Here is a 121,896-nt window from a genome sequence, read left to right as displayed (position 1 = left end):
GCAATCTCGAGGCTGTTAAGCTCTAAAGTTGTTTTTAGTGGTTAACCTTTGTTTTTCCTGATAGAGAGGGGAGGAAGGCACTTTTATTTTTGTAAATCTCCAGTGCCTGCAGCTCAAAATAATCATTATGCCAAAGTGGTATTTTGGGGGTGGCATAGTCTGGTCTCCCACAGTGGATTTTGATGGCCCTGTTTCAGTGTTGATTTTACTTAAATGTTGAGTAATTCTAGACACTTGTTCATCTTTTAATTGTGCATTCTTGTCCTTGTCTGTTCTGTTCACTGAGCCTGCCTGTAGTAAGGTTGTGGAAGGAGTGGAATGTGTTGACTGGGTGCATACATGGGGGATGTCAGGAAGCAGAGGACCTTTCTTATCTTTTGTTGTGGCAATTGTCTTCCCTAGTGGGGGTCTTTGCTTGGGGCAAAATCCCCACTGCAGCTGGCTGATTAGTACAAGTGTCAGAAGGGGATGGATGCCTCAGATACTCTAGATACAGTTGCCCAACTAACCACCCCAAGGAATAGCCCAGAGCCCTCTTTTACTTGTATTTATTAACTCTGACTTTAGGGTAGAGTTCTTTCTTAACCTGCTTTTGCAACAATCTTCTTGTGCATGAATTCTTTTTTACTAGTGTCAATCATTTCTTTCTTATCTGTCTTTGGTGATAAACTTAGAATGGTCTTGTGTACTCCTTCTCCCTTCCAAAATTATAAATATTCAACTGTTTTCTTCTTTTACTATTTTTATGATGTTTTACATTCAAATCTTTAAGCCATCTGGAATTTATTCTAGTGTTAGCTATGAGTTGGGGCTCCGATTTAATTTTTTTTCCTAACGGTGAGTCGGTTGTACCCACCATGTTTTCCATGTGTGGGCTTTTAAAATGCAGCCCAACCCTAAGAGCTCCATAAAAGCCTAGGAGTTAAGAATAGAAAAGCTAGGAGTATACTAACTCAGTCATCTCCTAATTTCTGCTCCATTACTGCTCACTCCGGGACTCTGGCATATCTCAGTGCTCCTTAGGGAAAAGCTCTGACCAGTGATTTAAGGCTGTGGGTGCTGAGGCAGAGAGGAGGATTTGCAGAGAACCCTCTAGAGGAGGTTAATAGTTGCTGTGTCTCAGCCACTGTGCATGGCCTCGTGAGAAACAGCCACTCAGCCTTACAAGAAGCTGGAGGGGCTCTGAGCTCTACTCTTTAACTCTATTTTCTTTCTTCAACTCCCAAGTCCTTTTTCTACTCACTCAAAGTCTGGCTCCAAACCAGTGAGGCTTAGATGCTCTTCCTTCTCCTAGGTCCAAACTGCATTTTGGACATATCTCTAGAGCAATTTTTGTAATTGTTGAATGTCTGTCATAGATGAATAATTAGTTGATAAAGTGATCAGGCATGAAGGGTGCCATCTGCCAGGTGCAGGGGAAAAAAATACACCAAAGGACATGGAGTTGCTGCTGTCCCTGTAGACACTTTCATCTCTGTCATTTGTTGAGGCCCCAAGGGGGTCATGGCATAGTGGTTGGCACCATACAGCAGCTGCGACTTTGATTAGGTTGCCTGAAGGTAAGGAGTCTATTCTTTTTGACTAAGTATTAGGTCCTGGAGATACCAGGGAGAGTCGACTTTGTCTCTTTCCTCAGGGAGCTCATACTCTGGTGTGTAAGTGTATAGACAGAATCTTAGAAAAAACTCTAGGAAGGGGAGAATCAGGCACATCAAAATCTTCAGAGAGAGCAGGGAATGCAGTTGAGTTGGAGAATGCTCCCTGAACTATAAAAAACAAGTGCGATCATGGCGTCAATTTGCAGAAATGGCTACAAAAAGAACTGTTGGCTTTGCAAAATGACCCACCTCCTGGGATGACTTTAAATGAAAAGAGTGTTCAAAATTCAATTACACAGTGGATTGTAGACATGGAAGGTGCACCAGGTACCTTATATGAAGGGGAAAAATTTCAACTTCTATTTAAGTTAAGTAGTCAATATCCTTTTGACCCTCCTCAGGTCATGTTTACTGGTGAAAATATTCTTGCTCATCCTCATGTTTATAGCAATGGTCATATCTGTTTATCCATTCCAGCAGAAGACTGGTCCCCAGTGCTCTCAGTCCAGTCAGTTTGTCTTAGCATTATTAGCATGCTTTCCAGCTGCAAAGAAAAGAAACGACCACCAGATAATTCTTTTTATGTGCGAACATGTAACAAGAATCCAAAGAAAACAAAATGGTGGCATCATGATGATACTTGTTGATGCCACTGTTATCATCCTCCTAGCAGAAGATAGTCCTACTGAGAAAATGAGCACTTTGATCATTCAGTCTTTGAACTTTAACCTTTGACTGGAAGTGACCTATAGGCAATGAAGACTACTTCCCTTTACTGCATTTTTACTCGTGTGCATCCTGGGCGCATGTTGATTGCTGGTTCAGTCCAGGCAACTGACATGCTTTTATTAGTCATACAGTATTAATGCAGGTGTCAGGAAATGTCAAATATAATTCCATTTTTAATATTTATTTTTTTAAGCTTTAGGAAAAGTTCCAGGTCCTCACGTATTGTGCAATAACAATGACTTCCTTGGCAGTTTTGGGACGTTCATTGCCGGCAATGGACTTTGTAATAGGAAAAGTTTTCATTAACTCCTGCCACTCAACAATTCATGCATGATGGGGCCTATGAAATGAATTTATCGGTTATAGTGGGATTATAAATAAAGTGAGGGATCCAACATTACTTTGAAAGTCACCCCAGCTGTTTATATTTGGATTCTATGCACTGTGATCCTACGGTTAACAGCATGAATTAACATGCGTCTTTAAAGGACTGTAATGAAAAGTCATTGCATATTTATTTAATTCTTTATATCTGCTGTCAAATTGTTTTGACATGGAAGGTTTTCAAGGAACATTGGCAGAGAGGTACAATATGTTATTCCTATGGTAAAAATAAATTCATTTGTTGTATATAGTTCCTCAATCTCTGAAGTAAAGGTATGAATAATATAGGGTATGAATGGTTTAATCAAGGCTTTATTTTGGAAGTAAGAAAAATGGCAGTGATGATTAAATTGCTGCAGTCCCTAATTTGGGCTTGTTATTTGTACATTAAAGATTTTTTTCCAAGTAGATTACACTCTGTTACTTCCTGCTAGCCATCAGCATGAGCCCTACTGCTTAGACACTATTTCATTTATTTATGTTTGGAAAATCCATAAACATTTTTGTTTGCAATCTTGTTTCTTTTGTTATGTTTTAAGTCAAATTTGAATGTTATGCTACTTTTATTGAAAAACTTTGTCAAGTTTTTTCTTGTAAATTTTCTTTACTTGTATCATCTTGTCCTTTAATCCTGTACCCTAAAATAAGAAATACATTTTTGACAGATGCTTAATGTTTAAAAAAAAAAACAAAACAAGTACAACAGCACTGAACCAGCATTTCCTGTGTGCTGAGTATGCCTGAGGCTCTAAACTCTTTGTACGCTTTATCTCATTTAATCCTCACAGAAACCAGGTGGCATTATTGTTTCCATTTTGTAGATGAGAAAACTGAGTCTCAGAGAAGGGAATGATTTACCTAAGGTCATAAAGGGGCAGCCACAAGCAGAAGCCCAGGTAAAGAAAGGGGTTAACTTTGGAGAGGAGAATGACCTAATCTTTGGCCAGTGTGTACTCCCTCCCCTTCTCCTTCTACTTGGAACTAGTTGTTGGAGTTGAACAGGGTTTGCAGTTTTAGTCTTCTGGGCCTTTGCTCTTGCAGTTTCCTTTGCCTGCAATGCCCTTCACAGCTCTTCTCTTCTAGTGAAATCTTAGCTTTCCATTAAAGACTGGCTCCAATGTCCTGTACCCGGTAGGGCCTCTTCCCCATCCCCCATCCCCTCCCATGGTTCCTGTAGCCCCTCAGACAAGGGGTCTAGCCTAGCCCCTGAGATCCAAATTCATATCACTCCAGGGCCCTACCATCCCCAAGGCTGTTGCTCACAAACTTGACCCATTTTGGTATCTCCAAGGCCTAGTACAGGGTCTGGCACACAAGCTTCTTAAATAAGTATAAGAAAACCAACATCTTTTGAGTACAGTCAAAGTGTCAGTCTCAGAACTTGCATTGTTCAGAATCCATCCCTCTGAATCTTCACCCAGAGATTATGTGATACAGAGCTGAGAAGCATAAAAATGCCCATTCCTTTGACTTGTCTTTTGCGTCACATCCTTGGGAACCATCAATTTTTTCAAAAGATATTTTACACTTTGAGAATTAATCAAAAGAGAATTTTTTTTTTGAGACAGAGTCTCACTCTGTTAACTGGGCTAGAGTGCTGTCGTGTCGGCCTAGGTTACAGCAATCTCACACTCCTGGGCTCAAGTGATCCTCGTGCCTCAGCCTCCTGAGTAGCTGGGACTATAGGCACGTGCCACCATGCCCGGCTAATTTTTTTCTATATATTTTTAGTTGTCCAGCTAATTTCTTTCTATTTTTAGTAGAGGAGGGGGTCTCACTCTTGCTCAGGCTGGTCTTGAACTTCTGACCTTGAGCAATCCTCCCTCCTCGGCCTCCTAGAGTGCTAGGATTACAGGCATGAGCCACCACGCCGAGCCAAAGAGAATTTCTTAATTTCCAGGTGTAGTATTTAAAAAACTTGTGGTAAAATAACACAAAATTTACCAACTCAATAATTTTCACGTGTACAGTTCGGTAGTATTTACTATATTCACATTGTTGTATAACCAATATCAGAAAATTTTTTTACCTTGCAAAACTAAAACTCTGTACCCATTAAACAGTAACTTCCCATTTCTCCCTATCCCCAGCCCCTGGCAGCCACCATTCCACTTTCTGTCTTATGAATTTGACTTTAAGTACCTCGTATAAGTAGAATGACCCAGCATTTGTCTTTTTTGTAACTGGCTTATTTCACTTAGCATAGTGTTTTTAAGATTCATCCATGTTGTAGCATGTATCAGAATTTCCTTCCTTTTTTAAGGTTAAGTAATATTCCATCCAAATGGTTTTTTGCTTGTTTAATTTTCAACTTTTCTATTACCTTTCAGTTTCTATTTTTGCTATTACTTTCTAGTTTTAGTGCATTGTGAGCAGAGAATGTTATCTGTACTCTTTCTACTTTTTGAAATGTATTGAGGTTTTTGTTTGCTTTGTTTTGTTTTTTGTTTTTTGTGGCTTTACACATGGTCCTTTGTAAATGATTCGTGGGTACTTACAAAGAGAGTATATTCTAGCTTCTCAAGGTATGGAGTTTCATGTCTTTTAATCCAATCTACCTCACTAATTAACAAAGCAAGTCCTCTACAGCCATACTTATTGTATGGTTTATTGATCAGTCCTGGGCTAAGAGAGGTGAATTAAAGGTTCCATCAATTATTACATTTCTATTTCTCCACATATTTCCCATGACTTTTTTTTTTTGCTTTATGAATTCTGATGGCATATTATTTTATACATATTTACAACAGATCTTCACTGTAGCCCTCAGCCTTTATCATTATAAAGTGTTCTTATGTGTCTTGTTTTCTGACTTTTTTGTAAATTCAACCATGTCTGATATCAATATTGTAACCTCTGTTTTCTTGTTGCTTGTATCAATGGCATTTGTTTTTGTTTTCTATTTTTTCCTATCCTTTTACGTTTGGTCTTTCTGAGGAACACTGTTTTAAATGTATCTCTTGCACATGACACCAGTTGCATTTCATTTTGTGACTCCGTGAGCTGTTTCTAAAGAGTGAGATCACTGGCTCAGAGGTAACAAAAGCTTTTGTAGCTCTTGACCTGAACCTCGCATCCAAATACATTGTTTTTCAGAGGCTGGACCACTTTACCCTGTGACCAGCCACTTAGAAGCAAACCATTTCCCCACCCCTGCCAGCACAGCTATTATACTACTGCTTAAATTTTTAATAGGTGAAAATGGGACCTCATTGTTCTTCCATTTGCTATTCTTGGCTTCATCAAATTCTACTTTAAGTAAGTTAAGATGGAAGAAAGATGAAATCAAAATGAAATATCCCTTTTAGATATCTTCAGTGAGACTGATGGATGGTGGGGTGTCTTATTCCCGATTCCCGTGGTGACGGTGGATCAATCCCTTCCCACAGACTCCTCAGCCCAGCCCAGGAGAAATAATCTGTGTCCCTTCCTCACGGCCCTTCACCTTGCTTTCTCTCCTTCTATAGAGAACAGGTAATATACCACGACAGGAAGATATAGAGTCTGGAGCTAGAATGAATGGATTCAAACCCTAGCTCCATCTCTGCCTAGCCACTTATTGGCTGGGTGATGCATGGCAGTTACTTAACCCTCTCTGTGCCTTGGTTTCCTGAGGTGGTAATTCCCAAGGGTAATAAAGATTACAATAGTAATGCCTATTAAAGTTGTGCAAAATAATTAACATAGACAAAGGACTCAGACAGGGCTATTACTGTTGGCTCTGCCTCTGGAAGATGCTCCTTTCCCCACTCCAACTATGAGGTTTTGACAGAAGATATTTCCTTCTTACATGACCCACTTCCTTAGCCCCTGCACTTAGTCTTAGGCCGGGTCAGGCCCCTGACACAAGCAGAGCCAATCAGAGTCCTTTCCTGGGATTTCTGACATTGGTACATGAGAAACGAAGCCTTTGCTGCCCCTCTGGTGGGGAAGCTCTCAGATGTGAGACACAGGCTACTGGCAGCCAGGTTTCCAGCCTGCGGAGGAAGCCAGGCTGCAAGAAGAAAGCTGATGGGTGGAGACGCAGGCAGGTGTTAGAGGCTGGCATTGTTGGAATCCCTCGGTCTTGCCAGCTCCAAATGCATCCTACGAGCCAATAAATACTCCATTTTCCCTAAGCTTGCTCATGTTGAGTTTCCGTCACTTGCAACCAAGAAACAGCTTTAATACACCTCCTAAGGCACCTTAGGACAGTACAGATTGTGAGGTCTCCCATCTGTCTGTCCATGTCTCTCTGAAAAGCCTAAGGCTCTAGCAAGCCCCTAAGACACATACACACACACACACACACACGCCCACACACGCAGAGTGACGGCAGTTCCCACTCCAACCAGTGTGAGCTGTGTTCCCTTCCCTGCCCGCGCTGCCTGCACACGCCTCTACTTCTCTACACACACCAAAAGACAGCTGTGTCAATGCCCAGGCCTCAGGAACTGCACTTGCTAAACAGGATGTTATCCCGGAAATCTGTGCCCTTTTCTGTACGCCTCTTGTCCTTTTTCACTGCCCTATTCAGTAACTTCACAAATATATAATGAGCACCTGCCAAGAACCATGTCAGGCCTGGGGCCCCAGAGAGGCGGCAAACAGTCCCTGCTGTCAAGGAACCCGCAGGCTGGTGGGGCCATCAGGCTGTGAAAAGACAGCTCCAAGAGAGACAGTGGGATGAGTGTTGAACAGATGTTTTTGCCAAGTGCTGCAGGAGCTCAGAGAAGGCCTTGTCATTTGTTGCCTGGGACAGTCGTCTGGCTGGCCGACCCACCTCCAGCTTCTCCCACCCCAGCCCACCCCGCACACTGCTGCCAGGGTGTCTTCCTGAACACAGCTGTGCGAATTCCTCTCCCCTGCAGGCCTGAGCCCACATTCCTTAGCCTGGCAAAATCCTAATCCTGATTACTGCCTCAACCCACTTTGTCAGCCACATCGTTCACTGTTCCCCATTCAAAAACTCACCCACAAGTCTAACCAGCCACTCACCTTCATCATCTTCCTATCACATGCCTCTCCTCGCCCTGTTCCTTCTGCCTCTCATCTCTGCATGTCTCGACTGTACACACCTTCCTAGGTGAAGGGTGCCAGGTGGATTTCATTCTCATGTGATGCTCTGATTATCCAGCTGGAGTTGTGTTGAGAAGAATTTCGTGGGCAAACCTGGGCTCAGTGAAACAGTAAAGGGATCTGTTCGCAAAATCTGCCACAGACACCAGTTTGGTGTGTGTAGGGGGAAGAGCACACTTGGGAGGTATTTGCAGACCTTGTTCCAGGTCCAGGAAATCGTCCTTGCTCCTCCAAGTGAAATTAACCTCCTCCTTTTCTGCACTTTCATAACCCACTATCTATGCCTCTGTTAGAGCACAGATTGCTCCTGCCTTTTTAGGGGCGCATATGTTTTTATCTGTCTGAGAAGACAGATGGTGTCCTATGGACTATGGTACAAGGTAGGGATTTGTACTGTGTACGGGATCTTTGGAACCATGTGAAACACCATCTGCCATTCAAAAGGATGGGTGCACAGCCACTGAACCGCCTCAAGGTTCCTGTCATGATGAGCTGGCTTTAACTATTGGCCCTTGCCCAGTGCAGACTCTGAGGATAGTGTTACTGTGGCCATGTTTTCAGTCCTGAACTCACCTCTGTCTCACCTGTCATTTGCTATCTTCTTGTGACCCAATGCCTCCTGGGTGGCCAGTTCCATGCTCGCTCTTAGGGATACAAGGATGGTGTCCTGCTTTCAAGCTGATCCCTGAGTTAGGAAGAGTGGGGAAGAGGTGAAGGAAAGACAGAGTCATGAGTAACAGGATGCAAGGAGAAGTGATGTGGCCCCAAGAGAAGAGCAGGTAGAGGGCAGTGTAGCGAGGTTATTGACACATCCACACCCTCACCCACTGAATTCCCTCTGCCTCTACCATCCTCAGCACCTTATAACTGGGCTCTTTGATTGCTGCAGCTGCAAGCTCTGACCCCCACCCCCGAGTTTCAGGACCTGTGCAGATGGAGTCAGGACACATTTAAATAGCCTCAGTACATCTCACCACCCCCCGCCTGTTCTCCATCCCACACAAACACACAAACCAAGAGCTCAGCACTGATTACCTTCCCAGACCTGGAATCCAGATGCTACCAACTGGACTCCCTTGAATCTTCACTGCTGCAATTCATACCTGGGATTCTAGGGCCAGGTAACCACCTGGGCTCCTAAGCTGCATGATGTCCCTGGTTCTCTTGTCCCTAGGTCTGGGTGACCACCATGGGCATCTGTGATGTCCCTAAATTATTACAGTGGCTCTAGAACTATAGCCCAATTTGCTAAGATTTCTCTGCTTTCTGTCCGTCTAGGTTCCTGGTCCCACCCTAGGTACCTCTTCCACCCTCCTCCACACCTCCCACTCCCCCTGGCCAACATGTTTAGGCTGCCAGACCCAGCGGCAGAGCTGTACAGCCCTGCTGGCAGGATGCAGGCGAGCTCCAAGAGAGTTGGCTGGAGGGGAATGCAGCAGATCACATTTCTTCAGCTCGGGCCAGATATTATTCAGACATAACTTTTTCAGACAGACACAAATTGCTCATCCAATGAACACAGAAGGGCTAATCCCAAGACATTTATCAAAGTGGGGAAAGATTAGAGAAAGGACAAGTCACAATAGGCCTTTGAAAGTGGCTGGGTATGGCTGGCCCGAGGGGAGGTGGTGAGACTTCCATGCACTCTTGGGGTTTTCTCCTTAAAGAGCTTGAAACCCAGCACCAGGGCTTTGGGATTTGCTGTCATCATGACATACAAAGCCTTCGTTGGTGTATACACTTCACTGTGGCGAACAGCGATGAAGAAATCGACGTGGGCCAGGCAGCCTTTGTGAGCAGATGGACCTCACTCCCTTGTGACAATGGTCAGGTGGGAGAGCTGGCTGCAAGGCAAGACCCCTACCATGCACGCAGAGAATGTGCTCATGCCTCTTCTGTATTTTCAGGGCTCTCAGGGGACAGTCCCTCCTTGCCTGGAACCTCTCACTTTTGTCTTACAGGTGTGAGAGTATGGTGACCAGAGGCACAGTGTCCTCTGTCCGTATCAGCGGCTGGCCAAGCCATTAAAGTTGTTTGCCAGCCCGTCTTGCTAGGCCCTTCTAACTGGCCCCATGAGCTTTCTCGTCCAGGGACTCAGCCCAGAGATGAGAGAAACCAGACCCTGGTCTGAGGCCCAACCTCTGGAGCCCAGAGAGAGGGAGGACTAGATGAGGCCTCTGGAGATGGCCTGGGTTCTCCCGCTGCCTGTGCCAGGGTCTGTGCCGTGCCACTGGCTCTCTGAAGTGTACCCAGTGGAGAGGGTCCCCTTTGGGAGAAGGAAGCAATGACTAGATCAGGATAAGGGTATGAAAATAATCACCAACTTTTATATAGTCAGAATATCTTGAAAATTAAAGCGGAGCAAATAAAACTCTCTGTAGGGCTAGACTATAACCTGAGGTGGCAGTAAAGTGGGGACATTATGGCCCCCAGACCTTCATGGGAACAAGGTCCTTTTGGGCACAGGGGGTCCTGATAATCAGGAAGGCTGAGGGAGTGTTCTCACAGCCCTACAAGGTAGGTGTGCTATTTGTGGTATTACTTTTTAGATAAGGCATTGAGAAGTTAGCTAACTGCCCAAGTCACACGATTAATGACCAGGAGGGTTCAGAATCTGTGTTTTTAATCTGACCCTGCTATACTGCCCACAGGCCTCTGGAGAGATATGGCAGTTTCAGAAATATCCAGTTGTGTGGAAATCCTTAGGAGGGTAAGGTTTGGAGGTCTGGTGTCCCTAGCCTTGGGATGATATCTTCAGGGCACAATGCTTAGGCAGGTTTCCAGTGAGAACCTAGGGTCTCTATAACTAGGGTGACCAACCCTCCCAGGGTTTCCAGAACTCAGAGTTCTTGGTATGTGGGGCTTTCAGTTTTAAAACTGGGATCGTCCTGGGCAAACCAGCACAAGTTGGTCACCTATCTGTAACAAAAGGACTAGGCACGGATCATTGCCATGGACATCAGGACCCACCTGCAGCTCAGCCAAGCCTCATACCCACAGGCTGGTGGCCACAGAATGTCATGCTGATTAGCAAGATGGGCAGAGCAAAAACCAGCTGGGAATAGCTCTTCCCAGACACTCAGGAGACCCAGACTATAGCCTCAGGTGACAGTAAAGCAGGGACACTGTGGCCCCCAGACCTTGATAAGAACAAGGTGCCTTCTGGCATGGCTGGTCCTCACACAGTCAGGAAGGCGGAGGGGAATTCCTAGGTGAGGGCTTTCAGGCAGGCAGTCAGCACGAACCTGGTGTCCTCAAAGGAAGCCAGAAGTACAGAGGGCCCTGCCTGCTCTGCCTTGCAGAAAGGAAGTTTTTTTCTGGTTCCTGAGACTTCATTCCCATCAGGAATGGCTTCTTTTCTACCTACCCATCTGGCTTTTACCCTTCTCCCTCTCTTAGTCCCCATTTATTGTATAACCATCTGTTCATCAGTCTCTTTGGTTTTGAAGACCTGAAACTCACTGGTGCAACACCTGGAAGATTTTAATATAAGGAGATGGGGTTTTGAGGCACAGAATCCATGGCCAGAAATGTTAATAGGCCTCAGGAAGGACCAGAATGTAGCCTCAGGAATGTTAGCAGTGCCCTTTCTTCATTTCTATGTCCATTTCTCTTCCCTCTGTGGTCTGTTTCATTCTCTCAGCTTTCTTTGCTTCTCGGTGAATTGGCAGAAGGCAGAATGTTTACATCATCTCAAGTCCAACCACACCCAGGGACCCACTGGCAGTCCTGAATCTCAAATCTAAATTCTCAGGAGACATCATCTGATTGGTCCAATTTGGGTCAGATGGTCACCCCTGGCCCAATCAGCTGTGGCTGGTGGGTGGGGGTCAAGCAATACAAACATGGCTACCAAGCACCCTTCCCAAGGAGGGACAAGTTTTTAGAGAAAGGAGTCAACCTGAGCTGGCTAGACACGTTCATTCTCTATTGTATATGTTTTCTGGAACTGCACCTTCTCTCTCAAGAGCTTATAAAATTTCCTTGGTGCTTGGTTCAATGTTAGTCTCTCTCTGGAATATTTTAAAAATTAATTTGGATAATTGTGACACGCTATTCAACAAGCCAGTTCTTAAGCCCTGTGGCCCATCCCCTCTACCACATACAGCACCCTGTCATTTTCCCCTTGCTACTCAAAGTGTGATCCACAGATCAGCAGCATTGGTATTGCTTGAGAGCTTGTCAGAATGCAAAATCCATCCCTTACCTACTCAAGCAGTAGCTGCATTTTAACAGCTCCCAGGTGATTTACAATAAAGTTTGGTAAGCACTTGGAGGGGGATCCTTGTCTTATCTGAGGTCAGGGAATCTATTTAGCACATTTCAATTGTACACTTTCTATGTGCAAAGTAATTTGCTTTCAGGAAACACAACTCATCAAATACAGTTACACGGGAATCTGAAGCTCAGAAGAGTGGTTTAAGAGGGTAAATTAATTACAGTAGTTCCCCCTTATCCTGGGGGATCTGTTCCCAGACCCCCAATGGATGCCCAAAATCATGGATAGTACCAAACCCTATATTATGTATATATGTATATATATATATATATATATATACACGCACACACACACACACACACACATATATACATAATCATATATGTGTATACATACACACATATATATACCTACATATATGTGTGTATATATACACACTGTATTTTTTTGATCTCATTATCAAGACAGCTACCAAATGTCTAACAAGTGGATGGTGTAGATTGTGTGGATAAGCTGGACAAAGGGATGATTCGTGTCCCAGGTAGGATGGTGCAGGGAGACAAAAGATTTTATCACACTAGTCAGAATGGTGTGCAATTTAAAACTTATGAATTGCTTATTTCTGGAATTTTTCATTGAATATTTTTGGACCATGGTTGATCTTGGGTAACTGAGACCCCAGAAAGTGAAACCATGGATAAGGGGTGATTATTGTATATGGTATCTGAGCTTTGCTTTAAAATAATCCTGCAGGAGGTGGAGCGAAGTTGGAGGTATGGATGAAACAAACATGGCCATATGTTGATATTTTTTAAAGTGGGGTGATGGCAACTTGGGAAATTATACCATTCTCTGTACTTTTGTGTACTTTAGAAATTTTATTTTTGAAAAATTATATGAAAGGGATAATAGTTGAAGACATTGTAAGACATCACCTAGTTGCTTAAAAGGTTTGTTTCCTAGCCAAATGAAGTAAGTCCAAGGCATTAAGAGAATTTCCAAATGAAATTGCTCAACCTCTGTCAGAGACTTTTGGAGAATGAGTGCAGTAGGGAGAAGTTTGGAACACTGGTCATGTGCAAATGATTTTTTAATTTTGCAAAAGGAAGGGTGGTAGTCAGTTTCTTTCTGTTACTTCCAACCAGCTTAAGGGGGAAAAAAGGAGGGGGAATTTGCCAGTTCTCGTAACTGGTCAGTTCAGGGGGAGTCAGATATAGCATATCAGGACACATCCCTCTTGCTTACTTGTTGGCTGAATTCTCAGGCTCTGTCTACATAGTGCATGCAGTGGATTGAATAGTATACTTCCAAAATTCAGATGTATCCAAAAACCTCAGAATTGACCTTATTTGGAAATAAAGTCTTTGTAGATGCCATTAGTTAAGTCAAGATTAGGTCATACTGGATTGGGGTGGGCCCTAAATCTAGTGATTGGTGTCCTTATGGGAAGAGGAAAGGACACATCAACAGAAGGGAATCACACACAGAGAGAAGGCTGTGTGAAGATGGAGGCAGAGATTAGATGATGCAGCTATAAGCTGAGGAATGCCAAGAGCTTCCAAAGCCAGGAAGAGGCAAGGAAGGATTCTTCCCTAAAGCCATAATAGAGAGCATGGACCTGCTCCTATCTTGATCTCGGACTTTCAGCCTCCAGAACTGTGAGAGAATAAATTGCTGTTGTTTTATGCCACCAGGTCTGTGGCAACTTGTTACATGAGTCCTAAAAATCTAATACGATACTCTCACTAACTCCAGGCTGGCAATTCCAGAGGAAAGGAAGGGCCTTTTTCTCAACACTTGCAGCAGAGGCCCTGGAGGACTAAGGGACACTGGTCATTAGCTCTCCTTGGGCCATGTGTTGATCCCTGAACCAATCATTGTAGCCAGAGGGATATAGTGCTCTGATTGGCCAGATATGTCACCTGGCCCCTAGAGAGGCCCATGGTTAGACTCTCCCAATCACATGGGGAACAGTGGGGAGTCTCCTACCAGAAGGAGTAATGAATATAAGGCAGACAAAATCAATACCCATCCAGTACAGGGAAGAAAAGTTGATTCTACAAACTACATTCTTATCCAAGAATAGATTTTTAAAGATATAAAGGAAATAAGGATTTCTTAGAACAAGCCATGGCAAGGACGATCAAATTTCCTTTTTTGATAGTCCCTAAACTGACAGATTTAGAGAGCTGCTCTTGATAGTCTGTTTGTTGGGTCTTTAGCAAGGCCTTTAATAATCATTGGCATGATATTATTGTGGATAAAAACATAGTTTGGATGATAGTAAAATTAAGATGAAAAGCAACCTTCTAAAGGATTCAAGTGAACCTTTGCTATTACATTTGTCCACTTATCATGCACCCCCATCTTATTTTGGAAGAATTTTCCAGTGCATATAGTATTAGAGGGCTACAGTGCCATGGTTCCCAACATGGAAGCAGAAAGGGGAAGATTCTTTTCTCCTCTACCTGGCAGCTAGTGCTCAGGCATGTGAATTGGGCTTAGCCACTCCCACTGAAGACTGAATTCTTCAGGGGTGATGCTAAGAGGCAGGGGTTGTTAGAAATTATTCATGGCAGCAGCAGCAGCAGCATGGACGGTCATGAAGTGGTGGTGTTAAGTAATCACTGGAAGTGATGGTCATGGCAGAGAAGTGTTGTAATTGACTGTTTTTGTAGTCAAAAACCCAGATTGGTACAATGACTTTATTTAAAGGATTCAGGTCAATTTATAGAGGTGTTTCCACTGTTCTAAGACTTTGTGTTCAGCCCTGTCTTTAGTTTAACATGAACATAAAAACGTGAATGTTGTTTTAGAAGGCATTGACGAAAGTATGATATTTTGAACTATAGAGGTGATAGTCCTGCTCTATTCTGTTGCTCAGACCCCAACTGAATGCTGCATTCAGTCCTGGGCCCTACTGAATGCCCAGGTAGTCCAAACCTGATCAAAGAAGAATGATTAGGACAGGGAAGGCACTGAACCATGAAGCATGGAGAACAGTAGAAATGATAGGTATTTGTCAGCCTAGAGAGGAGTCATCTTCAGGTTGGGAGAAGGCACATGGGTGATCTCTTTAAATAACTGAAAGACCCTCAGGTGGTAGAGGAGGATTCAGTTTATTCTGTCTCCAAGGAGAAGACGTGGTATCAGTGATGGAAACTATAGACATGGATTTTAGCTTAACACAGATGCTTCTTTACTTATGACGGGGTTTTGTGCTGATAAACCCAATTGTAAGTTGAAAATGCATTTAATACATCTAGCTTACCAAAGATCATAACTTAGCCTATCTTACCTTATACAGGCTCAGAACATTTACATTAGCCTACAGTTAGGCAAAATCTTCTAACTCAAAGCCTATTTTATAATAAAGTGTTGACCTTTGCATATCACTAGTATGGGAAAAGATCAGAGCTCAAAATTTGAAGTATGGTTTCTACTGAATGAATATCACTTTCACACAATTGTAAAGTTGAAAAATCATAAGTCAATCATGGCAATTTGAGGATTGTCTAAGAAAGCTTAATAATTGGGTCAGTGATATTCACAATGGAGCAGGCTGCCTCATGATATAGTGAGCTCCTTGTCACTGGAGGTGTGCACACAAAGCTGGATGAACTCTCAGAGAGTACATTGTGTGTGAAAATCCCTCATTAGATAAAGGTAGGATTGGTGACTGTCCACATTCCCTATGATCCTGAAATTTGACCAAATCCATAGGGCAGGTTGGGAAGAGCAGGAAAGGAGGTGAAGAGACCAGAGGTATTGCAAATTGTAAGCTGTTTTGGAGCACAATTCCCAGCTGGCATCTTAGCTCCAGGAAAAAAAAAGTTAGGAAGGATTGCATTATTTCCAATTCTTCACCACTCCCTATATTCAGTTCCTTTGCCATGTGACTTTGAAGTTCCTCCCACCAGAGGCAGAATGCAGTTTCCAGGCCCACTAATGTTGGGTTGGCCAATCAACTTGTTTTGGCTGACACAATGTGGGTGAAAGTAACCATTCCAGTCATAGGCCTTATGAGTAATTGGGGGTTTTTGATCACCCATCTTGTGCTTCTGCCATTACCATGTGAAAAACATGCCCTTGGCAGGCATCACAGAATAGAGACACATGGAGTAGACTCACCTAGCTACCTATAAATCTACAGCCTTAAGCAGAGCTGTCCAAGCCAACCCATGGATATACATGAGAGAAAAATAAGTGATTTATTATTGTATGGCACTTAGATTTGGTGGTTATTTGCTACAAATAGCATTATTATGGCAATAACTAAGACAGATGGGATATCCCAACAGACTTTCAGATACAGCATAGAAGGCAGTTCCCAGGCTTCTTTTTTCTAGGATTAGAGGAAATAGTACTTGAGGCAGAGAACTCATTCCAACAGATTGTGGGCATATCCTGTCCTGAGTATAGATGTTGCTGGGAACAGACAGCCAAGGTCATTGAGTGGGGCCTGGACCCAGTGCTAGAGGCATCTTTATCCAATGAAGGATTTTCACATACAATATGTGATTGTGGCAATTGGGGTAAAGGAGTGAGAAGAGGAAGCTGACCCCACGTCAGGTCATGGGAAGATGTACAACTGGGCACTCAGAACAAAGTATGGATGGCAGTTTATTTGTGTTGTGATGGATTAAAGATGGTCACAAATTTTTTGCGACATCTCTTATCAATATGTGGAGTCTATTTCTTCTCCCCTTGAATCTGGGTTGGTCCTATGGCCTATGCTGACCAGAATAGACCAGAACAGAATGTAGTAGATGTATCATTGTATAACTTCCAAGATTTGGCTTTAAGAAATCTTCTGTTCTCTCCTATGCATTTAGAATGCTTCTTCTTAGAAGACAGCTGCCATGCTATGAGGAAGCCCAAGCAGCCATGTGGAGGCCCACATGGAGGAGAACTGACACACCTGACTAACAGTTCCAGCTGAGCTCCCGGCTGGCAACCAGCACAACTTTCAGCCACGTGAGGCCATTTATGTCTCCACACAGTCCATCACCCCAGCCAACACTGTATGGAAGCAGAAAACCACCTGGTTAATGCACAGAATTGTAATAAATTGTTGTTGTTTTAAGAAACTCATTTTTGGGTAGGTTTCTTTTTTTTTTGCAAAATAATAAATCAGGAGTTGGCAAACTTTTTCTGTAAAAGATCAGATAGTAAATATTTTAGGCTTTGCAGGCCAGATGGTCTCTGTCGAAACTACTTAACTCTGCTATTGTAGCATGAAAGCAAGCATAGAAAATACATAAACAGAAGAACATAGCTGAGATTTAAAAATTTTTTCATTTACAAAAACAGGTGGTGAGCCAGATTTGGCTGATGGGCCCTGCTTTGCCAATCCCTGCAATAGGTAACTGAAACAGAAATTGGCACCTGGAAGTAGGGTGCTTCTATAACAAAAACCTAAAACATATATTAATAGCATTGACTTTGGGATCAGGAAGGTTGCAAAATTCTGAAGGGTAGTGAGGAGAATGAAAGGACACTAAGGAAATTGCTACTGGGACCTAAGTTACATACTGGTAACATACGGTAACATGGATAAGAGAAAATGTATCAACTGAACCTGTAAACTTGGTATGGAGATTTCCAGACCAAATATTCAAAGTTCCAACTAACACCCTTTAGCTGCCCATGAGAAAGTATGGGAAGAAGAAACTATTTTGTTTCCAGAAAAATTTAGAGGAACTGCAGAGGGCACAGAATATTCTCTACAGCCAGCAAAAGATGTTCAAAGTAAATTAAAACTAGAGGGAAAAATTAATTCCAAGACCCTCCCAATAAAACATGGTTTCAAGGTTAAGATGTGGCTATAAGCCTCTGTTGGGATCTCTGAAAGACTTAAAGCAGTGCTTCCTTGACCACTGAATCTTGTGGTAGGAAACAACAAAAAAAAGCAGTGCTTCTTAAACCTCTCAGCTAGATGAAAGTGCTCCTAGGAACCTTAAGTGTGTGTCCTATAGTGCCCTGATTCACAGCCTAAAGGAGGGAAGGGCTTATTTTGAGATTTCGGGGTATAGTTTTTATTTAATGGAGTAAAACTCAATAAAATTCACTGAAAATCCACAGTTTTTTTCTCCCTAAGACAATTGTACCAGCATAAGCACCAGTGGCTTGAACTAAAATAGACAAAGGCAGTTCAAAATGAAAAGAGGACACTGGGCACCCAGTGAAGTATCTTGAACAAGTTACTGAGCTACAAACAAAGGCTATTTCTTTTGGAAAAGAGGAATGACTCAAAGGATGGAGCCAAGAGCCCAAAGAGTAGAGATAAGAGCCACAGAGAATCATATTCCCTGCCCCCAGAGCAGGGGGAATTGGCAACAAGTACATGATTAGTTCCAGGTTTGCTAATGACTGTTATGTGCCTCTTTTTTTTTTTTAAATTAAAAAAAAATTTTTTATTTTAAATTTTTTCCCTTTTTTTTCTATATCCTAAATCATCAAGCAATGTTATGTACCTCTTATTAATCCCCTTCCTAAATGGGAGTGTCTATGTGGTTTTGCTGTCATTGTCTTTCCATTACATGTTGGATGTATAGGGGAAAGATAAAGTTGCAAGTTTAGTACAAATAATCTTTTGGACTACAGTCATATGTTGCTTAACCACAGGGATGCTTTCTGAGAAATGCGTCATTTGTTGATTTTGTCATTGTGCAAACATCACAGAGTATACTCACACAAGCCAAGATGGTGTAGCCTACTACACACCTAGGCTATATCATATAGCCTGTTGCTCCTAGGCTATCAATGTGTATAGTATGTTATTGTACTGAATACTACAGACAGCTATAACACAATGGTAAGTATTTGTGTATCTGACTATATCTAAATGTAGAAAAGGTACAGTAATAATATGGTATAAAAGATAAAAAATGGCATATCTGTGTAGGGCAGCTCCATTATAATCTTATGGAACCACCATCCCCTATGCGGTCTGTCATAGACTGGAATGTTGTCATGTAGCAAATAATATTATTTGAGAGTGCTTCTGATATGATGCCATATTACCCCCAAATCTTTTTTGTTTTTTTTGAGTCACAGTCTTGCTCTGTTGCCTGGGCTAGAGTGCTGTGGCATCAGCCTAGCTCACAGCAACCTCAAACTCCTGGTTCAAGGGATCCTTGTGCCTCAGCCTCCCGAGTAGCTGGGACTACAGGCATGTGACACCAAACCAGCTAATTTTTTTCTATTTTTAGTAGAGACGGGGGACTCACTCTTGCTCAGGCTGGTCTCAAACTCTTGACCTCGAGCAATCCTCCCGCCTCGGCCTCCCAGAGTGCTAGGATTATAGGCTTGAGCCACCGGGCCGGGCCTGTAACTCCCTTTTCTGTCAGTAACTCGGGTAACTCTCATTATCTATATAGAGAGAATTACTTCTTAATCAGCCTCCCTGTATTTAACATGTTATCTCCCCATTCCATTTTGGGTTCATGCCCTGTACTGGGCTGCCCTATTTCACAGGAGCCCTCCTACCATGCTCAGGTCCTGATATTCCATGTCCATGGGTACCCTTTTTGTTCTGCTAGGGCCTTGACGCTCCGTGCTGGGCTGCTTCCCTCCCTGGCTCATCCCCACCCCTCCTCCTCATCCTGGTTGGGCTTTGACACACTATGCTGTTTGAACTCCTACCTTGCTCAACCCGATGTAGTGGCTTTTGGACTAAATTGCCCAGGAGAAGGGAGAAAAAGAGGAAGAAGAAGTTAACTTATTTTTGTAATTCATAGGTCCCCGAACCTGAGGAATCCTACCTGGACCTGATTTAGATGATGAGATTCTGGACCTGAAGTCTTCATTAGATGAGCCTTTGAGGGGACCTTGGGAAGAGATTATAGTATTTTACCTATGAGAAGAATTTAAATAATCTCTAGCCACTGGGAAAAGTACGGTGGATTAAAGATGCCTGCCAATTCTTTGTCCCTCCTCCCATCAAGAGAGGGAGTTTATTTTTACTCTTCTTGAATCTGGATTGCCCTTTAACTTGCTTTAACCAAAAGAATGCCCACAGAAGTGATGCTTAAGGCTGGGCTTTAAAGGATTTGTATTTTCTTTCTTTTTTTTTTTTTTTTTGAGACAGAGTCTCACTTTGTTGCCCAGGCTAGAGTGAGTGCCGTGGCATCAGCTTAGCTCACAGCAACCTCAGACTCCTCGGCTTAAGCGATCCTCCTGTCTCAGCCTCCCTAGTAGCTGGGACTACAGGCATGCGCCACTATGCCCGGCTAATTTTTCTATATATATTTTTAGTTGTCCGTATAATTTCTTTCTATTTTTAGTAGAGACGGGGTCTCGCTCTTGCTCAGGCTGGTTTCGAACTCCTGACCTTGAGCGATCCACCCGCCTCGGCCTCCCAGAGTGCTAGGATTACAGGCGTGAGCCACCGCGCCCGGCCAGGATTTGTATTTTCTTACTGTGTTTTTGAAATGCTCCTTTTTGGAAAGCTTCCTCCGGTTTGTGAGGAAACCCAAACAGCCACATGGAGAGGCCTTTGTGGCGAGGTCCACATAACCCACAACCCATTCTGAGCTTCCACCCACCAGCCCTGTGAGTGAGGCCGTTTTGGAGCTTCCAGCTGTGCCAGTGTCCCAGCTGACACGAGGTGAGGCAGAACGCCCAGGCAACTACCAGGCTGTGAGAAATGGTTAAGTGTCAAAACTTGTTAAGACACTAAGTTTTGGGGTGGTGTGTAATGCTCCATAGGTAACTGAAATAACTGTCTACCACATGCCAGGCACTATTCTATGCCCTTCTTTCTGATCTACAAGGGTGAAAATAGAAATGTAAACTGACAGTTTTTGTCAGTTTACATTTCAGAAGAGGGCGCTGTGAGAGAGCAGAGGAAAGGCCACTGACGGTGGAAGGCAAGCTGCAGGGAGAAGCAGAGAGCTGTTGACTCTGGGCAGGTGAGCACTGGATGGGCCAACTGCCAAACCTATGTGCCAGCTTTGGGCCAGTCAACACTGCGACTTCCCCCTCCAGGCGTCTCACCTGGTAAGATTAATTTTTCACCTGACAAGGTTGAGCATGGAAAGAGCTGAAGGCCGCGGGGAAGAAGGTTGCCTGGGTCTGTCTGTCCTTTCTCTAACAACAGTTCATGTTTGGACAGTTGGACAGTGTTGTCCTGAAGGTTTCTGGACCCTCTGGACCTTTCAGAAGCAAGAAATTTACCGATTCTAGGTGCCTCCGGATCAGGGGCTGGTGAGGCTGGTGCTCAGGCCCCAGTGGACTTTGCATGACCCTGAGGGATAAATTTCTTTTCATTGATTTCTAGCCACAGAGGGTCCTGGGACAGGTCTGTGACTCCTAAACTCCCCTTAATCCTGTCTCCTGGACATCACCTATTTCTATGGAAGATACATCTCCATTTTCCCCTCCCCTCATTTTTCAGATGGGGGACTAATCTGAAATCCCCTCACTCACTGGCCAGGCAGAATTTTCCCCTAGACATAAGCTGTTTGGGTCAGCTTCACCCTTACCAACTCCTTGCAGAACAACTCTTGATTTTGTGTTCTTACAAAGTATTTTAACAAATACTTGTTCTGTGCCAACTATGTGCCAGGCTCAGTTCTAGGGGCTGAAGATACAGTAGTGAACAAGAGAAAAATTTCCTGCCCTCATGGAGCTGATCTTCTAATGAGGGAGAAAAGACAACAGAAAATAAATGCATAATGTCGGGTAGTTGATACCTACTCTGAAAAAATCAAGCAAAATGAAGCAGAGTTGGGCGGGAGAGACTATTCCACATAGGGTAGTCTGAGGTCTCTCTCATAAGGTGACTTTTGGGGGACCTGAATGAAATATTGGGGAAGAGTGTTTCAGGCTAAGTGAAGAGCAAGTAAAAAGGCACTGAGGCAGGACTATGGCAAGTTCAAGGAAGAGCAATTAGGCTAGTGCGGCTAAGGCAGGTCTGGCATGGTGGATAGAGGGTGTCAAATGAGGGTGTGGAGGGAGATAGGAACCAGATTAGATAGGGCTTCTAGGGAGTTGGATTTTGTTCTGAATAAAATGGCACGATCTGATTTATGCTTACAAAGATCTCCCTGGGTGCTCTGGAGAATAGATTGGGGAGGAAGCATGGAGGAGGTAGAAGCAGGGTGACCAATTAGTAGGTTACCATATAACGCAGGCCAAGCTGATGGTGGCTTTGCCCAGGATGGTTACATCAGAGTTAGCTGGTGGTGAATTTTGATGTTTTGAACGTAGCACTGACAAGACTTGCTAAGGGATTGGAGATGGCATTTGGGAGTAAGAGAGGCACATCAAGGACAACTTTTAGGTTTTGGGGAACTGGATGAACAATGGTACCATTCTCTGAGGGAGGTAAGAATGGGAGTGGAGGATAAGGAATAGGTTGTTGGGGCAGGATGCACTGAGTTTAAGATGCCAGTAAAATAGGCAGTTGAGTATGAGTCTGGAGGTCAGAGAAGAGATCTGAGTTAGAGACAAATTTTGGAGTGATCAGCATATAGCAAGTGAGCGGACACAGAAAAGAGCATCATGGACTATACCTGGGGCCTTCAGCAACTGGGGAAGAGAACGCCAAAATGGAGACAAAGAAATGGCCAGTGAAGCGGGGAAGATCAGGTGGACGTGGTGTCCAGGAAGTAAGGAAAGAAGATTCTGTATGGTCACAACCAAGTGTCAACTCCTGAGACTCAATTTTCTCATCTGTGAAAAGGAGGCTGTAACAATGCCTACACTTCATGGCATATAGTAAACTCTCAAAATATGGTAGCTATTGTCATCCACCTCAGAGTTGGCTGCCAGCTGAGCCCTCAGCTTCTCCACCCACTTAAATGACAGCACCTCCGTGAGTCTTTCTCTGAGGTAAGGTGTCTGCTCACTGGAGCACTCACTCAGGTGGGTCTGAGGCCCCTCAATCAAATCTATTAATAGGTCAAGTGGCTTCAGAACCTATGTCTCACCCACATAACCTTCAGCCCTTACTTGCAAATCAATATGGGGTAAATGTGTGGAAAATAAGGGTTTTGGAGCCAGACTTCTACCTCTCACCAGCTGTGGGATCTTAGGCAAGTTTCTCGACCCCCACTGGGCTCCATTTTATTTACACCCATCTATAAAATAGCGACAATTCCTACTTCACAGGATTGTATCCAGCCCAGTATAGATTGTAAAACCGGCTGTTCTGCACGCTGGTGTGGGGGTTACTGAGGCTTCTTGCCACCCTTCCCCTCAAAGCATGTATCCTCACAGGGTGGGCTGCAGTTGAAGAGGCACCTCCCCCTCCCCAGAACCAAGCTGGCTGGTCTCTGAGGTCCCCCAGCCCAGGCTACACGACGGTGAGATGAGAGAAATGGCAGCTCATGCACTTTCTTCGCGCAGGATGCCCAGTGAGCCACGGCTTCTGGCAGGGCCCCCACATTGGCAGCGGGGCTCACCTGGGCTAAGGGAGGCGATTTCGAACGTCCCAGAGAATCCCTCTGCCACCATCACACCCCTCGCCGGGCGTGGAAGCCGGTTTCCTGGCAACCGTTTTGTGCCCCTCTTCCTCACCCCTAGGTCTACCGAGGCCCACTGGCGAGGACGCCGTCGCGCCTCCCAAGCCGTCCAGACAACCACCCGCTTGCTCTCCGCCGCCGCGCTGCAGGCCCAGGCCCGCACCCCAGTCCGTGTGCACCCCAGGAAGTGGCGCGGCCTCTCGACGGCAGCGAGGAGGAGGAGGAGGAGGAGGAGGAGGAGGAGGTGCGGCTCGGGAGCGATCGAGGCTCCACGGCGAAGGCTCCGGAGGAAGAGGGCGGTGCGAGGCTGGGCGTCCCAGCCGCAGTCAGACCCCGGGGCTGCACCGCGGGCCAAGCCTGGAGCCTCGCGCCGCGCCCCCTCGAAGCGACTCCGCCCCCGCAGCCCACCCTCCCGCCTCCCGCGCGGCTCCGTCCCGCCACAGACGGTCCCGCCCCTCGGCTCGGCGCCCCAGCGGCCCCGCCCTCCCCCTCTTGCCCAGAAAGCCCCGTCCCGGTCCCGCCCCCGCCGGCGGCCCCGCCCCGGCCCCGCCCGCGCCTCCGGCGCCCTTCTGGTCGCTGTCGGGTCTGGCCGGCCGGAGTCTCGGCGCTCGGCCGCCCGCCCACTGGCGCCACGCTCCCCTACCTCCCCCCGGGCCCTCCCCTCCTCGCAGTGGTCAGGCAGCTCCTGGCCGGCGGCCCGCGGGCGGGTCGCCCTCCCCTCCCGCAGCCCTCACCCCTCTTAAAGCGGCGGCGGGAAGATGAGGCTTCGGGAGCCGCTCCTGGGCGGCAGCGCCGCGATGCCAGGCGCGTCCCTGCAGCGGGCCTGCCGCCTGCTCGTGGCCGTCTGCGCGCTGCACCTTGGCGTCACTCTCGTCTACTACCTGGCCGGCCGCGACCTGAGCCGCCTGCCCCAGCTGGTGGGAGTACCCACACCGCTGCAGGGCGGCTCAAACGGCGCCGCTGCCATCGGGCAGTCCTCCAGGGAGCTCCGGTCCGGAGGGGCCCGGCCGCCGCCTCCTTTAGGCGCCTCCTTAGAGCCGCACCCGGGTCGTGACTCCAGCCGCGGTGCGGACTCCGGCCCTGGCCCCGCGAGCAACTTGACTTCGCTCCCACTGCCCCGCACCACAGTGTCGTCTCTGCCCGCTTGCCCTGAGGAGTCCCCGCTGCTCGGTAAGGGTTCGGGTCGTCGCCAGTCCGAGGACTGGGACTCCCCCGGATTTCCCCGACAGGGTCCCCCGGACCTTCTCCTATGCCCTCTTCCACGACAGGCAGCCTCTTTTTTCCGGATCAGAGACCTTAATCCCAGACAGGCTTTGGGCTGGATGGGAGAGAGGGTTGGGAGGTGAGTCCCTTGAGAGTCGTGTTGGAGGCTTGAGGCCGAGAGCCTATAGGGAAGCCCGCAGGCCCCTCTGGCCGCAAAACCAGAGAAGGCCTTGGAGACTTCCCTGCTCAGGCCCAAGGCTCAGGAAGTTTTGGAGTTTTGGTCTGTTTTAGGGCGTAGAGCAGTCTTGTCCTGCTAACTCTGGTAGGGACCTCAAGTAAACCCACTCCCGTATTGGGGACTGACAGTGAGGCTCCCAGTGGGGAAGGAGGTTGACCTCTCAGATCACAAGTCTTCCCATAGAGCCACTCTCCTGAGAGTGGATTAACTTTTCTCTTGAGCCTTTGGGCAAGTGACTTCTCTCTCAACTTCAGCTTTCTCTTATGGTAAATGGAGATAATAAATGGTACCTGTTTTAAGGGGTTGTTTTGGAAGATTAAATGAAGTGATGTAAACAAGGGTTTAATTAATGAGGATAAGCCCTCAGTAAATTGTCACTATTGTGTTCATTTCCTCCTCTGTGTGGATCCCTGGCTTGGGGCCCTTTCCCCCAGCTTCCTCCCTGGGTATGGGTAGGTTCCCCAACCTAGGTGAGCAGAGTCCTCCTAGGGGCAGAGGGCATATGTACTCTGGGGGCTGGAGGGCTAAAGTATAACCAATCAACATGGGGTGCCCAATGCTGGTACTTCCAGTAGCAGCCAAAGTGTCAGTTATCCTGTCCAGATGATCTGAACCCTGGCCTCTAGTCTCTGTTTCAGTGTAGGCTGGGAGCTTGGGTAGGTGGGTTTTGCATTCCTTACTGCAGGAGGCTGAGCCTAACCTGGATTGCTCCTTGCCCTGTAACCCAGTGGTCCCCAACCTTTTTGGCACCGAGGATGGTTTTCATGGAAGACAATTTTTTTCACGGACTGGGGAAGGGGAGATGGTTTCAGGATGATTCAAGTGCATTATATTTATTGTGCACTTTATTTCTATTATTATTACATTGTAATATATAATGAAATAATTATGCAGCTCACCATAGGTTAGGGACCCCTGCTGTAACCCACAGGCCCAAGGCAGCTGCAGGTTGCCTCCAGGGTTACCAGACAGGTGGCCACTCATCTCCAATGCTAGATTTTAGAGAATTGTTCTGAGTGAGGGTCCCTGGCAGGCGGGCAGGCATCCTGCCAATAATTCTGTCACTTTCCTGCAGAGCCCTGGCAGAACAGGCCTTCCTACCTGTTCTTGCTCGGTTTCTGCAATAATTGCTTCAATATTTTCGTACCAAGTTTGAGAGGGACATCTTGGAATTGGTCAGACATGAACTATGGTAATGAGGGGGAATTTTTTTTAAAAGCAGAAAATTGAATTCCTTTGCATTTATTTGATGGTTAGTCTGGGAAGCAGACGAGTCCTATAAAACAAAGTATAATAAACTCTTTGCCCTGCTGCTAAGTGTCTGACTTCAGGCACGTTATAAAGTTTCTTAGAGTCTCATGTGTAAAATGAAGTTGTTGATGTTTACCTTATAGGTTATTTTTAGGAATAAATGAGATTGTGTACAGTAAATACGTGGTACATAGTAGGAACTAGGTACATGATGGTTAACAATAATATAGTAATAATATTTGCTTGGAACCTTGAAGTTCCAGTTCCCATGGAGATGGCTCTGAACAGCAGAGAGAAGGGGCGAAGAGAGAGCACAAGTCCCAGGCCACAGAGAGGCCAGGGTTTTTGCTTTTGTTTTTAATTGTTGCCCGGACATTGTACAAAAAGAAAGAAAAATTAGGCAGGGTGAGGTGGCTCATGCCTGTAATCCTAGCACTCTGGGAGGCCTAGGCAGGAGGATTGCTTGAGCCCAGGAATTAGAGACCAGCCTGAGCAAGAGTGAGACCTACTAAAAATAGAAAAAATTGGTTGGGCATGGTGGCGCATGCCTGTAGTCCCAGATACTTGGGAGGCTAAGGCAGGAGGATTGCTTAAGCCCAAGAGTTTGAGGTTGCTGTGAGCTAGGCTGATGCCACAACACTCTAGCCTGGGCAATCAAGTGAGACTCTGTCTCAAAAAAAAAAAAAAAAAGGAAGAAAAAGAAAAATTAATTAGCAAGTTAAAGAAAAGTACCCCAAAGTTCATTAGATTGGTATTTGAGGCATAGGGTCTCTCTGAAGCATAAGAGTCATGGTGGTGACCATAGCTCTGCTTTGTTTTGTTTTGTAACAGTGTTGCTAGTATCAGCTTGTTACCAGTTCCTGGTGTTTCTAAATGGATTCTGAATTGGCTGCTTGAAAGGACTTCCTGAGATAAGGTTTCTGAGGGCTTTCTCTAGCTTGCCTGCCTTCATGTGACATGTATGAGACCATGATGCTTAGGCTGCTACTGAGGCAACTCCAGAAATGAGAGTGGAGGTCTTTTCCTCATTTTAGTTGAGCCCTTAGTTTGAATGGTTGGGTGCAGCTCTCCAAGTGGAGGTTCCTGCCTTGAGAAAGCTGAAAGTCTCCCCGGGAGTGTGGGTGAGGGGAGTTGAGCCCATCTGTTCATGGGCAGGTGTCAGCCAGAGCCCTTGTGGGGTGGTTTTGAGGTTGATAGGAGAAAGCATCCGTGGGGTTTAGAGTTGTGGCCTTTTCACTACTTGCAGTTTCTTTCCCTGACTTGGCTCTGCTTTCTGGTGTCCAGGGGTCTGGGCCAGATGCTGTGATCCCTCTCAGCTGATAGGTGGTAGGTATGGACAGGCCTTTTCCTGGAGGAGGTAAGGCACCAGACTGGACTTCTGATGGGCCACTATTTGATCTGTCAGAGCCTCAGAATAGACTTCAAATAGACGTGGGTTAGAATCCTACCTCTGTCTATGCTATCTGTGTGACCTGGGGCAGACTGTAGTATTTGGAACCACAGTAGTCCCCATCCAGGGCAAACTCCACGGGCTAGTGTGGGGCCTCCGGGAGTGAGTGCTGAAGGGGGTTGGTGGGCCTTTCCTGAGGGTTCCTACAGCATTCCCCAGGCAGTTCTCCCAGCTAGTTTAGGGCTGTAGGTGCTGTCCTCTTTCCCTGACTCTGTCTCAGATCCTCAGGGGGCCATGCAGCTTCCACTCCACTGACCCTACAGTTGAGGCTCTCTTTTCTTGCCACCTGGGTGTTTGCCTGAGATGGGAGGAACAGTGGCCTTGCATTTCTTCTTCTGGAATGTTTATCTCTGCTCAGATTTGGCAGCAGCTCAACAGGACTTGACTGGCTGTAGCACTGCCAGTCTGGAAAGGGGCGGGGTGGGGGAGGTGGGCAGTACATCAGACTGCACTAGTCAGGGGAGGCCAGGGCTGGCTGGCCTGGGGGCGGAATGAGTACTGGACTGCTTAAACCTTAGAGGCCCCTCTTGCCCAGCTATACTTTGAGGAGATCCTTTTCACTGGGCACCTGGGCCAGCAAACAGCAGCTACAGGTAGCCAGGGTACATGGGGAGCACTTGTCCCTGGGCCAATTTCCCTGGTTTTTATGAGGGCTGTCAGCTGAGCCTTTGCCAAGGTTTGTGCCCTAGCACTTGTAGGTCTCTGCTGGGTTCTTGGTGCTCAGGTGTTTCTTTTCTAGCATGCTGCCTCCCCTCCCCCATGTGCACACACGTGGACAGCAGCAGGCTGCCCAGGACAGAGTGTACATAGAGGCTTGGGAAAGGGCACCCTCTTGCCCCTTTGGGGATGAGTGCTGGAGCCTCATCACCTTCTGGCTTGGGGTGGAGCTTCATCCTGGGGGTTGGGGAAGGTTCAGGGAGGAAGCCTCATCTGTGTCCAGATCTTGAAGCCTTAGGCTTAGGTAACTAGTCCTTTAAACCAATTTGTCCTGTTGTTTTTTTCCAGGGAAAATAATTTATTGACATAACACGCAGATACTCCTTGTCTAACAGTCTGCGATTGAGAAATACCCTCCATAGCTATCTGGCTTGATTTCTTCCATGGCCTGATGGGGGTGGAAGTGATCCCTGCCTGTTGTAGTTCATACCAGACTCCAAGCAAGTGCAGGAGCCTCCTCCTTCTGCAGTAGGGCTTCTGATGAACCCAGTGGAAGCTCCCTGGGGCGTGAGGAGTAAGGGCCAAGTAGGATTGGACTCAAAACTGCAGCTTCTTAGAACCATAGCTTCAAAGGACAGAACCATCCCATGCTTTTCCCTGAGGTCATTACCCAGTAGACACTTAGTATAGAAGTTCAGGGGTGACCTGATGGGGCTTAGAGTTTTAGGAAAAGATCCCTGTGAGGTATGTCTGTGGGTCCTTCTGAAAAGTCTTGTATGGTTGTCTTGTATGGATGTCCTTGATGGCTAAAGGCATCTGGTAACCTCATTCATTTACTTCCAGCAATGTACCTGGACTATGCTGGGCACTAGAACTACAAAGAAGACAAAATGCCTTTTCTTTAGAGACTCACAAGTTAGGCAAGGGAGGCATAATTAAACAGTGCTGATGTGAACTGAGGAAATCAAAGAGTGTGTGTGTGTGTGTGTGTGTGTGTTTATTTATCCCTTTGCCTCTGCCTATCACTCCCCTCCCTCCTGTCCTTTCTTCTTTTAAAAACCCAAAGTTGATATTAAAGTTCTCCAGTCCTGGTTTTATCTGTGTGAAAATTTTCCTCTAATTTCTGAAGCTACGTAATTAGCTCTGCTGGGTAATCTTTAACTTGCTGCTTTATGAAGATTTTAATGAGACATCAACAGCCATATGCCTGGGTATTATGGTCTTTGGGTAGCAGCAGGGTAGGGATTTCTAGGATGGGACTAGGCTAATTTATGGGTTGGGAATGATGAGGCAGTTAATGCCAAGACCGTCTGAGTCCTTCCACAGATTCCACCCTGGGGACCATCTACACTTTGGGAATAGGGCCCTCAGGCTCAGCTGGGCTGCGCGCGCGCGCGCGAGAGAGAGAGAGAGAGAGAGAGAGAGAGAGAAAAAGGGCCTAGTTCTACTTTAGTCAAACCTGCTGATTTCTCCACTGCCTGCTTACCCATTGCCTACCGTACCTTGTTCCCTGCCTGCTCCTGCCAAGAAGCAGAGACTGGAATTCTGCTTGAATCCACCTCCACCTGGAAATTCCAGTTTTTCTTATCCAGTGGAGCAGGAGTCCAGTTGTCTTATGACAAATGTTCTGCCCTTGCAGCTTAAATCCTTTGAGGGCCTGGCACTGTGACAATTTTTTATTTGACTTTGGCACAGTCTGGTGTGGTCTCTGGACAATGAGTGAGGTCACTATAAAGGCCAGCCAGCCAGACCCCGACTCCTAGGGGTTAACAAGGCATGGGATTGGACTCAGTGATCTCCATGGAGTCCCTTGGGTCCCTAAACTTGGTGAGGATTCCTGGGAGCCAGACTACAGGCTGTGATTATAAAGACCTGCGGGGTGGGGGTGGGGTGTGTGTCTGTCTGTGTTTATCAGGGCCTAAGCGGGGTGAGGTGAGGCGAGGTAGTCACTAGCTTGAGGAAAGACCTCAGGATTCTGTTCTAAAAGTCAGAGGCCTCCACATTAAAGTGTGGGGCTTGGAGGTGGGGGACGGGGTTTTGCTGGGAGCTGGCTGTGTGAACGTGTCCTAAAGGGATTCGTCCTTAGAAGACAGAGGGGTGAGTCACACTCAGTGTTTCAGGTTCCACTTTCCAGCTTGGCCTCAGCCCGCCCCTTCCCTACACAAATGAAGGCCAAGGGCTATATAATTGGCTGCTGCTGAATTCTTTGGCAGTGATTTTAATGTCTGGTCTGGGTGTGTTATGTAGCTGCTTCTCTGTCCCCCCTGCTGCCTCTCCAAAGCCCCTCACAAAGCCCAGACAGAAAGAGAGAATGGTTTGCCTCACGGGGATGCTGGGGCTAGGGCTGCCGGTGTTTGCTTTTACCTTTTTTTTGAAATAGGATAATCTCTTCCTCCCTTTTGTAAAACATAATGCAGGGTCATTGAAAACAATTTGAAAAGTTGAAAGCGATAGAAAAGCACACCCATATTCCTATTACCTAAAAGAAACATGTTGGCATATTTCCTATTAGTCTCTGTCTTGTATAGGTTTAAGTATATTGCTGATGTCTTTATAGATGGGTGGATAGATTGATATAGATTCACATAGATAGCCAGGTGTTCAACATTTTCCACTTAAGATTCTGTCACATACTTGCTCCTATATCTTTAAAAATCACAAAGGCAGTATCATATCCTGTCAGCTGAATATGTCGTAACTTTCTTTATCATTCAACTGTTGCTGAACCCGGACACGTACATATTTAGTTTTCGTTTTTTTCTTAGTGGTATGGTGAGGCTTGTGCATATGGGGAGGGGTTTATGTACGTTTTGGATGGTTTCTGTAGGAGAGCTTTCTAAAAAGGAAGAAAAGGGGTGAATGCTTTTTGAGAAAGGCTAGGTTTTTAAGCCAGTCTTACAAAGGGATAGACCCACTGGAAATTACAGATTTGCTTAGTGCTGGCAGATGAGTATTGGTTATTGCTAAATGGTGTGTCTAAAATTCTGATTAAAAAGGAAACTAGATCCAGGAAGTGCCTGGGGCAGGGGCAGAGGGCCAGGCTACAGGACAGGCTCTTAGGATCTGGCTGAGCAGAAATCTGTTGTGAACGGAATCAGTGGGGGTGATGCTGTCTCAGTGACTTCTCCATTTGTTTCCGTAGCAGCCAAGTCTCTGGGCTAGGCTTACATGAACTGCTGTGGCTCCAGGCCATGGTGCCGGGTGAACACCAGCTAGCTAACCCAGTGCTGGTGACATCATTGAGATGTGACACATCGGAAAGGTGGAAACAAGCTAGGAAATCAGATTCTGAAACATACAGCACAGCTCCCTCGCCTCCATGTAGTCCTGAGATCTGGGCAGGGGCCGTTAAATAAGCACCTTTAGGTTTGCAGGGATTCTTTTAGGGAGAAGCCTCAGAGACCAGCAGAGCCTGGGTCTCAGTCACAGCTTGTTCACATATGTTAGTTAGATGATGAAAGCCTCAGGCCAGTGAACCAGGCCCTTCCCAAGGAGTGCATTTTGAAGTTACATCCTTCTGAATGTCCTCAGTGGAGATTAAGTCTCTTCTGAGGGGCAGTTTGGCCTGCCAGGGGTCATTTGGCACAGAGCTGGGGAGCTAGGGTGAGGCACTGAGGGAAGGGGCAGGATTATGTCAGCAGTGTGATAAATATGGTGTGAGGTCAGGGGCCTTCCTGCCCCACCACGTGGGCCTAGAGGTCATGGGGAGAGGCCTTGGCAGGAGGTTCAATAATTGCTTGGCCCCATGACGTGTGCATTCTAAACATGCCTTTAAATTTTTCTTTCAAAGTTTCTTCCTGTTTTGCATAATGTCCTTTTGCCTTTGACATCCTGAAACTACAGAGCTGTTGTTGGTGTTGCAGGACATCGCCACCTTGGGGAAAAAAAAAAAGGATAGGACTCCAAGTTAAGGGGGGTCTATGGAAGCTGGTATTTGCATTATAGGAACACGGGGACTTGGCATTGAGGTGTCAGGTAGTTCCTGGCATTCAGATGAGCACTTCAGACACCCTGGGCAGAGTCCCTGCCTGGCCAGGAATACGTAGTCAGGAAAGAGAATGAACAGGGACTCATTTGCTCATTCAGCAAACTTTTATGGGTAACCACACTGTACAAAGTACAGGAGTTAGACATGAACCAGGACTGACCCCTGCTCTCAAGGAACCCCAGAGAGTGGACAGACTGGCAATATTTTGTGGTCAGAGAGAGGAAGCCTGAGTCATCTGAGCATGTTTGAACAATCTCCCTTATTGGGAAGGGCAGGGGTCTACTGAAAGTAGCCTGTGATTTCCTCTAGTTGCTGTCACAGAGGGAGAACACTCTACCTGACGTTCCAGCTGTTGCACACTGTTACCAGCAGGGCAGGAGAGGAAGGAAATGGAGGCAGAGAGAGCATAAGATGATCAAAGAGAGGGAAGATGGTGCAGTTGGGACTATTCTAGACAGTGGGAGGCTGTGGATAGCTGGACTGAGGGACCACAGAGAGGCAGGTAGAGGGGAAGAGAGCTACAGAGAGAGGGATTTCATGGTTTACAAAGGGTCAGAGCAAGACTTGGAAACTAAGGGCATTGGTGTGAGGATTCCAAGTTCTGATCTTCATTCTTAATTGATTACTTCATTTTAGGCAAGTCCTGACTTTTTTGGTCCATGTTGTCTTTCTGAAATTTGAGTGGGCTGAGCCTGTTGGTCTTTAGCCCCCTTCCTTCTCTACCTCCTAGATTCTAGTTTGGTGGATGGGGAAAATCCTGGTTATATTTTTAACATGAAAGACCTCTGAAATTCCTTTTGAAGCTCACCACCCACTTACCCATGAGGCTTCTACTGAGGATTTTGCGATGTCTGTCTAAGCAGATATAAAGATTTTAGCAGGTGGATGACCCTTAGAATTGGCACAAGGAAGTTACTTTCTATCACACGGCTAGCTGTTTGGTTTAGGAAAGTTGTTACTCTCTGTGTGCCTCAGTGTTCTGACCTGTAAAATGGGGATAATAATAGTGTCTACCTGTAGGTGTGAAGTTTAGGTAGTAGCCATGAAAGGGCTTAAAACAGTGCCTAAACACAGAATAAACCCTAAATATATGTTACTTATTATTGATAGAAGCGATAGTTATTTGTGAAGATTTTGGCTTTTGCATTATAGGATTTCTTATTTTTTGTAGTTGAGGATACAAGGTTAACACATTAAATGTTAAAAAAAATTCTATCTACCATTGTAACAAAACTTGCTCCTACCCTTGATAACAAAACTTGCTATTACTTTCCAAATGCATACATGTTTTACTCTGTTGCAATCATAGAATGAAACTGTTTATATTGAGCTGTTTTTGTCCAACATTATCTTATAAACTGTTCTGTTGTTTATAATTATCTTAATTATCTTTTGTTGTAGCTGTCTTGTATCCTTATGGATATTCCCTTAGTAGACACCATTCCAGGTTTCACTATCAAAGATAATCTTCAGCTGAACATTTTTGTAGTGTGTGGCTCTTTCCTTCTGTAATTTCCTTGGGATGAATTCCTGGAGAGGAATTTCTAGGCCAGAGTATATGGTCATCTTAACAACACTGGTTCACATTGCCACATTGCTTTCCAAGAGGTTTGGAATCAGTCACAGGCTCCAGATTGGAAATTCCTAACTTTTAAAGAATGTGGATTCCAAGAGCCAGTCAGATCTATCTGAAGCCTCATATTTGCAGTCCCAGCCTCTGTGTGTGTGTGTGTGTGTGTGTGTGTGTATGAGAAAGAGAGAAAGAGAGAGAAAGTTCCCTGTACGGGACACTGTGTGGCCTCTTTGGACAGAAGGCTTTTCCTGTAAGTGATTGCCTCAGCCAGTTCCTGCTAAAGTCACTCAGTATCCAGGAAGGGAGTCTTACTGGGGCTCTTGCAACACTCCACCTATCTTTGCCAGAGTTGGTTTATTCAAAGTAAGAGCTTTCTTTCCTTCTTCCTTTATATGTGGAGCCAAACCTGTAGAATGGGGGCAGACCCTGGCTTTAAAATCCTGACTTAAAAATGGTGTTAATCTAAAACTGTGGATCAGTTGATGTGTGTAGCCATCCATAGAAACCATGTTAGGTTCTGACGGGCTAGTCTGGGTGCCTGCTCATTTAACCCAGGTGGATGAACTCCTATCTGACAGCTCTGGCTTATGGGATCCAGAAACAGGCCCTGAATGAAGAAAGGCTTTTAAATTATATTGGATTAAAATAAGTTGATCCTATAGCTCAGTGTGCAAATGTGAATTGCTAGTTCTGTCCATGTAGCCACCCTCCATGCCTCTTTTGTAGACTTGTAGATTCAGAAGTCTGCTGAATTGCATAAATGGCAAGATGACATTAGAACTAGTGATTTCAGTGACAGAAAGTTTACTGATCCAGTAGATGAGGGGCATTCAACTTGTGACTGCCATTGCTTTTATCTTATAGCCATATCATGTGTCTTCTCTTCTACTGCATTCCACAGCAGTGAGTTGTGACTTAACTGGGCAGTTTGAGTTCATTGAATCATGTGAGAGCTGCTTTGGTACATATTGTTCCTGGGGATCCATGGCAAAATTTTCTTACTGTGTAAAATGGGGAGATGATTTCTTATCTCAAGGGGTGGACAAGAGGATTGAATGAGATAAGGTCTATGATAATATAAGTATTCTGAATTTTTTTTTTTCTTTTTTTTTGAGACAGAGTCTCGTTCTTTTGCCTGGGCTAGAGTGCCGTGGCGTCAGCCTAGCTCACAGCAACCTCAAACTCCTGGGCTTAAGCAATCCTTCTGCCTCAGTCTCCCGAGTAGCTGGGACTACAGGCATGTGCCACCATGCCCGGCTAATTTTTTTCTATATGTATTTTTAGCTGTCCAAATCATTTCTTTCTATTTTTAGTAGACATGGGGTCTCGCTCTTGCTCAGGCTGGTCTCGAACTCCTGACCACGAGTGATCCTCCCGCCTCGGCCTCCCATAGTGCTAGGATTGCAGTCTGAATGTCTTTTGATCAGTGCCTAACTCCTCATCCCCTTGGACACAGAAGGCATATATAATCAGTGCCTGTAGACTACATGGTAAAATTTCTTCCACATGCAGTTTTTCCATCTGTCCTGGGGCAGAGTCAGGAGAAGGAGAAGGAAGAGGTATGAAGCTGTGACCACAGTTTAGGGACAGGGTGTACCCCAAAGCCAGTGTCTAGTGGAAATTGTGTCCTGGCCTATGTGAACAGACCTACCCCAAACCACAATAAGAAGGCCTCTATCCCCCAACACTGGGAACCTGGAGTATGTGTTGCTATGCATCAGGTATGCCAGGACTTTGTGGCTGCCCACAGTCTTCCCTTCTTCAGGTGGATATTTTTTGTCAGTATTCTGGGGAGAGGACATTATAGACCACAAACAGCTGAGTGGTTAGGAAGAAGAGCTGGAAGAAGGAGCATGGAATGCTTGGTGGGATCTCCGGAGGCGAGAATGTATGTGGTTTCGAAAATGGGGGGAGGGTTGGGTGTAGGTGGGGTCAGTCTGGTTGTATGCCTGGTGTGTTGGTAGAGAAACTAAGGCACAGGTTTATAGGTAGCCTGCTTTACTCTACCAGGGGGCTTGTGTTGGAATCTGGGATGCTAAACCCTAAAGTCCAGCCCTGTTGCCAACCTACTGAGTAATCTGAGAGAAATTGCATCTTCTCTCTGGGCCTCAGTTTACCCATCTATGAAATGAGGTAAAAGGTTAGCTTGCATGTTGTCTGGTCTCTTCCTGCCTGGGAGTTCTGATATGCTCAGTGTGGCTAAATGGCTTTGCTGTAGGACAGGGAAGTGCTGCCTCCACTAGGGCAAGCCATGTAGGGTTGGGGTGGCTGTCAGTGGGCCATGAGTGCCAGGATTGAGTCATACTGGAAAAATCTACATCCACCTAAACTTGAGACCCTTCCAGCAATTCCATTCTCCAAGCAGAAAATCAAAAGTCAGGGGATGAGTAAGTAGATAAGTCGGTCAGTGTAAAAACCCAATCAGTGGGAGCCACTGCAATTGCAGGGCTCTAGGCTCCAGCAGTAACCACATGCATCACCCCCACAACAGATAATGCTTATTCAGCACTTACTACATGCAGTTCATGGGAAAAATATTTCATGTGCATTATTTTCATTAAATTTCACAACAGCTCTTTTTTTTTTTTTTTTTTGCCTGATTGCTCTTGTTAGAACCTCCAGTGCAATGTTAAATAGATGTGGAAAGAAAAGACATCCTTGTCCTCTTCCTTAGAGGGAAAACATCACCTGTTAAGAATGATGTAGCCTCACGCCTGTAATCCTAGCACTCTGGGAGGCTGAGGCAGGAGGAAGAGCCCAGGAGTTTGAGGTTGCAGTGAGCTATGATGATGTCACTGCACTCTAGCCTGGGTGACAGAGTGAGACTCTGTCTCAAAAAATAAAAAGTTAGCAGAGAGTTTTTCATAGATGCCCTTTATCAGGTTGAGGAAGTTCCCTTGGATTTACCGTTTGTTGAGTGTTTTATTCATGAGAAGGTCATGGGTTTTGTCACATGCTTTTCTGTATCTGTTGAGATGATCATGTGTTTTTTGTCATTTATTCTATTGATATGGTATATTATACATTGATTTTTTTTCAGATACGAAATCATTCATGCATGCCTGAGGTATATCCCACTTAGTCATGGTATATCATCCTTTTTATTTGTTGCTGGGTTGAGTTAGTTAGTACTTTGTTGGTTTTTTATTCATAAGAGATATTGGCCTGCAGTTTTCATTCCTTGTGGTATTTTGCCTTGTTTTGGTATCAGGGTAACAACTGCCTCAACGAATAAGCAGGTTAAGTGTTCCTTTCTCTTCTATATTTTGGAAAAGTTTGTGCTGGATTTTTAGTAATTCTTCTTTAAATATCTGGTAGAATTCACCAGTGAAGCCATCTGGGCCTGAAAACATTTACTTTGTGGGGCTGGAGTGCAGTGGCGTCATCATAGCTCACTGCAACCTCAAACTCCTAAGCTCAAGGATCCTCCCAACTCAGCCTCCTAAAGTGCATGTGGGAAGCTTTTTGATTACTAATTCAATTCCTTTACTTGTTATAGGTCTATTCAGATTTTCTATTTATTCTTTTCTTTTCTTATTTAAAAAAAATTTTTTTTTCAGACCCAAGTCACTCTACCTGACAGATTTTTCTATTTATTCTTAAGTCAGTTTTGGTAGTTTGTGTCTCCCTAGGAGTTTGTCCACTTCATCTAAGTCATGTAATTTGTTGGCATATAGTTCATAGTATTTCCTTGTGATCCTTTTTATTTTTATTAAGGTCAGTAGGGATATTGCCTCTTTGGGTCCTGATTTTAGTAATTTGAGTTTCCTTTTTTTCTTTATCAGTCTAGCCAAAACTTTGTCATTTCTGTTGATCTTTTCAAAGAACCAGCTTACACTGTATTAATTTTTCTCTAGTTTTGTTCCAGATTTCATTAATTTCTGCTCTCATCTTTATTATTTCCTTCATTCTGCTTGTTTCAGGTTTAACTTGCTCTTTTTCTGATGTCTTAATGTAGGAGGTTAAGTTATTGATTTGAGATTTAAAGATTATGCACATTTAACATTTTGATAGATACTGTCAACTTGTCCTCTAATTTATACTCATTAACAGTATATGATTAACACTCTGGGAGGCCAAGGCGGGAGGATTGCTCAAGGTCAGGAGTTCGAGACCAAACTGAGCAAGAGTGAGACCCCCGTCTCTACTAAAAATAGAAAGAAATTATCTGGACAACTAAAAATATATACAGAAAAAATTAGCCGGGCATGTTGGCACATGCCTGTAGTCCCAGCTACTTGGGAGGCTGAGACAGGAGGATTGCTTGAGCCCAGGAGTTTGAGGTTGCTGTGAGCTAGGCTGATGCCACGGCACTCTAGCCCGGGCAATAGAGCGAGACTCTGTCTCAAAAATAAAAAAAAAAAAAAAAAACAGTGTATGAGAGTGCTTATTTCTCACACTCATACAACACTGGATGTTACTAATCTTTGTACATTTGCTACTGTGATGGTTAAACGTGGTATCTTGTTGCTCTGATTACTAACAAAGTTAAGCAAATTTTCATGTGTTTGTTGACCATTTGTCTTACTTGTCTTTCTTTCTTTTCTTTCTTTGTCTTGCGATGTTGCCCAAGCTAGAATGCAGTGGCTATTCACAGGTGCGATCTTAGTGCACTGCAGCCTTGAAATCCTGGGCTCAAGCAATCCTCCAAAATAGCTGAGACTATACAGCGGTGCACTGCTGCACCTGGCTTGGCCATTCTATTTCTTTTTTCTTTTTTTTTTTTTGTTTTTCATTTTTTTGTAGAGATGGGGCTCATTGTGTTGCCCAGGCTGGTCTTAAACTCCTGGTCTCACGTGATCCTACTGCTTCTGCCTCTCTAAGTGCCAGGATTATAGGCATGAGCCACCATGCCTGGCTGGCCATTTCTATTTCTTACGTGAATTACTTGTTCATATTTTTTACCCATTTTTCTATTTTTTTTACATGTTTGTAGGAACCTTTTATACTATGGATATGACTCGTTTATTAAATATCATTTGTAAATATGGCTTCTCCATTGGTCACCTGTCTTTTAACTTTATTTTTGGTCTCTTTGGCCATACAGAAGTTTTGAATTTTTATGTATTTAAATCTGTCTTTCCCTTTATGACTTCAGGGTGTTTTTACGCTTAGGCAGGTCTTTACCACCCCAAGATGATAAAATTTTTCTCCTGTATTTTCTGAGTTGATTCTTTTAACACACATACACACACACACATATATATTTTTTAGAGACAGGGTTTCGCTCTGTCACCGAGGCTAGAGTGCAGTGGCATGATTATAGCTCACTGTAACCTTGAACTCTTGGGTTCAACTGATCCTCCTGCCTTTGCCTCCCAAGTAGCTGGGACCACAGGCACATACCACCATGCTCAGCTAGTTTTTTGTTGTTGTTATTTTGGTAGAGGCAGGGTCTTGCTATGTTGCTAAGTCTCGTCTCAAACTCCTGGCCTCAAGTGATCCTCCTGTCTCAGCCTCCCAAAGTACTGGGATTACAGGTGTGAGCCACTATGCCCAGCCTGGTTCTTTAATATATTTAGTACTTGTTCCTGATAGTAAAAGATGAACAGAACTGCTGTTCAACCCACATGTGTTGCAGAAAGCCTTATATTATACCTCAGGGACCCTTGGAAGTCCCAGACTCTTCCTCCAAATCTATCACTGATGTTAGTAGAGAAGAGTAGAAATGTGAAAGTTTAACCACTTGTGCTGATAGGACTGTAATAAGGGAAGAAGGCAAAGTAACATTTATTAAACATCTATTAGTGCTAAGCACTGTGATAAGTAAGTATATGTATTATCTCACACCTGAAAGGAAGACATAATTATCCCTACTCCTTAGAGAAGGAAATTGGAGCTGGCTGCATTTGGAGTGGTCCTGATACCAGAGAGGTATTGCCAGGAGTGCACAGCTGGTTGACTGTCAGATGGCCAATAGGGGCCGTAGGCTCTCTGTAGCCTAAGGTCTGGTTCTAGATGGAGAGAGAAGGATGTACTTGTAATCAGCATTACAGCTCCAGAAAGTCTGTCAGAGCTCCAAAACTGATTATAGCGGGGCAGCTGACTCAGTAATAAACCTCCCAGGAGACTTAGGCACATGCTGGAATGCTAAATTGCTGCTTTACTGGGAAGATTAGAACTGTTGTCTAGCAGAATTCTCTGGCTGCAGGCAGCACTATAAGGGAAGCCATGGGGTAATCAGGCAGCTGTTGAGTCAGAATTCAGAGCAGGGAAGTGAGATTGATCTCAGATGGTGTCGGGCTGTCACGGCTGATGAATCTGTCCCCATAATATTGCAGACCTGATTTGGGGTCCTTGCTCTGGTCTGGGGGTCAGGGCTCCCTCGTTCTCTGTGCAGCCCAGGAAGGACACACTCAGCTGTATCCTCCATCTCTCCCTTATTTATGTTCTTCCCTTCTTCCTTCTCATCCAGCCTTCAAACTTCATTTCATGGCCCATTATCATCATGGGTCTACTCGTGGACTTTCATTTTCTTTTTTGCCTTATTTATTTATTTGCTTTATTTTATCCTCATTCTCACTTCCATTTCCCAACCACACCATAAGCAGCCATTCTAATGCATTCATAGCCTGTATCTGTTTTTGCTCTTGCTAACATGGATGCCACTGCTAAATATATATATATATTTTTTTAATTAAAAAAATTATTTTTTAGTTTAACATACAATAAAATTGGCTTTTTTTGGTGTATAGTTCTATGAATTTTAACACGTGTATATATTTGTGTAACCACCACCATAATCAGGATGCAGAACCGTCCATCACTCCCCAAGTCCCCCTTGTAGTCACACTCTCCTCCCACCTTTAACCCCAGGCAACCACTGGTCTGTTCTCCACTACTGTTGTCCTTTTGAGGATCACATAAATGAAATCACACAGTATATGTACTTTTTAAAAACATATAAATGGCATTTTATGGCTCATTTTGATTCTAATTTTTCATCCAGTTCTGTTGTTTTCTTTTCTTTTTCTTTTTTTTTTGAGACAGAGTCTTGCTCTGTTGCCCTGGCTAGAGTGCAGTGGTGTCCTCATAGTTCACAGCAACCTCAAACTCCTGGGCTCAAGCAATCTTCCTGCCTCCGCCTCCCAAGTAGCTGGGACTACAGGCATGTGCCACCACGCCTGGCAAATATTCTATTTTTAGTAGAGACAGGGTCTTGCTTTTGCTCAGGCTGGTCTTGGACTCACTACCTCAAGCGATCCTCCTGCCTCGGCCTCCCAGGGTGACAGGCGTGAGCCACCACACCTGGCCTGTTTTTTGGTTTTTTTTTTTTATTTTAAAAAGTTTGATATAACTTCAAACTTATAGAAAAGTTAAATTAATAAAAGAATTTCTAGGTATCCTCTGGATTCCCTAAATGTTAACATTTTGCTACATTTGCCTTTTCTTCTCTCTCACATGTGCACATGCTCACTCTCTCTTTTTCTTTCTCTGTCTATATATGCTGAATCATATCCTTTTACCCTAAATATTCAGTGTGTATTTCCTAAAAACAAGATTTTTTTTTTTTTTTTTTTTACATAACCATAGTATAATTACCAGTCAGGAATTCAACTTTGAAACATTTCTATTATCTCATTTACAGACTTTTGAAGATTTTATCAGTTGTCCCAATAATGTCCTTTATAGTAAAAGAAAATTGAAGACTGTATGTTATGTTCAGTTGTCATGTCTCTTAATCTGGAGTAATTTCCCGAGTTGTCCTTTGTATTTTATGACAGTGACATTGTTGAAGAGTTCAGGCCAGTTATTTTACAAAATGTCTCTCAATGTAGGTGTCTGATGTTTCCTCATGGGTAGATTCGGGTTATTCACTTTTTAAAAATATTTATTTATTTATTTATTTTTTAATACAGAGTCTCACTCTGTTGCCCAGGTTAGAGTACAGTGGCACGATCATATCTCACTGCAACGCTGAACTCCTGGGCTCAAGCAATCGTCCCTCCTTAGCCTCCCAAGTAGCTGGGACTACAGGCACGTGGCACTGTGCCCAACTAATTTTTTTAATTTTTATTTTATTTATTTTATTTATTTTTTTTTCAAAGACTACTAAAGTGTGTATTTGATTTTCACATGCAAACAACTTAAAAACTTATAAATCTCATGTCAACTCTGCATGATACCTTTAAGAAGGAAATGACATACAAAGTTTGCTAACTGTGCAATAATTTTTATTTTAGAGATGGGGTCTTGCTATGTTGCCCTGGGTGGTCTCGAATTCCTGGCCTCAAGTGATCCTCCCACCTGAGCCTCCCGAGTCACTGGGATTATAGGCCTGAGCTATAGTGCTCAGCTATCCTATTATTCTTTGAGTATTTTCTTTCTTTTAGGCACAGTAAAATGTTCCAGGGTCCTCTCGTTCTTCTTGTCCCCAACTTAGCCCTAGAATAGGCCTCTTCTCCAATGAGTCCTAGTTCCTTTAGTAGAAAATGGCATTTAGAAACCAAGAATTGGGCACCAGGTGCTCACCTTTGTTTTTGAGGTCCGTCCATGTTGCTACATATACATCTAGTGTGTTGAATCTGACTACCGAATAATACCCCGTAGTTGTCATCCTTCCCAGTTTTTCCCTCTCCTTCCATAATGAGGAACTCCCAGACAGCCCCCAACACTACCTTCACAAATAACGCTGGGAGGAACATCCTTATATATGCCCTTTATGGACTTATGTGACTGTGTTTACCAGCTTCCTATTTTTTGTGAAACTAATAGATGTACTGGAATAATTCTTTTTTTTAACTTGCTTTTCTCTGATTACTAACGAGCTTGAGTACCCCTTCATATGCTTCATGGCCTTTGGGATTCTGCTTTGGTAAATTGCTTATTAATAATAATTCTTTGCTTGTTTTTTCACTGGAGTTCTTGTATTTTTCTTGATGGTATGTAGGAATTCCATATACATCCTGGATATTAATCCTTTCCTGGTTTTAGACATTGCAGATATCATCTGAATCTGTTATTTATATGTTCACTTTGTCCACACGTATTTTGTTTGAACATAAGATTCTTTTTCCACTTTGTTCTGTGCAGTCTCTCACCAGTGCTCTTCTTTTTCTGTAACTATATTAATACCCTTTGTTCCTCTACACGTTAGGCATGCTGTTATTGTGGATTTCAGCTGTCTCTACTCGGTAAATAGTCTGTCTTTATGAACTTTAGACTCTATTGACTTCTCTCTGTTAAGAATGATTTGTCAGCCTCTTGGAGTGTGAGGCCTGAATGCAAGTATTATTAATATATTTATTCAGCAAATATATGGTGTGGGCCTACTATGGGTTAGGCACTGTGCTGTCACCAGTGAGGTTAGGAAACTTGCCTGTGGCTTTTCAGAGGTGGAACAGCTGTTTGAGCCCTGGTTTGTGGCTTCCTACCATGCTATTTCCCTTGGAAATAGCATTTGGTTCCTGTAGACTGTGTTAAATGTCCACATCTCTTCTAACAAGTGTCCTAAGGAGGTGCAGAGCAAAGCATCCTCCCCAGCATCCTGACTTGGCAGTGACGGCTGGGACCCTCAAGGGGGTTGAGGTGAATGTGACTCTGAAGTTCTCAAGTGGCAGGTCTTGGGCTACTTGCTGGTAACTGGCTCCAGGCTGAGAGAGAAGGACCCAGAAGAGGCCAGAAGAGGAGTTCCCCAACCTGGAGGTGAAAATGTTAATATAAAACACTAGATGCCTGTACTATTCTAATCCTTTCTGAGAAGCTCAAATTGTCCCTTCTGGAAGTACTCTAGTTCTAAGAGGAGAGAGATACAGCAGGATCTTCCTGGTGCTGACGTGGGGTTTCCAGGCAAGTTGGCTTCTGAGCCTTTTCCTGGTAGTGGTAACTGTGGGCAGGCACAATTTTGGCAGTTTCCACAAATTCCAGCTGAGGGAGTGAGAAAGAAGAATCTCTCTTTGGGCCAGGACCAAACAAAGCAGAAATTCCTCCTGGGACATTTTTCCCCAGAGGCCAAACACTTGGGAGCCTGTTTACTGGACTTTGAAAGCTTATGACCCCCAGATACTGTTGCTTGACCCCAGGGCCTTGCATCTCCAGCCCCTGGACAGAAATGAACTGTTATGTGGCCACTTCTGGGGTTCCCCCTGCTTTCTTCCTGATTCTACTGCCTGGCTGACTTGGGGAGCCATGACCATGTATGGTATAGAAATTAGAGGGGTTTAGATCAGTGATGTCAGATACGATTCATTTTTATGCCACCTCAGTCAGGTGGTGTTTCCCTCCAACTCCATATGGAGAGGGATTTGGAGACAGTCCCCATGGACAGAGCGTAGGAACAGCAGAGGCACGTGTGCCATGATTTGCTATCTACTGCGTGGATGCATCTGTGAGCATTAGAACCCTGAAAGATTACCAAAGGGAAGATGAAGACAGCTTTTTTGTCAATCCAAGAGTATTCTTGAGGAAGGCTGTCAACCTTTCTGGCCTTCAGTTTCCTTCATGTGTAACCTTGGGGCTGAAACATGGTTCTCAAGGCTCCTCTGGCTCTGATCTGCAGGGTTCTTTAGGGTCTGTTTTGTGGTAGATCCTGACCTTTCAAGGTGATGGGATCTAGCTATGGCTTTGGTACCTTTGGTGACAGCATTCTGCACTGAGTGATCACCCGAGGCTTTTCTGGTGATTTTGTGACCCATGTTAGACTTTGAGCTTAGGGGTTATTCTCTTATAGAGTGAGTGGACTTGGTGAAGAGCCCCTTTAGCATGGCAATGTAAGGCTTGGATGAGGAAATGCAGCATTTTTATTAGGAGGTTGGGCTGTCCATTGTCACAAAGTCTTAAATTATAGGCCCAGAGCCTGGAGGAAACTGACTTTAAAATTGAGGGTGTACCAATCTCAGGTACATGGGGAAAAAAAAAAAAAAAAAGTCAAGCGTGGGCGATGTGCCTGTAGCTTGTGAATCAGGTGCTATACCCAGAAACAAAGCTCGTTAGAGCCCAAAAATGAAGTGTTTTTGCCCCACCTTGGCCAGAGATGTGCAATTATGTCAAAAATCGTAGATTCTATCACTTCAAAGGTAAAATGGCTCCTGGCTCTGTGAGCTCAGCTTCTTAACAATTGAACAAGTGCTATGTGGGTCAACACCTGTTTGCTGATCCTGCTCTGCCAGGACCTGTCCTGAAAATAGAAAGGAATGGGACACAGCCCCTGTGCTCAAGATGTCTGATGGAGGAAGCCGGCAGATAGACTGGCGCCTGTCCCCTGCAGGGTTTTCACGCAGACTTCCAAAGGGTGTTGCAGGCATATGGAGTGGAGACTGGCCCCAAGAGGGGCCTGGGGAAGGCTCTGAAGGAGGATGACATTTGGTTTGAACTTTGAAAACTTTTACAGAAGTTTTTGAGATAGTTTGTAGGAACACATACCATAAAAAGGACCACTATAAATAAGGTAAAATCAGAAAAAGAGAAAACGGAACTTAGAAAGTTAAGACTGAGTAAGAGTTAGAATGGAGATATTGGCTGGGCGTGGAGGTTGATGCCTACAATCCCACCACCATGGGCAACATAGCATGACCGTGTCTCTACAAAAAATAAAAAATTAGCCATGCGTGGTGGTGTGCACCTGTAGGCCCAGCTGCTGAGGAGGCTGAGGTGGGAGGATTGCTTGAGCCCAGAAATTCGAAGTTATAGTGAGCTGTGATCGCACCACTGCACTTCAGCTTGGGTGACAGAGCAAGACTCTGTCTCCAATAAATAAATAAATGAATAAATGAATGAATGAATGAATACATGAGATATTTAGACCATGGGTCCTAACATAGTTATTATATCTGACCCTTTGCACAAACCAGAGGAGAATACATAGTTTCTGAGTGTAGGTTGTTTTTCTTGACCTCTTAAATATCTTCCTGGGAGTGGGAGGGAAGTGGTGGTTAATGAGTGAATCTGTAAACCAGTGTTTCTCAAAATTACAGTCCAGGGACTTGCATCAAAATTACAGTTACCTAGAGTGCTTGTTAAAATGCAGATTCCTCGGCCCGTGCCCCAGGCTTCCCAAGGCAGAGTCTGGTGAGTAGGACCCAGGAGTCTGCAAATTCACATACTTCCCCAGATAATTCTACGTGCACTCCGTAGCTGATAGCCACTGCAATTGATGGAAACCTCGACAGCATTTTGAAGTGAGTGCTTGGCCTTTGAAGGTTGGCTGGAACTTTAACAAGGGAGAGAGCAAGGCAGGAGAAATGGCAGTTCCACTGAGGATGGTATGGTGGTTTGCTGCTGGCAAGGTAACTTTTAGGTCGTATTTTGGAAGATCTACAAGGTGTAGCAGTTCAGGCGCATGGCAGGGCTGCTCCCAAGCACAGGGATGGGTGGAGCATCAACTATCCCCACTGTGCCAGGTTGGTCCATTTTCCCACTTGGCCACCTGGGCTCTGCTCTGTAGACCTCCTCTGGCAGGCTCCTTTATTTCTTGAGCAAGCACTTTGTTTTTCTTTACATCTCCAAATACAGGGTTCTGAGACCACAGATGTGTTCTGTTTCCTGTTGAAAAAGCATTTCTTTCCTTGGGGTCTCATAGTGGCTTGGACAGTGAGTTGGCAGAAAGAACCATGGATATGGGGGTATGTTCTGTGTGTGGTAGGCCCAAGACACATCATGTCAGCATTTGTAATTGATAATTCCTGTTTTCTGGTCACTGAGTTATATGTTTTGAAATCTTTATTTTGGAAGCTACTTCCTTGTTGGAAATGGGACTAGGGAGGGGGTCCCCTTTCCCCTCCTTGGGCTATATTTTAAAATGCTTATTGTTCAGTTTTAAAGATATATCCAAAGGTATAAAGAAAAATACCATGAACATTTGATTTAAAAAACAAATCCTTTCCAGTACCTTTGAAACCTTCACAAGTTAGAGTTTAAAACTCAGCGAGAAATGGTTAACATGGAAATTGAGAGTCCCTTCTGGTAGCTCTTCGTGACATGCACTTCCATAAGGTTTTCTTGCAGGCTTATCGAAACTCTCTTTGCTGCTTGCAGCAGTGGCAGAGAAGCGGGGAGGATAGCTGTGCGCCACCCACACGGCTAAGATCTGCCGGCATGCTCCCATCTGCGTGGCAGCCAAGGCAGCTGGCTGACAAGTAGATACAATTCTGTGTGATGAATCCTGCCCAAGAGGAGCTGAGGGGCCCAGTCAAAGCAGCTGCTTCATTGCAAAGCTTTCCTTGACTCTCTTCCCTGGCCCCGGAGTTGATTTCCCTTCCTTTGTGCCAGTTCAGCTTGTTCTCACCACTGTCGCACTCACCACTGTTGTTTGCTTTGCTGATCGTCCTGTCTCGCTGAGGGCAAAGACTTCTTAGCCCAGCCCTCCCTCTGCACGCCTGGTACCACCTGGCACATGGTGTGTACTAACTGGGTACATGTTTGAATGGGTGTGGTGCCGTGAGTGCTTAGCAGGTGTGAACGAAGAGTAAGAACCAACCTCGTCGAGTGGTCTGCAACGGCTGCCTAGGGGAGGTGATGCTTGAGCTGAGGCTGGGCAGCTGTTGGATTAGGTGACACTGAAGTCTTTGGAAACCTAGAGAGCTTGTCCTCCTAGAAGGACTGGAGAGGAGGTTTGAGATGAGGCATGCACAGTGCTTCTCATGTCTAGTCAAGGGGCCACAAGGGGCACCATGATTTCACAGGAACACTGCAAATAAATCTTTTCTCAAGCTGGGGAATTTAGTGATAGTGCCTGGCTCAGCTTCTGGTTGTCACAGTCAAAAATGTAGAGACAGATCTCAAACTTTAATGTTTTATTTGGGAAGAAATATTGCAATTCAGGGCATAAATGGTAGGCTGGGTAGTCTTCGGTATATCTGAAGAACAAAGAGAAGGTTAGAGGTTTTATTAAAAGGGAAAAATGTTATGTATTGCTCTTTGAGAAAGTTCACTGAAGTTCATTGGCACAAGTAAGGCTTTGCGGAGCTGGCAAGCTCTGATTGGTGAGAACGGAGGGGTGGGCAAAATTAGTCCTGGAGTTGCAGCAAGTTATCTCAGAAGCTATAGATAAAACTGGTTTCAGGTTACAAAAGTTTCAGCAGTCAGGCTTGCAGAGAATTACATTCTTGGAGCAATGTTTTGTACTCTGAAAGCTTTTTTCCCCCCGCGGCTTCTGGACTGTTTTAGCTGGGTATGACAAGAATGACCCGATTCGTACGATCAACTTTCACACAGTGCACACCTGGCCTTTGGAAGATTGGTGCAGACAGAAATGGCCCACCCGTGAGCCTATCGAGCAACACTGCAGCGGGGAAGATGGTTTGAAGAGGGACGAGGCAATGTACTGTCAGGTCTGAGACCCGGCCTAGGAAGAAATGCCAATATCCTAACTTTTAAAACCACAAAGTTCTAGGCACTGCTTAGTTCCACATGTTCCCAAATGTTTCCCAAACATTTGAACTTCTTACCCAGAAAATTTTCAAGAGAAACTTAGGGGCCTGACCCATGGCTGCCAAGGAAGGATTTTTAAAAAATCAAGTGTAAAAAATCATTCCAGCATCAAAATCTACCACGATCATTTCGTAAGAGAAAGGACATTTTACCGTTTAAATTGTAAGAAGCACTTCGTCTTGGAAGAAAAGGCTTCCTATCCATTTTGATACATTTAGTTTGATGAAAAACTACCTACGTGGTCTTACTTTTATCATTTCATCCTGGGCTGGTGAAACATTGTCACAGTCGAGCATCAGGCCAAGGATTGTGTCTTGAACCACTGGCCAATCTGTTGAAAAGCAGTGACTACGTGTTTTCAGCCTGTTTTGCTGAGGCTAGAGGCTTGAACTAGTGGTTCAGCCAGCATGAAATCGAGGCAGGAGTCCGTGCTGGGTTGGCTTAGATTAGCAGGGCCTTTGATGGAGGGGCATGTATGTGTTTGGGTTTGCCGTGCCAGGCAGGAGAGCGGTGGAATTTATCTGAGTTGAGCTCACACACTGAAGTTATTGAGCGACTTACACGCAAGGCCATGACCTGGACTCCCAGCAGAGAGGCCCACGTGGCGGGGCTTGAGCTGGGGGAGCCGAGGACAGCTTACATCTGCTCATCTGCTTACGTAACCCTGCTTCCTAGCTCCCAGAGCCAAGAAAACACACAAGCCAGCCCAGCGGGGCTGAGGGCCTGTGGTAGCACACGCCATGCGCCGCACAGCACGGGTGCCTTGGCTCGGCCTGAGGACTGACATGAAGCCCTCAGCCCTCTGCCTGCTCCCGTAGCCCCTCCCTGCGGCCCCAGGCAGTGGCTCTGAGACCTGGTAGCAGGTCTGCCTCGTCATTGTCCTCCTGGAATCTGAGTTCTCTGGATTCTCTCACTGGGACGCAGCCAGGTGTGTAGTGGAGCATGGCCCCTGCAGTGTGGCAGGAGGTGGGCAGGGAACTCAGGAGGCCTCCTGCCTGGCACCGGACCCAAGAAGGAATTCACCTCCAGGCTGGGGCTGCTATGCACCCTCCAGTCTCAGAGGTGTGAGCCACAGGATTCTCAGAGTTACAGAGGCTTCAGAGAGAGAAGGTGGGGAAAGAATTGCTAGACTAGGCAAGGAGGGCAGGACTTGGGGTCACAGTGCTCTGGATCTGTTGGAGGCATGGTGTGAGTTGTCTGAGGGGCGCAGAAGGGAGCAGGAGGGACATAAGAGGCTGTTCATTGATAAAGCTCTGCACGAGCCCTTGGAGGAGCAAGTTCCTTGGCCAGCCCTGAACCAGGGTAATTTTCACTTAGGTTCTGTCGCTTGCTCAGCAGGTAGGAACTGTCTTGTTCATCTTCCCTCCCTCCACCCACCCCTCCTTGGGTTGGCACACAAGTTGGCAGACAGTAGGTTCCCAGAAAGTATTGATCCAAACAAATTGAAAGTGGTCTTGATGTGTATCACAAGCGGAGTTTGCATTAAACAAACATTTTAGAATAAAGACTCTGGTTTGGTATTTGGTACTTGATAGGCTACTGTGGATTGTCAGAGTGCTGCTTACACCTCCTGTGTGTGTATGTGTGTGTGTGTGTATTGGTGTTGGGGAAAGAGGAGGGGGAATAGAAGATGGACCACTCAGGAATCAGCTCTTGTACTGGGTGGACAGCAGTGTCAGTGCTGAGGGAACCCTGGAGGAGAATGGAGTTTGGCCATAGGTGGTGATGGTGGTGGGATTGCATGAGAGTTCATTTGGGGCAGGTTGAGTTTAAGGTGCCCAGGGCATATGGCTACTGTGTCCTATTGGCTGTGGGGTCAGAAGAGAGATGTGGGATGGAGACAGAAGTTTTTGAAAACTGTCACATGCTTAAACCAAAGCCCGGAGTGATAGAAGGGAGAGTGCCTAGGGAGAGTGAGAAGAGTCAGGACAGAGGCTGAGAAAGCCTGGGTAGTGAGGTAGTGGGGACACAGGTGAGGGTGATGCTTGTTGATCAAGGCTTTTTGTCCAGGACCCTCTCCTGTCCAGGGCACTCATCTTTTCCTGCCTGTTTGGACATTCATGCTGTCTGTGGGGCAGGAAAGGTGAGAGCAGAGATTTGTCAGAAGATCTTGCTTTGGGTGCCTGCTCTCCTGGTTTATCAAGTGTCTCTGAGCATGTCAGGGTGTTTTGAGACCTTAGAGATGATCCAGTCCAATCCCTGTAATTCACAAATGGGGAAACCAGTATCCTGAGAGTAGATGGGACTTGCCCAAAGATCATCCAGCACGTCACTGGTGGAGCTGGACCAGGGCCCAGGCATCCCTTCCCCTGTCCCAGCACCTTACCTTGGGGCTACCTTTCTGGAACCCATGATGGGGCAACATCTGGACACTTGCCAGCCTGCAGGTGCCTAGTCTGCGGAGGGTAGGCAGGCCACATGTGAATTCCTGTCTCCTGGGTTGGTTTCAGAAGGCGTGAGCAAGTTGGTACGGTGACAGCCCAGATGCTTCTTGGGTTCCTGAAAATGGAGTTATGTTTAGCAGCATCTTCAGAACCAAAGGTGGGGTGGGGTGGGAGCTGCAGATGTCGCAGGGGCCCTCGGAAGTGAAAAGAGCCCAGTGACAGATCTTCTTTTCATGTTTTTCACAAGTTCACTGTGCAGCAGGGCCTCCCAGGTTGGGAGTTGAGCAGCCCAGGCTTGGCAGACCTTGTGGGGAGGGCGTAAGTGGTGAGAATCCCCAAGGACCCTCCTCACCTGAAAGCCCAGGGCTTGTGAAGATGGGCCATCCAGCTCTCTGGTGCCCAACTTGCCCAGTAGGAATCACCGGGCTCCCTGTGTGTTATCCGTCTAGGCCCCTCCCAAGGTCTGCGGAATCAGACTCTCTAGGGGAGGGGCCTGGGATTCTATATTTGCACTAATTGCCTTAGGTGATTCTGGGGATAGTTTGGGGAAAACTGGTCCAGGGTGGCCAATGACTTAGTCCTGGAGCTTAGTGCCTGCTCACCCAAGGGGACCCTGGGAGGGTGGAGCGGGTGGGTCATCAGGCAGTCTTGTGAGGGACTGATCTGCTAGGGCCCTGTCCCTCCAGGAGGGGCGAGCAGGGCTTTTGGAGCCCTGGGGATCTACTTCCCTTCCCCAGAGGGTCTGCAGCGACAGTTCTGTAGTAATGAGAGCAAAAGGACCAAGCTTGATTGAGGCCTGTCTCTTAATGCCAAAGTTTGCTGGTTAAAGAACAGAGGGAAGGGCATTTCTGGCCGAGAGAAAGCGTGGATATAGGTATGGTTTATAGGAATGGGGAAGGAGATGGAGCTGAGACTGATGGGCCTTGTTGCCAAGCTAGGGGTTTGGCCTTACGTTGTACAAGACACACAGCCTTACAGCCACTGGAGGGTTTTAATGGGAGAGTGATACAGCCAGAACCGTGTCTCAGAAGAAAATGAACTCATGGGAACAGGTCTTATGCTGATGGAGCTGGGCCAGCCACAGACGGAGGGAAGGTGTGAGGGGTGCACTGGAGCAGGGAGAAGAGGCAGCCCCTGGAACAAGGCTGCTTTTCTCAGACTGTTAATTCAGAAGGGTATGTGCTCCCTGGGGCCATAGGGTGCTTGGGGACCTCGTGGTCCCCAAGGAGGGCAGACAGGCCTGCTCCCTGGGCCTGTGGGTTCTCACCAGCATGGTTCAGGTGAACTTTGATGTGAGCTTGTGGTCGCTGTTCCCACCTCTGTTCTCTAAGTTTCTTCCTTTGTTCTTATGGCTGGTTTGCTTCACAGACAAAGCTGTTTACACTAGAGTAACAGTTCCCAAAGTGTGTTCCCTGACAGAACGGTTCTGTGGCCAAATAACTTTGGGAAATGGTGGGTTAAATAAAGTGATGGGGGTTTCTTGACTGCACAACTTTCAGAGCCTTTGGTGTGTGGCGTGACTTCCCAGAAGCAGGATTTAATATGCAGGGTTCCCACCCGTCATTGAACAGGGGACGTGTTTTTCCATCAAGCGTCTTGCTGGGTCTAATGCTTCCTGGAACCCACTGTGAGGGAGTCTGATCTGCGGAGAATACTAGGAGCCTGGGTTCAGCTCTTGGCTCTGTCGGACTCCCTGCGTTGCTGGGACCACACTGCATGTGCCCTGTGCCATGTGCCCTGTGTGCGGGTCTTCACTTTTTCCTCTTCCCTCTACTCCTGACCTGCCACTGTCTCGAAATCCACCATCTGTGTCTCGTCAATTTTTCTTCTGTGCCAGGAGCTCTCTTACGAACTCATTTCCCTCATCTGGACCTGTGTTCTTCTAGGCCGGAAACTTTGGATCATCCCTGACTCTTTCTCCCTTCTTCACCCTGTTGTTACTTTATCCCTCACTGTTACTAAGCATTCTTCTTTGATGTTCTTTCTGGCTGTTTCTTTTTTCCCCCTCAGTCTCCTCTGGGGCCTTATTGGCTCCATCCCTCTCCTAGTTTCGTTCACCTGCACATGAAGCCGCTTCCTGAGACACGCTTACTCCTCTACTCCTGCCACCTTCTCATGTGAAGCTGATTCCCTCCACGATGGCCTTCCCAACATGTGCGCACGCACGCCCACACACACACACACACACTCACACTCATGTCCCTTCCTCAGGCTCGATTCAGAGAGGTGACGTCAGTCATTTGTCCAAGGCCACACAGCTGGGAGGTGGCAGAGCTAGGTAGGTTTCAACCTCAGGGTTTCTGAGAACGTGCTTTCTCATCTATGCTCACTAAGTTTTACAACAGCCTGCTGGGGAGTCTGAGCAGGAATTATTTCCACTTTATACTGGAGTCTGCAGGCAAGGCTGGGGGTCCTGGGCAGACGAGTGCCTCACAGGGTGACCCGCATCTGGGTTAGCCCAGCACCGAGGGTTTCTGAGGGTGGTTGGTCACGCTCGTGCTGGACGTGGTACCGTGAGCACCCTTCCACGGCCACACTGACTCCCAGGAGGAGACGTCTCCCCTGCACCTGCAGCCTGACCGTTTCATGCAGCCTGTGGAGCAACGAGTCCTGTGGCCTCCTAACGTCTCCTTCCCTCCTCCTCTCTAGTCGGCCCCATGCTGATCGAGTTTAACATGCCTGTGGACCTGGAGCTTGTGGTGAAGCTGAATCCGAAGGTGAAGGTGGGCGGCCGCTATACCCCCAAGGAATGTGTCTCTCCTCACAAGGTGGCCATCATTATTCCGTTCCGCAGGCGGCAGGAGCACCTCAAGTATTGGCTATATTACTTGCACCCAATCCTACAGCGCCAGCAGTTGGACTATGGCATCTATGTTATCAATCAGGTGAGGTCTGGGAAGATGGAACAAGAAAGGGGTGTGTGTGTGCAGTTTGTGCATAATGAGGGGAGTGATTTCATAGACGCCTGGCATTTTTGCAGCGAGGAACCAGCCCCACCACCAATGCAGAAGAGCTAAGTGCCATTGTGCTTGCTTACTGCTATCAACTGTGTTAGCCAAGGGAAATTGCTGAGGGGTGTTTGTCTGTTTTGTTTTTGTTTTTTGGAAGTAGACTTCCAGCAAAATTGAGAAAAAAGACAACCCTAATTATCCCGAAGTAAACACTGATGATTTCCCATCTTTGTATAGCTGTATATTTTCCTTTTAAAAAGAAAACCACTATTTAGATGTCAGACTTTTAGGCAACTTCGAAGTTTATCCAGTCAGACTATGTCTTCCGAGGCACCTTGGTTGGGGCCGCATGCCAGCCCCTGGCTAAATGTGTCTGGGGAAGTCTGGCTCGTGGGCCATCTGAGAGTCACGTGGACTGGGCCAAGTCTGAGCAAAGAGTTTCTTACTGTGTATCTGATCTCTGTGTGTTGGGCTTTAGCCCTGCTTAGGAAACTAATGCTAAAGACGTGTCAGCCCTCATCACCATGACCTGGAAAATCAGATTCTCTAAGAGGCATTTTTATTGAAATAAATTTATTTCCAACCTGAGGAGCATTATTAATTTTTTCAAAGAGTATAACTTTGGTATTTCAAATTTATCCCAAATTCTTAAATACATATTTTTATACTATAATCTGGATGCAATAACACATCTCGCTTAATCTATGTACCAAATTTCACTGAAGTTCATTTGAAGAGAAAGGGTATGCCCATTCTACAAGGCCCAATGTCCATTTCAGGATAAACTCTGGGTCTGCTTGAGGTAGTAAAATTGTTGGCAGTTTACAGCTTCCGTCAAAGCTGAGGGACTGTGTGCATCTTCCCTTGGTCCACAAAGGAAGCTGGAAATAGCAGTCTGTCCACCGAGCACTTCTGAGGACTGCTGAGGCATGGTGCTGCATCACTTGCTGCAGGGAGATACTAAAGAAGTGTAAGGTCTCAGTCCTACCTGTCCTGAAGCTTTCAGCCCACTTCTGGCAAGTAGGATCCTCCCAGGGAACAATTTGTTAATAATCCCAAAGGCACATGATTGGATGCTGACTGCCAAATGCTTTGGAAGCTCAGAGGAAGGAGAGACAACCATGGCCCGGAAGAACCAGGATATAAACTAGGCTTGGGGGGAGAGATGGGCATCTCAGCTGGGGCCAGTGAGCAGGGACCTCAAGGCAGAAAGGAACCTTGCAGGTTGCTGGAGATCAAGATGACCATCGGGGTAGGAAAGCACCAAAGGCTCTGAGGCAAGGTGTCAGACCTGAGCCTGTCAGGTGGGGAAGAGCAAGGCAAGCCCTGTGACAAGGAAACTGAAGCTCAAGGTGGGAGAGCAGGTGGCAGGCAAACTCCTTGGGGATTTTTGAGTGTCTCGGCCAAGTGAGGTACAACTAGGGCCCTTATGAACACCTGCAAGCAAGACAGCCATGCAACTGTGGGTCATTTTGGAAGAATATTGGAGAATGTAGGAGAGAACAGGTAAATGTCCTGCAAAGTGCAGGTCACTTCAATCCAATAAGTATTAGTTTAAGTCAAACCCTGTGATCCAGAAAGATTTGTCTGATGCCAATGAGCACATATTGATCATGGCAAGACTCAGGAGCCTGTTACTGAAGCAACAGCAGTGAGCACCTGGAAGAAGCCACAGTCACCAGGAGCCAGCAGGGATGACTAAGAACAAGCCACCCAGCTGCATCTCATGTCTCCCTTAACAGTTATTATACCAGTCGATGATACACTGTAGACACCATGCTGTCAGAGCTTATTCAGCAAGGCATCTGGTGGTATCCCTGATTAGAAGACAAATCCGCCTGAGTAGAAGACAGACAACTGTGGTCTGGATGGCATATAAGTAGATTAAAATATATAGCTGGGTAAAGAGGGTAAAAGAGAGTTAGTGATGATGCCGATTCTTTGAATTTAGGTGGCTGTGGTCAAGGAATACTGGAGGGGAAGATGCTATGTCTAGATATATTGTATTTTGGGTGAATGGGAGACTTCCCTGTTCAATTATAAAGTCAAAGCAAATGTTGGACTGGTGAAATTTAGCCTCCAGCTTAAATTCCTGAGACACAATTTATATATTCCTGAGGCTTCAAACAACAGATTTCTGAATGTCCTCCACCAGCTACACGCTCCTGCCCGCCCCAGTCCAAGTTGGTGGAAAACTAAACAAGCCAGCTCAGACCAGTGCCACCACTGTGCTGGCTGGCACCGGCACTGCCTGAGACGGTGCTCCTCCCAGAGTGTGTTTTCCAAACTGGAGCCACACGCACTTGAGGAACCTTGTGAAGCAGGTCTCATTCCCGCAGAGCCTTCAGAGTGTTTCCCGAGCTTGCCTCGCTGGAGAACTGTTTTCCGAGAACCCTCTTAAGTGATGAGTGTTTTGTGAATCACACTTTGGGGGAAGCAGCCTAAATTAACACCTCCTCCCAACCAGCCCTCGCTTTCCCTAGGACGCTGGGAACTTCCCATCCTCCCTCCCTCTCCTCTCTTTTTCCACTTGCAGCTTAGCATCAGAAATATTTTATTTTTAGTTTTTCAAATATATATACGTTTTTCTCTCCAGTCTTGTCAGTATCATCTTTTTTTCCCCTCATACGTGGTTTTGTTTTGTATTGTTTTTTCTTTTTATCCTTTTTTTCTCTGCTGAGGGTTAACTTTCCGCCTCAGGAGAATCTTTTCCTCTTCTCCCTTTCCCCCAGCTAGTCGTATATCTTATGCCCCCATTCCACCCTGATTACCTTTTTGGGAAAATGTGATCAGAGTCCAGATAACCAAGTCAAGAAAAGGTTGAAGTCTTCTCTGCATTTCCAGTAAAGAATATTATCTAATGCATAATAAAGTGATGATAAGAAACCTGAACCCTGAAACGAAAGAGGCAGAGGGGAAAACATTTGGAATGCGCCCATCTATAAGTTAGGAACTTCCTGTGTTCTCTGTTTTATAGCTATAATGTAGAAGAAGAAGAAAGGAATTTTTATAGCACCTGGCTTTGACCTTTGTGCTCTGTTTGTTGAGCAAATGAACCTTATGCGCTATTAGGCCTCATTAGGGCCTCTCAGCCTCTTCCTGTCCCAGACACTTGCTGTCATTTTGACTTTTCATTCACACATCCACACCTACCACTTAAGATTAGATGTAAAGAATGCTTAAAGTAGGGGTGGCCTCTGAGATAGCTAGTTCAGGGAGTCCCAGACAAGCTTCTTAGTGTAATATGGAACTTCTTTCTGCCCCGTTGAAATGCTGTATACAGCCTGCCATGCTCAGCAGGTCACAGGAATGCTGTTCTACTTGAAGTGGATGCCATGTCCCATTTCCACCTCCTTAGCGTCCCCTTAGGTCTTTGCTAGGATTTTCCCAGACCTCTGAGGCCACTGTGAAAACTTCTGCTCCGTGTCACAATTTAGGAAACTGAGGCTCAGAGAGGGAAAGTGACCAGTAGAAAGTCACATAAATAACAGCAGGCTGCAGCTCAAACCCCAGCCCCTGACTCCAAGTTCAATGCCCTCTCAACGCACCACAGTGACTCTCCTCGAGGCCATGTAGCCCCTGCCCCCACCATGTTTCTCAAAGCCTGGTGTCCGGGGGCGGGGGCGGTGGCTCACGCCTGTAATCCTAGCACTCTGGGAGGCTGAGGCAGGAGGATTGTTTGAGCTCAGAAGTTCAAGACCAGCCTGAGCAAGAGCGAGACCATGTCTCTACTAAAAATGGAAAGAAATTAGCTGGACAGCTAAAAATATGTAGAAAAAAAAAAACTAGCGGGGCATGGTGGTACATGCCTTTAGTCCCAGCTACTCGGAAGGCTGAGGCAGGAGGATCGCTTAAGCCCAGGAGTTTGAGGTTGCTGTGAGCTAGGCTGATGCCACGGCACTCTAGCCCGGGCAACAGAGTGAGACCCTGTCTCAAATAAAAAAGAAAAAGCCTGGGGTCCGGGTCTGGGGCTGGGAGAGAGCTCCGTACCTGGCCTCAGTCCTGACTCTGCTGCTTCCACTTAGGCTCTTCAGGCCCCAGTTTCCTCCTCAGGGGAAGGGAAGGGTGTAGCATCTACCTCCTGGGGCTGGTGAGCCCTCAGTGAGCGTCATCTGTTTAGCATCAGCTGTTTGTGGCTTCTCCACCCTCTACTCTTCCTGCCTGTTTCCTCTGCCAGGCACGGTAAGTCTTCCCGTGCTCTCCTGCCTCCTCCCTCACCCCCACTCAGTACCGGCATCAAGGACCCTTCCTCCTATTGGTTTGGACTCCTTGGGGTTATAATAATGGATAATAGTGGGAGTCTGGTGACAGAATCTCAGAGGTCTCAAGGGCCATGTGATGCGTCTAAGCTGTTTCAGAGTAGGGTTGTGTCTCAAGCTCTGCTCACAAGAGTGAACTTGCACAGGCTTTTATGGCTCATACTCCTGCCCACAGTAAGCTATTAACCACCCGCATTTGGTTTAGGCCCCTCTAGTCACCACAACAACTTCTATCTCACAGTAAGTATATTGGAGGGGTGAGTAGGAGAGGCTTTCCCAGTCGAGAAAGAAGAACAAGCCGTGCTCTGTGTCCCCAGGGTCTCCTCCGCCCCTCCTGCCTTAGCTCGGTGCTGTGGGAGTGTCCCATTTGGCTCCTAGCACCCTGAGACACAGACGTCCAAGTCCAGCACCGGGGGCCTTGGTTGGGGGGTGGATGTTGAGATGTCATGGCAAACGGGGGATGCATGCTGCGCTTCCTCATACCTCAGTCTGGAGAGGAAACTGCACCACCCAAGGTGGAGGGAAGGCAGGTTGCCACCTGGCAGCTCCAGCCCTGAATAAGGAATGCAGGCTGTCTGTGGGATTGCCTATCACAAAAATTACAAAACGGGTGAGGAATGTAGGCGCAGCCGGCCAGGTGGGTTTGTCATGACCATGTCGGAGCTGGTACCCAGGACTGGTCTCTCCAATTTCATCTGTTTATCTTCTGGCACTTCTGTTCTTCTCCCTCAGCTGCCTGAGATCTTTCTAGTTCTCACCATGTCACTCCCTCTCTTTAAACCCTTCAGTATGTCCCCAGTGCCCACAGACAATGGTCTAAAAGGTCTGAAGCCCTGAGCTTAGCATCTAAGACCATTTGCAGTCTGGCCCTAACCTACCCCCAGCTACTTTCTCCTCATCCCCCTTTGACAAGCTCTGTGCCACAGCCACTTCACCCAGACACCTCTGTCCTCCTCCTTGTGTCTTTGCTTATGCAGAGTCCCCTATGCCCCTGGTGGCTTGCTTTCTAGCTATCTTTTAAGCACCCGCCTCCCCCAACCTCTTTGGCTCTGTGGGGCCCCTAACAGGAGCTGGCTCCTCCCTCAGTGCTGTTCCCAGGCCACTCTGCACTTTCTGGCAAAGGATGATGATCTGTGTTCCTGCCTCACCCCAGCCCTGGACTCCCAGTCCCTCGTGCCTGACTCCCTCTGCCTCCCTGACCACATAGCTCCAAAGGTAGGCACATGACGGCTGGGTGGCAGAGCTGGGATTCAGACAGAGGTCACCTTGCCAGGGTTATTCCCAGAATGCCACACACACACTGCCAACGCTGAGTGTCCCTAGGACCTGAGAGGAGGGCCAGCAGCTCTTGAGTGACAGCCTCAGAGCCCCCCACCTCTCCCCTGCCCCATTGTTATGCTAGCTTGGAACCCCTGGCCTGACAGGCTGTGGATAACTAGAGGGAGGACCCAGCAAGCTGCCCTGAGATGTCTTTGTCTGGCTTTGAAATTTGCTTCCTTCTCCTTTTCATCTGTCTACTGTGTTAGGGTGATACGGTGCCAGTTCCAGGCTGCTTGTGGACAGATCTGGAGACAGCCCTTTGTGCCCCCAGTGAGCAAGAGCATCTGTCACCTCGCTTCAGCAGCTTATCTCTGTCAGTAGTCTAGGCAGCTGGTTCCTACAAGAGGTCAAGATCACTTGGGGTATAGCAGACTCATGGGCCCACCCCATTAGTGAGGGCAGTTGCCTGGGCACGATCATCTCTATTCACCAACCCCCATCCTGCCTCCCCTTCCCCCCCTGAGCTGTTAGTGTCCAGATAAGTGTGTGTGGGCATGGGGCTCCGTGGGGTGGGTGGAGCTGGTCCTGGCTGCAGGTGGTGGGGGGAGGTGGGAGGAGGAAGTCTGGGGGGTGGCTCTGTACCACCACCGTTTGAGTGCTGCCTCCTTGCTGTACCTCCCCCCGCCCCCATGTCTGTCTTCGTTCTCCTGGAGAATGTGTGGAAGCACTCGTATTGCTGCTGAATTGCCTCTGTAGATGTTGTTCTGGGAAGGGACAAGGAACGATAGCTTGTAAGGATCTGCCTTTGCATTGGAGCAAGGGTGGGCAGAACCGGCCCCTTTTCCTTTGCAGCCTTGATCTTTGCCTCTCTTTTCCTTACCTTGCTTCCTTGCATCCATCCTTTCTTTTCTTCTTTTTTTTTTTCCTTCTAGTGGGGCCTTTTGCCTTTACTTATAAATCCTGTTTGTAGCAAAGCAAGCGAAAGGAGTTCTCTGTGATCTGCTTCTTGCTCTCCACCTACCTTCTCTTCTGTACTCTCCGCCTCCTATAAAGAAAGAGAGAGAGTAATGCCGACCTAACTACTGCTGCCACTGCTGCTGCCACCACTGCTGCCACCGCCACCCTGGTAATGTCCACACGCCCCCAGATCAACCTAGAGCCAGGGCCCTGCTGGTCAAGGGGAAGCCATTTGAATAAAATAAGCCCACGAGTGTCATCCTTGGGCCTTGGGGTCTCCCAGGCAAGGCCAGGGCCTCTGTGGGAGGCCTCTGGGAGATGCCAACATTGCTGGAAGCCAGCCTGTGGTACAGAGGTCCGAGGGACTTTCCCTCTTTAGCTTCAGCCACAGTCGAGCTCATACTTTATGTATATCAACCGTTGTGTCCTGCTTTTTTTCTTAAATCCTATATCATCTGCATCTTCCATGTTATTTCATGTCTTCATACTCATTATTTTCCATGCCTTCATAGTAGTTGATCATGGAGTTCTGTCATAATTAACATCCTTTTCTCTGTTAGAAGGCGTTTAGATAATTTCTACTTTTTCACAAGTGTACATAATACGATAATGAACATCTTTGAGTCTGAAGTTTATTCTGTGTTGGCTTCTTCCACACTTAGGATCATCTCCCAAGGCTAGATTTTCAGATGCAGGATAATGGGTTCAAAATATTTTTTTACACATTTTTAATAGTTCTTAATACAAATCGTCAAATTGCTTTCCGAAAGAGAAGTCTTCATTTTCACAAGTATTTTTCTCCAGCTTGTATCTTAAACATCCTGAAAGTGCTTAGTGCTACCCTCTTGATGTATTCTACAGAAAGCCAACGTCGCAGTGCCCCGGGCCCTGGAAGAGGCAGGCAGCCTGCTGGGGTGTAAAACAGTCTCTGTGCTCACCTCACCTAGAATCCCTGCTGGGCTGTTCTAGGAGCTCAGTTCTCTCTGAAGGCAACTTTAGAGCCTCCATCCAATCTGGGTTCCTGTGTGGCAGGGGTCAAGGATGTGCTCGCTCCTGAGAGTGACTACTGTGGCCAACAGAGAACCACCCCTCAGCCTGGTCCCTGGCCCTGAAGGGCCATTTTCTCTCACTCACTGGGTGAAGAGTTTAAGTCTCAGATCCAAGTTTTGTTGAGGGCTCCACTGTCTGAGCTATTATGGTTAAAAACTAGAGCCCAGCTGCTGTGAACTCATGGGTGAGTGAGTATTAGCCCTCCACAAACTCAGCATTTGTGTAATCCCAGGCTCTTCCCAGTAATTCTTTGGGGATCACCTCCCAGCCCGTCCACTGTCCCAGATCCACACTTAGGCTGCAGAAATGCCCCGTCAGAGCTTTTTTGCTGCTCATCTGTTACCACTTTCCCGCAACTCGCTCAGCCTACCTCCTTCTCTTGATGGCTGCGTGGGCACAGAAGAGCGTGCAGAGGGTGTTTCAGCAAACATTGCCACTGGCTGCAGACCTGCCCCTGGGTCTGTGGTGTTAAGAGCCTGGGGGTAACTGCGTGCCTGGTAGGGTGGGGGGTGGCTTTGTGATAGGCCAGAGTGCATGTATGGGAGCCCTAGTGTCTCTCTCATCACATAGAAATTCTGATCCATCAAGAGTCTTGGCTTCGGGTGGATGTTTCCAGCCTCGTTACTGCTGTGTCCTTTGGTGGAGGAGAGGCCAGGTATGGCTAGTCCCTAAGCCATCATGATCTGGGATGTGTCTGTTGGAGTACACACATGGGCCTGGTATCCAGGGAAGGCAGGGTAGGGGACGGAACAGACCTTCCAGAGTCTGTTAGGACGAGGGGGGATATGGCTTTCTGTCATTGGTCATCTGAGCCCTATTGTAATTAGGGGAAGGCCACTCTCGCCTTCCTTAACCACATTTAGGATTTTCCTAGGGATTGGTCCAGACTCTGGTACCTGCCCTGAACCCCCCTACAAAGGCTGCCTGCACGTGCAATGCACATGCCCAAGGAGCAGGTGAGGAATGAAATGGGAAGTGGAGCCTCTGCCTTTAGCCCTTGGGGGGAGGCATTCTCTACTTAACCACCATTATTGCCTAGGCCTGTCTCTCACTGGGATCAAACAATAGCTTCCTAACTGGTCTCCCTACCTTCACTTGGTTGGGGCACAAATCCCTCCTTGACATGCAAAACATAGTTTAAGACTCCCTTGGCCTAAATATTAATAAAAGATAAAGCCTAAGCACCTTAGCAAGCACCTAACCCTCTCTGCCCTGCCCCCCCCAAACACACACAATTTGGCCCACTTCTCCCTTCTGGCCTCACCCATTCTGAAGTTCCTCAAATGTTTTCTTTTCCCCACAGACTTTACAAATGTGCTCTCTGTGCATGCCTTTCTTTGCTCCTACAACTGTCCTCTCTCCCACCACCACCTCTGCAGTCTGGGTCTGGTCCCATTCTGCCTGCTTTCTCTGGTCCCCCTCCTGCAACGACCTTTGCCCAGTCATTTTGGGATCATATGTACTTTTTGGCCTCTCTTCTTCCTGTCTTCTTCCTTTAAGAGCAGTCAGTTGCCCTAGAAGGAAGTGATAACTATAACTCTTATTTACCAACCTAAGATGAAGCCCATACTTAAAAACTGGGTCTTTCAAAGGGACACCTGCGCCCAGCGTGCTGGCTCCTCTTCACCAAGCGTGAGTTCCCACACATTTCACAGGTCTCTGAAGGGCTCTTTGCTTTCTTTTGCTGCTAGATACTGTAAATGCATAAGCCACAGGCTAATGCACTTGAGCCTCAACCCTTTTCAGAAAGTCCCCCTCCATCAGAGAAGCAGGATTTGGGAGGAGTCTTGAAGCTGATTGGGAAGGACACGGGAAACACTACAGAGGGCAGAGTTTCTGGGTTGGATCCCTGAGAGACATTTTGAAAAGTCTGAGCGGTCAAGATAGATGGGAAAACCTATTCCTATAATATTAATAATTACAGTAGCTGACACTTATTGCCAGACAGTGTGCTAAGGTTTTTTCATGCATTGTCTCATTTAGTACATCTCATTTGTTATCTGCATGACTCAAAAGCAGAAACTGAGGCCTGGATGTGTGATTTTCCCAAACTCACATAGCTAATAAATAAAGAAGTTGGCATTCCTGGGATAAAAATGCATGTATCTGTCACGGTAGTGTATTCGGCCTGGCCTGACAATGCTTGATCAGTCTTTACTTGAGTGAATGAAGTGTCAGATGCACTGGAGGAATGTGCTCAGCAAGGAGGGGCAGGAAGGAGGGCTGGGTGTCCTGCCACCTCCTGTTAGTGGTGAGGATTGGTAGGCTTGCCAGGGCCTGTCTTTCTTATCCTGAAAGATGAGTGCCCAGGTGTTATGGCATTTCACCCAAAGAAGCCTAGAAAAGGCTTGACTTTTCTGTAATCTCAGGGGAGGAAGAGGAAGACATGATTTCCTCATCCACCGTTCTGTTGGTCTCGTGTTCCCAGGGGCCCTGAGAGGTCGTGTCACCTGTTGAAGTGTACCAGGCTGTTCCCTGGATCACACAGACGAGGCCAGGCTGGCAGCAGGGCTGGGAGGAATGATGTGTAGTTCAGGTTATTTTGGAAAACTGCCTGGCCAGTTCTAAGTGTGGGCCAGACACTGGGTGCCTTACCAGGTTGGAGGAGCTGTGGCACCACCTGCAGTCAAAGGTAGAACCAGGTCTGCTTTTTGGGCTTCTCCTCCAGGCTGCCATTGTTCATGGGCCTAGGCTCCAGAGGTGCCCGTTTATGGTTCTAAATTTCCAGTTTCTGGAGAGGAAAAATGCTTAGTTTAATCTCAGGCATCCGATTGATCAAATAGTCATGGCCAGCAGGTAAGATCCTGTGGTACAGACATGGCCACCAAGAGCCCCCGTGCCAGTTACTGGGGAGTGACCTAGAGAAGGGAGCATTGGCATGAGCGGGAAGCCTCCCTCCGGGTATCTGCTACACAGCTGTAAAAAGGCTTTGTTGGAACACCTTTCTTTACTTTTTGGAAAAGTGTTCAGTGGGGCAGAATTGTGTTTGAAATGTAAGCCTGGGTTGGGGTGAAAGTTGTTACAGGATTGTCAAGGTGATTAACTGAAATGCCATACATGTAAAAACACTTATCTCGTGCCTGATACATGATATCCCCCCGATGAATATTAACAGTATATTGTGATAATAATTCTAACAACTGCATAGTTTTTATATGCAGTTTCTAAACTTTGAACTTCTTTGAACCCATGACGCAGAATCCTAAATCAACTCTTAGCCAGTGGGACAGCCAAGGAACACAGGGTGCCTTTGGGCACAGCCTTCTTTTACCACACATGGTTAGAAGGTGTTGGTGGAGGGAGGGGTAAAGAAAGGAGCTCCTGTGTGTAAAATGTGTCCTTAATTCATTTACTATTCTCTTGGCTGCTTTTTCTGATCTCCTGGCACCTGTCTTTCTCTCAGTGGTTTGCTTCCCTGCATCCCCCGGCTGAGGCTGGGCGGCTGGGGCGCGTCCACGTGCTCTATACGCACACAGGCAGTCTTGTGTGGAGTGCTGGTTTCCAAGTCCTCTTTCGGGAGCGTGGAGAGAGGACTTTGCATGCCCCACTTTTGAGATTATGTACTGATTGCAGGCCCTTGTGGAACGCTTTTCCCTAAAGTAGAGGGTCCTGATCTTGTTCATGCCAGACGTGGGGAAGAGCACTAAGTGAAGAACCCAAAGGTATTGGGCCTTAGGTTGTTTCTTCATGGTGCTATTGCAAGGATCCTGGTCAGGATGAGAGCAGGTGTGCAGAAGGGCTTTGTGACTGCTGAGAGTGAGAGGCAGCAGTGTCGATGCCGGGGCTTCCTCACTAACCTGGGGCTGTGGAAATTGGTAAGAGCGGAGTCCTCTGTGCTGACCCCGGAGGGGGCTCTTTGGTTGGAGCTTCCCAGAAGGGGTTACCATCTGCCATTGTATGTCGAAACCCATCCTTCCATCTATTCATTTGTTCATTCATCAATCATTCATTTATTCAGCCAGCCGGCAATTATGTACTGAGCTCTCTTACTGTATGATCGGCAGTGTTCAAGGAACTGAGTGAATAAAAAACAAAAAATCTTAGCCTTCATTGAGCTTGCATTCCAGTGGGGGGGACTGAAAGTAAACAAGATAAATAAATAAAATATGCAGGGCCTTTGTACCAGCAGACGTGGTGCTTGGGGACCCAGGGGTTGTCACCCTGAAACAGGTGTCCCTCTTCTCTATTGCTCACACTGTTTCTATCATGGTGTGTACCACACTGCTTCCTACCCTACACTGTGAGCACCATGAGTGCAGAGATTGAGTTGGATTCACCATATTTCTCTGGTGCCTGGTTAGGGCCTGAAAGACACATGGAAGGCACACAATGTGGTAATCAAACCGTAGTCAACTATATAAAGAGGGTAAAAGTGAAAAGTCCCACAGGTACCCACTAATGTCACCAGTTTCCTGGGTATCTTTCCTGGAATTAGTCTATTTTATAGTATATATATATGTAAATGACACGTTTAAATGCTCTTTTCACTTTTCCTTTTAGAGCTTCTTTAATTTTTGTTAACAGCTCTGTTCCATTGTATGGATGTACCATAACTTATTGAATCAGTTCCTAGTGACACTTATGATGTTACTTGCAATCTTTTGCTATGATGAACACTCCACAGTGAACAATGTTGTTCATAGTCATTCATACACATGCAAGTCCTTCTGCAGGATAAATCCCTAAAAGTGGGATTACTGAATTAGAGGTTATCGCACTCTGATTTGTAAAGTGGGGACAAAGAAATGAGGCCCAAGTGTGGACTAATGACCATATGTGTAGTGGACAAGTTACCAGTCCCTGTGAACCTTCTGCCCAAGGCCTTCAGGTGTCTGATATATTTTTGTTTCTGTACCAGGCCGGAGAATCTATGTTCAATCGTGCTAAGCTCCTCAACATCGGCTTTCGAGAAGCCTTGAAGGACTATGACTACAACTGCTTTGTGTTTAGCGACGTGGACCTCATTCCAATGGATGACCATAACGCCTACAGGTGTTTTCCACAGCCAAGGCACATTTCTGTCGCAATGGATAAGTTTGGATTTAGGTAAGAGGTGTTCAGCCAGAGTCTGTAGTAAACATGTTTCTCTCGTATGTTGCCTGGGAAGTGCAGTTCCTTCAGCTCAGGAGTGTCTGTTTAGGCTCTGGAGGAGAATGCCTCATTTGAGAAATGGGTGCTCTTTAAGCGTTAAGTCAGTTATTATTTGAGAAGGAAAGATGGGTCCAGAAATACGGGTAGTCTCTGCACATACAGACAGGAGCAGGTTATAACGTTTTGGAAGGCTTCCATCTTTAGGCTCTAAACATGTACTGTATTTTCTTGCTTTGTTCTTTCCCCTGCCCCACACAGTTGGGGAAACAAATTGGAATAATTTTTCGCCCTCTGAATTCTTGAGCTTGGATACCTTAGCAGATGTTCCTTGGCACTTTAAGAAGGGACATGATTCTCTTTCCCAGTAGAACACAGACTTCTGCTTAAATGCAGAGCCCAAACATTTCCATCGAAATGCCTCTAGTGAAGAGGCCACCCCAGACGCCCTACTAGGGTATAATCCAAAGCCTATTGTCGTAGGTGGGAAAGGGCCTTGTAGTCCATTGTATCAGACTCTTTTTATCCTCATCATTTCTTCCTACTGTCTCTTGCTGGGGGCATGAGGGCAATGATGTGAATATAGATGTGTCTGAAGTCCTTCCCCCAGATCAAAGGTATTCAGGCCCTAAACTTTCTGTCTTAAAGGGAGAAAAATTTGAATGTAACATCACTTTTATTTATTTATTTAATTAATTTATTTTTTGAGACTGAGTCTCAACTCTGTTGCCCAGGCTAGAGTGCCATGACGTCAGCCTAGCTCACAGCAACCTCAAACTCCTGGGCTCAAGCAATCCTACTGCCTCAGCCTCCCGAGTAGCTGGGACTACAGGCATGTGCCACCATGCCTGGCTAATTTTTCTATATATATTTTTAGTTGTCCATATAATTTCTTTCTATTTTTAGTAGAGACAGGGGTCTCGCTCTTGCTCAGGCTGGTCTTGAACTCCTGAGCTCAAACAAATCACCCTCCTCGGCCTCCCAGAGTGCTGGGATTACAGGCGTGAGCCACCTCACTCAGCCTACTACAAGGCCCTTTCCCACCTACGACAATCACTTTTAGACTCTTCAGAAATCACTTTGCCCGTTTGTCTTCCCTCCCTCCCTATTTGTATAGCTTCTTCTTCTCGAAATACGCAGGTCCATACCCTGACCCCTCTCAATTCCTGCCTTGGAGCCTGGTGGTGAACCCGGATGGGGCCCAAGGGGTCATCTGATTCCTTGCCACAGCACCATGTTTGTTTCACAGACAGCCAGTCAGGTTTGGGGATGGGGCAGGTAGTTGAGAAAGGAGCTGGGACAGCAAAACCAAATCTTGTGAATTTTATATGTACTTCCCCTTGAAGTGGCTAAGAAGCCAGTTCTGTAAAGACACTGATTATCAAAACACCGCAATGGCCTGGCCACCTTTGGTTCAGACCCTCACGGTAAAAGTGTGGACAGTAGCATGGGGTGTGCCAAAAAGTGGATGACTCGGCACCAAAGTGAGGACACCTAATTACAACAGGTTCAGTAAAGCAGCCTCCGGGGGTCTTTGCTTGTGGATACTTGCAGTCAGAATTCCTGAATGCATTTGAAAATAATAATTGCATCTTTATTTTCATATGCTCTATATGGTTTGGCTGACTTCCCCCTCAAAGTCTGAGTCAGAATGTTCCTTAATTTATGTGATGGGTTTTGGTCTCTTTGGATTCCAGTAAGAGCATGAGTGTGGTTTGGAGTCACACTCAGGATCAACACAAAACTGCAGCCCTTAGAGAACCCACAGGAAGGCATTGGGGCACGTCCTGATTATTGACATTTCTCATTAGCACTTATTCTGTGTTCCTCAGGAGTTGACAAGTCATAACCATTGAGATACTGAAATACAAAAATTTTTGGAAGGATGAGAACCCAGGTGCCATGCTACTTGCTTGGAAAATATAAAAATAGGTTCGCCATTATGCATTTTGTTTAGTCAGGATAAAGCAGAAATTCCAAAGAAAATTTTATTTTAGCAAATTTCTAGAAATGCTGCCTCAACTATTAGGGTCAGTGTTCAAGCCAAAGAATGAAAAGCTAGAATGGTAGATGGGATAGAGGGTGGGCTGGGGGGGGTCCAAGACAGTGGGCATACGGAGACTAAAACAATCTCAGATGCCAGGACCTCCTGCATAAGGACTTCATTTGCAGGAGGAGGGCACAGGGGAAGCAGATTCCTCAGCCACTCTGGAAGAGCTGGGCTTATGCCTGCTCTTGTTACTGACTGATTTTCTAGATAACTGTAGAAACAGCTCTGTATTCTTGGAAAGAAGATTCTACTTTTGATATCTGTGTCTTCAAGATAACCTGAGCCCTGATATAAAAGCAAAACAAGCTAAACCTTCATAAATCTCCCATCAAAAAATTCCAGAGAATAAAGAATAACTTTAAAAGTGTGTATGTTTTCAGTAAGCTTTGTTTTGGAGATTTTAAGACTTAACTAACCACTGGTCCTGTGTGTATGTTTCTCCCCCAGCTTGCCTTATGTTCAGTATTTTGGAGGTGTGTCTGCTCTAAGTAAACAACAATTTCTCAGGATCAATGGATTTCCTAATAATTACTGGGGCTGGGGAGGAGAAGATGATGACATTTTTAACAGGTAATGATCACAACTGAGATCTCCATTGTCAACTTTCATGTCCAGTTTTTGAATGAGTGAGTGCTTGGTTATTCTGCAAGGATTGACAGTCCCCACTCAGCCCAAATTCTTAGCTGAGTCTTCCTGTAGGTCCTGAAAAGGGCCTTTAGGAAAATGAGCTTCTGATATTTTTGGATTAGCTTTGGAAAATGTAAAATGGGAACCAAGTGAAGGGATGAGTTTACTTTGACTTGCCGTGTGCCATTTCATACTGAAGGAGTAAATATATGTTCTTTGTAAAAATTCAGCATTTCATTGTGAGCCCCTTTCAGCATAAAACAAGTTTCCTTGGGAAGAATCTTAACTTTCTGCACAGAAACTTTGTTATATTTCTATTTTAGAGTATTAGTGGGGTTTTCTTTGTTGTTTGTTTGTTTGTTTTTGACACAAGGTCTCGCTATGTTGCCCAGGCTGGTTTTGAACTCCTGGCCTCAGGTGATCCTCCAACCTCAGTCTCCTGGGTAGCTGGGACTACAGGTGTTTGCCACCATGCACAGCTTATTTTGAAGTCATTTTAACATACACAAAACAGGGTAATGACCCATTTGGCCCTAACAACCATCATGCCATGGCCAATCCTGCCCCATCCGTATCCTAGGCCTCTTTTTAAGCTGGTAAACCATTATCATTTAAGTTGTCTTTACAGGTGGTAAAAACAATCTATCAGTAGCATTTGGGTTTTGGTTTTGGTTTTTTTGTGTGCGTGTGTGTGACAGTCTTGCTCTGTTGTCCTTGGTAGAGTTCAGTGGCATTATCATAGCTCACTGCAACCTCAGACTCCTCCTGGGCTCAAGCAATCCTCTTGCCTCAGCCTCTTGAATAGCTGGGACTACAGGCTCTTGCCATGTGCCCAGCTAATTTTTCTATTTATATTAGAGATGAGGTCTCACTCTTGCTCAGGCTGGTCTCAGAACTCCTGAGCTCAAGCAGTCTTCTGGCCTCAGCCTCCCAGAGTTTATCAGTGGCATTTGAAACCACATTGTTCTGCTCAGTCCTCTCTGGAAATGGAGGCTTCAACCCCACCAGCTGTTGAAAAGAAGCACCTTTTCCCTCTGCGAACCAGTCTGAACTTGTCACTGACTTTTATATCAGAACACACCCTTGTGCAGCCTTTTTTAATTGGAGTACATTTATTTGCTCAATTAACAGGAGTCTGTCAGAGCAACACCTAAGTCGTTCAGGGTTACCATTGTGTGAGAACTTGACATAGACCCAGGTCTTTAATATAGGCCTTGAAGGAAAGTTGAATTTTAGAACACGCAGGTTGTTTATCAAGCATGCATGCACTTATTGAGCATCTGCTGCATGTAGAGCACTATGCCAGGCAGGCCCAATGAGGAGGACACTGAAAACCTGAACATAGAGCCCAGAAAGAAGCAAACCTGCTTCCACAGATCCACCCCTGGGCAAACACTCTGGACCTATATGATAGTGTGCAGGGTTGATAGGATACCACAGCCCTGAATGATCAGCATGGCTGGGGAGCAAGGGGGCATCGAAGGTCTGGAAGGATAGGAGATGTGTGAGCAACTATCTTGAAAGAGAAAAGACCTAACATTTATCGTGACCTACTTACCATATGCCAGGCACCAGGATTAGCACTCAGGGAAGGCAAAGCCAGGAACCTTGAAGTCATCCAAGATCAACCAGTCCTGCCTCTTAACCAACTGTGTTATTTCTGCTATTGGGGCTTTAATTTTGATCCTCATTCCTTTTCTCTGAAACAACACAGAATCTTCCACCCTGTTCTGGCTGCCTCTAGTCTTGTTCTCTGCCCTCCAAGCTAATACTACTTAGACAGAGAGACTTCCCCATGGTCAAAAGCTTGTGGGGGAACGATGCACGTTATATCCCTTTCAGACGCTGGCACTGCTGGGTGCTATGAGAAGGCCTTGCTCTTCTTTTCGGCCTCATCACCTGCCACTTCCCACCCCAGACCCTTGTCACCAGTCCCCAGAAATTTACGTTGCTCCCTGAGGGCACCATGCTTGCTGTCACCTCCATGTCCCTGCGTGTGCTGTTTTGGCCACCCAGGGTGCTCTGGCAGACACCTGTTCATCCTCACAACTTGGCTCTGTCCAGTTGGCTCTGGCAGAGTTGGCTGCTCCTTCTTCCGTGCCCCCAGCCCCATCTTCCTCTCCTCACCTCCGTGCCGGCACCAAAGGCTTTATGTTGTGTGCACCCACCCTGTGAGTTTTGTGAGGGCAGACACCCCAGTGCCTGGCACATGGTAGGCAGCACCACAAACTGCAGAACCGGTTGTAAAAGGACATGGAGTAGTAGTGTGAGTTTTAACCAATGTTGTGCTGTGCTGGGTTCTGGCATGATGCTGGGTGTGGGTCGAGTGAGAACCCAAAGCAGGATGGTGTAGGGTAACAGTCTTGCAGCTGGGACTATCTCTGTGACAATGACTTTTCCCCTTACTCTTTGCAGATTGGTTTTTAGAGGCATGTCTATATCTCGCCCAAATGCTGTGGTTGGGAGGTGTCGCATGATTCGCCACACAAGAGACAAGAAAAACGAACCCAATCCTCAGAGGTACATTCTACGTTTATTCTTATTCCTTCATTCCCCTCTAGGATGGGGAAGACAGGCTGCAGAAAGGAGGCTCTGGAGAAGGCTCTGTGCCTCAAGGGAAACTGGGAGGCAGGGGAGTACGTTTAATGATTTCTTTTTAGGATTTTTGTTTTGACACCATCCCTTTGCCCTTTTTCCTTCTAGGTTTGACCGAATTGCACACACAAAGGAGACAATGCTCTCTGATGGTTTGAACTCACTCACCTATGAGGTATTGGATATACAGAGATACCCATTGTATACCCAAATCACAGTGGAAATCGGGACACCAAGCTAGCGTTTTGGTACGCGAATAAGAGACCTGAAAATAGCCAGGGACCTTTGCTGTGTGTCTCTGCCATTCTGCTGGGCTGGTCCCTCATTTTACCAATCTGAGTGACAGGTCCCCTTCGCTCATCATTCAGATGCCTTTCCAGATGACCGGGACAATTGAGATATTTTGCCCCAAACTTGGCTCGGCATGTGACTTCTTAGCTCTACGAGGCTTCTTTCATTGTAGAAACTGTCAGCCTTTGCGGGGACATTCTCGATGTGTTCACAGTGTCATCCCCAAAGAGTCAGAACTGTACACAGCCCAAAATTTGGTGACTGTGGGACTCATTTCCAGTGATAATACTGCTAAATTGTTGTGAAATAGGACAGAATTTCTCTAAATTATGGTGTTCTCAGTACTGAATGAAAAATTGGAGAGTGCTGCTGAAATTGGATTGGTGTGATATTTTTTTGGTTATCATATTTTAACAGAAAAACACAATTTCGGTTATTTCATGCTCCCCCCCCCCAACTTCTTTCAGTGGTATGCAACTATTACAATCACTGTGTGTGTGTGTGTGTGTGTGTGTGTGTCTGTCTGTCTGTCTGTCTGTCTTAGCAAAAGAATTTTAGAACTTGAGCCTTGGACCTTTTGTCCTGCTAATGTGTGAATTCCAAGGCAACTTTAGCCAACAGAGCAAAAGCCTTGGGTATTCCCACATTCAGTGGTCTCTCTCCAGACTGTCTGATTTCTGAATGTAAAGATTTTTTTTTAATAGCAGTTTGTAGTGTTTTAAAGAAAGAACAAATTGAGTTCTAATTATGATCTAGCTTGATTTTGTGTTGATCCAAATTTGCATAGCTGTTTAGCGTTAAGTCATGACAATTTATTTTTCTTGGGCATGCTATGTAAACTTGAATTTCCTATGTATTTTTATTGTGGTATTTTAAATGTAGGGAGGGGATTGAGCATTTTTTTAGGGAAAAATAATAATGTATGCTGTAGTGGCCACACATAGGCCTATGATTTAGCTGGCAGGCCAGGTTTTATGAAGAGCAAAATCACCTTCTGGTCCCTTGACAGGCAGGGCCTTCCAGTCAGCATTATCCTGCCAGACCTCTGGGACAGAGACCTGGGAGACACAAGCCCTTGCAGAACTCCCCCTCTCCCCAGGTGGGCAGGGTGGAGGGAACCTCAACCTCCTTGGACTGACCCCTCAGGGCCCTAGGCTGTGGGGTTGTAAATAACAGCAGTCAGGTTGTTTACCAGCCCTTCGTACCTCCCCAAGTGGAGGGAACCTCCTTTCTGGCAGCTGGGGCCCCGTCCCTGGGAAGCTCTGCCAGCCACACTCCCCGGCCCACACTGCATTACCAGTTCTCCTTCTTCCTCCTTCCTTGCTTGCCCTGCCTTTCTCCTTCCTCTCCCTTTTTGTTCCTTTGTCTCTTGCTTGTTCCCTAAAACTTGACTGTGGCACTCAGGGTCAAACAGACTATTCATTCTCCAGCATGAATGTGCCTTTTAATTAGCGATCTAGAAGGAAGTTCAGTGGAACCCACACCCCAACTCCCTCCCAAGAACTCTGGTGCCTAAAGCTTCCCATTCCACCTCAGGTTTTTAGCAGGTGCTCCCACCCCAGTGAGGCTCACCCACGGGGATGTCTTTCGTAAGCCCACCTCTGCTGGGAGACGTTTAGCCGCCTGGGGTAAGATGGCATGAGGCACTTCCTTTGCTGAGTGTCTTTGCCGGGTCCAGCCTGGGCTGAGGTCCTGAGATTCCGCTGCCTAGTCGCAGGGTTGAGCCCTCTGCTCATGGCAGACCCCAACCACTGCCCTCCTGGGCACCAGCCCTCCGTGTGGAGGCTGGGCTGGTGCCTGGCCCCAGTCTTATCTGTGCCTTTAATGCTTCCAGCATCTCACATGGTAACTTGGTTCTCTTTCCAAAAGCCTTTGTATTGGTTAACAATTATTTCCTACTGCAGAAGCAGCTGGGCTATGCAAAAAGTATTTCTCTGTCAGTTCCCCACTCCATAATAAGGATGTTATTAAAACCAGGAATGACTGCACTGAGAGAGGGTTTTGGGAAATGCAAAGAATAAAGGCCTCTCTGTCCCCAGATTCTGACTTTTCCAAAGTGCCTTACAAGAAAGGAGACAAATGCCCTGACTGGTAACTTCTTTGTTACTTACTTTACTCTTCAAATAAAGTTCTACTTTTTCTTTTTTCTTTCTTTTTTTCATTACGTTTTTGTTCATGTCAAGTATTTGGCTCATTCTCAGAACCAAGGGAAATGCCGCCTCACCCATTCCTCCCATTTGCTGACTTAATGCTCTCAGGGGGCCAAGGCACGTTCGGCCTGGTCACTTGCCTGGTCCACGAGGTGCTGCGGGCCCTCTTTCCTCACTGGGGGCTGCTAGGGCTGAGGGTTCGGGGAGCATTTCTTTTGCTTGGGAGTTATGACCATGATGTTGTCATGTGCTGTGCCTTTCTTTGTTTCTGTCCATGCCATTGCTCGTGACGCTGTGTGAAGTGGCCTTTGGGAAAGATCAGAGGACAGAGGTGGCACAGGAGGGTAAAGACAATGCTGCACTGGCCCTCAGCCTGGGCAGGTCTCTGCTGACCGCTGGGCTGGGCCTGGGGGGCCCCACACAGCCAAGACGACAGCTTTCGTGTCCTACAGACCTGTTGTGCTATGTATTTTGATTTCCTGTGTATGCAAATGTGTGTATTTACCATTGTGTGTTGGGGGGGGGGTCTGACCTTGATGTTCAAAACAAAAGTGTATTTTTGCCTTTAAAATCCAGTAATATAACGTGAATAAATGACCCTATCTTTGTAACCACAGATCATTTCTCTTTGCTTTGTTCAAGGGGTATCATGGTTGTGGGGAGGGGTCGGGTAGGGTTGTGGCTGTAGCTGGGACAACAGGCATGTACCACCATGCCTGGCTATAATTGTGACCTGTACTGACAGGGCTGTCTCCTGGGCTGTGCTCTACATAGTACACAAGCCTCCCTGGAATCAGATATTTCCCCATCTGAAACTCATTTTCCTTATCTGTGAAATGGGAATGGTAACACATGGAGAATTTTTTGAGGCTTCAAAGAGATGCTATATCTAAAACAATGACTGATGCCTCACAGGTACTCACTACATAGTAGCTAGTGCCATTTCAAAGTAGAATTTTTATCCCTAGCAGTTCTCTGGCTACATTTTGCTTTTTTTTTTTTTTTTTACTCTTGCAGAGGATGGTTTTTAACAATTGCCAAGATGGTTCAGATATTAGATCTCAGAGCCATTTGTACAAGGTGCTCACAGTGTAACTTAAATGGAATTATCCAAAACAAAGTTCCTTGTCAGTTTCAGGAAATTTAACCAGATGCTTTTTAGAGTCCTAATTGTTACCTAGGCCATTAGAAGCCCCAGGCATCTCCCTGGTAGCCCTGGGTCAGGCACCAGCAGCCTCTCACATGCTGGTTGGATTGAATTGGCACTCACAGAAATGGGCCAGAGGAAACCAGTGTGCAGGAGAGGTGCCGTCCCAGGTGAGGGGCCCTGCTAGCATGAAGCTGTGAAGGCAGGAATCACCTGGGAAATAGGGGCAGGCAGGGCAGCCCCTGTAGCCATTCCAGGGCCATCCAGCTGCCTTCATCCATCCATGTGACTGCTGGAGGGATCCCGGGTGGCCACAGGCCTGAGCAGAGGTGGCCCAGGGTTCAGATCTGACCTTCAAACAGGATGACTCTGGTCCTTGGGACAAAGTGCTGCCTTACAGCATCTGACAAAAAAGCAAAGTGTTTTTACTTTTCCTCTCACACACCGCCACTCTCAGCACTTCACTTTGACCCCAGATGTGAGGGGATTTCTCCCCACCAACAAGCAACTCTCCAGTGGACACCAGCTGGGAGGCCTACAATTTAACTCAATTCTGACACTATCTACCTAGAAATTGCATCAGATCCCACAGGTTGAGGGCTCAGTCTCACAAGATTGTCCCCACTTCACATGCCAGTCACAAGTAATAGGTTGTGACCTATACTTCTTTTTAAAATTTTCTTTATTTTTTAGAGACAGGGTCTTGCAATGTTGACCAAGCTGGCCTCAAACTCCTGGGCTCAAAGGATTCTCCCACCTCAGCCTCCCTAGTAGCTGGGACGACAGGCATGCACCACCACGCCTGGCTATAGTTGTAACCTGTACTTCTGACAGACTAGCTATGAATCGGGGTTCCCTTAGCCCTACCTCGGGTTTGATTAATATTACAAAGGACACAGATGAACAGCCAAATGGAGAGATGCATAAAGCAAGGCGTGTGGGAAGGGGAGAGGAGCTTCCACGACCTCTCCAGGTGCGCCACCCTCTAAGCACCTCCATGTGTTCAGCCGCATTTTTAATAAAGGCTTCGTCATATAGGCATGATTGATTACATCTCTGGCCATTGCTGGTCAACTCGACCTTCAGTGCTGCTCCCCTTCCTGGAGGATGAGAGGTGGGGCTGAAAGTTTCAAGCTTCTAATCATGGCTTGGTCTTTTTGGTGACCAGACCCCACCCAGAAGCCTACCCAGAGTCACTTCATTAGGACAAAAGACGCTCCTATCACCCAGGAAATTCCGAGGGATTAGGAACTCTCTCAGGAACCAGGGTCAAAGACCAAATATTAGCACAAAAGATTCTCCTAGCACCCCTATTGCTCAGGAAATTATAAGGGTGTTAGGAGCTCTGTGCCAGGAACCTGGAGCAGAAAACAAACATGTATCTTTTATTATATCACAATATCACACAGGACTTTGCAACAGTAAGGTCTGAGTTAAGTGGAACACACAAAGTGAAAAGAAAGTTCACCTTTCCCTCCCCAAAGACACACAGATGCATACATCCTAACACGTATAACACGCCTGACATGTGCCTATCCAACATGCCTGGGTTGAAATCCTGAAGATTAAGTGAGTTACTACTGTACTTACAAAACAGTAAGAACATGCCTGGCTCGTAATAAGCGTTGTAAGTGTGATAAATGATTGTTTCATTTTTAAAAATGCACGTGGGCACATGTGTTGACATATGCCTACAGACTGCCGTGTATACATTACACAGATAGACGTACGCACACTCCCAAGTGCGGGTCTCTCCTTTTTCCTCTTCTAGGGCACATGACTTGAACCTCGCTACATGGCAGTTGGGTGGGTGAACCTCAGGGTAAGGGGCTGCCTCTCCTCTGGAGACACCCAGGACCCCACTGGAGTGAAGGTGTTTGGAACGGCAGCCTTGGGGAGGGAGGAGGTTGACCACCCCTGCTCCATGGGCTCCAAGGAGGGAGGTAGGGTGGAAGGAAGGGGACCAAGGATAGGCTCCTGGAATTGGCCGTCCTCGAGAAGTGCTCTGTCTCTTGTCTCCCACTTCACACAGGACCCAGAAGAACCGAGCTTGGGCCAGGCAGAGCCCAGGAATCATGAGAGTGGGTTTGGTGGGCACCAGAGCCCCCATATACTACCTCTTTTCTGTGGGAGAGTGTGACCTGCGTGCTAAATCACTGACCTACCACTGTCCTTTGGGGGCAGGGCCGTGGTGCCTGGGAGGTGGCTGCCCCTGGAGGCCTACGAGTGGAGCCTCCCAGGCAAAGAGTGTTTGCTGCTCCTGACAGAGGCCAGGATGAGTGTGTGGCGGCGGGGAATGAGAAGATGACCACATTCTAGGGGATTAATATGTTTCTACCACACATCCAGGCTCCCCCTCCTCTTGTTCCTTCCAGGAGGTGGGAGTTCAGACATTCCTAGGGACTGATTTCTTCTTAGAACTGGAACTTCTTACCCTTTCAGAAAGGAAATGAGGTTTGTCTGGCTGAGCCGGTCACGCCAGACTAGCCTCATTTCCTTCTTTGGCAGAGTCCCGGGGCAGGGAAGGTGGCTGCAGCCTTTGTCTGGGCTTCAGGACCTGTACCCAGGCTGTGAGGTGGAGGAATCTGCAGGACACGGTTGTCATGGGTGATAGGGTCCAAAGACTGGAACCCAGAGGAACGTGGCACTTCAAGGACAAGATGTGTGCCAGGGCCACCAAGGGGAGACAGGGCACAATGATGTCACAGGGTATTTGGAGACAGTGTGGCCAGTTCATATGACCAGGAAGAAGCCATGTGAACAATGGTCCTTACCTCTGACTCTGTCGGCCTTCCCACTCGCTGTGTGGCTCTGGGCAAATCAGTTCCCCTCTCTGCATCTCTGTTTGCTTTTTTGTTTTATGACATGCTCTCAGAATCCACTCTTGGTCTCCCCATAGTTCTGCCATTCCCCCAGTAGGAAGTACCCTGGTCATAGGTTTTCTTCTCATCCCTGAGACTAACTTTTCCTGTGATCTTGAAGGCAGTCACTTTAGTTCTGGATCTTCATTTGTAAAAACAGCAGGGTCATCCCTGCCTGTTCTTCCTCCCTCCCAGGGCTTCCTTGAGCGTCACAGAGTAAATTGTCCAAGTTCTACTCTGTGAGGCCGGAGGGCTGGGATGTCATTGCTGATGCTGTGCCCCTGCAGGCTCTGGGCAGACGCTTCCTGCCCACACGTTGATGGCTGCCCCTCGGAAGCACTTCTTTGTCTCCATTCTTCCCCTCACCTGCTCCCTGCTTGAGTTTTCCAAACTCAGGCTTCCTGATCACCCCCTACCGAGTTCAACAGGCTGGAGAGTACCCAGGGACCTGAGGGAGAAGCACAGGGACAGGGCAGGTGGCTAAGCCTCTGCTCAGCTCCAGGGAAAAGCGAGTAGGATTAAGGGTGGTGTAGGAGCCACCTCCATACCCACGTTCCTTTCACTGGACCATCTGCCCTGTGATGAAGGGATCTGGGGTTTCCTGACCTTAAGAATGCTCCCAGTGGAAATGCTAATAAAAACCACAATGAGATACACCCATCAAGAAGGCTATTATTAAAAAAAAAATAAGAGTTGGCAAGTATGTACAGAAATTGGAATAATTGTGCATTGCTAGTGGGAATGTAAAATGGTACAGCCACTGTGGAAAATGGTGTGGCAATTCCTCAAAAAATTAAACATAGAATTACTACATGATCCAACAGTTCCACTGCTAGGTATACACCCAAAATAAATAAAAGCAGGGACTTGAATAGATATTTGTTCATAGCGCCGTTACTCACAATAGCCAAAAGGAAACAACTCACATGTCCATTGATGGATAAATGGACAAACAAAATGTGGTGTACACACAATGGAATATTGTTCAGCCTTAAAAAGGCAGGAAATTTTGACATTTACTACAACGTGGATGAAACTTGAAAACATGCTAATTGAAATGTCAGTCACAAAAGGACAAATGATCCCACTTATATGAGTTATCTAAAATAGTCAAATTCATAGAGACAGAAAGTAGAATCGTGGTTTCCAGGAGCCACAGGAGGAGGAATGGGAAGTTATTGTTCAATGAGTGCAGAGGTTTAGTTGGGGAAGATGAAAAACTTCTGGAAATGGATGGTGGTGATGGTAGCGCAACAATATGGATGTACTTAATGCCACAGAACCTTACACTTAAAAATGGTTAAATGAGTGTGGTGGCTCATGCATGTAATGCCAACACTTTGGGAGGCTAAGGTGGGAGGATAAATTGAGGCCAGGAGTTTGAGACCAGCCTGAGCAACATAGCGAGACCCCATCTCTACAAAAAATAAGAAAAATTAGCCAGGCATGGTGGTGCACACCTTGCAGTCCCAGCTACTTGGGATGCTGAGGCAGGAGGGTCAACTTGAGCCCAGGAGTTTGAGGTTGCAGTGAGCTATGATGACACCACTACACCCTAGCCCAAGCAACATAGCAAGACTCTGTTACCAAAAAAAAAAAAAAAAAAAAAAGTTAAAATAATCAATTTTATGTTATATATATTTTACTACAATTCAAAAAAATAAAATAAGAAGGCTCCTGGTAGTCAAGGCTTCTCCTTGTTGTTCTACTTTGGAGGTGGCAGAGTATGGTGGTTAGTTCCAGCCTCCACCTGGAGATTTGAGAGTGAGATGGGCTGGCCACATGGGTTGTGCCACCTGAGGATTGGCAATCATGGGGACTCAGCTTGGTGGCTGAATCCAGCTTGGCAGTCTGCCCCAGATGACTGGCTTTTCAGTTGCTACCCTTTCCCAGGACAAATATTGTCCTTCCCTGGGGAGGCTGGGCTGCGGCAGAGCTACAACACAGGTACAACCATCCCTTCACCAGGGGGGGCTTGGGTGGAGAAGGTGAAGCCTGGACTTAGGATCTCAGAACTGGAGAGCAAGGAGGCCCTGACTCTCAGATGTCACCTTGGTTCCCACTTACTGTTGGCAGAAACTAGAGGTTGAGCTGGAGGCTTTTTATTTATTTATGTTTTTTGAGACAGAGTTTCACTTTGTTGGCTGGGGTAGAGTGAGTGCCGTGGCGTCAGCCTAGCTCACAGCAACCTCAAACTCCTGGGCTCAAGCGCTCCTCCTGTCTCGGCCTCCCGAGTAGTAGCTGGGACTACAGGTGCATGCCATTGTGCCTGGCTAAGTTTTTGTTTCTATTTTTAGTTGCCTGGCTAATTTCTTTCTATTTTTAGTACAGACAGTGATCTCACTCTTGCTCAGGCTTGTCTCGAACTCCTGGGCTCAAACGCTCCTCCTGCCTCAGCCTTCCGAGTAGCTGGGACTACAGGCTTGCGCCACCATATCCGGCTGATTTTGATATTTCCATTTTTAGTAGAGATGGGGGTCTCACTCTTGCTCAGGCTGGTCTTGAACTCCTGACCTCAAGCAATCCTCCAGCCTCGGCCTGCCAGAGTGTTGGGATTACAGGCGTGAACCACCATGCCAGGCCAAGCTGGAGGCTTTTTCAAGGAAGAAATGACAAGCTGGGGCCAGATTATCCCTGGGGATGAAAACAGGGAGAGTCACCTAGACTGGTTCTGTCTAGATGGAGAGCAGAGTCTCTTGTGTCTGGAAGGAGAGCCTGAGTTCGATGTTAGATCCTGGGGCTGGGAGGATGGGCAGCACACTCTGGAGCCATGGCACTACAACTGGTGCTGGCGAGGGTGTTGCCACGTGGTGTGACCTTTCTGGGAGTGGACTGTAGAGAAATAAGTCTTAAAAGGGGACCTATCCTTTGACCCCACAATTCAGCCTTAGGAATTTATTGTAAGAATACCATCAAATCCACAGCCAACAAGTACGTGCAGCCTTGTTTGTCCTAGTGTTGCTGTAACCCCGGAAAATGAGAAGCCATCATCAACAGAGGACTGTGTTAGCTAAGTAAAGTGAGGGACATCCAAACAGTGAAGTACCACACAACCATTGAGAATGATGAAGTGGATCTATATTTATTGATTGGAAAGAGGTCTTAAGAAAAAAAGGAAACTACAGAATGGTATTTCCATACATGGCAGGAAAACGTATGAATAATTTAGCACAGAAATTTCTCTGTAATTGTATGTGGGAGCAGATAAGCAGAAAAAATGGAGCCGACGTTCCCTTCTCTGCACAGATTGGGGCCAGGCTCCGGTTCTGGGTGCCCCACGGACTGAGGCCTTTGTTAGCAGTGTTGGCCGTGTTGGGAGAACAAGCTGGGCTGTCCCCTAGCGGGGAGTTGCATTCCCCCGCAAGCCCCCCAGCCCTGTAAGGGAGATGGAGGCTCGAATCCGTTCACATGCGGTAGGACATAGCATGGCTGTGGGGATGCCTGAGGAGGCTGAACAGGAGCTCAACATGGGCTGGGGGGCTTCTAGCAATTCTCTCAGATTTAGAAACATGGTTATGGCTTTTCTGCCACTCTTTAGTGAGTGCAGTTGAACATTCATGCTTGTTGCACTTGTATGATAAAAACACTGAAGAAGTGAAAGAGCAGGGTTGGGAGGGAGGAGTGTGCCCTGGCTCTGGAGGGTCGAGACTGGCCTGAGCACCTGATCGGGGGCCCTGTGAGGAGCTGGAGCCCAGGAAGTGTGAGGGGGACCCCACTGCCGCAGGTCTTTGGCCCTGGAATCCCGGAGCCCTGTTGTTGAGGGAGGCCCTGACATCTGGGTTTTGACGCAGACCTGAGCCTGGAGCTGCTGGAGACTCATTTCCGGGCCAGATGTGGAACTTGGGACAATCGAGCATTGTTGGAGCCTTCAGAGTGCTCCTTGCCTGGGAAGGTGTCCTGTTGCAGTGGCTGCAGTGACTTTGGGCACTGAGGCTGAGAGGTACCCTGCCCCAGCCAGGGAAGTCACGGCCCTCACTGCCCTCACTAGAGCCTGGCGTTGGCAGCACTGCTGAGAGAAGTGCGGCCTGGGTCCAGGGCTGGACCAAGAGCACCTCTGGGGTGCAGTTGCGTGTGTTTTGTTTTGTTTTCTCTTCACAGTTTTAAAGGACTTGAGAATTTGGTAAACCTGGTGGCAGCAGCTCCATATATTCTAGGCATCAGTGTTGCTTCTGTCTGGGAGACATACAGGCACGGCTAACACTACAATTATCCAGGGCCTGATGTGCGGGGAACAGTGGGGAAGGGAGTCCCCTGGGGGTGGAGGACCCACGTACACCTGAAGAAATGGGGGTGTTTTCTGCCTCTGGAAGCATCACTCTGGGCAGCAACAACCAGTCCCTGGTTCACAGACAACACAGCTTCTTCATCCTACTGGACCTGTCCCTGCCCTGGGCCAACACCTGGTGTCCAGAAGGGCTCAGCATACTATCTGTCCCAAGGCTGTGGGGACCCAGCGGGGCAGGTGGAGAGACAGATTCCAGTAAAGCCTGGATCCCTTTGCTCTCCTTTTCCCCTCTGGACACCTTTCCTCCCCCACTGTACATCGCCTTCCCAAAGGAGGGCAATGGCCACACTATTCCCAATCCTCCTACGAGTTCTTGGCCAAAGGCATTTTCCTAAGTGAAGCCAGGGGCTGTGGTTTGTTTTGATGACTCATGATTTTTAGGCAGGCTGAACCAAGAGCTCTAAAAAGCAGGCTGTTGGGTTTAACTTCATCAATTCCAGACCTCAATGATTTGTGTTTCACATGGTTTGCTCTGGAGAGACGCTGACCTAGCCATGATGAGACCATGGAACGGGGAGAGAAAAATTGCATGCTGAGGACAGGAGAACTCTCCCCCGTGACCAACGTGTCTGTTGGGCAAGCCATCTTAGACGCAACCTGGGCCCTTCCTACCAGCTCTGACTGCCGTGCGGCTGACTCAGATGCTGTGTGTCTCTCACAGGCTTGTACACGGTGAGTCTGGCTGACGGAGCTTGGCCCTGCTGACTCCCGGGCTTTGTGGGCACTCTTCCTGTCTCGGGCCTATCCAGTCTTGCAGGTTCACTGCCCACAGCCTCCAGGAGACTGTTCCCGGGCCTTTCTTCATGGGAATCAAGGCCTTGCAGGCTGTTTCCTGGCCCCTCTCCCAACCTGAGGTGAGGACACGTCCTAGCACACTACTGGGGATGCCTCAGTTTTGGGGAATGCAGGCAGGGGGGGAGCTGAGGAAGCCCTGGACTGGGAGACCAGGATTGACCCCTGGGTGACCAAGACAGATCATCTCTCACTGGTCCTGATCTAGAACCTGGGTGGGGAGACTGTGAAGGCCCTTCAGAGCTGCCAGCTTGTGGTTCTAAGAAAACTCTAATACAGAATTCCCCTAAGGCCTCAAGGCCAGAAATAAAGGTCAACTTTGTCAATCCAGGAAATCAAAGAGGAAGGGAGGCAGGAAACAAGTACAGCCTCTGGCAGTTCTGAGGGACCTCCCCCGCCCCTCCAAGGGGCATGGCCTGGAGGCTGAAGGGAACTAGGCCTTGGCTGCATGTTTTCCTGGAAGGACATATTGCTTTTCCTTCTTCAGTCAGCCTCACCCCTTGGACCAAAGCCACAGAAACACAATGTTCTTCTTACAAATTGAAACATAAAACTTGTCCCAAGGGTCCCTAGTGGCCTAGCTCCGCTTTCTCCCAAACTGCCTTGGAGGCAGACTCCAAGGGAACCTCAGAGCACTGGAAGCCAGTGCTCTGGGAGTATCCTAGCCCTGAGCATCTGGGCTGCAAGGTCCTGCTTCAGCCCCCCTTGCCCGTAGCCAACCAGAGGGCCACTCTTCTAAGGGGACTTAGTGCTCAGGTGCCAGCTGCACTTTACCAGAGAAGAGGGGGACCCACCAGGGGCTTCAGGGTAGACTTTAAAGCCAGATACATTTGTCTTGGCTTCACCACCTAGTCACTGCGGGACTTAAGGCAAACTGCTTTTTTCCATACAGATGGCCAGTGATCCCAGTAAATTTACTGAAAAGACTGGTCCTTTCCCCATTGTTCTACAGGGCCACCTTGGTCATCAGCAAGTGTCCAGGTGGATGTCTGGACTCTATTCTAGTTCATCGCTCTGTTTATCTATCCTAGCACCACTGCCACACTGTATTAATTGGTATGCCTTTTTAATGAATCTTGTTTTTTTTTTCTTTATGGGTGTCTTGGCTCTTGCATTTCCACATGAACTTTATAAGCAGTTTGTCAAGATCCAACAAAAAACCCCAAACAAAACGAAAATCCACCACCACTGTCATCCCACTTGTTGAGATATTGACTGAAGAGATGGTGAGTCTATGGATCACTATGGGGAGACTTGATATCTTTAAAACATTGAGCTTTCAGTCTATAAACAAGGTATAATCCTCTTTTGGTATAGTTCTTCTTTAATTTCTTCATGGGGATCTTACCTATTTTTTCCTACGTATTTGATATATTTTTACTGTTATAAATGATGGCCACCCATCCCCACCCCTTGCCTCTAGGCTTTTTTAAAAAACAGAAAAAAAATTCTTCCTTGATGCATATCATTCCTCTTCATATCCCACCCCATTTCTCTGCTTTCCTTCATTCTAGGAAGAGTTGCCCCCAAAGTGCTATTTCTACTCCCTCATCCTATTCACTCCTGCCCTGTTACAACATTACTTTCATCTCTACAATGCCATAAAACCTTCTTATGTCAAGGTCTCTGATGATATCCATGTTGCCAAATCCGACAGGTATGAGGAAGGACACCAAGATAGAGGAAAGGAGGTGAGAATGGGTGCAGCTACAGACATATCTAGGTCCTCATCTAGAGAACACTGAGGATCAGAAGGTTAAGAGCATTTCATATCTTGCAATTTGGCCCAGCCCTACTGCTGAGGACAACTGGAAAATATAAAACAAATCTGCTTACAGGCACAGAAGAGACGATATTAATGAATTGGGACTACTTATTCCCTGAGGGGTATTTGTCAATGCTAGAATGGATGACGAAGAAGAAGAGGGTTTTTTGAACAGGAGAACAGGGATTGGACAAGGATAGCCAAAATAAGGACCCTGATCAACCTCCCATGGGTTGAGATCCTGAAAGGCTGAACCTTAGAAGTAAAGATGACTTAGAAAGTAGACAGGCCCTCACAGGAATCAACTTCAAATCATCTCAATACCTGAAATTGGAATAAGGTCATTCTGGAATTCCAGTGACTCCCAAGAGCCTGGCAGAAGCATACTTAAAAACTTTCTGTAGGAAGGCATCATAGGCTTCAAATTATTGCTATAAACAATTTTTTGCATTATATTTTGCAAATACAGTATCAGGCCTAAGAAGAGATAATACAGAATGAATGAAAATGAGCAAAAACAATAGACAATAGAAATAACTACACAGTGGCTCCAAATATTGGAATTATAACAAATAGATTTTAACAAAGTGGTAATAGACTATAACAAAGTGGCTGGCTCCCAAGATCCAACTACGAACTTTTTTTTTTTTTTTTTTTTTTTTTTTTTGAGACAGAGTCTCACTCTGTTGGCCAGGCTAGAGTGAGTGCCGTGGCGTCAGCCCAGCTCACAGCAACCTCAAACTCCTGGGCTTAAGCGATCCTCCTGCCTCAGCCTCCCGAGTAGCTGGGACTACAGGCATGTGCCACCATGCCCGGCTAATTTTTTGTATATATATATTTTAGTTGTCCATATAATTTCTTTCTATTTTTAGTAGAGATGGGGTCTCGCTCTTGCTCAGGCTGGTCTCAAACTCCTGAGCTCAAACGATCCGCCCACCTCGGCCTCCCAGAGAGCTAGGATTACAGGCGTGAGCCACCGCGCCTGGCCTGAACTTTTTAATTGCAGCAACTTTAAGGGTCAAGGAAGAATTTTAAGAGTGAGAGATGGACAGGCACAGTGGCTCATGCCTGTAATCCCAACATTTGGGGAGGCCAACGTGTTGTCTGAGTACAGGAGTTCAAGACCAGCCTGGGCAACATAGCAAGACCCTGTTTCTAAAAAAAAAAAAAACTAAAAAAAATTAGCTGAGCATTGTGGCATGCACCTGTAATCCAGCTACTCAGGAAGCTGAGGCAGGAAGATCACTTGAGCCCAGGAATTTGAGGTTACAGTGAGCTATGATTGTGCCACTGCACTCCAGCCTCGGTGACAGAGCAAGACCCTGTCTCTAAAAAAGAACACCTTTTGCATAAAATATTAAAACATATGATTTTTTAAAAAAAGAGTGAGAGACACAGAAGCATGTCTGTATGCTGATGGGAATGCTTGGGCCGATGTATATATTTCCCATCCTCATTAAAGGTATATTTCTCATAGTAAATTAACAAGTTAGCTTTCTATGTCTGCCTCATAGTGATGTTTTAATTAGCATGAGTCAGAACCCATGGGCCCAGCCTTTCTTATCTATCCACAGTCACTTCCATTCTTTCTCTCTTCACTCCTACATCATCTTTGGCACTAGATCAAGCCCCTATTCCTCTTCTCTGACCTGGTGTTCCTGACTGAGCTTCCTGCCATCAGGGGCATCAGTTTCCAGCCCCTTTGACATGCAGCTACTAGAGCCATTCGTACTTACTATGTGCCAGGCACTATTCTCGGTGTTGGGAACTCTAAGTGGAAATTTAAACATGTCATTCTCCTACTTAGTAGCACCTCTTGGCTTCCCATTTTCCTCTGGCCAAAGCCTCTGTTTTTAGCTCGTCCTTCCAGCCTCATCCTTCTCCCCCTTTATCCAGGTTGGAGTGCAGTGGCATGATCATAGCTCACTGTAACCTTGAACTCCTGGGTTCAAGTGATCCTCCTGCCTCAGCCTCCTGAGTAGCTGAGACTGCAGGCATGTGCCACCATGCCCAGCTAATTTTTAAAATTATTTGTAGTGACAAGGTCTTGCTATGTTGCCCAGGCTGGTCTCAAACTCCTGGCCTCAAGTGATCCTCCTGCCTCAGCCTCCCCAAGTGCTGGGATTACAGGGTGAGCCACTGCACCTGGTTCCCTCTCCTTTGATTCTCTTCCCCAGCAGGATGCTATGTGAGGTAAGGCCGGCCTGTCTGGGAAAGAGATGCTTGGGTGGGGGCTCGGAGTGTCAAGACTTGAGTGCTTAGTCTGGCCCAGCAGTCCCAGGGGCACCCTGTGCCTGAGCAGGCTGTTTCCCTTGGCTGAGATCCCCTGGGGCAGCATTTAAGCCAAAACTTCAGTTCCAGGGAGACAAAAGTAGGAGTAGACATCCCAGACTGGTGAGCCAGGGCTGAGCTGTGCCAGGGCCTTTGTTTCCGACTTGGGAGAGGCTTCATGTTTCTGTCCTTTTTCTAAGAACTATGGATGTGCCACGTGGGCACCACAGCAGCCAGAGTCAATAAGAAAAACAATACCCGGGGGAAAATCTCACTCCCTTAAGTCACAGGATTATGGAGGGGTGTGTGTGTGTATGTGTGTGTGTGTGCATCAAAATTTCCATGTCTGTTATATGATTTTATGTGTCTCCTCTCTATATGTATTTCTTACCTATGCATGTGCATGTCCCTGTGTGTGTACCTCTCTGTGTTGTATATTGGGGTGGGGGAAATAGTAGAGGGCCTGTACTGTGTCCTGTATCCATGAATTTGTGTGTGCCTGCCTGTGCTGTGTGCCTGTGTACATCTGCATGTATGTCTGTATTCTGTGTCTGGGTATATCTGACATGTCTGCGTATGTTTCTATGCATACATGTATTTAGCCCCCAAATTCCATGATTTCCTTCACTCTAACATTTCTCCTCACTCTACTTCAGCCACTCCTCTGTGGCCGTGTCCTTAATCTTGTCATCAGTAAGAAGGGCTCTACCTCAGAATCCTCAAAATAAGATATTTCAGGTGCTGACATAGTCTTCTTTCCATTCAGTTCTCCCACATCTGACTCTCGACAAACCTGTCTTCCATCTCACTGAGGCCTCCAGCCTTTCACAGCTCCCCAAGCCCTTTAGCCTTGACCTGCAGATGTATGGCTTCAACAGTTCTCTCCTCCTCATCCTCAGGGTCCTACCTTCTTCCTTCTATAGTCCCACCCAGCAAATCCCTAACAATGCAGTTGAGCCGTGCTGGAGAAAAATCATTTGCAGCTAGTTGAATGAATCCACCTAAAATTCATCACCTACAACCACAGCTGGGGAGTCCTCTACCTCTGTGGTCCTCGACCCCTGGGCCACGGCCTGGTACTGGTCTGTGGCCCGTTAGGAAATGGGGCCATGCATCACTGCCTGAGCTCCGCACCACACCCCACCCCACGGCACCCCACCCCTGTGCCCCCGGTCCCTGGCAAAATTGTCTTCTGTGAAACTAGTCCCTGGTGCCCAAAAGGTTGGGAGCCGCTGCACCTGATACAAACTGGCTTCCCTCTCCTATTTACAGCTATTCCTTTTTTCAGCTGCACACTCCTTTCTGACCCCAAGTGCTGTGGTTGATCTCAGCACAAAGATCTTGCCTCATTCTGCCTCACAGAAAAAACCCTGAGGTTAAAGGGTGTGAACTTCCTCCATTTCCTGCCCTCTACCGGCTCCAGATATGTCTGTAGCTGCGCCCATTCTCACCTCCTTTCCTCTATCTTGGTGTCCTTCTTCATACCTAAGGCTAGAGTCTCCGGAAACAATCCATCTCAGCTCCTTTTGTCAGTACTCTTTTAATGAAAAATGACAGAATCGTGGCAGGGGGCGGTGGCTCACGCCTGTAATCCTAGCACTCTGGGAGGCCAAGGCGGGAGGATCATTTGAGCTCAGGAGTTCGAAACCAGCCTGAGCAAGAGCAAGACCCTGTCTCTACTAAAAATAGAAAGAAATTATCTGGCCAACTAAAAATATATATAGAAAAATATTAGCCGGGCATGGTGGCGCATCCCTGTAGTCCCAGCTACTCAGGAGGCTGAGGCAGGAGGATCATTTGAGTCCAGGAGTTTGAGGTTGCTGTGAGCTAGGCTGACGCCACGGCTCTGGGCACTGTAGCCCAGGCCACAGAGCAAGACTCTGTCTCAAAAAAAAAAAAAAAAAAAAAAAAAAAGAGCTTATTCTGTGCCCTAGAGTCCCTGGAGGTTGTAGGAAAGTAGTCTGGATAAGGAAATCAGAGATGCTGTTTAAGAAAAAGGACTACAGTGGGAAATCTCTGTGGGGAAAGTACAGGAAACCTGTGGGGCTCGTGTGGCCCAGCCCTGTGGATTCTGTTTGCGCAGATGCCAGATCAAAGGTGTACTAAAGGATGCCTCTAGAAACCACAAGTGCTAACAAGTCATGATGTGGGGAGCTGCCTCACATTTGAGCCCCAGCCTTGTTGGGAAGAACCCTTTCTGTGTAAACAAAGGATCTGCTGGCTCCATGGTGGCTTTGTGTCACATACACTGAATTGGCCAGCAGGACACAAACAGGGATTCCAGGGGGCAAGAAAAAGTAGAGGACTACTGGAGACTAGCCAGCTCCCACCAGGTAGCACATGAGCTGGGTGCAAGTCCACTGGTGACAGCAGCATCACACTAAAGAGGAGAGTAGTCCCCTCACTCCAAAACTGACCAGTTTTAGACTTTAACTCACAGTATTTAATTTCTTTGTGTTAAGAAACATAAATAATTAAGGGGCTTTTTCTTAGTGTGTATAATAATAACAACAACAAGCTCTTTCTCAGTGCTTCTATATACCAGGCCCTGTTTTGTTCTAAGTGTTTTGTATGTATTAACTCATTTAACGCTCATAATTTATAATTCATGTCCTGACATGAGCAGGTAGAATTGTGTGGTAATTTTTCTCTACACTTTGCCTTATTATCACGTTAGATGAAATTGGTCCAGTTTAATAGAAGTAAAGACAACTTTTCTCTCCATTTTGTCACTCAGATATTGACCCTGCTTTCTACTGTACTTTTGCCTATGGGATCAAGGATCTCTCTTCCCTCCACTTCTATTCCTTAATAGCCAGTTAGACATATGGAGGCTTGGTTTACAACGGCAGTTTTTCTGTGGCCGTCCTGCCCTCTGCTGGATTAAGGAGATGAACTGCAGATACGTGGACTTCTGGGAAGTGGCCAATTCTCCAGAAAGTGGGCATGATCGGGAGACGGGATTTCCCTCGGGGTCACTGCCATTTGGTCACTAGAAATTTGGTTTGGAAGACTGTGACCCAGCCTCTGAATATGGGGTGGAGGACTCCTGGTGACTACAACCGCCTGGTTTAAAGGTCAGAAGCTGTCTGTGTGTGTGCCTGCTTGAGTTTCTTTATCCGTGTATGGATGGAGCGATCGATGGAAAACAGAGACCTCATTTGTCCAGTGTTAAAAACAAAATTTCCTAGAGAAATTGATCTTTGGCAATTGGCAAAGTTTATCAACTTGCTAACAAGAGATCAGCAAGTTGACAAAATCTAACACTTATGGATATGGATAGGGCATGGAAATTGACAGATTATATGGTTGGGATACAGAAGACTTATATAAGCAACTAGTTTAAGAGCGAAAAACCTCCCCAAATAGATAAGAATTGTAGTTTCATTACATACGGTAACAAAAACGTCATATTCCACTCTGTTATTATAGAGGAAACATGGTTGAAGAGGGTTTGTGATGCCAGGGGTGTTGGCTGTCAAGAAGAGATTTAAAATTCAATACATCTAAGAAGCAAAGGATGAGGAGGCATCTGTGGCTGCTAACTATAACAATCAAATTTCATTTCTCAAAAATGGTGCCCATGATTTCATGATTCAATTGACGTGAATGTGTAAACCACAGACACAGCAGCAAATACCAAGTCTGACTTGAAACAGACCACTAGGCACCAGGGATTTTCTCAAGCAGCAAGAAATGCAGACAGAAAACAGTTTATACCGTCTTCCCTGCTTGCTTGCTTTCTTTCTCTCTCTCTCTTTCTTTCAGTTTAGAGGCAATTTTTTTTCTCTGAAATTAGAATTATCGGGGATTAATTTTTTTTTGTTTTGAGACAGGGTCTTATTCTGTCACCCAGGCTGGATGCAGTGGCTTGATCACAGCCTACTGCAACCTCCAACTCCTGGGCTTAAGCCATCCTCCTGAGTAGCTGGGACTACAGGTGCACACTACCATGCCCATCTAATTCTTTATTTTTGTAGAAATGGGGTCTGGCTATGTTTCCCAGGCTGGTCTTAAACTCCTAGGCTCAAGTGATCCTCCCACCTCTGTCTCCCGAAGGGCTGGGACTACAGGCTTGAACCACCATGCCAGGCCTCTTCTTAAATTTTTAAAAAATATTTTATTTTTCATGAATAAGAATTTTATGAAATTCTTAATCCATGAAAAAGAATTTTAACTATGCAGAAAATGGGGAGAACAAAATATTAGTTCCAATCCCATCACCCAAAACTCTGGTTTGTCTTCAGATTGTATTAATCTTTTGCCTTTTACTAATCCCATCACCCAGATGATGTGAAGTGAACATCATTCCAAATAGCCCTTATGTATGCCATGATAGGAGATTATATAGATAGATAGATAGAACAAGTTCACAATACTTTCTCTGAAAATCTTTAGGCCAGAAATATTTTGGAATTTGGAAATTTTATATTTTGGAAAGATAATATAGTATATATGTTATATATCTTATCTTCCTCCTAGGAGGATCTAGAGCATTACTCCATATCAAGTATATTAATATTTCTACATATGAATAGTCACACTAAAAGATGTTTAAAAGACTATAAATACCCTCACTTAAGTTCAGGACAGATTTTGCTGCTATATGACTTATAACATATGTTTGATTTTAGCTGTGGTGGCTCACTCCTGTAATCCTAGCTATTTGGGAGGCTGAGAAGGGAGGATCACTTGAGGTCAGGAGGTTGAGACCAGCCTGGGCAACACAGCAAGACTCCATCTCTAATAAAATAAACAAAAAAATAAAAAAAATTTTAAAATACCTTTGATTTTCACAGATTTTTAGATTTTAGAATTGCAAATAAGAAATTGTGGACCTGTGCTTTCATAAAATAGAATAACACATGCTATTTTTTAGAGAAAAAGTAATCAATTTAATTGTACTTGTAATTGAATAAAAGGAAACTGAAGTGAAAGCAAAAGAATTGCTGAACTTACATAAATGTTTCTTTATTCTAAGAGATTTTATCTTTCAAAAAGATTTTTCTAAGGTTGAAAAAAGAGAATAAGGAAAATATTAAGCGATTGGAGTTATTATTTTGGAACCATTTCTAGTAGGGACCTCTCCAACACATTCTCAGTTCTATTAGGCTCAACACCCTCCAAATATTTTGTAACATTCTCTTCAGTATCCTGAAATTTATAGATGATATAATCTACTTACACAGATAATGAAAAAAATCAATATAATGCCTAATATATAGGAAAAATTAAAAATTAATGTTATGTAATAAAGTAGTAAATATTTCAATATTGAAATCCACGTACATTACTATTAAGACATAATGAAGCCAGGGGATGATTACACCTATATATAATGAACAAGCTTGGATTTAAAAGAGTCATAATAAGAGAAATCACTCCATTCAAAATGGTGTACACTAGAACTGTGGTCCCCAACCCTGGGGCGTGGCTCGGTACAGGTCTGTGGCCTGTTAGGAACCTGGTGGCACATCACTACCTGACGTACCTCCGCCCCGCCCCCCCAGTCCATGGAAAAATCGTCTTCCATGAAACTAGTCCCTGGTGTGAAAAAGGTTGGGGACCTCTGCACTAGAATAAGACCTGGTGTTAAATACTTACAGAGAAGATTTATTTGTATAAAAGCAAAATAGAGAAGTAACCTTAGTTGAAGTAAGAACAACATGACAAGTATTAGGTAGAGAAAATGAGGACATATGCTACTGTTGCAAATGAGCTGGGTCTTCTTCTCAAGGAAACTGTTATAATAATTGTCTATGTTGTGTCATGAGATGAGATAGTGAAGGAAATCATAATCCATCGTGATATCTCACCACACATTGAGGCAAACATTCAGACTCTAAAATGTTTGAGACCTTGGAGACCATATCCTTCAAGAGTTGATGGGAAATAGAGGATGATTTGAAAAAAGTAGCAGTATTTAAAAGGCTACAGAGAAGTTGTGTGTCCTTTGGGGATAGTATCGGATAAGACTGAAAGCCAGTGGGAAATCCCAAATACATCATTTCAGTATGTAATTTGACAGCATATATTTCTTATCATTGTGCTGCAAATATTTTTAAAAATTGATATAGTAGGCCGGGCGCGGTAGCTCACGCCTGTAATCCTAGCACTCTGGGAGGCAGAGGCGGGTGGATCGCTCGAGGTCAGGAGTTCGAGACCAGCCTGAGCAAGAGCGAGACCCCGTCTCTACTAAAAATAGAAAGAAATTATCTGGCCAACAAAAAGAATATATATATATATAGAAAAAATTAGCTGGGCATGGTGGCGCATGCCTATAGTCCCAGCTACTCGGGAGGCTGAGGCAGAAGGATTGCTTAAGCCCAGGAGTTTGAGGTTGCTGTGAGCTAGGCTGACGCCACGGCACTCACTCTAGCCCGGACAACAGAGCGAGACTCTGTCTCAAAAAAAAAAAAAACTGATATAGTATAGAACAGTAATATTTTTACAGTAGCCTTTGTTTATGAAATTCGTTGACATCTCTACATTTCATTTGTCACTATCAATTTAATAATATAGGATTGAAAGTCTATTAAAAGGAGTCTCAAATCTCCTTTTACACATTTGCATTTGGTTTTATTGCTTTTCTAGTGTACCACTGCAGTAAACCCTTTTCAACTAAATGCTTAGTTGGAAACGCTGTAAGTAATTTAGTTCTTTCCAAGAAACAAGTATTCAAATCTTAACTGGGTCACAAACATTTCATAGTTAGGTGGATTAAACCGTGTTTTGCCTTCAAAGTCTGTTTTTTTTTTTTTTTTTTTTTAAACTCAATTATTTTTCCGGGGCAAGCCCCTACACTCCAACCTTTGCCGGCCCCTCGAGGCCCCGCCCCTACGCCCTCCCCGCCCCTTCGTTCTCCCCGCCCCTTCGTTCTCCCCGCCCCTTCGTTCTCCCCGCCCCTTCGTTCTCCCCGCCCCTTCGTTCTCCCCGCCCCTTCGTTCTCCCCGCCCCTTCGTTCTCCCCGCCCCTTCGTTCTCCCCGCCCCTTCGTTCTCCCCGCCCCTTCGTTCTCCCCGCCCCTTCGTTCTCCCCGCCCCTTCGTTCCGTACACACCTCCTCCGGGGAGGACGTCTGACGTCAAGGCGAGCGGAAGTGATGAAAGGCGGCCGCCGGAGGTGTCGTTGGTGCGTTGTGCGACTGGGCCTGAGAGTGGAGTGGGGCCTGCGCCCGAAGAAATACCGTTATGTCGATCGAAATCGAGTCCTCGGAGTGAGTCCTGCGGTGGTGGATGTTTCCGGCGTTATGGGGACCGGAAGGTTAAGGTGTGGGGTGGAGGGTCCTTAGGAGGAGGTGTCCGAGAGGCTGAAGAGTGCAGGGCCATCTTCTTGCCCCCCAAAGAAGCTTTTTGGATCTGGCTACCTCGGAGTTGGGCCCACAAGAATGTAGCAGCACTCGGATGTGAAGCCCAAAGCCTGGCGGGAGGCAGCGCGGGGTGGGGGAAAAACACACCTTGCAGACCTGAGTTCTACCCTTCGCCAACTCCTGGCGTGCTCTGTGACGGAGCAAATTTCCTATCCACTCTGGACTCCAACTCTGATTATCTGTACAAGGGGGTTTGTCTCTAAGCCTTGCTTCTCTCCCCGCTCCCCTTAAGCAGTGTGATTCGTTTCCTCTTCTGTGCTTACACGGCCCTTTGCTTTCCTCTGCCTAGCACTTAACACTCAGTATTGTCACTATTCCTCCTCCCCTCAATCCCCCAGCCTTTGTATGCTCCTAGGGACTCCTTTTCCTTATAGTCTCCGTGTCCGTACCATATAGGCTCAGTTACTGCTTTTGGAATGAATGAACGACTAGCTGTTTTATCAAGCCCAATCTGGTGCTGTATTTTGGTTTGTCTGCAAGCTCTGTGTACCTACAAAGGAGAGAGAGAATCTGGGAATTGGGCCAGAAAGAATAGTTTGCGAGGCAGGCGGGGTGAGAAATAGTGAGTGACTAAAGAAGGTCCTCAGTGGACTTTTCTGGGACTTCATCCTCCACCTGTTCTTGCCAACACTTAATAATTAAATTAGCAGACCTAGCATAGGAGGAAGGGAGGATTATTTATTCTACAAGTGTTGAAGACTACTATGTACCTTCTAGACGTTGGATACACAGTAGTGAACAAAACAGACAAAAAAAAAAATCCCTGCTCTTATAGAACGTACCTTGTGACTGGGGAAGGCAAACAATAGACAAAAACATTAAGTAAAATATGAAGTATAGCTGATGGTGGTAAATGTTTTGGAGAAAAATAAAGCAAAGAAGGATGATAGGGAATGCTGGAGATTAAGATAACTAAGTCAGGGCAGTTGGAAAGGATTCCATGCTTCTGGGCCTGAATGATAGATTCAACAACCATTTTCCCAGCTCTGAACACCCGGGCTGTAACAACAGTGACTTCTGCATGTTTTTATCATCAATAATAGTTATTTACTAAGTACTTTCTATGCTAAGCATGCTATAAGCCATATAATCAACTCTTTTGCTAACCCTACAGAGTAGATATTTTTAACAGATGAGGATGCAGGCACAGAGATGTTCACTGACTTGCCCAAGGTCACAGTTAGTAAGTGACAGAACTCTGATTCAAATCCTATGCTATCTCCAAAGCTTTTAGCTCTTTATGTATTACATTGTGTTAAAAAGTAATGAATTTGATTTTGGCTGTGTCAAATACGAGATCTTTGAGGGGAAGGGCATCTCATTTTGGAAGCGCAAAGTGGAAGTCAAGGAAGTGTGCTAAGGAAGATAGTACTGTGCTGGAATAGCAGGGGTCTAAGTGTGAGTACCTCGTAAAGGGGCTGTGAGAGAAAAAGACTGCAAATAGCAGTGATCAGTTCCCCTTCCCAGAAGTTTTTAAGAAGAGAGTGTTTGCTTTCCCCTCAATGATGTATGCTCTAGAGCCACACTGCCACTTTGAATCCTCATTTTTCTACCTATCATCTCTGTTATGTAGTCAAATTCTCATCTGTAAATTGGGGATAATACTTAACCTTATAGGGCTGTTTTGAGGAATAAATGAATCAATATGTCTAAAATGCCTAGAACAGTACCTATTATACAGTAAATACATAATAATGTTTGTTATTGTTTTATGATTATTATTTCTCCTCTGGGAAAGGGAATTTACTGAATTCCAGTCTGAAGTTCCTTACAACCAGGACAGACCAACCCTCTATACTGGTGTTGTCTAATAGAAATACAGTGTGAGCCACATATATACTTTAAAGGAAGGGAAGGAAAACAGTGATCACAACATCATCCAGTGAATTTGTGCAGTCCGTATGAGCAGATTCTTCACCAGTCTCCTTATTATCAAGCCCAAGATCAAGAAGTTTTAACTATAAATAACTATATATTTAATTGTAAACCAGTATTAAAAACTTACAAGTTTTCTGTCACATGTTGAAAATGGTTACTTATTCTTTCAATAGTTGGAAATTGGGTCCTCTTTTCCTTGGGAACCTGACGCTACAATGTTTTTATTTCACTTTTGAAAATTTGATAAAGGCGGTTTTATTTTTGCAAATGAGAAAGCATAGCTTTGTTTTGCTTTTACATATGGTACAGCTCTACTTATTTATGTTCAACAATTCCCCATTAAGAAAATCTTGGCCGGGCGCGGTGGCTCACGCCTGTAATCCTAGCACTCTGGGAGGCCGAGGTGGGCGGATCGTTTGAGCTCAGGAGTTCGAGACCAGCCTGAGCAAGAGCGAGACCCCATCTCTACTAAAAATAGAAAGAAATTATATGGACAGCTAAAAATATATATAGAAAAAATTAGCCGGGCATGGTGGTGCATGCCTGTAGTCCCAGCTACTCGGGAGGCTGAGACAGGAGGATTGCTTGAGCCCAGGAGTTTGAGGTTGCTGTGAGCTAGGCTGACGCCACGGCACTCACTCTAGCCTGGGCAACAGAGTGAGACTCTGTCTCAAAAAGAAAAAAAAAAGAAAATCTCAATTCAGGCTGGTCCAAGTGCAGTGGTGTTTACAACTAATTGATCACAACCAGTTACAGATTGTTTTGCTTCTTTTCCATTCGCACTGCTTCACTTGACTAGCTAAAAAACAAAAACAAAAAACTCAATTTATATTTTTTTTGGTTTTTAAAAATGTACTAAATCATCCCACAATCATTTAGATTATTTTGTGTCAACAACTAGACTAGCTTTAAACTATTTCACTAAAATGTCTGACAGTATAATCATAAGAAACTGGGCTCTGACCTAGGAAATAAGAGAGTCACCTTGGTACCAACTCCCCTTCCAGCTGACTATGAGACATTAGGTGAATGATTTCCCCTCTCTGAACCCCAGTTTTGTCTCCACAAGGGGAGTCCCTTATAACTTAGATTCTTCGATTATTGGGAAGTTTTACTTACATGGTAAATAAATGGAAAGTAGGTAGTGAAAGGAGGATGATTAAGAGCTGGGGGTGGGCTTTATTTTTGGCTTTTGGTTAGTGAAAATCCCTGAGCTGAATAACTTTCTTTTTTTCAGTGTGATTCGTCTTATCATGCAGTACTTGAAGGAGAACAGTTTACATCGAGCATTAGCCACCTTACAGGAGGAGACTACTGTGTCTCTGAATACCGTGGACAGTATTGAGAGTTTTGTGGCTGACATTAATAGTGGCCATTGGGATACTGTTTTACAGGCTATACAATCTTTGAAATTGCCAGACAAAACCCTCATTGACCTCTATGAACAGGTAAGAGTGGGGTGATACTGATCCCCATGGTTGGTTTGTTGTGGTCCTGCCCCCTTACTGGGAAGCATCAGTGAGCATTTCTTCAAGCCCTGTAGGACCATGTAGCAGCCCTTAAAACTTACAATGATTTTTTTCTCTCTTCTTGGAAAATCCAAGATTTTCCCCAATTGAAATTATTTCTTAAGTGATTGTTACACGAATTATTTTAACACCAGTTGTTGTACTGCAGTTCACTTCTGGCACTAACCATCTGGAATTAGCATAAACCCCACAAGTTAAGTACTCAGACCTCCACAAGACTGCCCTCACTTCAGATAGCAGCTATATTTTGGGAGTCTCCAGGCCACCCACCCTTCTGACCAACTGGCTACAAATTCTGGGGTTCCCGTGACCCACTCAGATTTGATAATTTGCTAGAATGACTCATAGAACTCAGAAAGCTCTGTACTTATGATTATGGTTTTATTATCAAGGATACAGATGAGAACCAGCCAAATGAAAAGACACATAGGGCAAGGTCTGAGAGGGTCCTGAATGCAGAGCTTCCATGCTGTCCCTGTGGAATGTCAATTTATTTACCAACCAGGAAGCTCCATTGAGATTTTTATTGGGGTTTCACTACGTGGGCATTGATAATTCCAGCCCCTTTCTCTCCGCCCCTCACCTCCCTGGAGGTTGGGCTGTCTCAGAGCCTCAGCCTTCTAATTGCATACTTGGTCTTTGTGGTAACCAGCCTCAGTGCTGAGCCATTGCCTTAGCACAAACTCAGGTGTGATTCAAGGGGCTCATGGATAACAAAGATACTCCTGTCACTGACAGAATTCCAAGGGTTTTAGAAGCTCCAGAACAGATACCTAGGACAAAGGACAGATAAATTATTTATTGTAAAACAGAACAGAGTAGACTTTCTGGAAATAAGATTATAGTGTTGTTTGAAGTAAAAATAGGGAAGCTGATATGTTTCTTTACAATCTATGTGAGTTCAGTAGTTCCCCAAAGAAAATTTTGGTAACTAGAGGAAGAGGAAACTCCGGAGCCCATGGAGATGTTCCTGTCTTTACTTTTCTTCAGCATCTATATTCTGAACAGGATGCCTGAGAGGAGGAGAGATTGGTAGATAAAAATTAAGGATGGCTTTTGAAGGATTGAAGTTATTATTTATATATAATAATTATTTTAGTTGTCTACCTGAAATTGCTAGTAAATGGGAAAAGCGGCATTTCCCAGTATTGGAAATCACTTTGGCTGGCCATATCTGTGTTAGACATTTTATTGAAAAAGAAATACTAGTAAGAAACTGTGTTAAAACATCTATTTCTTTTCAATTGTCCAGGTTGTTCTAGAATTGATTGAACTCCGTGAACTGGGTGCTGCCAGGTCACTTCTGAGACAAACTGACCCTATGATCATGTTAAAACAAACACAACCAGAGCGTTATATTCATCTGGAAAACCTCTTGGCCAGGTCTTATTTTGATCCTCGTGAGGTATGACTGTGGTAATGAAAAGAAACTTTTATTAACTTTGAAAATATGCAAAAATTTGTTGTTGTTTTTTTTTTTTTTTTTGCCATTTTATCGTATACTGTTTGTGATTCTGATTTAATTTTTGAGAATGATGTTCTTTTGTTTATATATGTTGGCTGGCATTTGCCTGTGTTAAAGAGAAAATCTTGTTCAGATTTCTGAGTATTTGAGGGTCTTTTCTCCTGCATACCCCATTCTAGAGGATTGTGTGTTGGTTAGTAAAGAAGCACAAAATTTTATTCTAATGTCATTTCCACAGTAGCCCTCCCTGAAGTGCTTACCCAACTGCTAGTATGTTCACTGAGCATTTGTGTCCCTTGCCCCTGACAATTGCAGTTTCCTTCCATCCCTTTTAGTCCCTAGAAGCTTGTGCTTTAGCTTCTTAGCTGATTATGCTTGCCAGTAGAGTGTGGCAACTATTTTTTTATTCTTCCGAAGCCAATTGTACGTATAGTTTCATTCTTTCCCACTCAGCCTTTCACGAGAGGCTTGTCAAAATAGGAAGAAGAAGAATTTAATAGGCACTGGAAAATAGAAAGTTAAAGTAAACATGAGGGTAAAGAAAGTAGTTTAAATTACCAGGACGGTATTTAAGTTAGAGGCAGTGAAACACTTCAGGGCTGGGAGTCATTTGACTGAAAGACATTACCAGAGAATATAAAAGAATCTGCAGATTTTTCCAAAACTGGAAAAACAACTCTGGCTTTGATATGGTTTACTTGGAGTCTTTTCAGAAATAACAGGGTGGATTGGCTGACCTCAGTTCTCTCCCAGCTCATACTTTTGAAACACAACTGAGCAAAATTGAGAAGTCGTTTTTAAAAACTTGGTTTAATTAATCCCCTGTTTAACTGAGTAATTTCTTTTCCTGTTTTCCTTTTTGTATGTTTCTGCTTATTTGTTTGTTTCAAATAAGCACACTCAGATCTTATAGTTGCTTCTTGGAAATGATGCTATCTCCTCTCCTTTTTCAGGCATACCCAGATGGAAGTAGCAAAGAGAAGAGAAGAGCAGCAATTGCCCAGGCCTTAGCTGGGGAAGTCAGTGTGGTGCCTCCATCTCGTCTCATGGCCTTGCTCGGACAGGTAATTAAATGCCTATATAACTGAATTTACTCTGAACTTCTGGTATAATTTCCTGTACGTAAACTCTGTATCTGAGATAAAGAAATTGGATATAGAAGTGAGGACTATCTATAGAGCTGCTTGTATGAAGAGCTTTGCCATTCCACCTTCCCTCTTTCCTGGGAGAAGCAATATAGATGAGTGGTTAAGAGAATAAGCTCTAAAGTCAGTTAGGTATTTTTTTTTTTTTTTTTTTTGCCAGTCAAATTTAGCAGTGGGGAGTTGAGAGTCAGTTAGAATTAGGGTGACCATAGAATTTATCATCTGGAATATCTATGAGGGTACTGTTGATCACCATGCTAGGATACCAGGTGCAAATGGGAACTGTCCTGGACAGATTGGAACAAATGTTCACTCTAGCTAGAATCCTAGCTCTCCCATTTACTAGCTATATGGTCCTGGCAAGTTATTTACCTTTTCTGATCCCATTTACTCATCATGGTGTTGTAGTAAGGATTAAATGAGACAATGCTCATAAAGTACTTCATACATTGCCTTGCACCTTGTAAATAGTAAATGGTAGCTGCTGCTGATGTTTCTTTTTTTAATTAGTAATAGTATTGCTAACGTTATTATTATAAAACTATCTAGAGTAATAGATACTTTATAAATAGCAAAGGGCACAAATGTTTACTAGGGATGTAAATAGGCTTTTTGCACTAAATCTGCATTTAGACAAGGACCAGAAAGCTATTTTTTGAAGGCCTGCAGTGATTCTGAGATGTAAAATTAAGCTGCTTTTTTCTAAATTTACTTTTTATTTTTTTATCAAAGTAATAGTGGTGCATAGTTTAAGTAGTACTTCAGGGCTTATAATGAGAAAGAGTCGCATGTGTTGCTCTTCTCCACCTCTGATTCTTTCCATAAACGTTGTAAATCTCTTGGCATTTATCTCCATAGCTGAATACCATGTTTATGCTGTTTTTACTTGATTTTTTTTTTTTTTTAGTCATTATCTATTAACTTTCTTCATTGGAAGATGATTTATCTCATACTCATACTCTACAGCACACACATATTCTTCTCCCAGATTTTCAGTATAGTTATAACTTTTGGTTAAATTGGTATTCAGTGTTTACATAAATTATCTTTACATAAATATTGATCATAGCTAAAAAATAATTACATGTAATTTTTTACATAATTTTTATGATGACTTGTGATAATCATTGCTTTATTTTTTCTTTTGCCTAGTTTTCTATGCAGTTCTGCTAGTTCAACCTGAATCTTTCTACCAGAACTATAAAAAGTCCATTTTCCCCCCTTGGTGATATCCTTGCTAAGGCTTTTCTCTGTTCCCATCAGGACTAGTTCTTTTGGATTGCTGCACAGTTATTGGACTGGAACTTCGTTCATCTTCATGCTGGGAACTTTTGGCCTCTTGTGTTGGGTCATATTTTTTAGATTCCCTCATTTTCCTTCTTTTCACAGTTTAGACCCTTGTTTTGATAGAGTACTAAGTCCAATAACTTCCTGAGAATGGGTGCATAGATATAAATTTGAGATTTTGGCATCTATAATACCTCTCTATTCAGATTTTTAAAGTTTTTTTTTTTCCTCCCTGCATTGTCCCTGTATTGTTCCTGTTTTCTATTTTTTTTCTGAATTCTTTCCACGCCTGCCCCCATTTGCTTTACTGCCCATATGTTGAAGCTTTCCTCAAATATTTAGTGATGCCTGGCTCTTGGTTTATATTTGAGAATGAAACACTGTGATATCAAGATGCCAATAGGAAAAAAACACACACACAAAAAGTAAAACACTAAAAAGCTGTTTGGAAACTATATGTTGGGTTGGGTAGAAGGAGGAGTTTGGGAACTGATAGAATTCAGCCTGGAATGATGGGGTGGGGATCCTCATGTGTCACTATCTACAGAAATATTCTCTTGGACAGTCAGCTTTTCCAGAGAGTGGTCTTCTAGTTCCTGCCTGGGAGAAGTATAAACCATATCCTGGGGCCGGGCACGGTGACTCACGCCTGTAATCCTAGCACTCTGGGAGGCCAAGGCGGGAGGATTGCTCGAGGTCAGGAGTTCGAGACCAGCCTGAGCAAGAGCGAGACCCCCGTCTCTACTAAAAATAGAAAGAAATGATTTGGACAGCTAAAAAAAAAAAAAAAAATATATATATATATAGAAATTAGCTGGGCACGGTGGCACATGCCTGTAGTCCCAGCTACTTGGGAGGCTGAGGCAGAAGGATTGCTTGAGCCCAGGAGTTTGAGATTGCTGTGAGCTAGGCTGACGCCACGGGACTCTAGCCCAGGCAACAGAGTGAGACTCTATCTCAAAAAAAAAAAAAAAAAAAAAACCATATCCTGGAAGCAGAGTTGAGAGGGTACTAATTAGGGTGAAGGGTAGAGAAGTCTCACTGTTTAGCATACCAGTTTGCACTAAACCGGTTTTGCACTCCCCCCGCCCCCTCCCCTGGTGTTCATTTTGGCTTCTCACTTACACCCTACCCTTAGCTCTGCTGAGTTTGCCAAAGCCCAGGACCTCAACCTTTCTAGAAGATAAACCACCTGATTTCTCTTGACATTCACCTGTTGCGCAGGTTGGGAGAGGTCCTGGGAGCTAAATGCTGTTGTACAGACTTTATTATTGCCCCTGTTTTCAGCCTCATGCCATGCCTTGTCCATGAAGAGTATGATTCCTCCAATTCCTAAGCCTTTTTGGAGTTCTGTGAGGTAGTTTGACTTGCTTCTTGTGGGTTCTCCATCTCTACCTTGTATGATTAGGTTTCAGTTTTCTCTGTTCTTGGTTGCCACTCATCCATTCACATTTCAGCTTCTGAAATTTAACTAACATTTCTTTTCTGCTGTTATCTCTTCTTCCATTCTTTTTGTCTTTTGGAGTGATATGTACCTTTTTTATTCCTTAATTATCATCACTTTAGTGGATTTTCTACAGAGAGCAGAAATAAACTCATGTTCTTCCACATTTAATTGGTTAAATGTGAGGAATAAGTGAGGTTTTGGCTCTTATGTTGCCCTTTAGGTTTCTGGCTTGAGAGAAGACAGGAAGGGCAGATTTGTTGGGGGCTGGGGGCTGGGAGTGGAGACTTGGGATGGGGGGCAAATAATATGTGTTTGGATGTGCTAATTTTGAAGTTTTTATGGGACATACGGGAGGAAACTTCCAGTATAGGCATTGGGATTTGTGAATCTGGACCTTAACCTAGAGATTGTGGCTAGAATTACAGATTCGGAATTTGCAGTAGTAGTTGAAGCTACAGATGTAAATGTGATTACCCAGGGAAAGCATGTAGAATAAGAAAATTAATATACTTAGAAACATTAAATATTTCAACTACAGTAATCTTAGAGTTAATTAAAAAGTTCGGAAAGTTGCTAGGTACAAAATATACAAAAGTTGATTGCACTCCTATGCATCAACAGTAGCTAGTTAGGAAGGGCTCCTGTTTACAGCAAAAACAAACAATATAAAATTCTAGCCTAACTTCTATGGGAAATAGATGATTTCCATTTTTAAAAAGGTAAAAAATCCATCTAAACAGACAAGAGAAGTAAAATTTGAGTAAATAGTAAAGCATTGATTTTCTTGGATAAGTTGATGTCAGTTTTCCTCAGATTTAAGCAATTATAGTAAAAATTACAGTGGGATTAGAACTATTTCACAAAGGAATTATTTAGCATTCTTCTGGAATAATAAACTTGAAAGTATATTCATCAAAGAAATTTTGAAAAGGAAGAATGTTGAGAGCATACTAGCCCTAGAAATATTGCATTTAATAAAGATATACCGTTTGCATCATTTTAATATTTGGCACAAGAACATCTGTTGCAACTGGTGCAACAACAGTGCAAGAAATCAATCCGATTATAAGAATTCAATAGATGACGATGGGGACACCCGAGTTCTTAGGGACTAGAGAAGAATCATTCAGTATATGGTGTTGGGACACTTACTTTAGAATGGGGGGAAAAGGTCACATCAGAGACTGTGCTCATATTTTGTATAACAGCATACTTTTAGGTAGATAGAAAGTTATATATTTTAAGAATAAGGCCGGGCGCGGTGGCTCACGCCTGTAATCCTAGCACTCTGGGAGGCCGAGGTGGGCGGATCGTTTGAGCTCAGGAGTTCGAGACCAGCCTGAGCAAGAGCGAGACCCCACCTCTACTAAAAATACAAAGAAATTATATGGACAGCTAAAAATATATATAGAAAAAATTAGCCGGGCATGGTGGCGCATGCCTGTAGTCCCAGCTACTCGGGAGGCTGAGACAGGAGGATCGCTTGAGCTCAGGAGTTTGAGGTTGCTGTGAGCTAGGCTGACGCCACGGCACTCACTCTAGCCTGGGCAACAGAGTGAGACTCTGTCTCAAAAAAAAAAAAAAAAAAAAAAGAATAGAAGAACTAGAAGATAATATAATTTATCAAACCTCCTGATCAGTAAAGACTTCCTAAGCTAGGGAGTAAACACCAAGGAAAAGATCAACAAATTCCATCACTTGAGAAGGTAACTTAACATGAAAAGACACCTATAAAGCTATCATCAAAAATAGGCAGATGGGGCTGGGCGTGGTGGCTCACGCCTATAATACTAACACTCTGGGAGGCCAAGGCAGGCGGATTGCTTGAGCTCAGGAGTTTGAGACTAGCCTGAGCAAGAGCAAAACCCTGTGTACTAAAAGTAGAAAAACTAGCTCTCTTCTGGGGACACTGTCCTGAGGCACTCAGAATGGTCCTGTGTTTGACATACCATCATAGGGTTTCCTACAATACAGCCTCTAACAAAACTAGATTGTCCCGATTCCCTGGTAATAGAATTGTTTACCTTTATGCCAAGAAGGTTGGAAAAGCATTAAAATCTGCGTGTGGCATGTGCCTAGGCAGACTTCGAGGGGTTTGTGCTGTGAGACATCAAGTTCTTAAGAGGTTTTCTGAAACAAACATATCAGCAGGGCCTATGGTGCTAAATGTGTTCGTGACAGGATCAGGTGTGCTTTCCTTTTTGAGGAGCAGAAAATCGTTGTGAAAGTGTTGAAGGCACAAGCACAGAGTCAGAAATCTAAATAAGAAAATGAAGCTTTTTTGAGTGATAAAAATTAAAAGGCTTAAAAAGGAAAAAAAGAAAGAAAGAAAAACTAGCCAGCCCCACTGCTAAATTTGACTGGCTTTAAAAAAAAACAAAAGAAAAACTAGCCAGGCATGGTGGTACGCACCTATAGTCCCAAGTACTCGGGAGGCTGAGGTGGGAGGATAGCTTGAGCTCAGGAGTTGGAGATTGCAGTGAGCTAAGATGATGCCACCGCACTCTACATGGGGCAACGGAGAGTGAGAGAGAGACTCTGTCTCAAAATAAGTAAACAAATAAGCAGTTGGGAAAAAGATTCTTTGCAGCAAATATAAATAACAAATACGTTTATCACATTAAAAGCTCACCAATTGATAAGAATAGTAAGACTACCATAGATAAGTGAGCAAAGAAACATGAATAAACAGTTAACAGAGACACAAGGGAAGTCACTGTCTCCAGAGTCGGAGCCTCTGCAGTCCCCCAGAACCTCCAGGACCCTCCTTACTGCCAGCCAGTCCCCGCCCCACCCCATGCCATCAGAGAAGACCTTCAAGCAGCACCACACCTTTGCACAAAGAGTAGATGTATGACTTATCTGAGAGCAGCATCCTACCAAAATCCCGTGATAATAGAATGATACCAGGGTGAGAAGCAGCATCCTGTCCTGGATAAAACCAAGTTTCTCGTACCTGATCATGTCAACGTGAGTTAACTCATCAAGATAATTAGAAGACGCTTACAGCTGAGCGCTAATCATGTGAATGACACAGCATGGTGAGCGTCTCTGCCCTCATCTTGGAGGTGTATGAGAGTGAGAAGGATGAAGATGGGTTCCTGCACATGGTATATTGCCTCCCAGGAGACATCTGGATCAAGTGATCACTTGAGCCCAAGAGTTTGAGGTTACAGTGAGCTATGATGACACCACTGCACTCTAGCCTGGGCAACAGAGTGAGACCTTGTCTCAAAAAAACAAAGAAAAGAAAATAAGTGTAGGATAGATAGACTTGTTTGTTCTGAGTCCCCTTCCACCCTGTGATCAGCCCGTGTTCTTGGACACACAGAAAAGCATGGATTATGTTCTGTTTGGATGACCAAAAACAGTTGGGTCTGGATTCCTCATGATTTCCTCTGAACCTTGTCCTTTTGGGCTTGTTTTCATCTGAGCAATCATGACCAGATCTTAAAAGCACCTGAGCAGATCGCTATATTTTTCTTTTCTCATAGGCACTGAAGTGGCAGCAGCACCAGGGGTTGCTTCCTCCTGGTATGACTATAGATTTGTTTCGAGGCAAAGCAGCTGTCAAAGATGTGGAAGAGGAAAAGTTTCCTACACAGCTGAGCAGACATATTAAGGTAGGATCCTTAGACACTCAGCCAATCAGTAATCATTTGTTGAGGACTCATCATGGACTCAGCTAGGCCCTGTGCCTGGAGGTTGGGTACTTGGGGAGGGGAACTCATTCTCCAGCTCTGACAACATTCCAGATGACTGTCGGTGTCCCCTGGAATACTGCTGTGGCCTGGCAGTGGCACACCTCAGATGTGTAACCAAATGGACATACACTTGACATTTGGCCTTGCTCTTTGGTTAAGCCTGAGACTAACTATGGACTTTCTATATACTTGTCCTGTTCAACATTTTTGTGCCTGCTATGTGTCAGGGAAAGTGAAAGTCATGGATTTGGGGTTTATGTGATATATCAGGGGAATGATTTTATTATTGTTAACAATCTGGCCAGTTGTGGGTTTTTTTGATTTGTTTTAATCTGAGAATTTTCTATGAAAAAGCACAATTGAGTAATTGCTGCAATTCCCAGAGTCACAAGTATATTTGCTACTTTAGCATCTCCTTTATATTACGGTTTCTCTGGGTTTGAGCTCAAATTGAAGTCATGAGTTTTAAAATATTTCATATTCCTCAAATCTTCAATTTTGGCATAGTGTTTTGGATTTGTCTTTTCTGGAGTATATGTTCTAACTTGTGTGTAAAGATATTTTTGAGCAGCACCTTTATTTACTCTGCCTGAAGCCTTGACACAAATAGAAATCCATTATAATTATGCTGCTGCACTGAGATTTTCTGTTGTAAATGCTTTCCTTTTTTGGCATTTAAAATGAAATCCACATTAGAGCTTTTCTTTGTTGTTTCCATCTGTCTAATGTTCTGTAGTTTTTTTATCTGATATCAGGAGCATCATCACTGATAAATGCTCAGAATGCCTTTACCAGGCAAAGTCTATCAGCTTTAGTTGGTTCTTCTAGATTTGGTCAGCTACACATTATCTCTTGATTAAGTGAAAGTCATGAAACAGTGATGGAAAGTTTATTTACAAAATAGCATACGAAAATACACATTTACTTTGAAAAAATGAGTTTTTCTCCCTGAGATGCACAATAGGAACATATTAGGCCATATTAAGATTAGTGGGAAACTCATGCTAACAGTGGCTGATTCTAGCAAAAACTCATGGTCTGAGCTAACAGGATTATTTGTTCCAAGTCCCATCTTAAAATAGTTTTTTCCCTCTTCTTTGGAAGTATCAATCTCACATTCAAAAAACTGAGCACCTAGACATAAAACTGGTCAGAGAAGATACATCCACCAGTTCCCTGTGTCCAGGTACAGAAATGTCCCTCCAATACTCATGGGCCAGCTGTGATTTTATGTTAGGGCAGGGTTTCTCAAACGATTAGAATGGGAATTGCTTTAAGGCCACTAGATTAAAAATGTATCTGTTTCATTGTTTCATTTGAAACAGTTTGGTCAGAAATCACATGTGGAGTGTGCTCGATTTTCTCCAGATGGTCAGTATCTGGTCACTGGGTCTGTTGATGGATTCATTGAAGTGTGGAACTTTACTACTGGAAAAATCAGGAAGGTAAAGTATTTTAAATATATTAACTTTCCTAGTGGTAGAATTACTGACTTTGGATTACTTCCCTGTGCTTTAACTGTAAGTCAGATTAGTTGAGAAAGGATCTGTACGTAATGAATATGTATTACTTTTGTAACTTATTTAATAAAAACTCATTTAAATCCAGGCATGGTAGCACGTACCTGTAGTCCCAGCTACTCAGGAGGCCGAGGCAGGAGGATCACTTGAGCACAGGAGTTTGAGGCCAGCCTGAACAACATAGTGAGACCCCCATTTCTTAAAAAACAAAACAAACAAACAAAAAAACCTCTAATTTAAAGTTATTTTTAATTAAATTCTGATTTTATTATTAACCAAGGGAGGACCTTCATTATCTATACTTTTTAGATCTAATTTAAATTTTTTTGAATGGGTAATATGTACATCGGATACAACATTCAAAAAATAGAAAAAGTTTTTCAAGTAGAGTTTTGCTCTTTCCCTTGCCCCTCAGCCAGTCAGTTCTCTTCCTTGGGCCAGCCAGGGTTACCAGTTTCTTATATGCAACCTTCCTGGAATATTCTGTGTATGTAAGCAGTTACTTACAATGTATCCTTTTCAAACAGTTTTTTTATACAGATGATAGTATACTATGTATCCTGTTCTCCTCCTTGCTTTTCCCTTTGTAGTGTGTCTTAGAGATCATTGCTATATTATATTCAGTAGCACGGATTGAACCATGATATATTTAACTAGCCACTTTATATAAGATTGTTTTCAATCTAACCTAGTTGTAGTACTAATTGTGTTTCTTTTATTGTGAATGAAGTTGAACATCTTTTTATATGTGAAAAGCCACCAATATTTCTTACTCTGTGAAGTCTGTTAATATCCTTTGCCCATTTTTCTATTGGATTGTTTTTTATTGATTTGTAGGAGCTCTTTATATTTTTAGGAAATCAACCTCCATAATATGCATTGCAGATATTTTCCAATTTTGACTTAAAAAAAAAAGTTTTTTTTTTGGCTAGTCTCTGTGTTGCTTCAATTTTAATATATGCTGTGCTGCTGAAGTGGAGCACAATTTTGACTCTTGATTTTGCTGGTTTTGCTTTAAAGACTTACAAAAATTTTTGTATCATCCAACTTATTCATCTTTTCTCTTACAAAAGTACTACTACAATTTCTGTAAAGTTCTACTGCAATTTATTCTAGTACTTTAATATTTCATTGTATGTTTAATTTTTGGCCCAGCTGGAATTTGTTTGGAGAGAGAAAGTTGGCGTAGATCTAACTTAGTTTTTTTTTCCCAAATAGCTATTTGTTGAGTGTCTTTTATCTACTGATTTAAAATGTAATCTTTATCATAGATTACTAAATTCCAATCCATGGTTAGTGGATTTATGAGTGATTTTCACTTTCTATTTTATATATTTCTGTATAGTTTGCCTTCTGTTTTTAACCATGAAGCAGTCGCACTTTATTATTAGAAAAAAATAATAAAGATACTTCCATTTGAACAATAATGGACAATAAAGGAAGCATCATTAGTCAATATCTGGTTTCAGGAGAAGTAGCTGGCAATTGGAAAAAACATTAGTTTAGTTTCTCACATCATACCCTGAAGTAAGTAAATTCAGATTTGTTAATAGATGTAAAATATAAAACTGTAGAGAAATTTTGCCTAGGAAAGATTAGTAAGCACAAGATCTAGGGTATTATGTTGGCATTTTTTATAACATCAATTTAGAAAATAGTGTAAAATTATTTGTCCCTAGCAATTTCAGCTGCTCACTAGGAACATGTATGCATGGCGCTGCTGTTTATTTGCTTTGGAGATTTAGAGTAGGCATAATCCATTATCCTGCTTTTAGTGAGTTTGTAGAGACCTGGACCACTGTGGTGGTGTCTTGGCTTTGGTGTTATTTATATAACTGCTAACCATTGTTTCCTTTAGGATCTTAAGTACCAGGCCCAGGATAACTTCATGATGATGGATGATGCTGTCCTCTGCATGTGTTTCAGCAGAGATACAGAAATGTTAGCAACTGGGGCCCAAGATGGAAAAATCAAGGTATGCATTAGTGACACGAGCTCTTGTATGGAGACATTTTGAATGTTCTATAATGCAGTGGTGTCCTACACATGATATTCAGCATTGATAATAGCTACTGTTTATTGAGCATCAACTTTATGCTAATCACTTTACTTTTTCTTGTTTAATCCTATTAATAACTCTGCCTGGAGTGGTCAGTAACATGTTTGAGGTCACACAGTTGGTAAGTGATAGATCTGGGATTTTAGGCTAAATTTGCTCGTGCTGTTTCTATTGTACCACTCTGGCTCACTCTGTATGATGTATTCTAATTTGATTTTTTTTTTAGGGGATGGTCTGTAGCCAATTGGCTGTGGTTTGTATTTAATTGCTGGTAGTACATCCTGTGCTAGATAAAATACAGAAATGGTCTCTGTCTGCTAAGTGAACTTAGAGTTTAAATTTTTGTTTTAATAATTTACAAGGAAAGAGTTTTAAATTTCAAAGGATTCAGTTATCACTGTACTACGTGAACCAGACATATCATATTCAGCTATTAGCATTCATTTTTAATGCTGTTTTAGTACATTAGTGAGCATTGCATGTTGTTTGACTCTGTGGGCAATGGTAGGACACTCTATTTACAAGTTTTAATTTTTTTAAATAAAGGTATGGAAGATTCAGAGTGGACAGTGTTTAAGGCGATTTGAGAGGGCACACAGCAAAGGTGTCACCTGTCTAAGCTTTTCTAAGGATAGCAGTCAGATCCTTAGTGCTTCTTTTGACCAGACAATTAGGTAAGTAAGAATCCCAAAACTGCCCTCACTTGAGTTTGATATAATGAGGTAGGTACTAGTGATTCTTTATGCTTTCAGTCCTGCTGTATGAGATGGAGTGTGAGGGTATGTAAGACCTCATTTCCCCAAAGTATAGCTGATGTAGTGCTATTATTCTGTCCATTTGCCTCTTTACCCAGAAGAAAGATTAGAAAGGGAGTGTAGCATGATTCATGTTTCCTTTTTTTTTTTAAGACAGAGTCTTGCTCTGCTGCCCTGGGTAGAGTGCAGTGGCATCATCATAGCTCACTGTAAACTCAAACTCCTGGGCTCAAGCAATCCTTCTGCCTCAGCCTCCCGTGTAGCTGAAACTACAGGTGTGTGCCATCACTCCTGGCTAATTTTTTCTACTTTTATTAGAGATGAGGCTTGCTTCTTGCTCAGGCTGGTCTTGAACTCCTGAGCTCAAGCCATTTTTCTCCCTCCGCTTCACAGAGTGCTACGATTATAGGCATGGGCCACCATGCTTGGTCTAATTTATGTTTCTTAAAATGTGGTCTTATGGACCCACCTGCATTATAATCACCTTACAGAGCCTGTTATAAATACAGATTCTTGGGACCCTGGTGAGAGCCACTGATTCTGAATCTCTTGATAACTAGTTTTTTAGAGGTCTGTCCTTGAACAGAAGCTTGTGTTATTATTGGCATATTTTCTTCCAGTCTCTGCAAAGTTTTTGTTTTTGTTTTGTTTCATTGTTTGACATAATGAAAATTATACTGCATACACAATCACATAGCCTTATTCACTTAATATTATAACGTGAGCTTTTATAATTTATCTAAAATGCATTCAATACTTGGTCCCAAGAATAATATATCAAATATTAATTATTCTTTTCATTTGCTTTTATTTGTGGTAGAATTCATGGTTTGAAATCTGGGAAAACCCTGAAGGAATTTCGTGGCCATTCCTCCTTTGTTAATGAAGCAACGTTTACACAAGATGGACATTATATTATTAGTGCATCCTCTGATGGCACTGTAAAGGTTAAGTATTTGCTACCAGTTTGTTTTGGTATGTCTGCTCCGTCTTTGACCTTGAGGAGTTTTCAGTGGTGATAATGGCAATGACTGTGGTGGAATAAACCTCTTTTCTAGCTATTTTAGCCATAGTGAGGTGAGTCTGAGACAACAGTAATATTCTGTGGGTAATCCCCATTCACCTTGGGACCCCAAACGCAAACAAATTTTATCATGTGAGTACTAAATTTAAGTCACCCCCCATTTACAGATGTGCACAGTGGTTAAATCTATCTTTGTTGTAGGTATGTTCTACTTCCTAACAGTCAATTTCACAAAGGGCTGAGTGGCCAAATAAATAGATCTCTTTTTTTTGCACAGCCTCACTCCACCCTGGTCTCCAAAATTTAGAACCTTCCTAACAGCATTTTTAGAGGATTAGGAGAGGTGTGGAGTAAATCTAAGCCTTCTCCTAGATACTTATTTACTAAGTTCTCAGCTGAAAGTGATTGTTCTTCAGTACCTTAGAATATTTAATTATTTGAAGAGAGGGCTTCATTTCCTAGAAAAGAAATGAAAAACCCGGCCGGGTGCGGTGGCTCACGCCTATAATCTTAGCACTCTGGGAGGCCGAGGTGGGAGGATCACTCGAGATCAGGAGTTCGAGACCAGCCTGAGCAAGAGCAAGACCCCATCTCTACTAAAAATAGGAAGAAATTATCTGGACAGCTAAAAATATATATGGAAAAAAATTAGCTGGGCATGGTGGCACCTGCCTATAGTCCCAGCTACTTGAGAGGCTGAGGCAGAAGGATTGCTTAAGCCTAGGAGTTTGAGGTTTCTGTGAGCTAGGCTGATACCACAGCACTCCAGCCCAGGCAACAGAGCAAGACTCTGTCTCAAAAAAAAAAAAAAAAGAAATGAAAAACCCAAATTGAAAATTTTTAGAGGTCTTCGAGACACTCCATTTATATTCTAGATCTGCTTCTTTTAAATTGCCTTATATAATTGAGTGCTTTGTGGAAGAAGATCTAGATATTTTAATATAAACATTTTAACACAAAGATCTAGACATTTTAGGTACACATTTAGGAATCTAAAAGTCAGACCACCCTCTGAAATTGCTTGTTCTTGCTTGAGAATTGAACCAGAAACCTGAAGACAGGAGATGTACATTGCCTCAAGATGGATGGGGAAACAGCAGAGCTCTTAGTACTTTAAAAAAATAAATTTTATTTAAAAAAAATTTTTTTTGTAGAGACAGCATCTCGCTCTGTCACCTAGGCTGGAATGCAGTAGCGTGATCATAGCTCACTGCAACCTTGAACTCTTGGGCTCAAGAGATTCTCCTGCCTCAGCCTCCTGAGTAGCTGGGACTACAGGCACACACCACTGCATTCAACTAATTTTTTAAAAGTTATTTTTTATAGAGACAGGGTCTTACTATTTTGCCCAGGGTGGTCTCAAACTCCTGGTCTCAAGTGATCCTCCCACCTCGACTTCTCAAAGTGCTGGGATTACAGGTGTGAGCCACTGTGCCTAGCCTTTCTTAGTACTCTAGTCATGGGATTTGCTCTTTTTTTGCTACGCATGTGGGCCTCACAACTTGTAAATACCATTGGGAGTTGGCTTGTATTACCAAATGGAGCTTTGGGAGGCCAAGACAGGAGGGGTGCTTGAGGTCGGAAGTTTGACACCAGCCTGGGCAACATAGTGAGACCCCATCTCAAAAAAAAAAAAAAAAAAAATCCATTGTTTTAAAGTCTAGACAAGGGTAGCTTTATGGTTGTTGATGATAGTAGCAGTGTTGACACATAACTAATTTTAGAGAGGTACCTCTGTTAGCTAAGGAAAACTGTATAAGATCATAGATTTTAAAAGGTTTTATTATTTGGTTTGTGACTTTTTCCAATTAATCAACAAATAGATGATGAACAATTAACTATATACAGTTGGTCCTCCATATCTGGAACGTGGATTCAACCAACTATGTCTTGAAAATATTCAGAAAAAAAAAAGCATTCCACGAAGTTCCAAAAAGGAAAACTTGAATTTGGCCTGTGCTGAGTTCTATATTGAAGCCACACAAATGAAGTGCTATGTGTGCCTTGTATTGGGTATTATAAGTAATCTAGAGATAAAGTATGCAAGAGGATGTATGTAGGTTATATGCAAATACTCTACACCATTTTATATCAGGGTCTTGAGCATCTTGAATTTTAGTATCTGAAGGTGGTCCCGGAACCAATTCCCCACGGATGCCAAGGGACAACTATATATGACAAAGCTGGGTATTTGATTGGACCTAAAATCAAATAAGAAGCTTTTTTTCTGAGTCAGTTTTATTCTTTTTTAGTAACCTAATTTTTAATTTTTTGAACCTTAAAACTAGAAATTTTTATACCTCAAAAATGTTGATGCCTTAAATTTTTGTCTGGTAGATCTGGAACATGAAGACCACAGAATGCTCAAACACCTTTAAATCCCTGGGCAGCACCGCAGGAACAGACATTACTGTCAACAGTGTGATCCTGCTTCCTAAAAACCCAGAGCACTTTGTAGTGTGCAACAGATCAAACACAGTGGTCATCATGAACATGCAGGGCCAGGTGAGTGCTCAGAAAGTACCTTTGCACAGGACCTGTGGGCCATTGCCAAATTAGCCTGTCCTGGTCCTGGCCTTCCCAGTAACCAAGTATGGGTTCACCACTCTGTAAACCATATAAACTGTGTTTTTCAGATATTCATTTATAGCTCTACAAAGTATCTCTTTGGTATTTCAAAAGTGATCTCCTTTCCCTGGGATGTTTTTATATTCTCTTTCTTTTTCATCCTTTGGATAAATGAGGCTCTGGCCTATCTTTAAGCCTCCTTCAAAACCTCACTGAAGATTTTAAGATAACAATCTTTGTCTGAGTTGGGGAAATATAGTGTGGTGTGGGTTACCAACTCGAGATATCTCCTAACTACCACATGGTCTAAAGTGGAACACTAATAGGAGAGAGACAGCAGTGTCGTCATGTTGTATATTTTTAATCAGGACACCTGCAAGGTTCCCAGGGAATCTCACTTTTGTGGACTGTGAGGTAGCACTAGGGTATTTGGAACATGAAGGTTGCAGTCTCAAGCTCCCTCCACATGTGTCATGGTCCTACTGAAACGTTGACCTGGCCACTTGGGAATCCTGCTGAGCATGGAGAAGACCCAGGGGCTAGTGTGTAGTACTCTCTCTATATATCCCCTGAGTCCTATAACTGCAGTAGTAGTTTAGAATCCATGGCTGAGATGAGTGGTCTCCAGTTGATCTGTTGGGCCATTGCATAGTAGCCACAGCTGTCCAGTGCATCTGCTAAGCACGCTTCATAGTTCTCTGCTTGACTTTTTAAAGACTTTATTTTGAAAAAATAATTTTAGATTCACATAGACTTACAAAGATAGTACAGAGAGTTCCTGTGTACCCTTCTCCTGGCTTCCTCCAATGATAACATCTTACATAACCATAGCACAATTATCAAAACTAGGAAATTGACATTGGTACAATTATTGACTCAATTACAAATCTTACTTGGATTTAATCAGTTTTTACATGCATTTATTTTGAGGGGGAGGCAGGGATGCAATAGTTCTATGAAGTTTCATTACAGGTATAGATTCATATAACCACCATCACATTCAGCATATAGAACTGTTTCATCACCCCCAAAGAAACTCTCTCATGCAACATCTTTATAGTCATACCCAGCCTGCAACCCTAACCCCTGGTAACCACTGATCAGTTTTCCATTATTATAATTTTGTCATTTTTTAAAAAATAGACTTATTTTTATTTTTAAATTTTTAGTACCAATCAGGAAGCAGTACTGAGGACTTTATTTTTTTAGACCAGTTTTAGGTTCACAGCAAAATTGAGCAGAAAGTACAGAATTTTCCCATATTCTCCCTGACCCCACATAGGTTAGCTTCTCCATTGTCAACATACCCCATGAGAGTGGTACATTTGCTACAATTGATGAAGTTACATTGGCACATCATTATCACACAAAGGCCATAGTTTACATTAGGGTTCACTCTTGGTGTTGTATATTCTGTGGGTTTGGACAAATGTATAATGGCATGTGCCTATCATTATAGTATCATGCAGAGTAGTTTCACTGCCCACAAAATCCTCTGTGCTCAGTCTCTTCATCCCCCACCCCCCCCTCTAACTTCTGGCAACCACCAATCTTTTTATTGTCTCTGTAATTTTGCGTTTTCCAGAAAGTCATATAGTTGTAATTCTACAGTATGTAGCCTTTTCAGATTGACTTCTTTTACTTAATATACATTTAAGCTTTCTCTTTCTTTTTTCATGGCTTGATAGCTCGTTTCTTTTTTTAATTTTTAATTAATTTATTTATTTTTAAAAGGGCTGGAGAGCACCCGCGGGTCTGGAACCCCTCTGCCTCCTCAAAGAAATTTTTAGAACACTATCAAGGGAACCACTGAGCTAAAGCCTGCCCCTCATTTCTTTTTAGTGCTGAATAATATTTCATTTTCTGGGCGTACCACAGTTCATTTATCCATTCACCTTTGAAGAACATCTTGGCTGCTTCCAAGTTTTGGCAATATGAATAAAGCTGCTATAAACATACATGTGCAGGTTTTTGTGTGAACGTTTTCAACTCTTTTGGGTAAACATCAAGTAGTGTGATTGCTAGATTGTATGGTTAAGTATGTTTAGTTTTGTAAGAAACTGTCAAACTGTGTTTCAAAGTGGCTGTATCATTTTGTATTCCCACTGGCAAAGAATGAGAGTTCCTATTGCTCTGCATCCTCACCAGCATTGGGTGTGGCCAGTGTTCTGGATTTTGGCCATTTTAATAGATGTGTAATGGTCTCTTAAGAGTTCTTTGTAATAACAGTTATCAGGTGCTATATATCCAGTAAATGTTATTTTTTTAAGGGAAAACGAAAGAGCTCTTTGTGTACTTTGGATAATAGTTCTTTATCCAGTATGTTTTTACAGATATTTTCTCACAGTCTGTGCTCGTCTTTTTTTATTTTCTTGATAGTGCTCTTACACAGCAGAAATTTTTAATTTTAATGAAGTCCAGCTTATCATTCCTTTCTTTCATGGATCGTCCCTTTAGAGTTGTGTCTAAAAGGTCATCACCAAACCCAAGATCATGTAGATTTTCTTCTTCGAATTCTATATAAAATTTTTGAATTTTACATTTATGTTTGTGATCAATTTCAGGTTAAATTTTGGGAAGAGTGTAAGATCTTAGTTTTTTTGTGTGCTTAGATGCATTTTTTTTGGATGTAGATGTTCAGTTGTTCTGACACCATTTACTGAAAAGATTGTCTTTTCTCCATTATATTATTTCTGCTCCTTTGTCAAAGATCAGTTGACTGTATTTATGTGAGTGTATTTCTGGGCTCTTTATTCTGTTCCAGTGATCTCTTTGTCTATTCTTTTGCCAGTACCGTATTGTCTTGGTTACTGTAGCTTTATAGTAAGTCTTGAAGTTGGGTATTTTCAGTCTTTCCAACTTTCTCCTTCTCCTTCAATACTGAGTTGGCTATTCTGGGTCTTTTGCCTCTCTGTGTAAACTTAGAATCAGTTTGTCATTATCCACAAAATAATTTGCTGGAATTTTGATTGGGATTGCATGGACTCTGTAGATCAAGTTGGAAAGAACTGACATCTTGACCATATTGAGTTTTTCTATCCATGAACATGGAATATCTCTCTATTTGATTAGTTCTTTGGTATTTTTCATCAGAGTTTTGAAGTTTTCCTCATATAAATCTTATACATATTTTGTTAGGTTTATACCTAAAGTATTTTCATGGGGGGGATGCTAACATAAATGGTATTATGTTTTTAATTTCAAGTTAATTAAATTAATTTCAATGCCCTAACCCCTGGAAGTCACTGACCTGTTTTCCACTATTACAATTTTGCCATTTTGAAAATGGTGTATAAATAGAATCATATAATATGTAACCTTTTAGCCTTTTGAGATTGGTTTCTCTCAGCTTGATTTTTGGTGATTTTAATGTTATATAAAATAGAACAGGCAAAGTCTTAGAGACAGTTTCATTCTAAATGGGGAAAGCATCTTACTCTGTTAGAGGAGACTGGGGAGCATGCATGCAGAAAGCATTGAGAACTAGTGGTACGTTGAGTTAGAAAATTGTGTGTGTGGTAATGAATTTGCTTCAGGCTAATATGGTTCTTTAGACAGGATTGGTGATTTGAAATTTGAAATTTTTGTCTGCCACTTTAGATAGCTTATTTATTGAATTTTTCCCAGACAAGAGGATTTAGCACATGATGAACAGAATTGGAGATCTAATTATAAATGACAGTAAACCAAAGTGGAAAATAACAATGTAAAAATGTCAGAACATGGTTGAGCTGTTGCTAATACAGGTGTCTTGTTTTTGTCTTGGGGTATGGTGTAATCTAGATTGTCAGAAGCTTCAGCTCTGGTAAAAGAGAAGGTGGGGACTTTGTGTGCTGCGCTCTCTCTCCTCGTGGTGAATGGATCTACTGTGTGGGGGAAGACTTTGTGCTCTACTGTTTCAGCACAGTCACTGGCAAGCTGGAGAGAACTTTGACAGTGAGTATCACTGAGTAAGATCATCCAAAGAAATATGCTTGTAATGCTTGTGTCTTTCTGATTTCGGAAGTACATACCTTTTATAGACTGACCACTATCAAAGTGACCCTTAGTATAAAAACTGTGATGCAGGCATTTTATCACTAAACAAAATTAAGAGATCATAAGTAATTACATAAATTTAGCTCCTTAGGCCAGCTGTCAGGGAAAGTCATCCTTCACCCCTCAGCTTCAGGTTGGTATTATGAGTACACATAAAGCAGAGAAGGATGGGAGCTAGATTAGCCAGATCCTCCTCCTCATGAAGGTGGTAGAGTGACAATTTGGTACTTTTCTCCTTGTTGTTTTGAAGGCGTATTATTTGTACATTATACTATCAAATTGATTAAGATGTTTTGAAAACATTCAGCTCTGTGTTATTAGAGTCAGCACACGGAGTAATTGTGATGCTAGCTGCTGTGACAATCCCCAAATCTCAGTGGCTTAACACAGTAAGTTTATTTCTTATTATGTCACAATGTTAGGTGAGTTGGATAACCCTTCTTCATCTTTCAGCTATACCATTTGGAATATGAGACCTCCCAAGATCTCTTCTTCCCTCCCACCCAGCTCTTGAAGCCTGTTCTGAGTGATTTGGTGTAGACTGTATACCTAACCCTGCACTTTACCTGTTCCAGGTTCACGAGAAGGATGTGATTGGTATTGCACATCACCCTCACCAGAACCTGATTGCTACCTACAGTGAAGATGGACTCCTAAAGCTCTGGAAACCCTAATTTAACTTTTCTTTTTTAAATTAGCTTGAAAGCATGTACTTAAATGAAGATATATTCATGTGATGCTTTTTTTTTTTTAGGCCAATTTTTCTAAGCAATTAAATTGTCTGAATTAGCCACAAGAATAATTTTTTGAAAATTTATGTTTAAGTAGCAGTTACCCTTTTTTTAATATATTTTTAAGGTGTTAGTTTATCTGCTTCTAACTGGGGCAATCACTTAATGTTTTCATTAATGTTCCACCTGGAGAGGGAAATGCTGATATTTCTAGAAAAAAGTTGTACTCCTTTGATTATTTGAAGTGCTGATTAAAATGTGCCTCCCTTAGTAAAACTTGTAAATAAGGAACTATCCCATATTCAGTAGCTGTGTTCTGATCCATCTTTTTTTTTTTTTTTTAAGATGTTAATAAACTTTATACCTTTCTGGAGATTTTATTTGTTTTTAACTATAAATAAGTGCTCATCTAGTCAACATATTTATTTAGTATCAAGTGGAGGGGGGTGGTTAACTTTATTATCCCTGAATCTCAAGTCCAGCATGAAGTGAATTCCTGGGAAAGTAGGATAGACTTACATATAAAAAGACCAGGTGATACAATAGGATCTCATTTCACTGCCCTCCCCCTTTTACTCATTCTGCGCTGTGCCTTTTCACATGTCCAGGCCAACTCCAGGGAATATTGTCTCCATCTTTTGTGTGGAACTAGTTACAGAATCTGTTATGGAAAGTCAAAGTTTTGGCATCTCCTTTTTTGCAGGTGGAGGAGGATTTGGCATTGAAAATGTGCTGTTGTTCTGAAGAAAAATTAGAAAAGGACCTGAGATTTAGAAGCCTCTTTTGCAATGTACATCATTACCAGTTAGGTAAAGCAAAAAATGTAAAAGCCAGCAAAGCCCTTGAAAATATTTTGCACATGGGTGTCTCTTTCCTATTTCAGTTGAAGATATATGGAGCACCTATGATGATATATGAAGGTACCATGCTAGGCACTCAAGAAAGTGAATTCTTGTTTCAATGGGCCTTTTATACCCCCTTTAATATTAGTATTTATTAAGTACAAACTAGTGGGCAAAGTGAATAAAAAGTTTTGCAGTCTTCAATTTACCACTGTCACTTGAAATACAGCATGATCTTGTGCCTGGCATGGAGTAATGCTCAACATTGGCTAAATTAATTCTGAACAGCACTAAGAAATCTTTTTTTTCCCAGTCCTAATCTATAACTTATTTCCCTTTTGCCACAAAACCCACAACTTTTTGGCCCAGATAATGTCATTTGCTGCTATTTTCATGTTTTAAAAATGCTAGTGGGAGTTGAACGATCCTTAGTTCAGGATTCATGTGCCTGTAGGTGGCCATCCCAATGGAAAGAGGCTTTCACTTTTTTTTTTTTCCCCCCAATATTTATTGAGCATCTTCTATGTGCACCCCTTGGGCTGGGGATACAATGGTTGTTTTAGGTCGGGTTCCCTGGAAACAGACTCTAATAGGGAGGTCTGAGTGTAGATTAATTGGAGTGCCCTTGGGAAAATCACCTATAGGGGAGTGAAGACGGGTGGCAGGGCTTGGGCAGAGGAAGGATGCTGATGTATTCTCAACAGAAGCCTCAGCCTGACCCAAGGGAGGCGCTGAAACTGAGATGGCCCTGCAGAGATGTCCCCAAGAGGCTCTCACTTAAGTAAAAAGTTTTGTGTTGGAGAGAGGAAATAGCTTATGCTAAATTTTTTTAGAATAACCTTTGAGAAGAACTTTTGATTTAGCCCTTGACCTTGTGAGCTGGCAGTTGTGATATGTATATTTTGTACCACAGCTTATGAAGATCAAGAATCTAGTCAGCATGTGTTCACTTATTCTAGGAATTATGGAACACTTCTGTTCCTGGCACCAAGTGCTGAGGATGGTTAAAAAAGACTAGTTGCCTTTTTGATAAGGAGAGGAGAGGCACCCAACCCAGCCTGAAAGACTGAAAGACTTCCTGGGGGAAGTGACTATAAAAAAAGGACCAGCAGAGCTGGAGCTGAAGTTTGGTGATCTCAGCAGAGGGAACCTTTCCAGGAACTGCAGTGTGATATAGTAGCAAGGTATGTGCCTGACAAATGGTAGTGTCTTGGGAAACCAGGCAAAGAGACCTAGATTGGGAGTCATTTAGTGTATTTTTTCTTGTTTTTAATAAAATAATGCATTGGGTACAACATGTAAATGCAAAGTTGTGTCAGTTGCAGAACAAAACAGGCTTTTAAAGAATTAAAGTTAGTTTTATTCAGAAGTCTTACTAAGGATTGCAACCCGGGAGAGTCTTCCAGAGAGTTTCTGTTGGACTGCTTCAAAGTAGTGTTATAGACCACAGTTTACATATAGATGGTGGAGGCTCTGCATGTGCTCAGAAGTTACATTAGAACAAAAGTTCACCAAGGTTTGGGTGTGAGGGTACATCTGGTTATAGATGATAGAAGCGTAATCACTAA

General features: G+C 44.5%; 3 protein-coding genes and 1 pseudogene across 4 annotated transcripts; all 4 read left to right on the top strand.

Annotated features, from left to right (window-relative positions):
- The first annotated feature begins 1,388 nt into the window (after positions 1–1,388).
- On the top strand, positions 1,389–2,245 carry LOC138385963 (ubiquitin-conjugating enzyme E2 W-like). The gene is made up of 2 exons (XM_069472128.1): positions 1,389–1,409; positions 1,781–2,245. Exons 1-2 carry the CDS (start codon positions 1,389–1,391, stop codon positions 2,243–2,245), a joined length of 486 nt encoding a protein of 161 aa, XP_069328229.1.
- Positions 2,246–24,065: 21,820 nt separating this feature from the next.
- On the top strand, positions 24,066–74,458 carry B4GALT1 (beta-1,4-galactosyltransferase 1). 2 transcript variants are annotated; one of them, XM_069476511.1, is made up of 6 exons: positions 24,066–24,629; positions 53,220–53,455; positions 65,906–66,093; positions 68,633–68,755; positions 71,228–71,332; positions 71,516–74,458. In XM_069476511.1, exons 1-6 carry the CDS (start codon positions 24,218–24,220, stop codon positions 71,646–71,648), a joined length of 1,197 nt encoding a protein of 398 aa, XP_069332612.1. In that variant the 5' UTR covers positions 24,066–24,217; the 3' UTR covers positions 71,649–74,458. The 2 variants fall into 2 exon arrangements, with proteins under 2 accessions (XP_069332612.1, XP_069332613.1); XM_069476512.1 differs by lacking the exon at positions 68,633–68,755.
- Positions 74,459–94,090: 19,632 nt separating this feature from the next.
- SMU1 (SMU1 DNA replication regulator and spliceosomal factor) lies at positions 94,091–119,810 on the top strand. The gene is made up of 12 exons (XM_069474342.1): positions 94,091–94,183; positions 97,452–97,662; positions 98,996–99,148; positions 100,162–100,272; positions 106,582–106,710; positions 108,117–108,236; positions 110,170–110,286; positions 110,917–111,044; positions 111,946–112,072; positions 114,487–114,654; positions 118,501–118,653; positions 119,331–119,810. Exons 1-12 carry the CDS (start codon positions 94,158–94,160, stop codon positions 119,427–119,429), a joined length of 1,542 nt encoding a protein of 513 aa, XP_069330443.1. The 5' UTR covers positions 94,091–94,157; the 3' UTR covers positions 119,430–119,810.
- LOC138387353 (large ribosomal subunit protein eL34-like) lies at positions 105,016–105,365 on the top strand (annotated as a pseudogene).
- Positions 119,811–121,896: the final 2,086 nt, after the last annotated feature.

This window comes from Eulemur rufifrons, chromosome 7 (assembly GCF_041146395.1).
Source record: "Eulemur rufifrons isolate Redbay chromosome 7, OSU_ERuf_1, whole genome shotgun sequence".
NCBI lineage: Eukaryota > Metazoa > Chordata > Mammalia > Primates > Lemuridae > Eulemur > Eulemur rufifrons.
The sequence above is the reverse complement of the archived record's forward strand: the minus strand, read 5'-3'. Positions and strand labels throughout refer to the sequence as shown.

Excerpts from the sequence above, each read along its gene's own strand:
- LOC138385963 (XM_069472128.1), top strand. The coding sequence starts at position 1,389 with ATGAAGGGTGCCATCTGCCAG. Across the intron at positions 1,410-1,780 it reads TGAAGGGTGCCATCTGCCAG|TGCGATCATGGCGTCAATTT; the intron begins GTGCAGGGGAAA and ends ATAAAAAACAAG.
- B4GALT1 (XM_069476511.1), top strand. The coding sequence starts at position 24,218 with ATGAGGCTTCGGGAGCCGCTCCTGGGCGGCAGCGCCGCGATGCCAGGC. Across the intron at positions 66,094-68,632 it reads ATGGATAAGTTTGGATTTAG|CTTGCCTTATGTTCAGTATT; the intron begins GTAAGAGGTGTT and ends TTTCTCCCCCAG. Across the intron at positions 68,756-71,227 it reads GATGATGACATTTTTAACAG|ATTGGTTTTTAGAGGCATGT; the intron begins GTAATGATCACA and ends TACTCTTTGCAG.
- SMU1 (XM_069474342.1), top strand. The coding sequence starts at position 94,158 with ATGTCGATCGAAATCGAGTCCTCGGA. Across the intron at positions 106,711-108,116 it reads AGCTGAGCAGACATATTAAG|TTTGGTCAGAAATCACATGT; the intron begins GTAGGATCCTTA and ends CATTTGAAACAG. Across the intron at positions 110,287-110,916 it reads CCCAAGATGGAAAAATCAAG|GTATGGAAGATTCAGAGTGG; the intron begins GTATGCATTAGT and ends TTTTAAATAAAG.